This window comes from Tripterygium wilfordii, chromosome 15, assembly GCF_013401445.1.
Source record: "Tripterygium wilfordii isolate XIE 37 chromosome 15, ASM1340144v1, whole genome shotgun sequence".
In the NCBI taxonomy this organism is placed as follows: domain Eukaryota; kingdom Viridiplantae; phylum Streptophyta; class Magnoliopsida; order Celastrales; family Celastraceae; genus Tripterygium; species Tripterygium wilfordii.
In genome coordinates, this window is record NC_052246.1 from 8,952,578 (window position 1) to 9,096,756 (window position 144,179).

Sequence of the window (144,179 nt, forward strand, 5' to 3'; positions counted from 1 at the left end):
CATACAATTTTTCTTGATCAAAAGATGCCAATTGACGAAGTTATGTTCTCATGTACACAAAAACGTGAAAAATTCGTCGATGGAGAGAGTTGAGCAATTCCAAAGCGTCAAACTTGACCGTTGTACTTTATTTAGTGTTATTAGAACTCTAAGTTGCTAGTGTAGCTTTCATACAATGTTTCATGATCATAAGAAGCCAAAAGACCAAGTTAAGTTCTCAAATGCACAAAAATACAAAAAGTTCATCTATGGAGAGAGTTGAGCAATTCCAAAGCATCAAAATTCACCGATGTACTCTATTTAGTGTTCTTAGAAGTTCAAGTTGCTAGTGTATTTTTTCCTCAACGTTTGGTTAACAAAATGTGCCAATCGACCACGTTATATTCTCAAATGCACAAAAACGTGAAAAGCTTATCTATGGAGCGAGTAGAGCAATTCTAAAGCATCTAAGTGGACCGTTATACTCTATTTAGTGTTCTTAGAACTCTAAGTCCCAAGTGTAGCTTTCATACAATGTTTCATGATCAAAAGATGCCAATCGACCAAGTTATTTTCTCAAATGCACAAAAACGTGACAAGTTCGTAGATGGAGATAGTTCAGCAATTCGAAAGCATCAAACTCGACCGTTGTACTTTAGTTAGTGTTCTTAGAACTCTAAGTTGCTAGTGTAGTTTTCATACAATGTTTCATGATCAAAAGAAGCCAAAAGACCAAGTTATGTTTTCAAATGCACAAAAACACGAAAAGTTCATCTATAGAGAGAGTTGAGCAATTCCAAAGTATCAAATTCACCGATGTACTATATTTAGTGTTCTTAGAAGTCTAAGTTGCCAGTGTAGCTTTTGTAAAACGTTTTGTAAACAAAAGATGCCAATAGACCAAGTTATGTTCTCAAATGCAAAAAAACGTGAAAAGCTTGTTTATGGAGAGAGTAGAGCAATTCCCAAACATCAAAGTCGGCCGTAGTAATCTATTTAGTGTTCTTAGAAATCTAAGTCGCTAGTGTAGCTTTCATACAATGTTTCATGAACAAAATATGCCAATAGACCGAGTTATGTTCTCAAATGCACAAAAACAAGAAAAGCTCATCTAAGGAGAGAGTTGAGCAATTCCAAAGTATCAAAATGGACCGTTGTAATCTATTTAGTGTTCTGAGAACTCTAATTCGAAAATGTAACTTTCATACAACGTTTCATGAACATAATATGCCAATAGACCGAGTTATGTTCTCAAATGCACAAAAACATGAAAGGCTCGTCTATAGAGAGAGTTGAGCAATTGTAAAGCATCAAAGCTGACTGTTGTGCTCTATCTACTTTTCTGAGAAGTCTAAGTTGCTAGTGTAGCTTTCGGACAATGTTTCATAGACAAAATAGGCCAATAGACCTAGTTATGTTCTCAAATGCACAAAAACGTGAAAAGCTCGTCCAAGGAGAGAGTTGAGCAATTCCCAAACATTAAAGTGACTCGTTGTAATCTATTGTGTGTTCATAGAACTCTAAGTCGCTAGTGTAGCTTTCATATAATGTTTCATGAACAAAATATGCCAATTGAGCAAGTTATGTTCTCAAATGCACAAAAACATGAAAAGTTCGTCGATGGAGAGAGTTGAGCAAATTCAAAGCATCAACGTTGACCGTTGTACTTTATTTAGTGTTCTTAGAACTCTAAGTTGCTAGTGTAGTTTTCATACAATGTTTCTTGATCAAAAGAAGCCAAAAGACCAAGTTATGTTCTCAAATGCACAAAAACGTGAAAAGTTCATCTATAGAGAGAGTTGAGCAATTTCAACGCATCATAATCCACCGATGTACTCTATTTAGTGTTCTTAGAAGTCTAAGTTGCTAGTGTAGCTTTCGTAAAGCGTTTTGTTAACAAAAGATGCCAATAGACCACGTTATATTCGGAAATCCACAAAAACGTGAAAAGCTTGTCTATGGAGAGAGTAGAGCAATTCCAAAGCATCAAAGTGGACCGTTATACTCTATTTAGTGTTCTTAGAACTCTCAGTCGCTAGTGTAGCTTTCATACAATGTTTCATGATCAAAAGATGCCAATTGACCAAGTTATGTTCTCAAATACACAAAAACGTGAAAAGTTCGTCGATGGAGAGAGTTGAGCAATTCTAAAGCATCAAAGTTGACTGTTGTACTTTATTTAGTGTTCTTAGAACTCTAAGTTGCTAGTGTAGCTTTCATACAATGTTTCATAAGCATAAGAAGCCAAAAGACCAAGTTATGTTCTCAAATACACAAAAACTCAAAAAGTTCATCTATGGAGAGAGTTGAGCAATTCCAAAGCATCAAAATTCACCGACGTACTCCATTTAGTGTTCTTAGAAGTTCAAGTTGCTAGTGCATTTTTCGCTCAACATTTTGTTAACAAAAGATCCCAATAGACCACGTTATATTCTCAAATGCACAAAAACGTGAAAACCTTATCTATGGAGAGAGTAGAGTAATTCCAAAGCATCTAAGTGGACCGTTATACTCTATTTAGTGTTCTTAGAACTCTAAGTCGCTGTCATACAATGTTTCATGATCAAAAGATGCCAATCGATCAAGTTATGTTCTCAAATGCACAAAAACGTGAAAAGCTTGTCTATGGAGAGAGTAGAGCAATTCCAAAGCATCAAAGTGGATGGTTATACTCTATTTAGTGTTCTTAGAACTCTAAGTCGCTAGTGTAGCTTTCATGCAATGTTTCATGATCAAAAGATGCCAATTGACTAAGTTATGTTCTCAAATGCACAAAAACGTGAAAAGTTCTTCGATGGAGAGAGTAGAGAAATTCCAAAGCATCAAAGTGGACCTTTATACTCTATTTAATGTTCTTAGAACTCTAAGTCACTAGTGTAGCTTTCATACAATGTTCCTTGAATAAAAGATGCAAATAGACCAAGTTACGTTCTCAAATGCAAAAAAACATGAAAAGCTCATCGATGGAGAGAGTTGAGCAATTCCAAAGCTTCAAAGTTGACCATTGTACTCTATCTAGTTTTCTGAGAAGTCTAAGTTGCTAGTGTTGCTTTTGTGCAACGTTTAGTAAACAAAAGATGCCAATAGACCAAGTTATGTTCTCAAATGCAAAAAAACATGAAAAGCTTGTTTATGGAGAGAGTAGAGCAATTCGCGAACATCAAAGTCGACCGTTGTAATCTATTTAGTGTTCTTAGAAATCTAAGTCGCTAGTGTACCTTTCATACAATGTTTCATGAACAAAATATGCCAATAGACCGAGTTATGTTCTCAAATGCACAAAAACAAGAAAAGCTCATCTATGGAGTAAGTTGAGCAATTCCAAAACATCAAAATGGACCGTTGTAATCTATTTAGTGTTCTGAGAACTCTAATTCGATAATGTAACTTTCATACAGTGTTTCATGAACATAATATGCCAATAGACCGAGTTATGTTCTCAAATGCACAAAAACAAAAACATGAAAGGCTCGTCTATGGAGAGAGTTGAGCAATTGTAAAGCATCAAAGCTGACCGTTTGCTCTATCTACTTTTCTGAGAAGTCTAAGTTGCTAGTGTAGCTTTCGGACAATGTTTTGTAGACCAAATAGGCCAATAGACCTAGTTATGTTCTCAAATGCACAAAAACGTGAAAAGCTCATCCATGGAGAGAGTTGAGCAATTCCCAAACATTAAAGTGACTCGTTGTAATCTATTGTGTGTTCATAGAACTCTAAGTCGCTAGTGTAGCTTTCATACAATATTTCATGAACAAAATATGCCAATTGAGCAAGTTATGTTCTCAAATGCACGAAAACATGAAAAGTTCGTCGATGGAGAGAGTTGAGCAAATTCAAAGCATCAACGTTGACCGTTGTACTTTATTTAGTGTTCTTAGAACTCTAAGTTGCTAGTGTAGTTTTCATACAATGTTTCTTGATCAAAAGAAGCCAAAAGACCAAGTTATGTTCTCAAATGCACAAAAACGTGAAAAGTTCATCTATAGAGAGAGTTGAGCAATTTCAACGCATCATAATCCACCGATGTACTCTATTTAGTGTTCTTAGAAGTCTAAGTTGCTAGTGTAGCTTTCGTAAAACCTTCGGTTGACAAAAGATGCCAATAGAACACATTATAATCTCAAATGCACAAAAATGTGAAAAGTTCATCTATAAAGAGAGATGAGCAATTCCAAAGCATCAAAATTCACCGATGTAGTCTATTTATTGTTCTTAGAAGTCTAAGTTGCTAGTGTAGCTTTCGTAAAGCGTTTTGTTAACAAAAGATGCCAATAGACCACGTTATATTCGGAAATCCACAAAAACGTGAAACGTTTGTCTATGGAGAGAGTAGAGCAATTCCAAAGCATCAAAGTGGACCGTTATACTCTATTTAGTGTTCTTAGAACTCTAAGTCGCTAGTGTAGCTTTCATACAATGTTTCATGATCAAAAGATGCCAATTGACCAAGTTATGTTCTCAGATACACAAAAACGTGAAAAGTTCGTCGATGGAGAGAGTTGAGCAATTCCAAAGCATCAAAGTTGACCGTTGTACTTTATTTAGTGTTCTTAGAACTCTAAGTTGCTAGTGTAGCTTTCATACAATGTTTCATGAGCATAAGAAGCCAAAAGACCAAGTTATGTTCTCAAATACACAAAAACTCAAAAAGTTCATCTATGGAGAGAGTTGAGCAATTCCAAAGCATCAAAATTGACCGACGTACTCCATTTAGTGTTCTTAGAAGTTTAAGTTGCTAGTGTATTTTTCGCTCAACATTTTGTTAACAAAAGATCCCAATAGACCACGTTATATTCTCCAATGCACAAAAACGTGAAAACCTTATCTATGGAGAGAGTAGAGTAATTCCAAAGCATCTAAGTGGACCGTTATACTCTATTTAGTGTTCTTAGAACTCTAAGTCGCTGTCATACAATGTTTCATGATCAAAAGATGCCAATCGATCAAGTTATGTTCTCAAATGCACAAAAACGTGAAAAGCTTGTCTATGGAGAGAGTAGAGCAATTCCAAAGCATCAAAGTGGATGGTTATACTCTATTTAGTGTTCTTAGAACTCTAAGTCGCTAGTGTAGCTTTCATGCAATGTTTCATGATCAAAAGATGCCAATTGACTAAGTTATGTTCTCAAATGCACAAAAACGTGAAAAGTTCTTCGATGGAGAGAGTAGAGAAATTCCAAAGCATCAAAGTGGACCTTTATACTCTATTTAATGTTCTTAGAACTCTAAGTCACTAGTGTAGCTTTCATACAATGTTCCTTGAATAAAAGATGCAAATAGACCAAGTTATGTTCTCAAATGCACAAAAACAAAAACATGAAAGGCTCGTCTATGGAGAGAGTTGAGCAATTGTAAAGCATCAAAGCTGACCATTGTGCTCTATCTACTTTTCTGAGAAGTCTAAGTTGCTAGTGTAGCTTTCGGACAATGTTTTGTAGACCAAATAGGCCAATAGACCTAGTTATGTTCTCAAATGCACAAAAACGTGAAAAGCTCGTCCATGGAGAGAGTTGAGCAATTCCCAAACATTAAAGTGACTCGTTGTAATCTATTGTGTGTTCATAGAACTCTAAGTCGCTAGTGTAGCTTTCATACAATGTTTCATGAACAAAATATGCCAATTGAGCAAGTTATGTTCTCAAATGCACGAAAACGTGAAAAGTTCGTCGATGGAGAGAGTTGAGCAAATTCAAAGCATCAACGTTGACCGTTGTACTTTATTTAGTGTTCTTAGAACTCTAAGTTGCTAGTGTAGTTTTCATACAATGTTGCTTGATCAAAAGATGCCAATAGACCATGTTATATTCTCAAATGCACAAAAACGTGAAAAGTTCGTCTGTAAAGAGAGTTGAGCAATTCCAAGGCATCAAAATTCACCGATGTAGTCTATTTAGTGTTCTTAGAAGCCCAAGTTGCTAGTGTAGCTTTCGTAAAACGTTTTGTTAACAAAAGATGCCAATTGACCACGTTATATTCGGAAATGCACAAAAACGTGAAAAGCTTGTTTATGGAGAGAGTAGAGCAATTCCAAAGCATCAAAGTGGACCGTTATACTCTATTTGGTGTTCTTAGAACTCTAAGTCGCTAGTGTAGCTTTCATACAATGTTTCATGATCAAAAGATGCCAATTGACCAATTTATGTTCTCAAATACATAAAAACATTAAAAGTTCGTCGATGGAGAGAGTTGAGCAATTCCAAAGCATCAAAGTTTACCGTTGTACTTTATTTAGTGTTCTTAGAACTCTAAGTTGCTAGTGTAGCTTTCATACAATGTTTCATGAGCATAAGAAGCCAAAAGACCAAGTTATGTTCTCAAATACACAAAAACTCAAAAAGTTCATCTATGGAGAGAGTTGAGCAATTCCAAAGCATCAAAATTCACCGACGTACTACATTTAGTGTTCTTAGAAGTTCAAGTTGCTAGTGTATTTTTCGCTCAACATTTTGTTAACAAAAGATCCCAATAGACCACGTTATACTCTCAAATCCACAAAAAGGTGAAAAGGTTATCTATGGAGAGAGTAGAGCAATTCCAAAGCACCTAAGTGGACCGTTATACTCTATTTAGTGTTCTTAGAACTCTAAGTCGCTAGTGTAGCTTTCGTACAATGTTTCATGAACAAAATATGCCAATTGAGCAAGTTATGTTCTCAAATGCACAAAAATGTGAAAAGTTCATCGATGGAGAGAGTTGAGCAATTTCAAAGCATCAACGTTGACCGTTGTACTTTATTTAGTGTTCTTAGAACTCTAAGTTGCTAGTGTAGTTTTCATACAATGTTTCATGCTCAAAAGAAGCCAAAAGACCAAGTTATGTTCTCAAATACACAAAAACGTGAAAAGTTCATCTATAGAGAGAGTTGAGTAATTTCAAAGCATCAAAATCCACCGATGTACTCTATTTACTGTTCTTAGAAGTCTAAGTTGCTAGTGTAGTTTTCGTAAAACGTTTTGTTGACAAAATATGCCAATAGACCATGTTATATTCTCAAATGCACAAAAACGTGAAAAGTTCATCTGTAAAGAGAGTTGAGCAATTCCAAGGCATCAAAATTCACCGATGTAGTCTATTTAGTGTTCTTAGAAGCCCAAGTTGCTAGTGTAGCTTTCGTAAAACGTTTTGTTAACAAAAGATGCCAATTGACCACGTTATATTCGGAAATGCACAAAAACGTGAAAAGCTTGTTTATGGAGAGAGTAGAGCAATTCCAAAGCATCAAAGTGGACCGTTATACTCTATTTGGTGTTCTTAGAACTCTAAGTCGCTAGTGTAGCTTTCATACAATGTTTCATGATCAAAAGATGCCAATTGACCAATTTATGTTCTCAAATACATAAAAACATTAAAAGTTCGTCGATGGAGAGAGTTGAGCAATTCCAAAGCATCAAAGTTGACCGTTGTACTTTATTTAGTGTTCTTAGAACTCTAAGTTGCTAGTGTAGCTTTCATACAATGTTTCATGAGCATAAGAAGCCAAAAGACCAAGTTATGTTCTCAAATACACAAAAACTCAAAAAGTTCATCTATGGAGAGAGTTGAGCAATTCCAAAGCATCAAAATTCACCGACGTACTACATTTAGTGTTCTTAGAAGTTCAAGTTGCTAGTGTATTTTTCGCTCAACATTTTGTTAACAAAAGATCCCAATAGACCACGTTATACTCTCAAATCCACAAAAAGGTGAAAAGGTTATCTATGGAGAGAGTAGAGCAATTCCAAAGCACCTAAGTGGACCGTTATACTCTATTTAGTGTTCTTAGAACTCTAAGTCGCTAGTGTAGCTTTCGTACAATGTTTCATGAACAAAATATGCCAATTGAGCAAGTTATGTTCTCAAATGCACAAAAATGTGAAAAGTTCATCGATGGAGAGAGTTGAGCAATTTCAAAGCATCAACGTTGACCGTTGTACTTTATTTAGTGTTCTTAGAACTCTAAGTTGCTAGTGTAGTTTTCATACAATGTTTCATGCTCAATAGAAGCCAAAAGACCAAGTTATGTTCTCAAATACACAAAAACGTGAAAAGTTCATCTATAGAGAGAGTTGAGTAATTTCAAAGCATCAAAATCCACCGATGTACTCTATTTACTGTTCTTAGAAGTCTAAGTTGCTAGTGTAGTTTTCGTAAAACGTTTTGTTGACAAAATATGCCAATAGACCATGTTATATTCTCAAATGCACAAAAACGTGAAAAGTTCATCTGTAAAGAGAGTTGAGCAATTCCAAGGCATCAAAATTCACCGATGTAGTCTATTTAGTGTTCTTAGAAGCCCAAGTTGCTAGTGTAGCTTTCGTAAAACGTTTTGTTAACAAAAGATGCCAATTGACCACGTTATATTCGGAAATGCACAAAAACGTGAAAAGCTTGTTTATGGAGAGAGTAGAGCAATTCCAAAGCATCAAAGTGGACCGTTATACTCTATTTGGTGTTCTTAGAACTCTAAGTCGCTAGTGTAGCTTTCATACAATGTTTCATGATCAAAAGATGCCAATTGACCAATTTATGTTCTCAAATACATAAAAACATTAAAAGTTCGTCGATGGAGAGAGTTGAGCAATTCCAAAGCATCAAAGTTGACCGTTGTACTTTATTTAGTGTTCTTAGAACTCTAAGTTGCTAGTGTAGCTTTCATACAATGTTTCATGAGCATAAGAAGCCAAAAGACCAAGTTATGTTCTCAAATACACAAAAACTCAAAAAGTTCATCTATGGAGAGAGTTGAGCAATTCCAAAGCATCAAAATTCACCGACGTACTACATTTAGTGTTCTTAGAAGTTCAAGTTGCTAGTGTATTTTTCGCTCAACATTTTGTTAACAAAAGATCCCAATAGACCACGTTATATTCTCAAATGCACAAAAACGTGAAAACCTTATCTATGGAGAGAGTAGAGTAATTCCAAAGCATCTAAGTGGACCGTTATACTCTATTTAGTGTTCTTAGAACTCTAAGTCGCTGTCATACAATGTTTCATGATCAAAAGATGCCAATCCATCAATTTATGTTCTCAAATGCACAAAAACGTGAAAAGCTTGTCTATGGAGAGAGTAGAGCAATTCCAAAGCATCAAAGTGGATCGTTATACTCTATTTAGTGTTCTTAGAACTCTAAGTCGCTAGTGTAGCTTTCATGCAATGTTTCATGATCAAAAGATGCCAATTGACTAAGTTATGTTCTCAAATGCACAAAAACGTGAAAAGTTCTTCGATGGAGAGAGTAGAGAAATTCCAAAGCATCAAAGTGGACCTTTATACTCTATTTAATGTTCTTAGAACTCTAAGTCACTAGTGTAGCTTTCATACAATGTTCCTTGAATAAAAGATGCAAATAGACCAAGTTACGTTCTCAAATGCAAAAAAACATGAAAAGCTCATCGATGGAGAGAGTTGAGCAATTCCAAAGCTTCAAAGTTGACCATTGTACTCTATCTAGTTTTCTGAGAAGTCTAAGTTGCTAGTGTTGCTTTTGTGCAACGTTTAGTAAACAAAAGATGCCAATAGACCAAGTTATGTTCTCAAATGCAAAAAAACATGAAAAGCTTGTTTATGGAGAGAGTAGAGCAATTCCCGAACATCAAAGTCGACCGTTGTAATCTATTTAGTGTTCTTAGAAATCTAAGTCGCTAGTGTACCTTTCATACAATGTTTCATGAACAAAATATGCCAATAGACCGAGTTATGTTCTCAAATGCACAAAAACAAGAAAAGCTCATCTATGGAGTAAGTTGAGCAATTCCAAAACATCAAAATGAACCGTTGTAATCTATTTAGTGTTCTGAGAACTCTAATTCGATAATGTAACTTTCATACAGTGTTTCATGAACATAATATGCCAATAGACCGAGTTATCTTCTCAAATGCACAAAAACAAAAACATGAAAGGCTCGTCTATGGAGAGAGTTGAGCAATTGTAAAGCATCAAAGCTGACCGTTGTGCTCTATCTACTTTTCTGAGAAGTCTAAGTTGCTAGTGTAGCTTTCGGACAATGTTTTGTAGACAAAATAGCCCCATAGACCTAGTTATGTTCTCAAATGCACAAAAACGTGAAAAGCTCGTCAATGGAGAGAGTTGAGCAATTGTAAAGCATCAAAGCTGACCGTTGTGCTCTATCTACTTTTCTGAGAAGTCTAAGTTGCTAGTGTAGCTTTCGGACAATGTTTTGTAGACCAAATAGGCCAATAGACCTAGTTATGTTCTCAAATGCACAAAAACGTGAAAAGCTCATCCATGGAGAGAGTTGAGCAATTCCCAAACATTAAAGTGACTCGTTGTAATCTATTGTGTGTTCTTAGAACTCTAAGTCGCTAGTGTAGCTTTCATACAATGTTTCATGAACAAAATATGCCAACTGAGCAAGTTATGTTCTCAAATGCACAAAAACGTGAAAAGTTCGTCGATGGAGAGAGTTGAGCAATTTCAAAGCATCAACGTTGACCGTTGTACTTTATTTAGTGTTCTTAGAATTCTAAGTTGCTAGTGTAGTTTTCATACATTGTTTCATGATCAAAAGAAGCCAAAAGACCAAGTTATGTTCTCAAATGCACAAAAACGTGAAAAGTTCATCTATAGAGAGAGTTGAGTAATTTCAAAGCATCAAAATCCACCGATGTACTCTATTTAGTGTTCTTAGAAGTCTAAGTTGCTAGTGTAGTTTTCGTAAAACGTTTTGTTGACAAAATATGCCAATAGACCATGTTATATTCTCAAATGCACAAAAACGTGAAAAGTTCATCTGTAAAGAGAGTTGAGCAATTCCAAGGCATCAAAATTCACCGATGTAGTCTATTTAGTGTTCTTAGAAGCTCAAGTTGCTAGTGTAGCTTTCGTAAAACGTTTTGTTAACAAAAGATGCCAATTGACCACGTTATATTCGGAAATGCACAAAAACGTGAAAAGCTTGTTTATGGAGAGAGTACAGCAATTCCAAAGCATCAAAGTGGACCGTTATACTCTATTTGGTGTTCTTAGAACTCTAAGTCGCTAGTGTAGCTTTCATACAATGTTTCATGATCAAAAGATGCCAATTGACCAATTTATGTTCTCAAATACATAAAAACATTAAAAGTTCGTCGATGGAGAGAGTTGAGCAATTCCAAAGCATCAAAGTTGACCGTTGTACTTTATTTAGTGTTCTTAGAACTCTAAGTTGCTAGTGTAGCTTTCATACAATGTTTCATGAGCATAAGAAGCCAAAAGACCAAGTTATGTTCTCAAATACACAAAAACTCAAAAAGTTCATCTATGGAGAGAGTTGAGCAATTCCAAAGCATCAAAATTCACCGACGTACTACATTTAGTGTTCTTAGAAGTTCAAGTTGCTAGTGTATTTTTCGCTCAACATTTTGTTAACAAAAGATCCCAATAGACCACGTTATACTCTCAAATCCACAAAAAGGTGAAAAGGTTATCTATGGAGAGAGTAGAGCAATTCCAAAGCACCTAAGTGGACCGTTATACTCTATTTAGTGTTCTTAGAACTCTAAGTCGCTAGTGTAGCTTTCGTACAATGTTTCATGAACAAAATATGCCAATTGAGCAAGTTATGTTCTCAAATGCACAAAAATGTGAAAAGTTCATCGATGGAGAGAGTTGAGCAATTTCAAAGCATCAACGTTGACCGTTGTACTTTATTTAGTGTTCTTAGAACTCTAAGTTGCTAGTGTAGTTTTCATACATTGTTTCATGATCAAAAGAAGCCAAAAGACCAAGTTATGTTCTCAAATGCACAAAAACGTGAAAAGTTCATCTATAGAGAGAGTTGAGTAATTTCAAAGCATCAAAATCCACCGATGTACTCTATTTAGTGTTCTTAGAAGTCTAAGTTGCCAGTTGTCGCAACCGGGGTCACGACGAGGACCGGCGATGAAAGCATCTAAGTGGACCGTTACACTCTATTTAATACTCTTAGAACTCTAAGTCGCTAGTCTAGCTTTCATACAATGTTTCATGAACAAAATATGCCAATTTAGCAAGTTATGTTCTCAAATGCGTAAAAATGTGAAAAGTTCATCGATGGAGAGAGTTGAGCAATTTCAAAGCATCAACGTTGACCGTTGTACTTTATTTAGTGTTCTTAGAACTCTAAGTTGCTAGTGTAGTTTTCATACAATGTTTCGTGATGCAAAGAAGCCAAAAGACCAAGTTATGTTCTCAAATGCACAAAAACGTGAAAAGTTCATCTATGGAGAGAGTTGAGCAATTTCAAAGCATCAAAATCCACCGATGTGCTCTATTTAGTGTTCTTAGAAGTCTAAGTTGCTAGTGTAGCTTTCGTAAAACGTTTTGTTGACAAAAGATGCTAATAGACCACATTATATTCTCAAATGCACAAAAAGTGAAATGTTCATCTATAAAGAGAGTTGAGCAATTCCGAAGCATCAAAATTCACCGATGTAGTCTATTTAGTGTTCTTAGAAGTCTAAGTTGCTAGTGTAGCTTTCGTAAAACGTTTTGTTTAACAAAAGATGCCAATAGACCACATTATATTCGGAAATGCACAAAAACGTGAAAAGCTTGTCTATGGAGGGAGTAGAGATATTCCAAAGCAACAAAGTGGACCGTTATACTCTATTTAGTGTTCTTAGAACTCTAAGTCGCTAGTGTAGCTTTCATACAATGTTTCTTGATCAAAAGATGCCAATTGACCAAGTTATGTTCTCAAATACACAAAAACGTGAAAAGTTCGTCGATGGAGAGAGTTGAGCAATTCCAAAGCATCAAAGTTGACCGTTGTACTTTATTTAGTGTTCTTAGAACTCTAAGTTGCTAGTGTAGCTTTCATACAATATTTCATGATCATAAGAAGCCAAAAGACCAAGTTATGTTCTCAAATGCACAAAAACGCAAAAAGTTCATCTATGGAGAGTGTTGAGCAATTCCAAAGCATCAAAATTCACCGCTGTACTCTATTTGGTGTTCTTAGAAGTTCAAGTTGCTAGTGTATTTTTCGCTCAACATTTTGTTAACAAAATATGCCAATAGACCACGTTATATTCTCAAATGCAGAAAAACGTGAAAACCTTATCTATGGAGAGAGTAGAGCAATTCCAAAGCATCTAAGTGGACCGTTATACTCTATTTAGTCTTCTTAGAACTCTAAGTCGCTAGTGTAGCTTTCATACAATGTTTCATGATCAAAAGATGCCGATCGATCAAGTTATGTTCTCAGATGCACAAAAACATGAAAGGCTCGTCTATGGAGAGAGTTGAGCAATTACAAAGCATCAAAGCTGACCGTTGTGCTCTATCTACTTTTCTGAGAAGTTTAAGTTGCTAGTGTAGCTTTCAGACAATGTTTCGTAGACAAAATAGGCTAATAGACCTAGTAATGTTCTGAAATGCACAAAAACGTGAAAAGCTCATCCATGGAGAGAGTTGAGCAATTCCCCAACATTAAAGTGACTCGTTGTAATCTATTGTGTGTTCATAGAACTCTAAGTCGCTAGTGTAGCTTTCATACAATGTTTCATGATCATAAGAAGCCAAAAGACCAAGTTATGTTCTCAAATGCACAAAAACGCAAAAAGTTCATCTATGGAGAGTGTTGAGCAATTCCAAAGCATCAAAATTCACCGTTGTACTCTATTTAGTGTTCTTAGAAGTTCAAGTTGCTAGTGTATTTTTCGCTCAACATTTTGTTAACAAAATATGCCAATAGACCACGTTATATTCTCAAATGCACAAAAACGTGAAAACCTTATCTATGGAGAGAGTAAAGCATTTCCAAAGCATCTAAGTGCACCGTTATACTCTATTTAGTGTTCTTAGAACTCTAAGTCACTAGTGTAGCTTTCATACAATGTTTCATGATCAAAAGATGCCGATCGATCAAGTTATGTTCTCAAATGCATAAAAACGTGAAAAGTTCGTCGATGGAGAGAGTTGAGCAATTCCAAAGCATCAAAGTTGACTGTTGTACTTTATTTAGTGTTCTTAGAACTCTAAGTTGCTAGTGTAGTTTTTATACAATGTTTCATGATCAAAAGAAGCCAAAAGACCAAGTTATGTTCTCAAATGCACAAAAACACGAAAAGTTCATCTATAGAGAGAGTTGAGCAATTCCAAATATCAAAATTCACCGATGTAGTCTATTTAGTGTTCTTAGAAGTCTAAGTTGCCAGTTGTCGCAACCGGGGTCACGACGCGGACCGGCGATGAAAGGATGAAAAATGATTTAGAGTCGCCACCAATTGATTTAAGTGCAATTGGACACTAAAAATGGTCTACGAACCAGAGAATAGGTAAGGGGGTCTATTGAGTGTGAGGAAGGTGTTAGACACCCCACAACTCCCTAAAAGGTTACCTAGATTGATCTATGTGCTTTTTCTTGAAAAGTTATTTGTCCGGTATAAATGATATTTTGATTTGAAAAGATAACGTAATTAAAGTATAGGCAGGAGCTGAATGTCATCAAGTCCTCCTCCTAATTAACTTCAATTTAGTTACCATTATTTTTGAGTACAAATGATACCTTAATTTGAAAAGATAACATAATTAAAGCCTAGGCAGGAGCTGAATGTCATCAAGTCCTCCTCCTAATGAACTTTAATTTAGGTATCTAGTAAATTAAATTACCATTTGCATTTTGTTTAAATAAGGATAGCAAAATTAAAGTCTAGGCAGGAGCTGAATGTCATCAAGTCCTCCTCCTAATTGACTTTAATGTAGTATCCATTAATTTGTTTATGTGAAAATTTGGTAAAGACGCGGTTGTTGAATTGACGGATTTGCGGAAAATGATCTACGCATGCAATTTTAATATCCATTCTAAACATGCATCCTAAACTAATAATCCATAACATGCATACTACTCAATTTAAATATGTATAAATATAAATTACACTACTCTACACTACTTTCATTATTTTTTCACTATCCTATTACATGGCTTACATTTACAAGGATATACATGCCAAATAAAAATAAGATAAAAATATATACAAATAATGAAATATAAAGATAAAAATACAAATAAATATGAATATGACGCATGGAGCCCATTAATTATTCGAATCCGATCCAATCTCCAAGTGAACTCTCCGACCCCAAATGAAATCAAGCCCGGCCCAAGTTGAATGAAGCCCGGTCCACATTCAAAAATCAACAAGAGAAAGGGTCAAAGGACTATCCACACAATATAGTATACCAAACATTCACGTCAACCATTCTTGAATCTAAGCACCATAAGCACCTATCTTTTGAATATATAAGTCATTGTTGAATATATAATATAAACATCATCTCTTAAATTTATACAAAACGCCTATGGACTAAACCAGATTTCAATAATAACCATTCTTAGACCATCAGCAATAACACCAGAACTTCATATCACATATAACAAAGAACCACATACCACATACCACATACCAAGGCCTAAAACCACCTACCAGATTTTAACAATAACCGGGTATCAATAAACAGATTTTAACACTAGTCAGATTTCAGGATCTAAAAACACATACCAAATATTAAAAACCAGATCCGAATACCAACCCAGATATTGAATCAACACAGACTGTATCAGCTCAACCCGGATATTCATGAATCAAACACAAAACAGAATCAGCTCAATACAAACATTTTTTTTATAAATCAAAAACAAGCCCAGATAAATGAAACCAAGAATAAACCTATCAATCCAAATCCAAACACAAATCCATGTTTCTAAGTTGAATAATCTAGACGTCCTTAAACCAAATTGAAAAAAAGAAGTTAAAGCAAGAACCCCATAGAGTAATGAGAAATTACCTTCTCGGTTTCACCTCTCTTCCCGTTTGGCTCCTCTCTATTCTCTCACAGGTTGCTTTCCCTTTTCTCCAAGATCTTTTCCTATATGTCGGCTGCCTTCTTCTCTTTTTCACACCAAACCCTCCTTTCTCCCTTTTGTTTTTTTCCTTCTTTTTCTTCTTTTCTTCTCCCCTGTTTTCTCTCACCGGCGGCTCCCCCTTTTTTCTCTAAAAAATAATCCTTCCCCCCTTTTTTAGTTGTGCCGCCTGCTTTTTCTCCTCTTTCTTTGCTATCTTGCAATTTTTTTTTCTCCCCCTCTTGTGCGGCTCCCACTCCCCCTTTTAACTTATCCTTATTTCAAAAAAATCCCAAAATGCCCCTAAAAACTCTATTTTCCTCTCCTTCTCTAAAACCCTCAAGACTTACATTTTTGTCTTTTCCCTATTTTTGTGAAACCCTAATAAAGGAACCACCTTTCTCTCTTAAGGATTTTCTTTTGTTTATTATTTATTTAAATGTCCTATTTTTTAGATATTTTCTTGGGTTTAGTTATATTGGGCTTGGGTTGGAATTTTTATGGGTTTATGGTCCAAGAAATAGGCTTTAGGATTTTTTGCATGCTTGTGGGTCCGAGAAACAGGCTTTGAATTTTTTGTGAGATTACGGGCTCCAGAACGAGCTTTTGAATTATTATTATTATTATTGTATTTTTTAAATTTTTTAATTTTTTCTATTATTTATTTTTTAATTTAATTTATTTATTCTTTTTTTTTTAGCTGGACGAAAACCGGGTACTACAGCTACCCCCCTTTGTATGTCTTTTATGAAATAAAAGACAAACAAAGGTGTAGTCAACCGAGTTTCGTACGGGAACTGAAATGCGCGGGATCACTATGGCCATTCCCGGCTTGGCCAACTATTTGTGCAGAAAAATAAAGGGCACGGGATCACAAGGCCATTCCCGGCTTGGCCAAACGTTGGTGCAGAAAAATAAAGGGCACGGGATCACAAGGCCATTCCCGGCTTGGCCAAATGTTGGTGCAGAAAAATAAAGGGCTTGGGATCACAAGGCCATTCCCGGCTTGGCCAAATGTTTGTGCAGAAAAATAAAGGGCACGGGATCACAAGGCCACTCCCGGCTTGGCCAAATGTTGGTGCAGAAAAATAAGGGGCACGGGATCACAAGGCCATTCCCGACTTGGCCAAATGTTTGTGCAGAAAAATAAAGGGCACAGGATCACAAGGCCATTCCCGGCTTGGCCAAATGTTGGTTTGAATTTATGCAAGAAAATATCCATGAGTGTATGAATGCATGAAGAAAATTGTATTTTCTTTTATTTTTCTCATTTTGAAAATTTGATTTTGGTTAATTGTCGTAAGCACCATCACCCCTATCATCCTACAATCATCCATCATGAGAAGACTGCATCTTTTGATTCCACCCTATTCTTCAATCTGTCATGTTACGCTTATTCTTGTATCTTTCATTCTCTTTTTGTCTAGTCTTTCCATCGATTTGCTGCTTCCATCTTATTTCCATCAAATCCGACATACCTTTAACGCCAAACCAAAGCTTTTCGGCTCCAGAATCTCTTGGGCCCCACTATGTTTTTTAACGTCATTTAATTTCTTTTAGCTCTCTTAGAATTAAGAACACCATAATCTCTCAGGCTCCACCATGCCTCTTAGCACCATTTAATTTCTTTTAGCTCCTTTACAGTCAAGAACACCAAAATCTCTTCGGCTCCACCATGTCTTTTAGCGTCATTTAATTTCTTTTAGCTCCTTTACAATCAAGAACACCAAAATCTCTTCGGCTCCACCATGCCTTTTAGCGTCATTTGATTTCTTTTAGCTCCTTTACAGTCAAGAACACCAAAATCTCTTCGGCTCCACCATGCCTTTTAGCGTCATTTGATTTCTTTTAGCTCCTTTACAGTCAAGAACACTAAATCTCTCAAGTTCCGGCTAAGAACAATGTCCTAATACACTTGTCATGATTCTTTTATTACTTCACTTAACTTCCAAATAAATTCAATAGTATGGCAATGCTCATACTACACGAGATTTCTGAAGACAAGATATATAAGCAATAAAATCGTGAAGAACACAAGCAATGAATAAGGAATTTGGGAATGAACTAAATAACCTCAGAGAATTTTATTTAGAATAGATAGATAACAGGAGAAACTGATCAAGTATATATATGATTCAAGAGGGTTAGAAATAAAGGAAATAGCAAAAATCTTTACAGGATATAAAATGAGATAACTTTGATTCCGCACAAAACTGCCCCAGTTTTGTGTGCCCCAATTTTGCAATTATTGAATCTGACTACTTTCATATCAATCTTCTCCTTCATGGACTCATCATGCATACCCCTGAACATAACCAATTCACCTTTGTACATCCTCGCTATCTGTCATTCATTGTATTCATCTCAAATCACCGAAAGGCCTCTGCCTCCTTCTCCTTAGTTGTTTTCATCACACCTTTCTGATCTCAATATTATTTGAAGCTCCCAGGAAGGGTTTTCATTTTAGTAGAGACTTTTCTTTTTCCCCTAATTTTTGCCTGAAGCGCCCACGAGGGGTTTTCACTCCAGCGGGATTTTTATGGCTCTAAGTTTTGCCTAGACCGCCCTTTCGGGATTTCAATCTAGCGAGCTTTTTAACTCTAATTTTTGCCTAGATCGCCCTTTCGGGTTTTCAATCTAGCGAGTTTTTTTTTTTTTTTTTTAACTCTAATTTTTGCCTAGACCGCCCTTTCGGGTTTTCAATCTAGCGAGTTTTTTTTTTTTTTTATTCTAATTTTTGCCTAGACCGCCCTTTCGGGTTTTCAATCTAGCAAGTTTTTTATTTTTTTTATGGGTAATACTTTTTGATGGCGTCTGCATTCACCGGATTAGGCAATTCTTCTCCATCCATTCTTGTCAAAATTAATGCCCCTCCTTCAAAGGCTTTCTTCACCACATATGGTCCCTCATAATTCGGTGTCCACTTCCCTCGGTGATCCTTTTGAGGCGGCAAGATCATCTTCAACACTAAATCTCCTTCCCTGAAACTGCGAGGTCGAACTTTCTTATTATGTGCTTTCATCAATCTTCTTTGATACAATTGCCCTTTACAAATTGCTCGTAATCTTCGTTCTTCAATCAAATTCAACTGCTCATAACGCATTCGAGTCCATTCTGCTTCTTCCAATCCTGCCTCCATAACTACTCGAAGGGATGTAATCTCCACTTCAATAGGCAAAACCGCTTCCATGCCATACACCAAGGAGAAAGGCGTCTCCCCGGTAGATGTCCGTATTGAGGTCCGATAACCATATAGAGCAAAAGGGATCTTCTCATGCCAATCTTTGTAATTCTCTGTCATCTTCCCAATGATCTTCTTGATATTCTTATTCGCCGCTTCGACAGCCCCATTCATCTTCGGACGGTAAGGAGTCGAATTATGGTGATAAATTTTGAATTGGTCACAAAAATCTTTCACCATTTTACTGTTGAAATTCGTGCCATTATCAGTGATAATTCTTTCTGGGACTCCATATCGACAAACAATCTCTTTCCTCAAAAACCGAACAACCACGCTACTTGTCACATTAGAATACGAAGCAGCCTCCACCCATTTGGTAAAATAATCGATAGCAACCAGAATAAACCGATGCCCATTAGAAGCCTTCGGCTCAATTGGACCGATGACATCTAATCCCCACATCGAGAAAGGCCATGGTGATGGCAACACATGTAATGGATTGACGGAAACATGTGTCCTGTCTGCATAAATCTGGCACTTGTGGCATCGGTTTGCATAACTTATGCAATCCCTCTCCATGGTTAACCAATAATATCCTGCACGTATAATCTTCCGTGCCATTGCATATCCGCTGGAATGAGTCCCACATATTCCTTCATGAATTTCCTCCATAATTAGTTTAGTCTCCGCCATATCGACACAACGCAAGAAAACTACCCCATCATTCCTTTTATAAAGAACATTTCCACTCAAGAAGAAAGATCCTGCTAATCTCCTGATGGTGCGCTTATCATTCTCTGATGCCCCTGATGGATATTCTTTCTTTTCAATGTACAGTTGGATATCATGATACCACGGTTTACCATCAGGCTCTCCCTCCAAATTTGAACAGTAACCTCGATCTTCTCGTTTCTCAATTTTAATTAGTTGCACTTCCCCTTTTGGGTCTACATCAAACATTGCCGCCAGAGTTGCCAAAGCATCTGCTATTTGATTTTCTTCCCTAGGGATATGATCAAACTCAATCCAATCAAAAAACTTGACTAACTTTTTGATATGTTGGTAATATGGAATGAGCTTGTCATCTTTGGTTTCCCACTCATCATTCAATTGCCTAATCACCAACTGTGAGTCACCATAGACCTGTAGCCTCCTAATCCTCATATCGAGAGCAGCCTGAATTCCCATCGTACATGCTTCATACTCAGCCTTATTGTTAGTACATTCGAAATACAACTTAGCTGTAAACGGGATAATATTCTCATCAGGTGATATTAACACTGCACCAATTCCACATCCCATGATATTAGAAGCCCCATCGAACAACAAAGTCCATTTTGCCAAATCCCTCTGATTCCCCTCTTCTATCGACACAGTCATGACATCAATATCTGGAAACTTCAAATCCACAGACTGAGTATCATCAATTGCTCCATCTGCCAAATAATCTGCTATTGCACTCCCTTTGATTGCCTTCTGTGTAACATACAAAATATCATATTCTGATAACAACATCTGCCATTTTGCTATTCTCCCTGAAAGAGAAGGTTTCTCAAAAATGTATTTGATAGGATCCATCCTGGAAATCAACCAGGTCGTATGATAAAGCATGTATTGTCTAAGCCGATGTGCAGCCCAAACCAAAGAACAACAAGTTTTCTCCAACATCGAATAATTTGCTTCACAACTAGTAAACTTCTTGCTTAAGTAATAAATGGCATGCTCTATCCTTCCCGATGAATCATGCTGTCCAAGCACACATCCCATCGAACTATCCGAGACAGTCAAATAGAGAATAAGCGGCCTGCCAGCTACAGGAGGCATCAACACTGGAGGACTTTTCAAGTATTGCTTGATCTTTTCGAATGCAATCTGACAATCTTCGTTCCACTTAGTAGAATTACTCTTACGCAACAATTTAAAGATAGGTTCACAAGTAGCTGTCAACTGTGAAATGAATATGGCAATGTAATTTAACCTTCCCAAGAAACCCCTAACTTCCTTTTCTGTCCGAGGGGGTGGCATCTTCAAGATCGTCTTCACTTTATCAGGATCTACCTCAATTCCTTTCCTGCTTACAATAAAACCTAACAACTTCCCCGAGGTCGCCCCAAATGTGCACTTAGCTGGATTCAACTTCAATTGATGCTTCCTTAATCGATCAAACAACTTCTGAAGATTCACAATATGGTCTTCATCTTCTTTGGATTTTGCTATCATATCATCGACATATACTTCAACTTCTCTATGCATCATGTCATGAAACAAAGTGACCATGGCTCGTTGATAAGTAGCACCGGCATTCTTCAGACCAAACGGCATGACTTTATAGCAAAAGGTTCCCTAGAGGGTAATAAAAGTCGTTTTCTCACGATCCTCTGGTGCCATCTTGATCTGATAGTAACCCGAAAATCCATCCATGAAAGAGAAAGTTGAATGTCTAGCTGTATTATCCACTAAAACATCGATATGGGGAAGCGGAAAATTATCCTTCGGGCTTGCACGATTGAGATCTCTATAATCGACACACATCCGCACTTTTCCATCCTTCTTGGGAACAGGTACAATATTTGCCACCCATTCAGGGTATCTAGCCACTGCTAAAAAACCAGCATCGAACTGCTTCTTCACTTCATCTCTTATCTTCAAAAGCATATCTGCTTTCAATCTCCTTAGCTTTTGTTTCACTGGGGTACATTCTGGAATCAATGGTAACTTGTGAACAACAATACTTGTATCAAGACCGGGCATGTCTTGATAAGACCATGCGAAGACATCCTGGTAACTATGCAACAAATCTATCAATTTCTTCTTATTCTCTCCTTCAAAGGCAGCTCCTACCTTAACCTCATTTTTCTCCGTTTCAGTTCCCAAGTTAACAACTTCTGTTACCTCTTGGTGCGGATTTATTAGTTTCTCTTCCTGATTGACTTGTCTTAACATTTCAGGTAAAATCTTAATTTCTTCCTCTATTTCATAGTCAGATTCAACATTGCTAATGGGTGCATCAAAATATGGTTCATTAAGTTCGTCATCTTCGTTATCATCATTTTCAATCCTGTGAAAGAAATGAATAAAAATGGTTTTGAGAATGGAGAACAAAACTTAAATGGAAATGGAGAAACATGAATATGGACGACTGTCAAAAGACTTTCATTTCATGGAAAAGGGAATATGTACAAAGATTTGAACATGCAATCGCCATACTATAAGATTTATTGAAAGCAAAGTAAAGCATGCTCATTAAAAAAGACCCAAACGAAGGCCATGAGCTGGGCCCACGATGGTAGTGCACTCGGGATTACTCTTGCAAGTTCTTGAGAGATACTGGGAGCTCCAGACTGGTCCAGTTGCCTAATTTGAAATTTGAAGGACGCGAGATGACAAAGCATGGTCTAGCAGCCGAACTCTGTTCCTCTTCCACCACAGCAACTTGGAACTCCTCAAACTGATCACATATATTTGTCAAAATTGCCCCAGTTACATCAGTCGAGTTTCCAACTGGCAGTTTTCCAAAAACTGCCCCAGTATCAGCCAAACTTATCTTGTTCTGCATCCCTCCATACACAAAACTGTCATAAAGCCAAGGAATCGATTTCTTTTCGACTTCCAGCTCCTTTCCTTCCAGACGAGCAAACCTCTTCGCCTGCTTTTCTGCTTGTGCACGGTTCTTGTCAGCTCTAGTTGGCTTATAACCCAAACCCCAACGTTCTGGATGTTTCACCATTTCTACTGGCTTCTTAATTCCTTGTTGATTCTTACCAAGTCCTTCTCCCGGGCGAAACCCCTTTTTCAACATAAATTTTGCTACATTCTTCGTAACCTTGGATATTTGTGGCTTTAAAGGAGAAAGTCCTTCCTTCACATAGCTAGCACTAGCAATTTCAAAAGATTGGAATGAACTCTCAATCCCTTCTGTCGGAGCATCAATAGGAGAATTATTAGACAAACTAGCAACCATCCATTCTGACTGACCCTTTACTATATAAACCCTTCCATCATGAACAAACTTGAGCATCTGATGCAATGATGAGGGAACGGCTCCTGCAGTGTGAATCCAAGGTCGTCCCAACAGGCAACTGTAGGTTGGTGAGATATCCATTACCACAAATGGTACATTGAAAGTTACGCTTGCAACCTGTAAAGGTATTTCAATTTCTCCCATAATCTCTCTACGTGTTCCGTCGAATGCCCTTACCACCATCGGCACTGGTCTTAAATAAGATCTGTCAATCGGCAACTTTTCAAAAGTATCCTTTGGTAAAATATTGAGCGATGACCCATTATCCACCAAAATGCTTGCTAATTCCTTTCCACGACACATGGCTGAAATATGCAAAGCTTTGTTATGCCCCATCCCTTCAGGCGGAATATCATCCTCAGTAAAGGACAACAAATGAGACGCCAACACATTTCCCACAATGCCATTAAAAGAATCTGTAGGAATCTTGTCTGATACGTACGCCTGATTTAACATTCTCATCAAAACTTGTCGATGCGGTTCAGAACTCATTATCAACTCCAAGATCGAAATTTTTGTAGGGGTTTTCTTCAATTGATCCACTATCATGTACTCACTCTGCCGAATAATTTTCAGGAACTCTTGGACTTCCACATCAGTTACAACTTTCTTTTTCTCCTCTGGGCGTACAAAAAGACCTTCTTCCGGAATAGAACCAGATCCTTCAACTTCAGGTATTGCTTTCCCTTTTCTTTTGCGTTCAGCTTCAAGATCCACTACCGGATTCCCTTCTGGCTCATTTCTCGTGTAACATCTCCCACTCCGGGTAACTCCACTGACACCAGAAATATTATCTACCATTTCTCCTTGCTTTCCTCTAACCTCAGCCTCATAATTCCATGGCACAGCCTTGTCATTCTTGTACAAAGGATCTATCTTTGGTTTGAGTGGCCCAACTGGTGGCGCATCTTCCACATAATACTGCAAGACAAATTGCGGAGCACGGTTCGGCCTAGGCCCTTGATAATATCCTCCTATAACACTGACTTCATTTGATTGGCCTTTCACCTCAAACTTTATTATCTTCAAATCCATCAACTCTTGTACCTTCTCTTGAAAGCCACAACAATTCTCAATAGCATGTCCCCTTTGTCCTCTATGGAACTCACAAGTCTTCATGTCATCAAAAAGTCCACGTTGAACGGGCATATACATTGCCACTTCCTCAACCAATCCTTCTTTCTTCAACACCATAAACAACTGGCCCAACGGCATTGCAATCTCTGATACCCATCTTTTTGTAGCACAAAATTCTTCAACGGCATTCACCCCCTCTTTCTCATGATTAGGCAATGGATTGTTGTTGACATTTGGTTTATTGATTGCATTAAGATCCAGCCATTTCGCTTCAATCATCCCCTGGACTATCCTTTTGAATTGTAAACATCCTTCAGTTGAGTGCCCGGGTGTACCTCCGTGATATAAGCATGTAGCATTAGGATCATACCAATGGGGATATGGAGGTTGGTGGACCCGCCCCGGAACAGGAGCCACTGCTCCTTGCGCTTGAAGTTTCGTGAAGCATTCAGCATAGGTTATAGGCAAAGGATTGAAATGTTCAACGGGCCTTCTGGGTCTTTGGTTTTGGAAATTTGGACGAGGGTTTTGGTAAGTGTTTGGGTTTTGAAAATTTTGGTAAGTGTTTGGGTTTTGGAAGTTTTGGTAAGTGTTTGGGTTTTGCGAGTATTGATTGGGTGATGGTGCATTGAACCGGGGTGGATACGGATTTTGGGTGTGGGTATGATTATAGTAGGCTCCTGGGCTTGACATCCTTGGGGCATTGCTTCTAGGGCGATAATCTGAAGTAGGCACACCATAAACAGCTGGATTTGAATCAAAATTCACATAATGCACTTCCACCTTCTTGCCTTTACTTGCTTTAGCCGGGTCTGATTTATCAAGGGTGGGATAATACAGAGTACCTCTCTTCATGCATCGTTCAACTCGTTCGCCTGCCTGTATCATATCAGCCAAGTTATTATGGCCACCTCCCGCCAAATTGGAAGTATAAGGCTCCTGGAGAGCATCAATGAAAGCGTTCAACAAATCCTTTTCTGAAAGGGGTGGGATTATCTGGGCTGCCAAATCCCTCCATCGATGGGCAAATTCCCTAAAGCTTTCCCCACTCTTCATTGTTGTGTTCTACAGATCGTAAATGGTAGGGATCTTTTCTTCATTATGCTTATACTGCTTCATAAACATTTCAGCCAAATCCTCCCACGAAGCTACTGATGAGGGGTTAAGAGTATTGAACCACCTTTGAGCTGCCCCAGTCAGACTATCTTGGAAATAATGCATCAACACTTTCTCATCGCTTGCATATGGCTGCATGCGCCGACAATACATTATTAAATGATCCAAAGGGACTCCAGTGCCATCAAACAAACTGAATTTTGGTAGTACAAACTCATGTGGAACATTCAAATTCTTCACCAAGCACAAATTGGCTGGGTTCAGCATCCCTACAGCATTGAAACCCTCCATGGCTCTTAATCTCTTCTCTAACTTCTTAATAGCATCCATTGAGCTACTTTCTTCATTCTGAACTCCCTCAGTTACTACCCCACCAATAAAAGTTCCCGTGGTATCAGCACCAACTCGGAAGGGATTCTCATGCCCATGAGGATCAACTTGATGAATGTAAGTTGGGTTCTGAGTCGTTGCCTGTTGAGAAACATATTGATGCTGGTGCAAACCAGGCAAAGATTGGTTACGGACAGGAGTGAACCCGGGTGGGTAAACTGGTACTTCTTGGTGCAAATGATTCTCACGAACCTCTGGTGTTTCAGAATTTTCAACTACTCCCTTTTCCTTTCATCAGCAACGCCATATTCTTCATTAGTAGGGCCATTTGCTCTTTCAGTTCAGCTATGTCCTGCTTCTGGCTATGCTCACCCATTTCCTGCTCCATATTCTGAATAATTCTTGATTGTAGGCGAGTTTGATAGGGGTGTCGATGGTGCTTCTTGGACGCTATGATTATTTATGATTTTTTGTGCATTTTGAAAACAATGACATTAGTCCTCATTTATTTTATTTTAAGAACATGCATGCATGTGGTTATTATTTGTGTAAATCCTAAGTATTCTTTACAATTAGCAAGATGATTTTAAAAAATTGATCTATTATATGTGCAATAGTTATGTATATGAAAAGTATATATGTACATGTATGGATGATTAATGAGTGTGCAAGCATATATGGACATGTATGGATAATTAACAAGCATGCACATGGGTACAACCTAGGCTAACATATACATGGCAAATGTATGAACACGTGTGGTTTAAGAAATGTGTATACAAGTGTAATCTAATTGATGTGTCAAGTACATATGAATATGTAAATAAGGGATAAAGATACATGGTATATAAATGTACAAGAATATAACATAATATAAACATGTGAAATAAATAGTTAGGGATAGAAATGCCCCCTTTTGTTCCTAAAATGGGTAATACCGCCTAAAAATGTCTGGAGGTTTAGAACCATGGCTACGGTTCATCTATGGTGCATATGGGTGGTTTAACTAACTAATCACGAGGTCTCTGGATCAGGTGGCTTTTGCTCCATTGGATCACAAAAGCCCATCCCTTAATGTCATAAGAGAACGTCAATCCAGGAAGGTGTCTTCCCCCACCCATACAGGGAAGTGAATCCCATGAAAGTGGTAGGTCAACCTTCACTAATCACTAAGTAACCCGGGTATAGGGTTATGTGTGTGCAATGATAAGTGAATGTGTGTGCGGGGGGCATACAAACCAATATCCCTAACATTTAAATCTCAGAATGCCCATCTGATGAAGAAATCTACAACATTGAACAAATCCATCAAATTCTTCAAATTTAATATACAAATACAAATAGGAACTAACATAAAAACTATACAAGAAAAGCACAAAAATCAATCATACAGGCTCAACCCCTTTGGTATAAAAACCAATTTCCTCAGCAGAGTCGCCAGTTGTCGCAACCGGGGTCACGACGCGGACCAGCGATGAAATGATAAAAAATGATTTAGAGTCGCCACCAATTGATTTAAGTGCAATTGGACACTAAAAATGGTCTACGAACCAGAGAATAGGTAAGGGGGTCTATTGAGTGTGAGGAAGGTGTTAGGCACCCCACAACTCCCTAAAAGGTTACCTAGATTGATCTATGTGCTTTTTCTTGAAAAGTTATTTGTCCGATATAAATGATATTTTGATTTGAAAAGATAACGTAATTAAAGCATAGGCAGGAGCTGAATGTCATCAAGTCCTCCTCCTAATTAACTTCAATTTAGTTACCATTATTTTTGAGTACAAATGATACCTTAATTTGAAAAGATAACATAATTAAAGCCTAGGCAGGAGCTGAATGTCATCAATCCTAATGAACTTTAATTTAGGTATCTAGTAAATTAATTTATCATTGTGTTTAGAAGTACAAATGACACTTTAATTTGAAAAGATAACATAATTAAAGCCTAGGCAGGAGCTGAATGTCATCAAGTCCTCCTCCTAATGAACTTTAATTTAGGTATCTAGTAAATTAAATTACCATTTGCATTTTGTTTAAATAAGGATAGCAAAATTAAAGTCTAGGCAGGAGCTGAATGTCATCAAGTCCTCCTCCTAATTGACTTTAATGTAGTATCCATTAATTTGTTTATGTGAAAATTTGGTAAAGACGCGGTTGTTGAATTGACGGATTTGCGGAAAATGATCTACGCATGCAATTTTAATATCCATTCTAAACATGCATCCTAAACTAATAATCCATAACATGCATACTACTCAATTTAAATATGCATAAATATAAATTACACTACTCTACACTACTTTCATTATTTTTTCACTATCCTATTACATGGCTTACATTTACAAGGATATACATGCCAAATAAAAATAAGATAAAAATATATACAAATAATGAAATATAAAGATAAAAATACAAATAAATATGAATATGACGCATGGAGCCCATTAATTATTCGAATCCGGTCCAATCTCCAAGTGAACTCTCCGACCCCAAATGAAATCAAGCCCGACCCAAGTTGAATGAAGCCCGGTCCACATTCAAAAATCAACAAGAGAAAGGGTCAAAGGACTATCCACACAATATAGTATACCAAACATTCACGTCAACCATTCTTGAATCTAAGCACCATAAGCACCTATCTTTTGAATATATAAGTCATTGTTGAATATATAATATAAACATCATCTCTCAAATTTATACAAAACGCCTATGGACTAAACCAGATTTCAATAATAACCATTCTTAGACCATCAGCAATAACACCAGAACTTCATATCACATATAACAAAGAACCACATACCACATACCACATACCAAGGCCTAAAACCACCTACCAGATTTTAACAATAACTGGGTATCAATATACAGATTTTAACACTAGTCAGATTTCAGGATCTAAAAACACATACCAAATATTAAAAACCAGATCCGATTACCAACCCAGATATTGAATCAACACAGACTGTATCAGCTCAACCCGGATATTCATGAATCAAACACAAAACAGAATCAGCTCAATACAAACATTTTTTTTATAAATCAAAAACAAGCCCAGATAAATGAAACCAAGAATAAACCTATCAATCCAAATCCAAACACAAATCCATGTTTCTAAGTTGAATAATCTACACGTCCTTAAACCAAATTGAAAAAAAGAAGTTAAAGCAAGAACCCCATAGAGTAATGAGAAATTACCATCTCGGTTTCACCTCTCTTCCCGTTTGGCTCCTCTCTATTCTCTCACAGGTTGCTTTCCCTTTTCTCCAAGATCTTTTCCTATATGTCGGCTGCCTTCTTCTCTTTTTCACACCAAACCCTCCTTTCTCCCTTTTGTTTTTTTCCTTCTTTTTCTTCTTTTCTTCTCGCCTGTTTTCTCTCACCGATGGCTCCCCCTTTTTTCTCTAAAAAATAATCCTTCCCCCCTTTTTTAGTTGTTCCGCCTGCTTTTTCTCGTCTTTCTTTGCTATCTTGCAATTTTTTTTTCTCCCCCTCTTGTGCGGCTCCCACTCCACCTTTTAACTTATCCTTATTTCAAAAAAATCCCAAAATGCCCCTAAAAACCCTATTTTCCTCTCCTTCTCTAAAACCCTCAAGACTTACATTTTTGTCTTTTCCCTATTTTTGTGAAACCCTAATAAAGGAACCACCTTTCTCTCTTAAGGATTTTCTTTTGTTTATTATTTATTTAAATGTCCTATTTTTTAGATATTTTCTTGGGTTTAGTTATATTGGGCTTGGGTTGGAATTTTTATGGGCTTATGGTCCAAGAAATAGGCTTTAGGATTTTTTGCATGCTTATGGGTCCGAGAAACAGGCTTTGAATTTTTTGTGAGATTACGGGCTCCAGAACGGGCTTTTGAATTATTATTATTATTATTGTATTTTTTTAATTTTTTAATTTTTTCTATTATTTATTTTTTAATTTAATTTAATTTAATTAATTAATTTATTTTTTTTTTGAGCCGGACAAAAACCGGGTACTACACCAGTGTAGCTTTTGTAAAACGTTTTGTTAACAAAGATGCCAATAGACCACGTTATATTCTCAAATGCACAAAAACGTGAAAAGCTTGTCTATGGAGAGAGTAGAGCAATTCCAAAGCGTCAAAGTGGACCGTTATACTCTATTTAGTCTTCTTAGAACTCTAAGTCGCTAGTGTAGCTTTCATACAATGTTTCATGATCAAAATATGCCAATTGACTAAGTTATGTTCTCAAATGCACAAAAACATGAAATGTTCATCGATGGACAGAGTAGAGCAATTGCAAAGCATCAAAGTGGACCGTTATACTCTGTTTAATGTTCTTAGAAATCTAAGTCGCTAGTGTAGCTTTCATACAATGTTTCATGAATAAAAGATGCAAATAGACCAAGTTACGTTCTCAAATGCAAGAAAACATGAAAAGCTCGTCTATGGAGAGAGTTGAGCAATTCCAAAGCTTCAAAGTTGACCATTGTACTCTATCTAGTTTTCTGAGAAGTCTAAGTTGCTAGTGTTGCTTTTGTACAACGTTTCGTAAACAAAAGATGCCAATAGACCAAGTTATGTTCTCAAATGCAAAAAAACGTGAAAAGCTTGTTTATGGAGAGAGTAGAGCAATTCCCAAACATCAAAGTCGACCGTTGTAATCTATTTAGTGTTCTTAGAAATCTAAGTCGCTAGTGTAGCTTTCATACAATGTTTCATGAACAAAATATGCCAATAGACCGAGTTATGTTCTCAAATGCACAAAAACAGGAAAAGCTCATCTATGGAGTGAGTTGAGCAATTCCAAAACATCAAAATGGACCTTTGTAATCTATTTAGTGTTATGAGAACTCTAATTCGATAATGTAACTTTCATACAACGTTTCATGAACATAATATGCCAATAGACCGAGTTATGTTCTCAAATGCACAAAAACATGAAAGGCTCGTCTATGGAGAGAGTTGAGCAATTACAAAGCATCAAAGCTGACCGTTGTGCTCTATCTACTTTTCTGAGAAGTCTAAGTTGCTAATGTAGCTTTTAGACAATGTTTCGTAGACAAAATAGGCCAATAGACCTAGTTATGTTCTGAAATGCACAAAAACGTGAAAAGCTCATCCATGGAGAGAGTTGAGCAATTCCCAAACATTAAAGTGACTCGTTGTAATATATTGTGTGTTCTTAGAACTCTAAGTCGCTAGTGTAGCTTTCATACAATGTTTCATGAACAAAATATGCCAATTGAGCAAGTTATGTTCTCAAATGCACAAAAACGTGAAAAGTTCGTCGATGGAGAGAGTTGAGCAATTCCAAAGCATCAAAGTTGATTGTTGTACTTTATTTAGTGTTCTTAGAACTCTAAGTTGCTAGTGTAGTTTTCATACAATGTTTCATGATCAAAAAAAGCCAAAAGACCAAGTTATGTTCTCAAATGCACAAAAACACGAAAAATTCACCTAGTTATGTTCTCAAATGCACAAAAACGTGAAAAGCTCATCCATGGAGAGAGTTGAGCAATTCCGAAACATTAAAGTGACTCGTTGTAATCTATTGTGTGTTCTTAGAACTCTAAGTCACTAGTGTAGCTTTCATACAATGTTTCATGAACAAAATATGCCAATAGATCGAGTTATGTTCTCAAATGCACAAAAATGTGAAAAGCTCATCTATGGAGAGAGTTGAGCAATCCTAAAATATCAAAGTTGACCGTTGTAATCAATTTAGTGTTGCTAGAACTCTAACTCCCTAGTGTAACTTTCATACAATGTTTCATGAACAAAAGATGCCAATGGACCGAGTTATGTTCTCAAATGCACAAAAATGTTAAAAGCTCGTCTATTGAGAGAGTTGAGCAATTCCAAAGCACCAAAGTGGACCGTTGTACTCTATTTAGTGTTTTCTAAAGTCTAAGTTGCTAGTGTAGCTTTCACACAACGTTTCATAACCAAAAGAAGCCAATAGACCATGTTATGTTCTCAAAAGCAAAAAAACATAAAAAAACTCGACAACGGAGTGAATTGAACAATTCCAAAGCATCAAAGTGCACCATTGTACTCTATTTAGAGTTCTTCAAGGTCTAACTAGCCAGTTTAACTTCGTACAACGTTTCGTAGCCAAAAGATGCCAATAGACCAAGTTATCTTTGAAATTACACAAAAAGTGAAGAATCAAAGAATTGAGTAATTCCAAAGAATCAAAGTCGACCACTGTACTCTATTTCGTGTTCTTAGATGTCTAACTTGCTAGTGTAGCTTTCGTACAACATTTCATGATCAAAAGATGACAATAGACCAACGTATGTTATCAAATGCATAAAAACGTGAAAAGCTCATCCATGGAGAGAGTTGAGTAGTTCCAAAGAATCAAAGTGGACCGTGGTACTCTATTTAGTGTTCTTAGAAGTCTAAGTTGCTAGTGTAGCTTTCGTACAACGTTTCATTAACAAAAGATGCCAATAAAGTAAGTTCTGCTGTCAAATGCACAAAAACGTGAAAAGCTTGTCTATTGAGAGAGTTGAGCAATTCCAAAGCATCAAAGTTGACCGTTGTACTATATTTAGTGTTCTCAGAAGTGTAAGTTGCTAGTGTAGCTTTCTTTCAACGTTTCGTTCACAAAAGATGCCAATAGATCAAGTTATGTTCTCAAATGCATAAAACATGAAAAGCTCGTCTATGGGAGAGTTGAGTAATTTCAAAGCATCGAAGTGGACTGATGTACTCTATTTAGTGTTCTGAAAAGTCTAAGTTGCTAGCGTAGCTTTCGTACAGAGTTTCATTAAGAAAAGATGCCAACACACCTTGTTATGTTGTCACAAGCACAAAAACAAGAAAAGTTTGTCAATGGAGAGAGTTGAGCAATTCCAAAGCGTCAAAGTGCACTATTGTACTCTATTGAGAGTTCTTCGAAGTCTAACAACCCAGTTTAGCTTTCTACAATATTTCATAGCCAGAAGATGCCAATAGAACAAGTTACGTTTGAAATTGTGCAAAAACGTGAAAAGCTCGTCTATAGAGAGAGTTGAGGAATTTCAAAGAATCAAAGTGGACCGTTGTACTCTATTTAGTGTTCTTAGAAATCTAAGTAGCTAGTGTAGTTTTCATAGAACGTTTCATGATCAAAAGATGCTAATAGACCAAGTTATGTTCTGAAATGAACAAAAACGTGAAAAGTTTATCTATGGAGAGAGTTAAGCAATTGCACAGTATCAAAATTGACCGTTGTACTCTATTTAGTGTTCTCAGAAGTCTAAGTTGCAAGTGTAGCTTTCGTACAAAATTTCGTTAACAAAAGATGCCAATAGATCAAGTTATGTTCTCAAACACATAAAAACATGAAAAGCTCATCTATGGAGAGAGTTGAGTAATTTCAAAATATCAAAGTGGACTGAAGTCCTCTATTTAGTGTTCTTAGAAGTCTAAGTCGCCAGTGTCGATTTCGTACAATGTTTTGTTAACAAAAGATGCCAATGGACCAAGGTATATTCTCGAATGCACAAAAACGTGAAAAGATTGTCTATGGAGAGAGTTCAGCAATTCCAAAGCATCAAAGTAGACCTTTGTACTCTATTTAGTGTTCTTAGAAGTCTAAGTTTCTAGTGTAGTTTTTGTACAATGTTTCGTTAACAAATGATGCCAATAGATCAAGTTATGTTCCTAAATGCATAAAAACATGAAAAGCTCATCTATGGAGAGAGTTGAGTAATTCCAAAGCATCGAAGTGGACCATTGTACTCTATTTAGTGTTCTTAGAAGTCTAAGTCGCTAGTTTAGCATTCGTCTAACGTTTCGTTAGCAAAAGATGCCAATAGACCAACTTATGTTCTCAAATGCATAAAAACGTGAAAAGCTCATCCATAGAAAGCGTTGAGCAATTCCAAAGCGTGAAAATGGACCGTTGTACTCTATTTAGTCTTCCTAGAAGTCTACGTTGCTAGTGTAGGTTTCACACAACGTTTTGTAACCAAAAGATGCCAGTAGACAATGTTAAGTTCTCAGAAGCACAAAAACGTGAGAAACTCTATTCAGAGTTCTTCAAAGGCTAACTAACCAGTTTAGCTTCGTACAACGTTTCATAGCCAAAAGATGCCAATAGAATAAGTTATGTTTGAAATTGCATGAAAACGTGAAACGTTCGTCTGCAGAGAGAGTTGAAGAATTCCAAAGCATGAAACGTGATTGTTGTACTCTATTTAGTATTGTTCAAACTGTAAGTCGCTAGTGTAGCTTTCATAGAATGTTTCATGATCAAAAGATGATAATAGACCAAGTAATGTTCTCAAATGCGTGAAAATGTGAAAAGTTCATCTATGGAGAGAGTTGAGCAATTCCAAATGAGCGATCCCAAAGCATGAAGTTAAACATTGCACTCTATTTAGTGTTCTCAGAAGTCTAAGTTGCTAGTGTAGCTTTCTTACAACGTTTCATCAACAAAAGTTGCCAATAGATCAAGTTATGTTATCAAATGCATGAAAGCGTAAAAAGCTCGTCTATGGAGAGAGTTGAGTAATTTCAAAGCATCAAAGTGGACTTATGTGCTCTATGTAGTGTTCTTAGATGTCAAGTCGCTCGTGTAGCTTTCGTACAATGTTTCATTGACAAAAGATGCCAATGGACCAAGTTATGTTCTCAAATGCACAAAAATGTGAAAAGTTTGTCTATGGAGAGAGTTGAGCAATTCCAAAGCATCAAAGTAGACATTTGTACTCTATTTAGTGTTCTCAGAAGTCTAAGTTTCTAGTGTAGCTGTCGTACAAAATTTCGTTAACAAAAGATGCCAATAGATCAAGCTATGTTCTCAAACACATAAAAACATGAAAAGCTCATCTATGGAGAGAGTTGAGTAATTCCAAAATATCAAAGTGGACTGAAGTCCTCTATTTAGTGTTCTTAAAAGTCTAAGTCGCCAGTGTCGATTTCGTACAATGTTTTGTTAACAAAAGATGCCAATGGACCAAGGTATATTCTCGAATGCACAAAAACGTGAAAAGATTGTCTATGGAGAGAGTTGAGCAATTCCAAAGCATCAAAGTAGACCTTTGTACTCTATTTAGTATTCTTAGAAGTCTAAGTTTCTAGTGTAGTTTTTGTACAATGTTTCGTTAACAAATGATGCCAATAGATCAAGTTATGTTCCTAAATGCATAAAAACATGAAAAGCTCATCTATGGAGAGAGTTGAGTAATTCCAAAGCATCGAAGTGGACCATTGTACTCTATTTAGTGTTCTTAGAAGTCTAAGTCGCTAGTTTAGCATTCGTCTAACGTTTCGTTAGCAAAAGATGCCAATAGACCAACTTATGTTCTCAAATGCATAAAAACGTGAAAAGCTCATCTATAGAAAGCGTTGAGCAATTCCAAAGCGTGAAAATGGACCGTTGTACTCTATTTAGTCTTCCTAGAAGTCTACGTTGCTAGTGTAGGTTTCACACAACGTTTTGTAACCAAAAGATGCCAGTAGACAACGTTAAGTTCTCAGAAGCACAAAAACGTGAGAAACTCTATTCAGAGTTCTTCAAAGGCTAACTAACCAGTTTAGCTTCGTACAACGTTTCATAGCCAAAAGATGCCAATAGAATAAGTTATGTTTGAAATTGCATGAAAACGTGAAAAGCTCGTCTGCGGAGAGAGTTGAGGAATTCCAAAGCATGAAACGTGACTGTTGTACTCTATTTAGTATTGTTCAAACTGTAAGTCGCTAGTGTAGCTTTCATAGAATGTTTCATGATCAAAAGATGCTAATAGACCAAGTAATGTTCTCAAATGCACAAAAACGTGAAAAGTTCATCTATGGAGAGAGTTGAGCAATTCCAAAGCATCAAAATTCACCGATGTACTCTATTTAGTGTTCTTAAAAGGTCAAGTTGCTAGTGTATTTTTCGCTCAACGTTTTGTTAACAAAAGATGCCAATAGACCACGTTATATTCTCAAATGCACAGAAATGTGAAAAGCTTGTCTATGGAGAGAGTAGGGCAATTCCAAAGCATCAAAGTGGACCGTCATACTCTATTTACTGTTCGTAGAACTCTAAGTCGCTAGTGTAGCTTTCATACAATATTTCATGATCAAAAGATGCCAATTCACCAAGTTATATTCGCAAATACACAAAAACGTGAAAAGTTCGTCGATGGAGAGAGTTGAGCAATTTCAAAACATCAAAGTTGACCGTTGTACTTTATTTAGTGTTCTTAGAACTCCAAGTTGCTAGTGTAGTTTTCATACAATGTTTCATGATCGAAAGAAGCCAAAAGACCAAGTTATGTTCTCAAATGCATAAAAACGTGAAAAGTTTGTCTGTGGAGAGAGTTAAGCAATTCTACAGCATCAAAATTGACCGTTGTACTTTATTTAGTGTTCTCAGAAGTCTAAGTTGCAAGTGTAGCTTTCGTACAAAATTTCGTTAACAAAAGATGCCAATAGATCAAGTTATGTTCTCAAATGCATAAAAACATGAAAAGCTCGTCTATGGAGGGAGTTGAGTAATTCCAAAGCATCAAAGTGGACCGTTGTACTCTATTTAGTGTTCTTAGAAGTCTAAGTCGTTAGTGTAGCTGTCATACAATGTTTCGTGATCAAAAGATGCCAATTGACCAAGTTTTGTTCTCAAATGCACAAAAACGTGAAAAGTTCATCGAGGGAGAGAGTTGAGCAATTCGAAAGCATCAAAGTTGACCGTTGTACTTTATTCAGTTTTCTTAGAACTCTAAGTTCCTAGTTTAGCTTTCATACATTGTTTCATGGTCAAAAGAAGCCAAAAGACCAAGTTATGTTCTCAAATGCACAAAAACGTGAAAAGTTTATCAATGGAGAGAGTTGAGCAATTCCAAAACATCAAAATTCACCGATGTACTCTATTTAGTGTTCTTAGAAGGTCAAGTTGCTAGTGTATTTTTCGCTCAACGTTTTGCTAACAAAAGATGCCAATAGACCACGTTATTTTCTCAAATGCACAGAAACGTGAAAAGCTTGTCTATGGAGAGAGTAGAGCAATTCCAAAGCATCAAAGTGGACAATTATACTCTATTTAGTGTTCGTAGAACTCTAAGTCGCTAGTGTAGCTTTCATGCAATGTTTCATGATCAAAAGATGCCAATTGACCAAGTTATGTTCTCAAATGCACAAAAACGTGAAAAGTTCATCGATGGTGAGAGTTGAGCAATTTCAAAACATCAAAGTTGACCGTTGTACTTTATTTAGTGTTCTTAGAACTCCAAGTTGCTAGTGTAGTTTTCGTACAATGTTTCATAATCGAAAGAAGCCAAAAGACCAAGTTATGTTCTCAAATGCATAAAAATGTGAAAAGTTTGTCTATGGAGAGAGTTAAGCAATTCTACAGCATCAAAATTGACTGTTGTACTCTATTTAGTGTTCTCAGAAGTCTAAGTTGCAAGTGTAGCTCTCGTACAAAATTTCGTTAACAAAAGATACCAATAGATCAAGTTATGTTCTCAAATGCATAAAAACATGAAAAGCTCGCCTATGGAGAGAGTTGAGTAATTTCAAAGCATCAAAGTGGACTGAAGTACTCTTTTTAGTGTTCTTAGAAGTCTAAGTCGCTAGTGTGGATTTCGTACAATGTTTTGTTAACAAAAGATGCCAATGGACCAAGTTATATTCTCGAATGCATAAAAACGGGAAAAGATTGTCTATGGAGAGAGTTGAGCGATTCCAAAGCATCAAAATATACCTTTGTACTCTATTTAGTGTTCTTCGAAGTGTAAGTTTCTAGTGTAGTTTTCGTACAATGTTTCGTTAACAAATGATGCCCATAGATCAAGTTATGTTCTCAAATGCGTAAAAACATGAAAAACTCATCTATGGAGAGAGTTGAGTAATTTCAAAGCATCAAAGTGGACTGATGTACTCTTTTTAGTGTTCTTAGAAGTCTAAGTCGCTAGTGTGGATTTCGTACAATGTTTTGTTAACAAAAGATGCCAATGGACCAAGTTATATTCTCGAATGCATAAAAACGTGAAAAGATTGTCTATGGAGAGAGTTGAGCGATTCCAAAGCATCAAAGTATACCTTTGTACTCTATTTAGTGTTCTTCGAAGTGTAAGTTTCTAGTGTAGTTTTCGTACAATGTTTCGTTAACAAATGATGCCCATAGATCAAGTTATGTTCTCAAATGCATAAAAACATGAAAAACTCATCTATGGAGAGAGTTGGGTAATTTCAAAGCATCAAAGTGGACTGATGTACTCTATTTAGTTTTCTTAGAAGTCTAAGCTGCTAGTGTAGCTTTCGTACAATGTTTCGTTAACAAAAGATGCCAATGGACCAAGTTATGTTCTCAAATGCACAAAAACGTGAAAAGATTATCTATGGAGAGAGTTCAGCAATTCCAAACCATCAAAGTACACCTTTGTACTCAATTTAGTGTTCTTAGAAGTGTAAGTTTCTAGCCTAGTTTTCGTACAACGTTTCGTTAACAAATGACGCCAATAGATCAAGTTATGTTCCCAAATGCATAGAAACATGAAAAGCTCATCTATGGAGAGGGTTGAGTAATTCCGAAGCATCAAAGTGGACCGTTGTACTCTATTTAGTGTTCTTGGAAGTCTTAGCCGCTAGTGTAGCTTTCGTACAACGTTTCGTTAACAAAAGATGCCAATAGACCAGGTTATGTTCTCAAATGCACAAAAACGTGAAAAGATCATCTATGAAAAGAGTTGAGCAATTCCAAAGCGTCGAAGTGGACCGTTGTACTCTATTTAGATTTCCTAGAAGTCTACATTGCTAGTGTAGGTTTCACACAATGTTTTGTAACCAAAAGATGCCTGTAGACAATGTTATGTTCTCAAAAGCACCGAAACATGAGAAAGTCATCTATGGAGAGTATTGATTATTTCAAGGTATTGAAGTGCATCATTGTACTATATTCAGAGTTCTTCAAAGTCTAACTAACCAGTTTAGCTTCGTACATCGTTTCATAGCCAAAAGATGCCAATAGAACAAGTTATGTTTGAAATTGCACGAAAACGTGAAAAGCTCGTCTATGGAGAGAGTTGACGACTTCCAAAGCATGAAAGTGGACTGTTGTACTTTATTTAGTGTTCTTCGAACTTTAAGTCGCTAGTGTAGCTTTCATAGAATGTTTCATGATCAAAAGATGCAAATAGATCAAGTTATGTTCTCGATTGCATAAAAACATGAAAATCTCGTCTATGGAGAGAGTTGGGTAATTTGAAAGCATCAAAGTGGACTGATGTACTCTATTTAGTGTTCTTAGAAGTCTAAGTTGCTAGTGTAGCTTTTGCACAATGTTTCGTTAATAAAAGATGCAAATAGACCATGTTATGATGTCACAAGCACAAAAATGTGAAAAGCTTGTCCATGGAGAGAGTTGAGCAATTCCAAAGCGTCAAAGTGCACCATTGTACTCTATTTAGAGTTCTTCGACGTCTAACAAGCCAGTTTAGCTTTCTACAGCATTTCATAGCTGAAAGATGCCAATAGAACAAGTTATGTTTGAAATTGGATAAAAATGTGAAAAGCTCGTCTATGGAGAGAGTTGAGCAGTTCCAAAGAGTCAAAGTGGACCGTTGTACTCTATTTAGTGTTCTTAGAAGTCTAAGTCGCTAGTGTAGCTTTCGTACAACGTTTCGTTAACAAAAGATGCCAATAGACCAAGTTATGTTCTCAAATGCATGAAAACATGAAAAGCTCATTTCTGGAGAGAGTTGAGCAATTCCAAAGAGTCAAAGTGGATCGTTGTACTCTATTTAGTGTTCTTAGAAGTCTATGTTGCTAGTGTAGGCTTCACACAACATTTTGTTACCAAAAGATGCCAGCAGACAATGTTATGTTCTCAAGAGCACAAAAACATGAAAAACTCGTCTACGGAGAGAGTTGAGCAATTCGAAGGCATTAAAGTGCACCATTGTACTATATTCAGAGTTCTTGAAATTCTAACTAACTAGTTTAGCTTTTTACAACGTTTCATAGCCAAAAGATGCGTATGGACCACGTTATGTTTGAAATTGAACAAAAATGTGAAAAGCTCGTCTATGGAGGGAGCTGAGCAATTCGAAAGCATCAAAGTGGACCGTTGTACTCTATTTAGTGTTCTTAGAACTCTAAGTCACTTGTGTAGCTTTCACAGAACATTTCATTATCAAAAGATGCTAATAGACCAAGTTATGTTCTCAAATGCACAAAAACGTAAAAAGTTCATCTATGGAGAGAGTTGAGCAATTCCAAAGCATCGAAGTTGACCGTTGTACTCTATTTTAGTGTTCTCAGAAGTCTAAGTTGCTAGTGTAGCTTTCGTACAACATTTAGTTAACAAAAGATGCCAATAGATCAAGTTATGTTCTGAAATGCATGAAAACGTAAAAAGCTCATCTATGGAGAGAGTTGAGTAATTTTAAAGCATCAAAGTGGACTGATGTGCTCTATTCAGTGTTCTAAGAAGTCTAAGTCGCTAGTGTAGCTTTTGTACAATGTATCGTTAACAAAAGATGCTAATGGACCAAGTTATGTTCGCAAATGCAAAAGAACGTGAAAAGATCATCCGTGGAGAGAGTTGAGCAATTCCAAAGTATCAAAGTAGACCTTTGTACTGTATTTAGTGTTCTTAGAAGTCTAAGTTTCTAGTGTGGTTTTTGTACAACGTTTCATTAACAAATGATGCCAATAGATCAAGTTATGTTCCCAAATGCATAAAAACATGAAAAGCTCATCTATGGAGAGAGATGAGTAATTCCAAAGCATCGAAGTGGACCGTTCTACTCTATTTAGTGTTCTTAGAAGTCTAAGTCACTAGTTTAGCATTTGTCTAACGTTTCGTTAACAAAAGATGCCAATAGACCAAGTTATGTTCTCAAATGCATAAAAACATTAAAAGCTCATCTATAGAGAGCGTTGAGCAATTCCAAAGCGTGAAAATGGACCGTTGTACTCCATTTAGTCTTCCTAGAAGTCTACGTTGCTAGTGTAGGTTTCACACAACGTTTTGTAACCAAAAGATGCCAGTAGACAATGTTATGTTCTCAGAAGCATAAAAACGTGAGAAACTCGTCTACGGAGGGAGTTGAGCAATTCAAGGCATTAAACTGCACCATTGTACTCTATTCAGAGTTCCTCAAAGTCTAACTAACCAGTTTAGCTTCGTACAACGTTTCATAGCCAAAAGATGCCAATAGAATAAAATATGTTTTAAATTGCATGCAAACGTGAAAAGCTCGTCTACGGAGAGAGTTGAGGAATTCCAAAGCATGAAACTTGACTGTTGTACTCTATTTAGTATTCTTCAAACTGTAAGTCGCTAGTGTAGCTTTCATAGAATGTTTCATGATCAAAAGATGCTAATAGACCAAGTAATGTTCTCAAATGCGTGAAAACGTGAAAAGTTTGTCTATGCAGAGAGTTGAGCAATTCCAAATGAGCGATTCCAAAGCATGAAAGTTAAACATTGTACTCTACTTAGTGTTCTTAAAAGTCTAAGTTGCTAGTGTAGCTTTCATACAACGTTTCATTAACAAAAGTTGCCAATACATCAAGTTATGTTATCAAATGCATGAAAACGTAAAAAGCTCGTCTATGGAGAGAGATGAGTAATTCCAAAGCATCAAAGTAGACCTTTATACTCTATTTAGTGTTCTTAGAAGTCTAAGTTTCTAGTGTAGTTTTCGTACAACGTTTCGTTAACAAATGATGCCAATAGATCAAGTTATGTGCTCAAATGCACAAAAACGTGAAAAGATCGTCTGTGGAGAGAGTTGAGCAATTCCAAAGCATCAAAGTAGACCTTTGTACTCTATTTAGTGTTCTTAGAAGTCTAAGTTTCTAGTGTAGTTTTCGTACAACGTTTCGTTAACAAATGATGCCAATAGATCAAGTTATGTTCCCAAATGCATAAAATCATGAAAAGCTCATCTATGAAGAGAGTTGAGTAATTCCAAAGCATCAAAGTGGACCTTTGTGCTCTATTTAGTGTTCTTAGAAGTCTAAGTCGTTAGTGTAGCTTTCATACAATGTTTCATGACCAAAAGAAGCCAATTGACCAAGTTATGTTCTCAAATGCACAAAAACGTGAAAAGTTCATCGATGGAGAGAGTTGGGCAATTCGAAAGCATCAAAGTTGACCATTGTACTTTATTCAGTTTTCTTAGAACTCTAAGTTCCTAGTGTAGCTTTCATACATTGTTTCATGATCAAAAGAAGCCAAAAGACCAAGTTATGTTCTCAAATGCACAAAAACGTGAAAAGTTCATCTGTGGAGAGAGTTGAGCAATTCCAAAGCATCAAAATTCACCGATGTACTCTATTTAGTGTTCTTAGAAAGTCAAGTTGCTAGTGTATTTTTCGCTCAACGTTTTGTTAACAAAAGATGCCAATAGACCACGTTATATTCTCAAATGCACAGAAACGTGAAAAACTTGTCTATGGAGAGAGTAGAGCAATTCCAAAGCATCAAAGTGGACCGTCATACTCTATTTAGTGTTTTTAGAAGTCTAAGTCGTTAGTGTAGCTTTCATACAATGTTTCATGACCAAAAGATGCCAATTGACCAAGTTATGTTCTCAAATGCACAAAAACGTGAAAAGTTCATCGATGGAGGGAGTTGAGCAATTTCAAAACATCAAAGTTGACCGTTGTACTTTATTTAGTGTTCTTAGAACTCTAAGTTGCTAGTGTAGTTTTCATACAATGTTTCATGATCAAAAGAAGCCAAAAGACCAAGTTTTGTTCTTAAATGCCCAAAAACGTGAAAAGTTTGTCTATTGAGAGAGTTAAGCAATTCCACAGCATCAAAATTGACCGTTGTACTCTATTTGGTGTTCTTAGAAGTCTAGGTTGTAAGTATAGCTTTCGTACAAAATTTCGTTAACAAAAGATGCCAATAGATCAAGTTATGTTCTCAAATGCATAAAAACATGAATAGCTCGTCTAGGGAGAGAGTTGAGTAATTTCAAAGCATCAAAGTGGACTGAAGTACTCTATTTAGTGTTCTTAGAAGTCTAAGTCGCTAGTGTGGATTTCGTACAACATTTCGTTAACAAAAGATGCCAATGGACCAAGTTATATACTCGAATGCATAAAAACGTGAAAAGATTGTCTATGGAGAGAGTTGAGCAATTCCAAAGCATCAAAGTAGACCTTTGTACTCTATTTAGTGTTCTTCGAAGTGTAAGTTTCTAGTGTAGTTTTCGTACAATGTTTCGTTAACAAGTGATGCCCATAGATCAAGTTATGTTCTCAAATGCATAAAAACATGAAAAACTTATCTATGGAGAGTTGAGTAATTTCAAAGCATCAAAGTGGACTGATGTACTCTATTTAGTGTTAGAAGTCTAAGCTGCTAGTGTAGCTTTCCTACAATGTTTCATTAACAAAAGATGCCAATGGACCAAGTTATGTTCTCAAATGCACAAAAACGTGAAAAGATTATCTATGGAGAGAGTTGAGCAATTCCAAACCATCAAAGTAGACCTTTGTACTCAATTTAGTGTTCTTAGAATTGTAAGTTTCTAGCGTAGTTTTCGTACAACGTTTCGTTAACAAATGATGCCAATAGATCAAGTTATATTCCCAAATGCGTAGAAACATGAAAAGCTCTTCTATGGAGAGGGTTGAGTAATTCCAAAGCATCAGAGTGGACCGTTGTACTCTATTTAGTGTTCTTGGAAGTCTAAGCCGCTGGTGTAGCTTTCGTACAACGTTTCGTTAACAAAAGATGCCAATAGACCATGTTATGTTCTCAAATGCATAAAAAGGTGAAAAGCTCATCTATGAAAAGAGTTGAGCAATTCCAAAGCGTCGAAGTGGACTGTTGTACTCTATTTAGTTTTCCTAGAAGTCTGCGTTGCTAGTGTAGTTTTCACACAACATTTTGTAACCAAAAGATGCCTGTAGACAATGTTATGTTCTCAAAAGCACCGAAACATGAGAAACGCATCTACGGAGAGTGTTGAGCATTTCAAGGCATTAAAGTGCACCATTGTACTATATTCAGAGTTCTTCAAAGTCTAACTAACCAGTTTAGCTTCGTACAACGTTTCATAGCCAAAAGATGCCAATACAACAAGTTATGTTTGAAATTGCACGAAAACGTGAAAAGCTCGTCTATGGAGAGAGTTGAGGACTTCCAAAGCATGAAAGTGGACTATTGTACTTTATTTAGTGTTCTTCGAACTTTGAGTCGCTAGTGTAGCTTTCATAGAATGTTTCATGATCAAAAGTTGTCAATAGATCAAGTTATGTTCTCGAATGCATAGAAACATGAAAAGCTCGTCTATGGAGAGAGTTGGGTAATTTGAAAGCATCAAAGTGGACTGATGTACTCTATTTAGTGTTCTTAGAAGTCTAAGTTGCTAGTGTAGCTTTTGTACAATGTTTCGTTAATCAAAGATGCAAATGGACCATTTCATGATGTCATAAGCACAAAAATGTGAAAAGCTTGTCCATGGAGAGAGTTGAGCAATTCCAAAGCATCAAAGTGAACCATTGTACTCTATTTAAAGTTCTTCGACGTCTAACAGGCCAGTTTAGCTTTCTACAGCATTTCATAGCCGAAAGATGCCAATAGAACAAGTTTTGTTTGAAATTGGACAAAAACGTGAAAAGCTCATCTATGGAGAGAGTTGAGGATTTCCAAGGAGTCAAAGTGGACCGTTGTACTCTATTTAGTGTTCTTAGAAGTCTAAGTTGCTAGTGTAGCTTTCGTAAAACTTCGTACAACATTTCGTTAACAAAAGATGCCAATGGACCAAGTTATATACTCGAATGCATAAAAACGTGAAAAGATTGTCTATGGAGAGAGTTGAGCAATTCCAAAGCATCAAAGTAGACCTTTGTACTCTATTTAGTGTTCTTCGAAGTGTAAGTTTCTAGTGTAGTTTTCGTACAATGTTTCGTTAACAAGTGATGCCCATAGATCAAGTTATGTTCTCAAATGCATAAAAACATGAAAAACTTATCTATGGAGAGTTGAGTAATTTCAAAGCATCAAAGTGGACTGATGTACTCTATTTAGTGTTAGAAGTCTAAGCTGCTAGTGTAGCTTTCCTACAATGTTTCATTAACAAAAGATGCCAATGGACCAAGTTATGTTCTCAAATGCACAAAAACGTGAAAAGATTATCTATGGAGAGAGTTGAGCAATTCCAAACCATCAAAGTAGACCTTTGTACTCAATTTAGTGTTCTTAGAATTGTAAGTTTCTAGCGTAGTTTTCGTACAACGTTTCGTTAACAAATGATGCCAATAGATCAAGTTATGTTCCCAAATGCGTAGAAACATGAAAAGCTCTTCTATGGAGAGGGTTGAGTAATTCCAAAGCATCAGAGTGGACCGTTGTACTCTATTTAGTGTTCTTGGAAGTCTAAGCCGCTGGTGTAGCTTTCGTACAACGTTTCGTTAACAAAAGATGCCAATAGACCATGTTATGTTCTCAAATGCATAAAAAGGTGAAAAGCTCATCTATGAAAAGAGTTGAGCAATTCCAAAGCGTCGAAGTGGACTGTTGTACTCTATTTAGTTTTCCTAGAAGTCTACATTGCTAGTGTAGTTTTCACACAACATTTTGTAACCAAAAGATGCCTGTAGACAATGTTATGTTCTCAAAAGCACCGAAACATGAGAAACGCATCTACGGAGAGTGTTGAGCATTTCAAGGCATTAAAGTGCACCATTGTACTATATTCAGAGTTCTTCAAAGTCTAACTAACCAGTTTAGCTTCGTACAACGTTTCATAGCCAAAAGATGCCAATAGAACAAGTTATGTTTGAAATTGCACGAAAACGTGAAAAGCTCGTCTATGGAGAGAGTTGAGGACTTCCAAAGCATGAAAGTGGACTATTGTACTTTATTTAGTGTTCTTCGAACTTTGAGTCGCTAGTGTAGCTTTCATAGAATGTTTCATGATCAAAAGTTGCCAATAGATCAAGTTATGTTCTCGAATGCATAGAAACATGAAAAGCTCGTCTATGGAGAGAGTTGGGTAATTTGAAAGCATCAAAGTGGACTAATGTACTCTATTTAGTGTTCTTAGAAGTCTAAGTTGCTAGTGTAGCTTTTGTACAATGTTTCGTTAATAAAAGATGCAAATGGACCATTTTATGATGTCATAAGCACAAAAATGTGAAAAGCTTGTCCATGGAGAGAGTTGAGCAATTCCAAAGCACCAAAGTGCACCATTGTACTCTATTTAAAGTTCTTCGACGTCTAACAGGCCAGTTTAGCATTCTACAGCATTTCATAGCCGAAAGATGCCAATAGATCAAGTTTTGTTTGAAATTGGACAAAAACGTGAAAAGCTCATCTATGGAGAGAGTTGAGGATTTCCAAGGAGTCAAAGTGGACCGTTGTACTCTATTTAGTGTTCTTAGAAGTCTAAGTTGCTAGTGTAGCTTTCGTACAACTTCGTACAACATTTCGTTAACAAAAGATGCCAATGGACCAAGTTATATACTCGAATGCATAAAAACGTGAAAAGATTGTCTATGGAGAGAGTTGAGCAATTCCAAAGCATCAAAGTAGACCTTTGTACTCTATTTAGTGTTCTTCGAAGTGTAAGTTTCTAGTGTAGTTTTCGTACAATGTTTCGTTAACAAGTGATGCCCATAGATCAAGTTATGTTCTCAAATGCATAAAAACATGAAAAACTCATCTATGGAGAGTTGAGTAATTTCAAAGCATCAAAGTGGACTGATGTACTCTATTTAGTGTTAGAAGTCTAAGCTGCTAGTGTAGCTTTCCTACAATGTTTCATTAACAAAAGATGCCAATGGACCAAGTTATGTTCTCAAATGCACAAAAACGTGAAAAGATTATCTATGGAGAGAGTTGAGCAATTCCAAACCATCAAAGTAGACCTTTGTACTCAATTTAGTGTTCTTAGAATTGTAAGTTTCTAGCGTAGTTTTCGTACAACGTTTCGTTAACAAATGATGCCAATAGATCAAGTTATGTTCCCAAATGCGTAGAAACATGAAAAGCTCTTCTATGGAGAGGGTTGAGTAATTCCAAAGCATCAGAGTGGACCGTTGTACTCTATTTAGTGTTCTTGGAAGTCTAAGCCGCTGGTGTAGCTTTCGTACAACGTTTCGTTAACAAAAGATGCCAATAGACCATGTTATGTTCTCAAATGCATAAAAAGGTGAAAAGCTCATCTATGAAAAGAGTTGAGCAATTCCAAAGCGTCGAAGTGGACTGTTGTACTCTATTTAGTTTTCCTAGAAGTCTGCGTTGCTAGTGTAGTTTTCACACAACATTTTGTAACCAAAAGATGCCTGTAGACAATGTTATGTTCTCAAAAGCACTGAAACATGAGAAACGCATCTACGGAGAGTGTTGAGCATTTCAAGGCATTAAAGTGCACCATTGTACTATATTCAGAGTTCTTCAAAGTCTAACTAACCAGTTTAGCTTCGTACAACGTTTCATAGCCAAAAGATGCCAATAGAACAAGTTATGTTTGAAATTGCACGAAAACGTGAAAAGCTCGTCTATGGAGAGAGTTGAGGACTTCCAAAGCATGAAAGTGGACTGTTGTACTTTATTTAGTGTTCTTCAAACTTTGAGTCGCTAGTGTAGCTTTCATAGAATGTTTCATGATCAAAAGATGCCAATAGATCAAGTTATGTTCTCGAATGCATAAAAACATGAAAAGCTCGTCTATGGAGAGAGTTGGGTAATTTGAAAGCATCAAAGCGGACTGATGTACTCTATTTAGTGTTCTTAGAAGTCTAAGTTGCTAGTGTAGCTTTTGTACAATGTTTCGTTAATAAAAGATGCAAATGGACCATTTTATGATGTCATAAGCACAAAAATGTGAAAAGCTTGTCCATGGAGAGAGTTGAGCAATTCCAAAGCACCAAAGTGCACCATTGTACTCTATTTAAAGTTCTTCGACGTCTAACAGGCCAGTTTAGCTTTCTACAGCATTTCATAGCCGAAAGATGCCAATAGAACAAGTTTTGTTTGAAATTGGACAAAAACGTGAAAAGCTCATCTATGGAGAGAGTTGAGCAATTCCAAAGAGTCAAAGTGGACCGTTGTACTCTATTTAGTGTTCTTAGAAGTCTAAGTTGCTAGTGTAGCTTTCGTACAACGTTTCGTTAACAAAAGATGCCAATGGACCAAGTTATATTCTCGAATGCATAAAAACGTGAAAAGATTGTCTATGGAGAGAGTTGAGCAATTCCAAAGCATCAAAGTAAACCTTTGTACTCTATTTAGTGTTCTTCGAAGTGTATGTTTCTAGTGTAGTTTTCGTACAATGTTTCGTTAACAAATGATGCCCATAGATCAAGTTATGTTCTCAAATGCATAAAAACATGAAAAACTCATCTATGGAGAGTTGAGTAATTTCAAAGCATCAAAGTGGACTGATGTACTCTATTTGGTGTTAGAAGTCTAAGCTGCTAGTGTAGCTTTCCTACAATGTTTCGTTAACAAAAGATGCCAATGGACCAAGTTATGTTCTCAAATGCTCAAAAACGTGAAAAGATTATCTATGGAGAGAGTTGAGCAATTCCAAACCATCAAAGTAGACCTTTGTACTCAATTTAGTGTTCTTAGAAGTGTAAGTTTCTAGCGTAGTATTCGTACAACGTTTCGTTAACAAATGATGCCAATAGATCAAGTTATGTTCCCAAATGCGTAGAAACATGAAAAGCTCTTCTATGGAGAGGGTTGAGTAATTCCAAAGCAGCAGAGTGGACAGTTGTACTCTATTTAGTGTTCTTGGAAGTCTAAGCCGCTGGTGTAGCTTTCGTACAACGTTTCGTTAACAAAAGATGCCGATAGACCATGTTATGTTCTCAAATGCATAAAAACGTGAAAAACTCATCTATGAAAAGAGTTGAGCAATTCCAAAGCGTCGAAGTGGACTGTTGTACTCTATTTAGTTTTCCCAGAAGTCTACGTTGCTAGTGTAGTTTTCACACAACATTTTGTAACCAAAAGACGCCTGTAGACAATGTTATGTTCTCAAAAGCACCGAAACATGAGAAACGCGTCTACAGAGAGTGTTGAGCATTTCAAGGCATTAAAGTGAACCATTGTACTATATTCAGAGTTCTTCAAAGTCTAACTAACCAGTTTAGCTTCGTACAACGTTTCATAGCCAAAAGATGCCAATAGAACAAGTTATGTTTGAAATTGCACGAAAACGTGAAAAGCTCGTCTATGGAGAGAGTTGAGGACTTCCAAAGCATGAAAGTGGACTGTTGTACTTTATTTAGTGTTCTTCAAACTTTGAGTCGCTAGTATAGCTTTCATAGAATGTTTCATGATCAAAAGATGCCAATAGATCAAGTTATGTTCTCGAATGCATAAAAACATGAAAAGCTCGTCTATGGAGAGAGTTGGGTAATTTGAAAGCATCAAAGTGGACTGATGTACTCTATTTAGTGTTCTTAGAAGTCTAAGTTGCTAGTGTAGCTTTTGTACAATGTTTCGTTAATAAAAGATGCAAATGGACCGTTTTCTGATGTCATAAGCACAAAAATGTGAAAAGCTTGTCCATGGAGAGAGTTGAGCAATTCCAAAGCACCAAAGTGCACCATTGTACTCTATTTAAAGTTCTTCGACGTCTAACAGGCCAGTTTAGCTTTCTACAGCATTTCATAGCCGAAAGATGCCAATAGAACAAGTTTTGCTTGAAATTGGACAAAAACATGAAAAGCTCATCTATGGAGAGAGTTGAGCAATTCCAAAGAGTCAAAGTGGACCGTTGTACTCTATTTAGTGTTCTTAGAAGTCTAAGTTGCTAGTGTAGCTTTCGTACAACGTTTCGTTAACAAAAGATGCCAATGGACCAAGTTATATTCTCGAATGCATAAAAACGTGAAAAGATTGTCTATGGAGAGAGTTGAGCAATTCCAAAGCATCAAAGTAAACCTTTGTACTCTATTTAGTGTTCTTCGAAGTGTAAGTTTCTAGTGTAGTTTTCGTACAATGTTTCGTTAACAAATGATGCCCATAGATCAAGTTATGTTCTCAAATGCATAAAAACATGAAAAACTCATCTATGGAGAGTTGAGTAATTTCAAAGCATCAAAGTGGACTGATGTACTCTATTTGGTGTTAGAAGTCTAAGCTGCTAGTGTAGCTTTCCTACAATGTTTCGTTAACAAAAGATGCCAATGGACCAAGTTATGTTCTCAAATGCACAAAAACGTGAAAAGATTATCTATGGAGAGAGTTGAGCAATTCCAAACCATCAAAGTAGACCTTTGTACTCAATTTAGTGTTCTTAGAAGTGTAAGTTTCTAGCGTAGTATTCGTACAACGTTTCGTTAACAAATGATGCCAATAGATCAAGTTATGTTCCCAAATGCGTAGAAACATGAAAAGCTCTTCTATGGAGAGGGTTGAGTAATTCCAAAGCAGCAGAGTGGACCGTTGTACTCTATTTAGTGTTCTTGGAAGTCTAAGCCGCTGGTGTAGCTTTCGTACAACGTTTCGTTAGCAAAAGATGCCGATAGACCATGTTATGTTCTCAAATGCATAAAAACGTGAAAAGCTCATCTATGAAAAGAGTTGAGCAATTCCAAAGCGTCGAAGTGGACTGTTGTACTCTATTTAGTTTTCCTAGAAGTCTACGTTGCTAGTGTAGTTTTCACACAACATTTTGTAACCAAAAGATGCCTGTAGACAATGTTATGTTCTCAAAAGCACCGAAACATGAGAAACGCGTCTACAGAGAGTGTTGAGCATTTCAAGGCATTAAAGTGAACCATTGTACTATATTCAGAGTTCTTCAAAGTCTAACTAACCAGTTTAGCTTCGTACAACGTTTCATAGCCAAAAGATGCCAATAGAACAAGTTACGTTTGAAATTGCACGAAAACATGAAAAGCTCGTCTATGGAGAGAGTTGAGGACTTCCAAAGCATGAAAGTGGACTGTTGTACTTTATTTAGTTTTCTTCGAACTTTGAGTCGCTAGTGTCGCTTTCATAGAATGTTTCATGATCAAAAGATGCCAATAGATCAAGTTATGTTCTCGAATGCATAAAAACATGAAAAGCTCATCTATGGAGAGAGTTGGGTAATTTGAAAGCATTAAAGTGGACTGATGTACTCTATTTAGTGTTCTTTGAAGTCTAAGTTGCTAGTGTAGCTTTTGTACAATGTTTCGTTAATAAAAGATGCAAATAGACCATTTTATGATGTCATAAGCACAAAAATGTGAAAAGCTTGTCCATGGAGAGAGTTGAGCAATTCCAAAGCATCAAAGTGCACCATTGTACTCTATTTAAAGTTCTTCGACGTCTAAAAGGCCAGTTTAGCTTTCTACAGCATTTCATAGCCGAAAGATGCCAATAGAACAAGTTTTGCTTGAAATTGGCCAAGAACGTGAAAACCTCGTCTATGGAGAGAGTTGAGCAATTCAAAAGAGTCAAAGTGGACCTTTGTACTCTATTTAGTGTTCTTAGAAGTCTAAGTTGCTAGTGTAGCTTTCGTACAACGTTTCGTTAACAAAAGATGCCAATGGACCAAGTTATATTCTCGAATGCATAAAAACGTGAAAAGATTGTCTATGGAGAGAGTTGAGCAATTCCAATGCATCAAAGTAGACCTTTGTACTCTATTTAGTGTTCTTCGAAGTGTAAGTTTCTAGTGTAGTTTTCGTACAATGTTTCGTTAGCAAATGATGCCCATAGATCAAGTTATGTTCTCAAATGCATAAAAACATGAAAAACTCATCTATGGAGAGTTGAGTAATTTCAAAGCATCAAAGTGGACTGATGTACTCTATTTAGTGTTAGAAGTCTAAGCTGCTAGTGTAGCTTTCCTACAATGTTTCGTTAAGAAAAGATGCCAATGGACCAAGTTATGTTCTCAAATGCACAAAAACGTGAAAAGATTATCTATGGAGAGAGTTGAGCAATTCCAAACCATCAAAGTAGACCTTTGTACTCAATTTAGTGTTCTTAGAAGTGTAAGTTTCTACCGTAGTTTTCGTACAACGTTTCGTTAACAAATGATGCCAATAGATGAAGTTATGTTCCCAAATGCGTAGAAACATGAAAAGCTCATCTATGGAAAGGGTTGAGTAATTCCAAAGAATTAGAGTGGATCGTTGTACTCTATTTAGTGTTCTTGGAAGTCTAAGCCTCTAGTGTAGCTTTCGTACAACGTTTCGTTAACAAAAGATGCCAATAAAGCAGGTTATGTTCTGAAATGCATAAAAACGTGAAAAGCTCATCTATGAAAAGAGTTGAGCAATTCCAAAGCGTCGAAGTGGACCGTTGTACTCTATTTAGTTTTCCTAGAAGTCTACATTGCTAGTGTAGTTTTCACACAACATTTTGTAACCAAAAGATGCCTGTAGACAATGTTATGTTCTCAAAAGCACCGAAACATGGGAAACGCGTCTACGGAGAGTGTTGAGCATTTCAAGGCATTAAAGTGCACCATTGTACTATATTCAGAGTTCTTCAAAGTCTAACTAACCAGTTTAGCTTCGTACAACGTTTCATAGCCAAAAGATGCCAATAGAACAAGTTATGTTTGAAATTGCACGAAAACGTGAAAAGCTCGTCTATGGAGAGAGTTGAGGACTTCCAAAGCATGAAAGTGGACTGTTGTACTTTATTTAGTTTTCTTCGAACTTTGAGTCGCTAGTGTAGCTTTCATAGAATGTTTCATGATCAAAAGATGCCAATAGATCAAGTTATGTTCTCGAATGCATAAAAACATGAAAATGTCGTCTATGGAGAGAGCTGGGTAATTTGAAAGCATCAAAGTGGACTGATGTACTCTATTTAGTGTTCTTAGAAGTCTAAGTTGCTAGTGTAGCTTTTGTGCAATGTTTCGTTAATAAAAGATGCAAATAGACCATGTTATGATGTCACAAGCACAAAAATGTGAAAAGCTTGTCCATGGAGAGAGTTGAGCAATTCCAAAGCGTCAAAGTGCACCATTGAACACTATTTAGAATTCTTCGACGTCTAACAAGCCAGTTTAGCTTTCTACAACATTTCATAGCCGAAAGATGCCAAAAGAACAAGTTATGTTTGAAATTGGACAAAAACGTGAAAAGCTCATCTATGGAGAGAGTTGAGCAATTCCAAAGAGTCAAAGTGGACCGTTGTACTCTATTTAGTGTTCTCAGAAGTCTAACTCGCTAGTGTAGCTTTCGTACAACGTTTCGTTAACAAAAGATGCCAATAGACCAAGTTCTGTTCTCAAATGCATGAAAACATGAAAAGCTCATCTCTGGAGAGAGTTGAGCAATTCCAAAGAGTCAAAGTGGATCGTTGTACTCTATTTAGTGTTCTTAGAAGTCTATGTTGCTAGTGTAGGTTTCACACAACATTCTGTTGCCAAAAGATGCCAGCAGACAATGTTATGTTCTCAAAAGCACAAAAATATGAATAACTCGTCTACTGAGAGAGTTGAGCAATTCGAAGGCATCAAAGTGCACCATTGTACTATATTCAGAGTTCTTCAAATTCTAACTAACTTGTTTAGCTTTGTACAACGTTTCATAGCCAAAAGATGCCTATGGACCACGTTATGTTTGAAATTGAACAAAAACGTGAAAAGCTCGTCTATGGAGGGAGCTGAGCAATTCAAAAGCATCGAAGTGGACCGTTGTACCCTCTTTAGTGTTCTTAGAACTCTCAGTCGCTAGTGTAGCTTTCATAGAACATTTCATTAGCAAAAGATGCTAATAGACCAAGTTATGTTCTCAAATGCACAAAAACGTGAAAAGTTCATCTATGGAGAGAGTTGAGCAATTCCAAAGCATCGAAGTTGATCGTTGTACTCTATTTTAGTGTTCTCAGAAGTCTAAGTTGCTAGTGTAGCTTTCGTACAACGTTTCGTTAACAAAAGATGCCAATAGATCAAGTTATGTTCTCAAATGAATGAAAACATAAAAAGCTCATCCACGGAGAGAGTTGAGTAATTTTAAAGCATCAAAGTGGATTGATGTGCTCTATTTAGTGTTCTGAGAAGTCTAAGTCGCTAGTGTAGCTTTCGTACAATGTATCGTTAACAAAAGATGCTAATGGATCAAGTTATGTTCTCAAATGCACAAAAACGTGAAAAGATCGTCTGTGGAGAGAGTTGAGCAATTCCAAAGCATCAAAGTAGACCTTTGTACTCTATTTAGTGTTATTAGAAGTCTAAGTTTCTAGTGTAGTTTTTGTACAACGTTCCGTTAACAAATGATGCCAATAGATCAAGTTATGTTCCCAAATGCATAAAAACATGAAAAGCTCATCTATGAAGAGATTTGAGTAATTCCAAAGCAACGAAGTGGACCGTTGTACTCTATTTAGTGTTCTTAGAAGTCTAAGTCACCAGTTTAGCATTCGTCTAACGTTTCGTTAACAAAAGATGTCAATAGACCAAGTTATGTTCTCAAATGCATAAAAACGTGAAAAGCTCATCTATAGAAAGCGTTGAGCAATTCCAAAGCATCAAAATTCACCGATGTACTCTATTTAGTGTAGCTTTCATGCAATGTTTCATGATCAAAAGATGCCAATTGACCAAGTTATGTTCTCAAATGCACAAAAACGTGAAACGTTCGTCCATGGAGAGAGTTGAGCAATTCCAAAGCATCCAACTTGACCGTTGTACTTTATTTAGTGTTCTTAGAACTCTAAGTTGCTAGTGTAGTTTTCATACAATGTTTCATGATCAAAAGAAGCCAAAAGATGTTCTCAAATGCACAAAAACACGAAAAGTTCATCTATAGAGAGAGTTGAGCAATTCCAAAGCATCAAAATTCACCGATGTACTCTATTTAGTGTTCTTAGAAGTCTATGTTGCTAGTGTAGCTTTCGTAAAATGTTTTGTTAACAAAAGATGCCGATAGACCACGTTATATTCGCAAATGCACGAAAAGTGAAAAGCTTGTCTATGGAGAGAGTAGAGCAATTCCAAAGCATCAAAGTGGACCGTTATACTCTATTTTGTATTCTTAGAACTCTAAGTTGCTAGTGTAGCTTTCATTCAATGTTTCATGATGAAAAGATGCCAATTGACCAAGTTATGTTCTCAAATGCACAAAAACGTGAAAATTTCATCGATGGAGAGAGTTGAGTAATTTCAAAGCATCAAAGTTGACAGTTGTACTGTATTTTGTGTTCTTAGAACTTTAAGTTGCTAGTGTAGCTTTCATACAATGTTTCACGATCAAAAGAAGCCAAAAGACCAAGTTATGTTCTCAAATGCACAAAAACGCAAAAAGTTCATCTATGGAGAGAGTTGGGCAATTCCAAAGCATCAAAATTCACCGATGTACTCTATTTAGTATTCTTAGAAGTCTAAGTTGCTAGTGTAGTGCTATGGATTTAATTGCAAGCGCACAAATCGCACAAGTAATAAAGAGATGAGTAAATTATCGTTTCCACTAGGGATGTGTTGGCAATCAAGATCAATGTCAAACTAGTAACAACTATGCAAATTGGGGAAACGGATTCGAGATTGATTTTGTTTTTAAACTAAACTAAAGCAAAAGAACAAAGACAAATCAAACACAAGTATGAAATCAAGGATGGAAAGCACTAAGGTACTTAACGTCACCTCACCTATCCAATTCAATTCCCTTGGTCCCTTATCCCTAATTCCTCTCTCTATAATGACAATCGATTTCCCAACCTATTCAATGTTCTATTCCTAGATACATCAAACATATTTTCAACATAAATCCCTGTTATTCCTAACAATCGGATTAATATATCAAAAACCCATTAAGAACTATGGAAATCATTTAGCAATTGCATAAGTCACAAACCTATATTCCTATGGTTCATGCACCCTATGTCATCTATGGCTTGAGGCAAACCCTAGATATCTCCTTCCGGTCTCAATCTAGGAAACAAATCAATTGAATGATGGCCAAACATTCAAAAGCATTAATCACACCCATAGACAATCAAGAGAGAGAGAGAAATCAAGAAATAAAGAAACCAAGTTTATTGAATCTTCAAGGTTTGGTTACATTAAGTCCCTAGTAAGAAATCTAGCCACTCATGGAAGCAAAATACATCATTAAACAAAGGAAATCAACCATAGAAACTAGGATAGAAAAGGAGAGAGAAAACCCCCTTGTAGACCCTCTTCTTCTCCAAGCTCCAATGGTGGCTCCAAGCTCTCCAATGGTGGTAGAATGAAAAACCCTCCAAGAACCCTCCAAAACCCTATTTTTTTGCCCTTTTATACTTCCCCAAACTTTTATGTCGTTTTCAAAACAAGTTGGGGTCGTTTTGGCTTAAAAACAAGTGAATTCGGAACTTTTTCGCGAAACTACGCGTGCTGTGAATAGTATCTCCGATCGATCGGAAATACAATCTGTCTCCATGAATTCAATGCTGTTTTGGCAGGTCCGATCGATCGGTAATGGATCCGATCGATCGGAAATCGGTTCTGGAGTAAAAATCTTCATTTTGCACTCTTTTCCTTCCTTTCTTGCCTTGATACCTACAATATGCAAATATAACTTTCTTAGGCAATATCAACTCTTAATCAACTCAAAATGGGATGAACTTATGTGTAAAGGATGTGCAAATGTATGTATATATTTGGCACATCATGTAGCTTTCGTAAAACGTTTTGTTAACAAAAGATGCCAATAGACCACGTTATATTCTCAAATGCACAAAAAAGTGAAAAGCTTGTCTGTGGAGAGAGTAGAGCAATTCCAAAGCATCAAAGTGGACCGTTATACTCTATTTAGTGTTCTTAGAACTCTAAGTCGCTAGTGTAGCTTTCTTACAATGTTTCATGATCAAAAGATGCCAATTGACCATGTTATGTTCTCAAATGCACAAAAACGTGAAACGTTCGTCCATGGAGAGAGTTGAGCAATTCCAAAGCATCAAAGCTGACCGTTGTGCTCTATCTACTTTTCTGAGAAGTCTAAGTTGCTAGTGTAGCTTTCGTACAATGTTTCATAGACAAAATAGGCCAATAGACCAAGTTATGTTCTCAAAGGCAAAAAAAGTGAAAAGCTCGTCTACGGAGAGGGCAGAGCAGTTCCCAAACGTCAAAGTCGACCGTTGTAATCTATTTAGTGTTCTTAGAAATCTAAGTCGCTAGTGTAGCTTTCATACAATGTTTCATGAACAAAATATGCCAATAGACCGAGTTATGTTATCAAATGCACAAAAACATGAAAAGTTCATCTATGGAGTGAGTTGAGCAATTCCAAAACATCAAAATGGACCGTTGTAATCTATTTAGTGTTCTTAGAACTCTAATTCGATAATGTAACTTTCATACAACGTTTCATGAACAAAAGATGCCAATAGACGGAGTTATGTTCTCAAATGCACAGAAACATAAAAGGCTCGTCTATGGAGAGAGTTGAGCAATTGCAAAGCATCAAAGCTGACCGTTGTGCTCTATCTACTTTTCTGAGAAGTGTAAGTTGCTAGCGTAGTTTTCTTACAATGTTTCGTAGACAAAATAGGCCAATAGACCCAGTTATGTTCTCAAATGCACAAAAACGTGAAAAGCTCATCCATGGAGAGAGTTGAGCAATTCCCAAACATTAAAGTGACCCGTTGTAATCTATTGTGTGTTCTTAGAACTCTAAGTCGCTAGTGCAGCTTTCATACAATGTTTCATGAACAAAATATGCCAATAGACCGAGTTATGTTCTCAAGTGCACAAAAACGTGAAAAGCTCATCTATGGAGAGAGTTGAGCAATTCTAAAATATCAAATTTGACCGTTGTAATGAATTTAGTGTTGCTAGAACTCTCACTTCCTCGTGTAACTTTCATACAATGTTTCATGGACAAAAGATGCCAATAGACCGAGTTATGTTCTCAAATGCACAAAAATGACAAAAGCTCGTCTATTGAGAGAGTTAAGCAATTCCAAAGCATCAAAGTGGACCGTTGTACTCTATTTAGTGTTCTCAGAAGTCTAAGTTGCTAGTGTAGCTTTCACACAACATTTCGTAACCAAAAGAAGTCAATAGACCATGTTATGTTTTCAAAAGCAAAAAAAACATCAAAAACTCATCAACGGAGTGAATTGAACAATTTCAAAGCATCAAAGTGCACCATTGTACTCTATTTAGAGTTCTTCAAGGTCTAACTAGCAAGTTTAACTTTGTACAACGTTTCATAGCCAAAAGATGCCGATAGACCAAGTTATGTTTGAAATTACACAAAAACGTGAAGAATCAAAGAATTGAGTAATTCCAAAGAATCAAAGTTGACCACTATACTCTATTTCATGTTCTTAGAAGTCTAACTTGCTAGTGTAGCTTTCGTACAACATTTCATGATCAAAAGATGACAATAGACCAACGTATGTTATCAAATGCACAAAAACGTGAAAGCTCGTCTATGGAGAGAGTTGAGTAGTTCCAAAGAATCAAAGTGGACCGTTGTACTCTATTTAGTGTTCTTAGAAGTCTAAGTTGCTATTGTAGCTTTCGTACAACGTTTCATTAACAAAAGATGCCAATAAAGTAAGTTATGCTGTCAAATGCACAAAAACGTGAAAAGCTCAACTATTGAGAGAGTTGAGCAATTCCAAAGCATCAAAGTTGACCGTTGTACTCTATTTAGTGTTCTCAGAAGTGTAAGTTGCTAGTGTAGCTTTCGTACAACGTTTCGTTAACAAAAGATGCCACTAGATCAAGTTACGTTCTCAAATGCATAAAACATGAAAAGCTCGTCTATGGGAGAGTTGAGTAATTTCAAAGCATCAAAGTGGACCGATGTACTCTATTTAGTGTTCTGAAAAGTCTAAGTTGCTAGTGTAGCTTTCGTACAGCGTTTCATTAAGAAAAGATGCCAATACACCTTGTTATGTTGTCACAAGCACAAAAACATGAGAAGCTTGTCAATGGAGACAGTTGAGCAATTCCAAGCGTCAAAGTGCACTATTGTACTCTATTTAGAGTTCTTTGAAGTCTAACAAGCCAGTTTAGCTTTCTACAATATTTCATAGCCAGAAGATGCCAATACAACAAGTTATGTTTGAAATTACGCAAAAACGTGAAAAGCTCGTCTATAGAGAGAGTTGAGCAATTTCAAAGAATGAAAGTGGACCGTTGTAATCTATTTAGTGTTCTTAGAACTCTAAGTAGCTAGTTTAGCTTTCATAGAACGTTTCATGATCAAAAGATGTTAATAGACCAAGTTATGTTCTCAAATGCATAAAAACGTGAAAAGTTTGTCAATGGAGAGAGTCAAGCAATTCCACAGCATCAAAATTGACCGTTGTACTCTATTTAGTGTTCTCAGAAGTCTAAGTTACAAGTGTAGATTTCGTACAACATTTCATTAACAAAAGATGCCAATAGATCAAGTTATGTTCTCAAATGCATAAAAACATGAAAAGCTCATCTATGGAGAGAGTTGAGTAATTTCAAAGCATCAAAGTGGACCGAAGTACTCTATTTAGTGTTCTTTGAAGTCTAAGTCGCTAGTGTGGCTTTCGTACAATGTTTTGTTAACAAAAGATGCCAATGGACCAAGTTATATTCTCGAATGCGTAAAAACGTGAAAAGATTGTCTATGGAGAGAGTTGAGCAATTCCAAAGCATCAAAGTAGACCTTTGTACTCTATTTAGTGTTCTTCGATGTGTAAGTTTCTAGTGTAGTTTTCGTACATTGTTTCGTTAACAAATGATGCCCATAGATCAAGTTATGTTCTCAAATGCATAAAAACATGAAAAACTCATCTATGGAGAGAGTTGAGTAATTTCAAAGCATCAAAGTGGACTGATGTACTCTATTTAGTGTTCTTAGAAGTCTAAGCTGCTAGCGTAGCTTTCGTACAATGTTTCGTTAACAAAAGATGCCAATGGACCAAGTTATGTTCTCAAATGCACAAAAACGTGAAAAGATTATCTATGGAGAGAGTTGAGCAAATCCAAACCATCAAAGTAGACCTTTGTACCCAATTTAGTGTTCTTAGAAGTGTAAGTTTCTAGCGTAGTTTTCGTACAACGTTTCGTTAACGAATGATGCCAATAGATCAAGTTATGTTCCCAAATGCGTAGAAACATGAAAAGCTCATCTATGGAGAGGGTTGAGTAATTCCAAAGCATCAAAGTGGACCGTTGTACTCTATTTAGCGTTCTTAGAAGTCTAAGCTGCTAGTGTAGCTTTCGTACAACATTTCGTTAACAAAAGATGCCAATAGACCAGGTTATGTTCTCAAATGCATAAAAACGTGAAAAGCTCATCAATGAAAAGAGTTGAGCAATTCCAAAGCGTCGAAGTGGACCGTTGTACTCTATTTAGTTTTCCTGTAAGTCTACGTTGCTAGTGTAGGTTTCACACAACGTTTTGTATCCAAAAGATGCCTGTAGACAATGTTATGTTCTCAAAAGCACCGAAACATGAGAAACGCGTCTATGGAGAGTGTTGAGCATTTCAAGGCATTAAAGTGCACCATTGTACTATATTCAGAGTTCTTCAAATATTAACTAACCAGTTTACCTTCGTACAACGTTTCATAGCCAAAAGATGCCAATCGAACAAGTTATGTTTGAAATTGCACCAAAACGTGAAAAGCTCGTCTATGGAGAGAATTGAGGAGTTCCAAAGCATGAAAGTGGCCGTTGTACTTTATTTAGTGTTCTTCGAACTTTGAGTCGCTAGTGTAGCTTTCATAGAATGTTTCATGATCGAAAGATGCCAATAGATCAAGTTATGTTCTCGAATGCATAAAAACATGAAAAGCTCATCTATGGAGAGAGTTAGGTAATTTGAAAGCATCAAAGTGGACTGATGTACTCTATTTAGTGTTCTTAGAAGTCTAAGTTGCTAGTGTAGCTTTTGTACAATGTTTTGTTAATAAAAGATGCAAATAGACCATGTTATGATGTCACAAGCACAAAAATGTGAAAAGCTTGTCCATAGAGAGAGTTGAGCAATTCCAAAGCGTCAAAGTGCACCATTGCACTCTATTTCGATTTCTTCGACGTCTAACAAGCCAGTTTAGCTTTCTACAGCATTTCATAGCCGAAAGATAACAATAGAACAAGTTATGTTTGAAATTGGACAAAAACGTGAAAAGCTCGTCTATGGAGAGAGTTGAGCAATTCCAAAGTGGTAAAGTGGACCATTGTACTCTATTTAGTGTTCTCAGAAGTCTAAGTCGCTAGTGTAGCTTTCGTACAACGTTTCATTAACAAAAGATGCCAATAGACCAAGTTATGTTCTCAAATGCATGACAACATGAAAAGCTCATCTTTGGAGAGAGTTGAGTAAGTCCAAAGAGTCAAAGTGGATCGTTGTACTCTATTTAGTGTTCTTAGAAGTCTATGTTGCTAGTACTGGTTTCACACAACGTTTTGTTACCAAAAGATGCCAGCATACAATTCGAAAGCATCAAAGTTAACCGTTGTACTCTATTTAGTGTTCTTAGAAGTCTAAGTCGCTAGTTTAGCATTCGTCTAACGTTTCGTTAACAAAAGATGCCAATAGACCAAATTATGTTCTCGAATGCATAAAAATGTAAAAAGCTCATCTATAGAAAGCGTTGAGCAATTCCAAAGCGTGAAAATGGACCATTGTACTCTATTTAGTCTTCCTAGAAGTCAACGTTGCTAGTGTAGGTTTCACACAACGTTTTGTAACCAAAAGATGCCAGTAGACAATGTTATGTTCTTAGAAGCACAAAAACGTGAGAAACTCGTCTACGGAGGGAGTTGAGCAATTTATGGCATTAAACTACACCATTGTACTCTATTCAGAGTTCTTCAAAGTCTAACTAACCAGTTTAGCTTCTTACAACATTTCATAGCCAAAAGATGCCAATAGAATAAGTTATGTTTGAAATTGCATGAAAACATGAAAAGCTCGTCTACGGAGAGAGTTGAGGAATTCCAAAGCATGAAACTGGACTGTTGTACTCTATATAGTGTTCTTCGAATTGTAAGTCGCTAGTGTAGCTTTCATAGAATGTTTCATGATCAAAAGATGCTAATAGACCAAGTAATGTTCTCAAATGCGTGAAAGCGTGAAAAGTTCATCTATAGAGAGAGTTGAGCGATTCCAAAGCATGAAAGTTAAACATTGTACTCTATTTAGTGTTCTCAGAAGTCTGAGTTGCTAGTGTAGCTTTCATACAACGTTTCATTAACAAAAGATGCCAATAGATCAAGTTATGTTATCAAATGCATGAAAACGTAAAAAGCTCATCTATGGAGAGAGTTGAGTAATTTCAAAGCATCAAAGTGGACTGATGTGCTCTATGTAGTGTTCTTAGATGTCTAAGTCGCTAGTGTAGCTTTCGTACAACGTTTCATTAACAAAAGATGCCAATAGACCAAGTTATGTTCTCAAAAGCATGAAAACATGAAAAGCTCATCTTTGGAGAGAGTTGAGTAATTCCAAAGAGTCAAAGTGCATCGTTGTACTCTATTTAGTGTTCTTAGAAGTCTATGTTGCTAGTATAGGTTTCACACAACGTTTTGTTACCAAAAGATGCCAGCAGACAATTCGAAAGCATAAAAGTTAACCGTTGTACTCTATTTAGTGTTCTTAGAAGTCTAAGTCGCTAGTTTAGCATTCGTCTAACGTTTCGTTAACAAAAGATGCCAATAGACCAAGTTATGTTCTCAAATGCATAAAAACGTGAAAAGCTCATCTATAGAAAGCGTTGAGCAATTCCAAAGCGTGAAAATGGACCATTGTACTCTATTTAGTCTTCCTAGAAGTCAACGTTGCTAGTGTAGGTTTCACAAAACGTTTTGTAACCAAAAGATGCCAGTAGACAATGTTATGTTCTTAGAAGCACAAAAACGTGAGAAACTCGTCTACGGAGGGAGTTGAGCAATTTAAGGCATTAAACTACACCATTGTACTCTATTCATAGTTCTTCAAAGTCTAACTAACCAGTTTAGCTTCTTACAACATTTCATAGCCAAAAGATGCCAATAGAATAAGTTATGTTTGAAATTGCACGAAAACATGAAAAGCTCGTCTACGGAGAGAGTTGAGGAATTCCAAAGCATGAAACTGGACTGTTGTACTCTATATAGTGTTCTTCGAACTATAAGTCGCTAGTGTAGCTTTCATAGAATGTTTCATGATCAAAAGATGCTAATAGACCAAGTAATGTTCTCAAATGCGTGAAAGCGTGAAAAGTTCGTCTATAGAGAGAGTTGAGCGATTCCAAAGCATGAAAGTTAAACATTGTACTCTATTTAGTGTTCTCAGAAGTCTGAGTTGCTAGTGTAGCTTTCATACAACGTTTCATTAACAAAATATGCCAATAGATCAAGTTATGTTATCAAATGCATGAAAACGTAAAAAGCTCATCTATGGAGAGAGTTGAGTAATTTCAAAGCATCAAAGTGGACTGATGTGCTCTATGTAGTGTTCTTAGATGTCTAAGTCGCTAGTGTAGCTTTCGTACAACGTTTCATTAACAAAAGATGCCAATAGACCAAGTTATGTTCTCAAATGCATGAAAACATGAAAAGCTCATCTTTGGAGAGAGTTGAGTAATTCCAAAGAGTCAAAGTGGATCGTTGTACTCTATTTAGTGTTCTTAGAAGTCTATGTTGCTAGTATAGGTTTCACACAACGTTTTGTTACCAAAAGATGCCAGCAGACAATTCGAAAGCATCAAAGTTAACCGTTGTACTCTATTTAGTGTTCTTAGAAGTCTAAGTCGCTAGTTTAGCATTCGTCTAACGTGTCGTTAACAAAAGATGCCAATAGACCAAGTTATGTTCTCAAATGCATAAAAACGTGAAAAACTCATCTATAGAAAGCGTTGAGCAATTTCAAAGCGTGAAAATAGACCATTGTACTCTATTTAGTCTTCCTGGAAGTCAACGTTGCTAGTGTAGGTTTCACACACCGTTTTGTAACCAAAAGATGCCAGTAGACAATGTTATGTTCTTAGAAGCACAAAAACATGAGAAACTCGTCTACGGAGGAAGTTGAGCAATTTAAGGCATTAAACTACACCATTGTACTCTATTCAGAGTTCTTCAAAGTCTAACTAACCAGTTTAGCTTCTTACAACATTTCATAGCCAAAAGATGCCAATAGAATAAGTTATGTTTGAAATTGCTTGAAAACATGAAAAGCTCATCTACGGAGAGAGTTGAGGAATTCCAAAGCATGAAACTGAACTGTTGTACTCTATATAGTGTTCTTCGAATTGTAAGTCGCTAGTGTAGCTTTCATGGAATGTTTCATGATCAAAAGATGCTAATAGACCAAGTAATGTTCTCAAATGCGTGAAAGCGTGAAAAGTTCGTCTATAGAGAGAGTTGAGCGATTCCAAAGCATGAAAGTTAAACATTGTACTCTATTTAGTGTTCTCAGAAGTCTGAGTTGCTAGTGTAGCTTTCATACAACGTTTCATTAACAAAAGATGGCAATAGATCAAGTTATGTTATCAAATGCATGAAAACGTAAAAAGCTCATCTATGGAGAGAGTTGAGTAATTTCAAATCATCAAAGTGGACTGATGTGCTCTATGTAGTGTTCTTAGATGTCTAAGTCGCTAGTGTAGCTTTCGTACAACGTTTCATTAACAAAAGATGCCAATAGACCAAGTTATGTTCTCAAATGCATGAAAACATGAAAAGCTCATCTTTGGAGAGAGTTGAGTAATTCCAAAGAGTCAAAGTGCATCGTTGTACTCTATTTAGTGTTCTTAGAAGTCAATGTTGCTAGTATAGGTTTCACACAACGTTTTGTTACCAAAAGATGCCAGCAGACAATTCGAAAGCATAAAAGTTAACCGTTGTACTCTATCTAGTGTTCTTAGAAGTCTAAGTCGCTAGTGTAGCATTCGTCTAACGTTTCGTTAACAAAAGATGCCAATAGACCAAGTTATGTTCTCAAATGCATAAAAACGTGAAAAGCTCATCTATGGAAAGCGTTGAGCAATTCCAAAGCGTGAAAATGGACCATTGTACTCTATTTAGTCTTCCTAGAAGTCAACGTTGCTAGTGTATGTTTCACAAAACGTTTTGTAACCAAAAGATGCCAGTAGACAATGTTATGTTCTTAGAAGCACAAAAACGTGAGAAACTCGTCTACGGAGGGAGTTGAACAATTTAAGGCATTAAACTACACCATTGTACTCTATTCAGAGTTCTTCAAAGTCTAACTAACCAGTTTAGCTTCTTACAACATTTCATAGCCAAAAGATGCCAATAGAATAAGTTATGTTTGAAATTGCACGAAAACATGAAAAGCTCGTCTACGGAGACAGTTGAGGAATTCCAAAGCATGAAACTGGACTGTTGTACTCTATATAGTGTTCTTCGAACTGTAAGTCGCTAGTGTAGCTTTCATAGAATGTTTCATGATCAAAAGATGCTAATAGACCAAGTAATGTTCTCAAATGCGTGAAAGCGTGAAAAGTTCGTCTATAGAGAGAGTTGAGCGATTCCAAAGCATGAAAGTTAAACATTGTACTCTATTTAGTGTTCTCAGAAGTCTGAGTTGCTAGTGTAGCTTTCATACAACGTTTCATTAACAAAATATGCCAATAGATCAAGTTATGTTATCAAATGCACGAAAACGTAAAAAGCTCATCTATGGAGAGAGTTGAGTAATTTCAAAGCATCAAAGTGGACTGATGTGCTCTATGTAGTGTTCTTAGATGTCTAAGTCGCTAGTGTAGCTTTCGTACAACGTTTCATTAACAAAAGATGCCAATAGACCAAGTTATGTTCTCAAATGCATGAAAACATGAAAAGCTCATCTTTGGAGAGAGTTGAGTAATTCCAAAGAGTCAAAGTGGATCGTTGTACTCTATTTAGTGTTCTTAGAAGTCTATGTTGCTAGTATAGGTTTCACACAATGTTTTATTACCAAAAGATGCCAGCAGACAATTCGAAAGCATCAAAGTTAACCGTTGTACTCTATTTAGTGTTCTTAGAACTCTAAGTCGCTAGTTTAGCATTCGTCTAACGTTTCGTTAACAAAAGATGCCAATAGACCAAGTTATGTTCTCAAATGCATAAAAACGTGAAAAGCTCATCTATAGAAAGCGTTGAGCAATTCCAAAGCGTGAAAATGGACCATTGTACTCTATTTAGTCTTCCTAGAAGTCAACTTTGCTAGTGTTGGTTTCACACAACGTTTTGTAACCAAAAGATGCCAGTAGACAATGTTATGTTCTTAGAAGCACAAAAACGTGAGAAACTCGTCTACGGAGGGAGTTGAACAATTTAAGGCATTAAACTACACCATTGTACTCTATTCAGAGTTCTTCAAAGTCTAACTAACCAGTTTTGCTTCTTACAACATTTCATAGCCAAAAGATGCCAATAGAATAAGTTATGTTTGAAATTGCACGAAAACATGAAAAGCTCGTCTACGGAGAGAGTTGAGGAATTCCAAAGCATGAAACTGGACTGTTGTACTCTATATAGTGTTCTTCGAACTGTAAGTCGCTAATGTAGCTTTCATAGAATGTTTCATGATCGAAAGATGCTAATAGACCAAGTAATGTTCTCAAATGCGTGAAAGCGTGAAAAGTTCGTCAATAGAGAGAGTTGAGCGATTCCAAAGCATGAAAGTTAAACATTGTACTCTATTTAGTGTTCTCAGAAGTCTGAGTTGCTAGTGTAGCTTTCATACAACGTTTCATTAACAAAAGATGCCAATAGATCAAGTTATGTTATCAAATGCATGAAAACGTAAAAAGCTCATCTATGGATAGAGTTGAGTAATTTCAAAGCATCAAAGTGGACTGATGTGCTCTATGTAGTGTTCTTAGATGTCTAAGTCGCTAGTGTAGCTTTCGTACAACGTTTCATTAACAAAAGACGCCAATAGACCAAGTTATGTTCTCAAATGCATGAAAACATGAAAAGCTCATCTTTGGAGAGAGTTGAGTAATTCCAAAGAGTCAAAGTGCATCGTTGTACTCTATTTAATGTTCTTAGAAGTCAATGTTGCTAGTATAGGTTTCACACAACGTTTTGTTACCAAAAGATGCCAGCAGACAATTCGAAAGCATAAAAGTTAACCGTTGTACTCTATTTAGTGTTCTTAGAAGTCTAAGTCGCTAGTGTAGCATTCGTCTAACGTTTCGTTAACAAAAGATGCCAATAGACCAAGTTATGTTCTCAAATGCATAAAAACGTGAAAAGCTCATCTATAGAAAGCGTTGAGCAATTCCAAAGCGTGAAAATGGACCATTGTACTCTATTTAGTCCTCCTAGAAGTCAACGTTGCTAGTGTAGGTTTCACAAAACGCTTTGTAACCAAAAGATGCCAGTAGACAATGTTATGTTCTCAGAAGCACAAAAACGTGAGAAACTCGTCTACGGAGGGATTTGAGCAATTTAAGGCATTAAACTACACCATTGTACTCTATTCATAGTTCTTCAAAGTCTAACTAACCAGTTTAGCTTCTTACAACATTTCATAGCCAAAAGATGCCAATAGAATAAGTTATGTTTGAAATTGCACGAAAACATGAAAAGCTCGTCTACGGAGACAGTTGAGGAATTCCAAAGCATGAAACTGGACTGTTGTACTCTATATAGTGTTCTTCGAACTGTAAGTCGCTAGTGTAGCTTTCATAGAATGTTTCATGATCAAAAGATGCTAATAGACCAAGTAATGTTCTCAAATGCGTGAAAGCGTGAAAAGTTCGTCTATAGAGAGAGTTGAGCGATTCCAAAGCATGAAAGTTAAACATTGTACTCTATTTAGTGTTCTCAGAAGTCTGAGTTGCTAGTGTAGCTTTCATACAACGTTTCATTAACAAAATATGCCAATAGATCAAGTTATGTTATCAAATGCATGAAAACGTAAAAAGCTCATCTATGGAGAGAGTTGAGTAATTTCAAAGCATCAAAGTGGACTGATGTGCTCTATGTAGTGTTCTTAGATGTCTAAGTCGCTAGTGTAGCTTTCGTACAACGTTTCATTAACAAAAGATGCAAATAGACCGAGTTATGTTCTCAAATGCTTGAAAACATGAAAAGCTCATCTTTGGAGAGAGTTGAGTAATTCCAAAGAGTCAAAGTGCATCGTTGTACTCTATTTAGTGTTCTTAGAAGTCAATGTTGCTAGTATAGGTTTCACACAACGTTTTGTTACCAAAAGATGCCAGCAGACAATTCGAAAGCATAAAAGTTAACCGTTGTACTCTATTTAGTGTTCTTAGAAGTCTAAGTCGCTAGTGTAGCATTCGTCTAACGTTTCGTTAACAAAAGATGCCAATAGACCAAGTTATGTTCTCAAATGCATAAAAACGTGAAAAGCTCATCTATAGAAAGCGTTGAGCAATTCCAAAGCGTGAAAATGGACCATTGTACTCTATTTAGTCTTCCTAGAAGTCAACGTTGCTAGTGTAGGTTTCACAAAACGCTTTGTAACCAAAAGATGCCAGTAGACAATGTTATGTTCTTAGAAGCACAAAAACGTGAGAAACTCGTCTACGGAGGGAGTTGAGCAATTTAAGGCATTAAACTACACCATTGTACTTTATTCATAGTTCTTCAAAGTCTAACTAACCAGTTTAGCTTCTTACAACATTTCATAGCCAAAAGATGCCAATAGAATAAGTTATGTTTGAAATTGCCTGAAAACATGAAAAGCTCGTCTACGGAGACAGTTGAGGAATTCCAAAGCATGAAACTGGATTGTTGTACTCTATATAGTGTTCTTCGAACTGTAAGTCGCTAGTGTAGCTTTCATAGAATGTTTCATGATCAAAAGATGCTAATAGACCAAGTAATGTTCTCAAATGCGTGAAAGCGTGAAAAGTTCGTCTATAGAGAGAGTTGAGCGATTCCAAAGCATGAAAGTTAAACATTGTACTCTATTTAGTGTTCTCAGAAGTCTGAGTTGCTAGTGTAGCTTTCATACAACGTTTCATTAACAAAATATGCCAATAGATCAAGTTATGTTATCAAATGCATGAAAACGTAAAAAGCTCATCTATGGAGAGAGTTGAGTAATTTCAAAGCATCAAAGTGGACTGATGTGCTCTATGTAGTGTTCTTAGATGTCTAAGTCGCTAGTGTAGCTTTCGTACAACGTTTCATTAACAAAAGATGCCAATAGACCAAGTTATGTTCTCAAATGCTTGAAAACATGAAAAGCTCATCTTTGGGGAGAGTTGAGTAATTCCAAAGAGTGAAAGTGGATCGTTGTACTCTATTTAGTGTTCTTAGAAGTCTATGTTGCTAGTATAGGTTTCACACAACGTTTTGTTACCGAAAGATGCCAGCAGACAATTCGAAAGCATCAAAGTTAACCGTTGTACTCTATTTAGTGTTCTTAGAAGTCTAAGTCGCTAGTTTAGCATTCGTCTAACGTTTCGTTAACAAAAGATGCCAATAGACCAAGTTATGTTCTCAAATGCATAAAAACGTGAAAAGCTCATCTATAGAAAGCGTTGAGCAATTCCAAAGCGTGAAAATGGACCATTGTACTCTATTTAGTCTTCCTAGAAGTCAACGTTGCAAGTGTAGGTTTCCAACAACGTTTTGTAACCAAAAGATGCCAGTAGACAAAGTTATGTTCTTAGAAGCACAAAAACGTGAGAAACTCATCTACGGAGGGGGCTGAGCAATTTAAGGCATTAAACTACACCATTGTACTCTATTCAGAGTTCTTCAAAGTCTAACTAACCAGTTTAGCTTCTTACAACATTTCATAGCCAAAAGATGCCAATAGAATAAGCTATGTTTGAAATTGCACGAAAACATGAAAAGCTCGTCTACGGAGAGAGTTGAGGAATTCAAAAGCATGAAACTGGACTGTTGTACTCTATATAGTGTTCTTCGAACTGTAAGTCGCCAGTGTAGCTTTCATAGAATGTTTCATGATCAAAAGATGCTAATAGACCAAGTAATGTTCTCAAATGCGTGAAAGCGTGAAAAGTTCGTCTCTAGAGAGAGTTGAGCGATTCCAAAGCATGAAAGTTAAACATTGTACTCTATTTAGTGTTCTCAGAAGTCTGAGTTGCTAGTGTAGCTTTCATACAACGTTTCATTAACAAAATATGCCAATAGATCAAGTTATGTTATCAAATGCACGAAAACGTAAAAAGCTCATCTATGGAGAGAGTTGAGTAATTTCAAAGCATCAAAGTGGACTGATGTGCTCTATGTAGTGTTCTTAGATGTCTAAGTCGCTAGTGTAGCTTTCGTACAACGTTTCATTAACAAAAGATGCCAATAGACCAAGTTATGTTCTCAAATGCATGAAAACATGAAAAGCTCATCTTTGGAGAGAGTTGAGTAATTCCAAAGAGTCAAAGTGGATCGTTGTACTCTATTTAGTGTTCTTAGAAGTCTATGTTGCTAGTATAGGTTTCACACAATGTTTTGTTACCAAAAGATGCCAGCAGACAATTCGAAAGCATCAAAGTTAACCGTTGTACTCTATTTAGTGTTCTTAGAACTCTAAGTCGCTAGTTTAGCATTCGTCTAACGTTTCGTTAACAAAAGATGCCAATAGACCAAGTTATGTTCTCAAATGCATAAAAACGTGAAAAGCTCATCCATAGAAAGCGTTGAGCAATTCCAAAGCGTGAAAATGGACCATTGTACTCTATTTAGTCTTCCTAGAAGTCAACTTTGCTAGTGTTGGTTTCACACAACGTTTTGTAACCAAAAGATGCCAGTAGACAATGTTATGTTCTTAGAAGCACAAAAACGTGAGAAACTCGTCTACGGAGGGAGTTGAACAATTTAAGGCATTAAACTACACCATTGTACTCTATTCAGAGTTCTTCAAAGTCTAACTAACCAGTTTTGCTTCTTACAACATTTCATAGCCAAAAGATGCCAATAGAATAAGTTATGTTTGAAATTGCACGAAAACATGAAAAGCTCATCTACGGAGAGAGTTGAGGAATTCCAAAGCATGAAACTGGACTGTTGTACTCTATATAGTGTTCTTCGAACTGTAAGTCGCTAACGTAGCTTTCATAGAATGTTTCATGATCGAAAGATGCTAATAGACCAAGTAATGTTCTCAAATGCGTGAAAGCGTGAAAAGTTCGTCAATAGAGAGAGTTGAGCGATTCCAAAGCATGAAAGTTAAACATTGTACTCTATTTAGTGTTCTCAGAAGTCTGAGTTGCTAGTGTAGCTTTCATACAACGTTTCATTAACAAAAGATGCCAATAGATCAAGTTATGTTATCAAATGCATGAAAACGTAAAAAGCTCATCTATGGATAGAGTTGAGTAATTTCAAAGCATCAAAGTGGACTGATGTGCTCTATGTAGTGTTCTTAGATGTCTAAGTCGCTAGTGTAGCTTTCGTACAACGTTTCATTAACAAAAGATGCCAATAGACCAAGTTATGTTCTCAAATGCATGAAAACATGAAAAGCTCATCTTTGGAGAGAGTTGAGTAATTCCAAAGAGTCAAAGTGGATCGTTGTACTCTATTTAGTGTCCTTAGAAGTCTATGTTGCTAGTATAGGTTTCACACAACGTTTTGTTACCAAAAGATGCCAGCAGACAATTCGAAAGCATCAAAGTTAACCGTTGTACTCTATTTAGTGTTCTTAGAAGTCTAAGTCGCTAGTTTAGCATTCGTCTAACGTTCCCTTAACAAAAGATGCCAATAGACCAAGGTATGTTCTCAAATGCATAAAAACGTGAAAAGCTCATCTATAGAAAGCGTTGAGCAATTCCAAAGCGTGAAAATGGACCATTGTACTCTATTTAGTCTTCCTAGAAGTCAACTTTGCTAGTGTAGGTTTCACACAACGTTTTGTAACCAAAAGATGCCAGTAGACAATGTTATGTTCTTAGAAGCACAAAAACGTGAGAAACTCGTCTACGGAGGGAGTTGAGCAATTTAAGGCATTAAACTACACCATTGTACTCTATTCAGAGTTCTTCAAAGTCTAACTAACCAGTTTAGCTTCTTACAACATTTCATAGCCAAAAGATGCCAATAGAATAAGTTATGTTTGAAATTGCACGAAAACATGAAAAGCTCATCTACGGAGATAGTTGAGGAATTCCAAAGCATGAAACTGGACTGTTGTACTCTATATAGTGTTCTTCGAACTGTAAGTCGCTAGTGTAGCTTTCATAGAATGTTTCATGATCAAAAGATGCTAATAGACCAAGTAATGTTCTCAAATGCGTGAAAGCGTGAAAAGTTCATCTATAGAGAGAGTTGAGCGATTCCAAAGCATGAAAGTTAAACATTGTACTCTATTTAGTGTTCTCAGAAGTCTGAGTTGCTAGTGTAGCTTTCATACAACGTTTCATTAACAAAAGATGCCAATAGATCAAGTTATGTTATCAAATGCATGAAAACGTAAAAAGCTCATCTATGGAGAGAGTTGAGTAATTTCAAAGCATCAAAGTGGACTGATGTGCTCTATGTAGTGTTCTTAGATGTCTAAGTTGCTCGTGTAGCTTTCGTACAACGTTTCATTAACAAAAAATGCTAATGGACCATGTTATGTTCTCAAATGCACGAAAACGTAAAAAGATCGTCTGTGGAGAGAGTTTAGCAATTCCAAAGCATCAAAGTAGACCTTCGTACTCTATTTAGTGTTCTGAGAAGTCTAAGTTTCTAGTGTAGTTTTCGTACAATGTTTCGTTAACAAATGATGCCAATAGATCAAGTCATGTTCTCAAATGCATAGAAACATGAAAAGCTCGTCTATGGAGAGAGTTGGGTAATTTGAAAGCATCAAAGTGGACTGATGTACTCTATTTAGTGTTCTCAGAAGTCTAAGTTGCTAATGTAGCCTTCGTACAACGTTTCGTTAACAAAAGATGCCAATTGGTCAAGTTATGTTCTCGACTGCATAAAAACATGAAAAGCTCATCTATGGAGAGAGTTGGGTAATTTGAAAGCATCAAAGTGGACTGATGTACTCTATTTAGTGTTCTTAGAAGTCTAAGTCACTAGGGTAGCTTTCAAACAATGTTTCGCTAATAAAAGATGCAAATAGACCATGTTATGATGTCACAAGCACAAAAATGTGAAAAGCTTGTCCATAGAGAGAGTTGAGCAATTCCAAAGCGTCAAAGTGCACCATTGTACTCTATTTAGAGTTCTTCAACGTCTAAGAAGCCAGTTTAGCTTTCTACAACATTTCAAAGCGAAAATATGCCAATAGAATGAGTTATGTTTGAAATTGCACAAAAATGTGAAAAGCTCGTCTATGGAGAGAGTTTAGCAATTCCAAAGAATCAAAGAGGACCGTTGTACTCTATTTTATATTCTTAGAAGTCTAAGCCGCTAGTGTAGCTTTCGTACAATGTTTCGTTAACAAAAGATGCCAATAGACCAAATTATGTTCTCAAGTGCATGAAAACGTGAAAAGCTCATCTTTGGAGAGAGTTGAGCAATTCCAAAGAGTCAAAGTGGACCGTTGAACTCTATTTAGTATTCTTAGAAGTGTACGTTGCTAAAGTAAGTTTCCCACAAAGTTTTGTAACCAAAAGATGCCAACAGACAATGTTATGTTCTCAAAAGCCCAAAAACATGACAACCTCGTCTACGGAGAGAGTTGAGCAATTCGAAGGCATTAAAGTGCACCATTGTACTATATTCAGAGTTCTTCAAATTCTAACTAACCAGTTTAGCTTCGTACAACGTTTCATAGCCAAAAGACGCCTATGGACCGTGTTATGTTTAAAATTGAGCAAAAACGTGAAAAGCTCGTCTATGGAGAGAGCTGAGCAATTCAAAAGCATCAAAGTCGACCGTTGTACACTATTTAGTGTTCTTAGAACTCTGAGTCGCTAGTGTAGCTTTCATAGAACGTTTCATGATCAAAAAAGCTAATAGACAAAGTTATGTTCTTAAATGCACAAAAACGTGAAAAGTTTGTCTATGGAGAGAGTTGAGCAATTACAAAGCATCAAAGTTGGTCGTTGTCGTCTATTTAGTGTTCTCATAAGTTTAAGTTGCTAGTGTAGCTTTAGTGCAACATTTCGTTAACAAAATATGCCAATAGATCAAGTTATATTCTCAAATGTCTAGAAACGTAAAAAGCTCTCCTATGGAGAGAGTTGAGTAATTGCAAAGCATCAAAGTGGACTGATGTGCTCTATTTAGTGTTCTTAGAACTCTAGGTCGCTAGTGTAGCTTTCGTACAATGTTTCGTTAGCAAAAGATGCCAATGGACCAAGTTATGTTCGTAAATGCGTAAAAAGGTGAAAATATCGTCTGTGGAGAGAATTGAGCAATTCCAACGCATCAAAGTAGACCTTTGTACTCTATTTAGTGTTCTTAGAAGTCTATGTCTCTAGTGTAGTTTTCGTACAATGTTTCGTTAACAAATGATGCCAATAGATCAAGTTATGTTCCCAAATGCATAAAAACACGAAAAGCTCATCTATGGAGAGAGTTGAGTAATTCCAAAGCATCAAAGTGGGCCGTTGTACTCTACTTAGTGTCCTTAAAAGTCTAAGTCGCTAGTGTAGCATTTGTACAATGTTTTGTTGACAAAAGATGCCAATAGACCAAGTTATGTTCTCAAATGCATAAAAAAGTGAAAAGCTCATCTATGGAAAGGGTTGAGCAATTCCAAAGCGTCAAAGCGGACCGTTGTGCTCTATTTACTGTTCCTAGAAGTCCACGTTGCTATTGTAGGTTTCACACAACATTTTGTAACCAAAAGATGCCAGTAGACAATGTTATGTTCTCAGAAGCACAAAAACGTGAGAAACTCGTCTACGGAGAGAGTTGAGCAATTCAAGGCATTAAAGTGCACCATTGTACACTATTCAGAGTTCTTCAAAGTCCAACTAACCAGTGTAGCTTCGTACAACGTTTCATAGCCAAAAGATGCCAATATAATAAGTTATGTTTGAAATTGCATGAAAACATGAAAAGGTCGTTTATGGAGAGAGTTGAAGAATTCCAAAGCATGAAACTGGATTGTTGTAATCTATTTAGTGTTCTTCGAACTGTAAGTCGCTAGTGTAGCTTTTATAGAATGTTTCATGATCAAAAGATGCTAATAGACCAAGTTATGTCCTCAAATGCGTGACAACGTGAAAAGTTCCTGCATGGAGAGAGTTGAGCATTTCGAAAGCATCAAACTTGACCATTGTACTCTATTTAGTGTTCTCAGAAGTCGAAGTTTCTAGTGTAGCTTTCTTACAACGTTTCGTTAACAAAAGATGCCAATAGATCAAGTTATGTTCTAGAACGTATAAAAACATGAAAAGCTCGTCTATGGAGAGAGTTGGGTAATTTGAAAGCATCAAAGTGGACTGATGTACTCTATTTAGTGTTCTTAGAAGTCTAAGTCACTAGTGTAGCTTTCGTACAATGTTTCATTAATAAAAGATGCAAATAGACCATGTTATGATGTCACAAGCACAAAAACGTGAAAAGCTTGTCTATGGAGAGAGTTGAGCAATTCCAAAGCGTCAAAGTGCACCATTATACTCTATTTAGAGTTCTTCGACGTCTAACGAGTCAGTGTATCTTTCTACAACATTTCATAGCCAAAAGATGCCAATAGAACAAGTTACCTTTGAAATTGCATAAAAACATGAAAAGATCGGCCATGGAGAGAGTTGAGAATTCCAAACAATCAAAGTGGACCATTGTACTGTATTTAGCGCTCTTAGAAGTCTAAGTCGCTAGTGTAGCTTTCGTACAACGTTTCATCAACAAAAGATGCCAAAAGACCAAGTTATGTTCTCAAATGCATGAAAACGTGAAATGCTCATCTGTGGAGAGAGTTGAGCGATTCCAAAGAGTCAAACTGGACCGTTGAACTCTATTTAGTGTTCTTAGAAGTCTACGTTGCTAGTGTAGGTTTCACACAACGTTTTGTACCGAAAAGATGCCAGTAGACAATGTTATGTTCTCAAAAGCACAAAAATATGGCAAACTCATCTACGGCGAGAGATGAGCAATTCGAAGGCATTAAAGTGCACCATTGTACTATATTCAGAGTTCTTCAAATTCTAGCTAACCAGTGTAGCTTCGTACAACGTTTCATAGCCAAAAGATGCCTATAGACTCTGTTATGTTTGAAATTGAACAAAAACGTGAAAAGCTCGTCTATGGAGAGAGCTGAGCAATTCGAAGGCATCAAAGTGGACCATTGTACTCTATTTGGTGTTATTAGAACTCTAAGCCACTAGTGTAGCTTTCATAGAATGTTTCATGATCAAAAGATGCAAATAGACCAAGTTATGTTCTCAAATGCACAAAAACGTGAAAAGTTTGTCTACGGAGAGAGTTGAGCAATTCCAAAGCATCAAAGTTGACCGTTGTAGTCTATTTAGTGTTCTCAGAAGTCTAAGTTGCTAGTGTAGCTTTCGTACAACGTTTCGTTAACAAAAGATGCCAATAGATCAAGTTATGTTCTCAAATGCCTAAAAACGTAAAAAGCTCTTTTATGGTGAGAGTTGAGTAATTTCAAAGCATCAAAGTGGACTGATGTGCTCTATTTAGTGTTCTTGGAAGTCTAAGTCGCTAGTGTAGCTTTCGTACAAAGTTTCGTTAACAAAAGATGCCAATGGACCAAGTTATGTTCTCAAATGCACAAAAACGTGAAAAGATCGTCTGTGGAGAGAGTTGAGCAATTACAAAGCATCAAAGTAGACCTATGTACTCTATTTAGTGTTCTTAGAAGTCTAAGTTTCTCGTGTAGTTTTCGTACAACGTTTCGTTAACAAATGATGCCAATAGATCAAGTTATGTTCCCAAATGCATAAAAACATGAAAAGCTCATCTATGGAGAGAGTCGAGTAATTCCAAAGCATCAAAGTGGACCGTTGTACTCTATTTAGTGTTCCTAGAAGTCGAAGACTCTAGTGTAGCATTCGTACAATGTTTCGTTAACTGAAGATGCCAATAGACCAAGTTATGTACTCAAAAGCATAAAAACATGAAAAGCTCATCTATGGAAAGGGTTGAGCAATTCCAAAGCGTCAAAGTGGATAGTTGTCCTCTATTTAGTTTTCCTAGAAGTCTACGTTGCTAGTGTAGCTTTCGCGCAACGTTGTGTAACTAAAAGATGCCAGTGGACAATGCTATGTTTTCAGAAGCACAAAAACCTTAGAAACTCATCTACGGAGAGAGTTGAGCAATTCAAGGCATTAAAGTGCACCATTGTGCTCTATTCAGAGTTCTTCAAAGTCTAACTAACCAGTTTAGCTTCATACAACATTTCATAGCCAAAAGATGCCAATAGAATAAGTTATGTTTGAAATTGCACGAAAACGTGAAAAGCTCGTCTATGGAGAGAGTTGAGGAATTCGAAAGCATGAAAGTAGACTGTTGTACTATATTCAGTGTTCTTTGAACTGTAAGTCGTTATGTAGCTTCCATAGAACGTTTCATGATCAAAAGATGCTAGTAGACCAAGTTATGTTCTCAAATACGTGAAAACGTGAAATGTTCCTCCGTGGAGGGAGTTGAGCAATTCCAAAGCTTCAAAGTTGACCATTGTACTCTATTTACTGTTCTCGGAAGTCTAAGTTGCTAGTGTAGCTTTAGTAAAATGTTTCGTTAACAAAAGATGCCAATAGATCAAGTTATGTTCTTGAATGCATAAAAACATGAAAAGCTCGTCTATGGAGAGGGTTGGGTAATTTGAAAGCATCAAAGTGGTTGATGTACTCTATTTAGTGTTCTTAGAAGTCTAAGTCGCTAGTGTAGCTTTCGTACAACATTTCGTTAATAAAAGATGCAAATAGACCATGTTATGATGTCACAAGCACAAAAACGTGAAAAGCTTGTCTATTGAGAGAGTTGAGCAATTCCAAAGCGTCAAAGTGCACCATTGTACTCTATTTAGAGTTCTTCGGCGTCTAACGAGTCAAGTTATCTTTCTTCAACATTTCATAGCCAAAAGATGCCAATAGAACATGTTATGTTTGAAATTGCACAATAACGTGAAAAGCTCGTCTATGGAGAGAGTTGAACAATTCCAAAGAATCAAAGTGGACCATTGTACTCTATTTAGTGTTCTTAGAAGTCTACATTGCTAGTGTAGGTTTCACACAGCGTTTCGTAACCAAAAGATGCCAACAGACAATGTTATGTTCTCACAAGCACAAAAACATGACAAACTCATCTACGGAGAGAGTTGAGCAATTTGAATGCACTAAAATGCACCATTGTACTATATTCTGAGTTCTTCAAATACTAAGTAACCAGTTTAGCTTCGTACAACGTTTCATAGCCAAAAGATGCCTATTGACCATGTTATGTTTGAAATTGAACAAAAACGTGAAAAGCTCATCTATGGAGAGAGTTGAGCAATTCGAAAGCATCAAAGTGGACTGTTGTACTCTATTCAGTGTTCTTAGAACTCTGAGTCGCTAGTGTAGCTTTCATCGAACGTTTCATGATCAAAAGATGCTAATAGACCAAGTTATGTTCTCAAATGCACAAAAATGTGAAAAGTTTGTCTATGGAGAGAGTTGAGCAATTCCAAAGCATCAAAGTTGACCATTGTAGTCTATCTAGTGTTCTCAGAAATCTAAGTTGCTAGTGTAGCTTTCGTACAACGTTCCGTTAACAAAAGATGCCAATATATCAAGTTATGTTCTCAAATGCCTAAAAACGTAAAAAGCTCGTCTATGGAGAGAGTTGAGTAATATCAAAGCATCAAAGTGGATTGATGTGCTCTATTTAGTGTTCTTAGAAGTCTAAGTCGCTAGTGTAGCTTTCGTACAATATTTCGTTAACAAAAGATGCCAATGGACCAAGTATGTTCTCAAATACACAAAAACGTGAAAAGATTGTCTGTGGAGAGAGTTGAATAATTCCAAAGCATCAAAGTGGACCGTTGTACTCTATTTAGTGTTCTTAGAAATCTAAGTCGCTAGTGTAGCATTCGTACAATGTTTCGTTAACAAAAGTTGTCAATAGACCAAATTATGTTCTCAAATGCAAAAAAAGTGAAGCTCATCTATGGAAAGGGTTGAGCAGTTCCAAAGCGTCAAAGTGGACCGTTGCACTCTATTTAGGGTTCCCAGAAGTCTACGTTGCTAGTGTAGGTTTCACACAACATTTTGTAACCAAAAGATGCCAGTAGACAATGTTGTGTTCTCAGAAGCACAAAAACGTGAGAAACTCGTCTACGGAGAGATTTGAGCAATTCAAGGCATTAAAGTGCACCATTGTACTATATTCAGAGTTCTTCAAAGTCTAACTAACAAGTTTAGCTTCGTACAACGTTTCATAGCCAAAAGATGCCAATAGAATAAGTTATGTTTGAAATTGCACGAAAACGTGAAAAGCTCGTCTATGGATAGAGTTGAGGAATTCCAAAGCATCAAAGTGGACTGTTGTACTCTATTTAGTGGTCTTCGAACTGTAAGTCGCTAGTGTAGGTTTCATAGAATTTTTCATGATCAAAAGATGCTAATAGACCAAGTTACGTTCTCAAATGCGTGAAAACGTGAAAAGTTCGTCTATGGAGAGAGTTGAGCAATTCCAAAGCATCAAAGTTGACCATTGTACTCTATTTAGTGTTCTCAGAAGTCTAAGTTGCTAGTGTAGATTTCGTACAATGTTTCGTTATCAAAAGATGCCAATAGATCAGGTTATGTTCTCGAATGCATAAAAACATGAAAAGCTCGTCTATGGAGAGAGTTGGGTAATTTGAAAGCGTCAAAGTGGACTGATGTACACTATTCAGTGTTCTTGGAAGTCTAAGTCGCTAGTGTAGCTTTCGTACAATGTTTCGTTAATAAAAGATGCAAGTAGACCATGTTATGATGTCACAAGCACAAAAACGTGAAAAGCTTGTCTATGGAGAGAGTTGAACAATTCCAAAGCTTCAAAGTGCACCATTGTACTCTATTTAGAGTTCTTCGACGTCTAACAAGCCAGTTTATCTTTCTACAACATTTCATAGCCAGAAGATGCTAATAGAAGAAGTTAATTTTGAAATTGCACAAAAACGTGAAAACCTCATCTATGGATAGAGTTGAGAAATTCCAAAGAATCAAAGTGGACCGTTGTACTCTATTTAGTGTCCTTCGAAGTCTAAGTCGATAGTGTAGCTTTCGTACAACTTTGCATTAACAAAAGATGCCAATAGACCAAGTTATGTTCTCAAATGCATGAAAACGTGAAAAGCTCATCTCTGGAGAGAGTTGAGCAAATCGAAAGAGTCAAAGTGGACCATTGTACTCCATTTAGTGTTCTTAGAAGTCTACATTGCTAGTGTAGGTTTCGCACAACGTTTTGTAACCAAAAGATGTCAGCAGACAATGTTATGTTCTCAAAAGCACAAAAACATGACAAACTCGTCTACGAAGAGAGTTGAGTAATTTGAAGGCATTAAAGCGCACCATTGTACTATATTCAGAGTTCTTCAAATTCTAACTAATTAGTTTAGCTTCGTACAATGTTTCATAGCCAAAAGATGCCTATTGACCTTGTTATGTTTGAAATTGAACAAAAACGAGAAAGGCTCATCTATGGAGAGAGCTGAGCAATTCGAAAGCATCAAAGTGGACCGTTGTACTCTATTTAGTGTTGTTAGAACTCTGAGTCGCTAGTGTAGCTTTCATTGAACGTTTCATGATCAAAAGATGCTAATAGACCAAGTTACGTTCTCAAATGCACAAAAAGGTGAAAAGTTTGTCTATGGAGAGAGTTGAGCAATTCCAAAGCATCAAAGTTGACCGTTGTAGTCTATCAAGTGTTCTCAGAATTCTAAGTTGCTAGTGTAGCTTCCGTACAACGTTTCGTTAACAAAAGATGTCAATAGATCAAGTTATGTTGTCGTAAGCACAAAAACGTGAAAAGCTTGTCTATGTAGAGAGTTGAGCAATTCGACAGCATCAAAGTGGACCGTTGTACTCTATTTATAGTTCTTCGAAGTCTAGCAAGCTAGTTTAGCTTTCTACAACATTTCATAGCCAGAAGATGCCAATAGAACAAGTTATGTTTAAAATTGCACAAAAAGTGTGAAAAGCTCGTCTATGGAGAGAGTTGAGCAATTCTGAAGAATCAAAGTGGACCGTTGTACTCTATTTAGTGTTCTTAGAACTCTAATTCGCTAGTGTAGCTTTCATAGAACGTTCCATGATCAAAAGATGCCAATAGACCAAGTTATGTTCTCAAATGCACAAAAAAGTCAAAAGTTTGTGTATGGAGAGAGTAGAGCAATTCCAAAGCATTAAAGTTTACCGTTGTACTTTATTTAGTGTTCTCAGAAGTCTAAGTTGCTAGTGTAGCTTTCGTACAACATTTCGTTAACAAAAGATGCCAATTGATCAAGTTATGCTCTCAAATGTATAAAAACATGAAAAGCTCATCTCTGGAGAGAGTTGAGCAATTCCAAAAAGTCAAAGTGGATCGTTGTACTCTATTTAGTGTTCTTAGAAGTCTATGTTGCTAGTGTAGGCTTCACACAACATTTTGTTACCAAAAGATGCCAGCAGACAATGTTATGTTCTCAAAAGCACAAAAACATGAAAAACTCGTCTACGGAGAGAGTTGAGCAATTCGAAGGCATTAAAGTGCACCATTGTACTATATTCAGAGTTCTTGAAATTCTAACTAACTAGTTTAGCTTTTTACAACGTTTCATAGCCAAAAGATGCGTATGGACCACGTTATGTTTGAAATTGAACAAAAACGTGAAAAGCTCGTTTATGGAGGGAGCTGAGCAATTTGAAAGCATCAAAGTGGACCGTTGTACTCTATTTAGTGTTCTTAGAAGTCTAAGTCGTTAGTGTAGCTTTCATACAATGTTTCATGACCAAAAGATGCCGATTGACCAAGTTATGTTCTCAAATGCGGAAAAACGTGAAAAGTTCGTCGATGGAGAGAGTTGAGCAATTCGAAAGCATCAAAGTTGACCGTTGTACTTTATTATGTTTTCTTAGAACTCTAAGTTCCTAGTGTAGCTTTCATACATTGTTTCATGATCAAAAGAAGCCAAACGACTAAGTTATATTCTCAAATGCACAAAAACGTGAAAAGTTCATCTATGGAGAGAGTTGAGCAATTCCAAAGCATCAAAATTCACCGATGTACTCTATTTAGTGTTCTTAGAAGGTCAAGTTGCTAATGAATTTTTCGGTCAACGTTTTCTTAACAAAAGATGCCAATAGACCACGTTATATTCTCAAATGCACAGAAACGTGAAAAGCTTGTCTATGGAGAGAGTAGAGCAATTCCAAAGCATCAAAGTGGACCGTTATACTCTATTTAGTGTTCTTAGAACTCTAAGTCGCTAGTGTAGCTTTCATACAATGCTTCACTATCAAAAGATGCCAATTGACCAAGTTATGTTCTCAAATGCACAAAAACGTGAAAAGTTCATCGATGGAGAGAGTTGAGCAATTTAAAAGCATCAAAGTTGACCGTTGTACTTTATTTAGTGTTCTTAGAACTCTAAGTTGCTAGTGTAGTTTTCATACAATGTTTCATGATCAAAAGAAGCCAAAAGACCAAGTTTTGTTCTCAAATGCACAAAAAGTGAAAAGTTTGTCTATGGAGAGAGTTAAGCAATTCCACGGCATCAAAATTGACCGTTGTACTCTATTTAGTGTTATCAGAAGTCTAAGTAGTAAGTGTAGCTTTCGTACAAAATTTCGTTAACAAAAGATGCCAATAGATCAAGTTATGTTCTCAAATGCATAAAAAAATGAATAGCTCGTCTATGGAGAGAGTTGAGCAATTCTAAGGAGTCAAAGTGGACCGTTGTAATCTATTTAGTGTTCTTAGAAGTCTAAGTTGCTAGTGTAGCTTTCGTACAACGTTTCGTTAACAAAAGATGCCAATGGACCAAGTTATATTCTCGAATGCATAAAAACGTGAAAAGATTGTCTATGGAGGGAGTTGAGCAATTCCAAAGGATCAAAGTAGACCTTTGTACTCTATTTAGTGTTCTTCGAAGTGTAAGTTTCTAGTGTAGTTTTCGTACAATGTTTCGTTAACAAATGATGCCCATAGATCAAGTTATCTTCTCAAATGCATAAAAACATGAAAAACTCATCTATGGAGAGTTGAGTAATTTCAAAGAATCAAAGTGGACTGATGTACTCTATTTAGTGTTCTTGGAAGTCTAACCCGCTAGTGTAGCTTTCATACAACGTTTCGTTAACAAAAGATGCCAATAGACGAGGTTATGTTCTCAAATGCATAAAAACGTGAAAAGCTCATCTATGAAAAGAGTTTAGCAATTCCAAAGCGTCAAAGTGGACCGTTGTACTCTATTTAGTTTTCCTAGAAGCCTACGTTGCTAGTGTAGTTTTCACACAACATTTTGTAACCAAAAGATGCATGTAGACAATGTTATGTTCTCAAAAGCACCGAAACATGAGAAACGCGTCTACGGAGAGTGTTGAGCATTTCAAGGCATTAAAGTGCACCATTGTACTATATTCAGAGTTCTTCAAAGTCTAACTAACCAGTTTAGCTTCGTACAACGTTTCATAGCCAAAAGATGCCAATAGAACAAGTTATGTTTGAAATTGCACGAAAACGTGAAAAGCTCGTCTATGGAGAGAGTTGAGGACTTCCAAAGCATGAAAGTGGACTGTTGTACTTTATTTAGTGTTCTTCGAACTTTAAGTCGCTAGTGTAGCTTTCATAGAATGTTTCATGATCAAAAGATGCCAATAGATCAAGTTATGTTCTCGAATGCATAAAAACATGAAAAGCTCATCTATGGAGAGAGTTGGGTAATTTAAAAGCATCAAAGTGGACTGATGTACTCTATTTAGTGTTCTTAGAAGTCTATGTTGCTAGTGTAGCTTTTGTACAATGTTTCATTAATAAAAGATGCAAATAGACCATGTTATGATGTCACAAGCACAAAAATGTGAAAAGCTTGTCCATGGAGAGAGTTGAGCAATTCCAAAGCGTCAAAGTGTACCATTGTACTCTATTTAGAGTTCTTCGACGTCTAACAAGCCAGTTTAGCTTTCTACAGCATTTCATAGCCGAAAGATGCCAATAGAACAAGTTATGTTTGAAATTGGACAAAAACGTGAAAAGCTCATCTATGGAGAGAGTTGAGCAATTCCAAAGAGTCAAAGTGGACCGTTGTACTCTATTTAGTGTTCTCAGAAGTCTAAGTCGCTAGTGTAGCTTTCGTACAACGTTTCGTTAACAAAAGATGCCAATAGACCAAGTTATGTTCTCAAATGCATGAAAACATGAAAAGCTCATCTCTGGAGAGAGTTAAGCAATTCTAAAGAGTCAAAGTGGATCGTTGTACTCTATTTAGTGTTCTTAGAAGTCTATGTTGCTAGTGTAGGTTTCACACAACATTTTGTTACCAAAAGATGCCAACAGACAATGTTATGTTCTCAAAAGAACAAAAACATGAAAAACTCGTCTACTGAGAGAGTTGAGCAATTCGAAGGCATCAAAGTGCACCATTGTACTACATTCAGAGTTCTTAAAATTCTAACTAACTTGTTTAGCTTTGTACAACGTTTCATAGCCAAAAGATGCCTATGAACCACGTTATGTTTGAAATTGAACAAAAACGTGAAAAGCTCGTCTATGGAGGGAGCTGAGCAATTCGAAAGCATCAAAGTGGACCGTTGTACTCTATTTAATGTTCTTAGAACTCTAAGTCGCTAGTGTAGCTTTCACAGAACATTTCATTATCACAAGATCCTAATACACCAAGTTATGTTCTCAAATGCACAAAAACGTGAAAAGTTCATCTATGGAGAGAGTTGAGCAATTCCAAAGCATCAAAGTAGACCTTTGTACTCTATTTAGTGTTCTTAGAAGTCTAAGTTTCTAGTGTAGTTTTTGTACAACGTTTCGTCAACAAATGATGCCAATAGATCAAGTTATGTTCCCAAATGCATAAAAACATGAAAAGCTCGTCTATGGAGAGAGTTGAGCAATTCCAAATGAGCGATTCCAAAGCATGAAAGTTAAACATTGTACTCTATTTAGTGTTCTCAAAAGTCTAAGTCGCTAGTGTAGCTTTCGTACAACGTTTCATTAACAAAAGTTGCCAATAGATCAAGTTATGTTATCAAATGCATGAAAACGTAAGAAGCTCGTCGATGGAGAGAGTTGAGTAATTTCAAAGCATCAAAGTGGACTGATGTGCTCTACGTAGTGTTCTTAGATGTCAAGTCGCTCGTGTAGCTTTCATACAATGTTTCATTAACAAAAGATGCTAATGGACCAAGTTATGTTCTCAAATGCACAAAAACGTGAAAAGATCGTTTGCGGAGAGAGTTGAGCAATTCCAAAGCATCACAGTAGACCTTTGTACTCTATTTAGTGTTCTTAGAAGTCTAAGTTTCTAGTGTAGTTTTCGTACAACGTTTCGTTAACAAATGACGCCAATAGATCAAGTTATGTTCCCAAATGCATAAAAACATGAAAAGCTAATTTATGGAGAGAGTTGAGTAATTCCAAAGCATCAAAGTGGACCGTTGTACTCTATTTAGTGTTCTTAGAAGTCTGAGTCGTTAGTGTAGCTTTCATACAATGTTTCATGATCAAAAGATGCCAAATGACCAAGTTATGTTCTCAAATGCACAAAAACGTGAAAAGTTCATCGATGGAGAGAGTTGAGAAATTCGAAAGCATCAAAGTTGACCGTTGTACTTTATTCAGTTTTCTTAGAACTCTAAGTTCCTAGTGTAGCTTTCATACATTGTTTCATGATCAAAAGAAGCCAAAAGACCAAGTTATGTTCTCAAATGCATCAAAACATGAACAGATCATCTATGGAGTGAGTTCAGCAATTCCAAAGCATCAAAATTCACCGATGTACTCTATGTAGTGTTCTTAGAAGGTCAAGTTGCTAGTGCATTTTTCGCTCAACGTTTTGTTAACAAAAGATGCGAATAGACCACGTTATATTCTCAAATGCACAGAAACGTGAAAAGCTTGTCTATGGAGAGAGTAGAGCAATTCCAAAGCATCAAAGTGGACCGTTATACTCTATTTAGTGTTCTTAGAACTCTAAGTCGCTAGTGTAGCTTTCATACAATGTTTCATGATCAAAAGATGCCAATTGCCCAAGTTATGTTCTCAAATGCACAACAACGTGAAAAGTTCTTCGATGGAGAGAGTTGGGCAATTTCAAAGCATCAAAGTTGACCGTTGTACTTTATTTAGTGTTCTTGGAACTCTAAGTTGCTAGTGTAGTTTTCATACAATGTTTCATGATCAAAAGAAGCCAAAAGACCAAGTTGTGTTCTCAAATGCATAAAAACGTGAAAAGTTTGTCTATGGAGAGAGTTAAGCAATTCTACAGCATCAAAATTGACCGTTGTACTCTATTTAGTTTTCTCAGAAGTCTAAGTTGCAAGTGTAGCTTTCGTACAAAATTTCGTTAACAAAAGCTGCCAATAAATCAAGTTATGTTCTCAAATACATGAAAACATGAAAAACTCATCTATGGAGAGAGTAGAGCAATTCCAAAGCATGAAAGTGAACCGTTATACTCTATTTACTGTTCGTAGAACTCTAAGTCGTTAGAGTAGCTTTCATACAATGTTTCATGATCAACAGATGCCAATTGACCAAGTTATCTTCTCAAATGCAGAAAAACGTGAAAAGTTCATCAATGGAGAGAGTTGAGCAATTCCAAAGCATCAAAGTTGACCATTGTAATTTATTTAGTGTTCTTAGAACTTTAAGTTGCTAGTGTAGCTCTCATACAATGTTTCATGATTAAAAGAAGCCAAAAGACCAAGTTATGTTCTCAAATGCACAAAAACGCAAAATGTTCATCTATGGAGAGAGTTGAGCAATTCCAAAGCATCAAAATTCACCGATGTACTCTATTTAGTGTTCTTAAAAGTTCAAGTTGCTAGTGCATTTTTCGCTCAATGTTTTGTTAACAAAAGATGTCAATAGACCACGTTATATTCTCAAATGCACAAAAACGTGAAAAGCTTGTCTACGGAGAGAGTAGAGCAATTCCAAAGCATCAAAGTGGACCGTTATACTCTATTTAGTGTTCTTACAACTCTAAGTCGCTAGTGTAGGTTTCATACAATGTTTCATGATCAAAAGAGCCAATTGACAAAGTTATCTTCTCAAATGCAAAAAAACGTGAAAAGTTCATCGATGGAGAGAGTTGAGCAATTCCAAAGCATCAAAGTTGACCGTTGTACTTTATTTAGTGTTCTTAGAACTCTAAGTTGCTAGTGTAGCTCTGATACAATGTTTCATGATTAAAAGAAGCCAAAAGACCAAGTTATGTTCTCAAATGCACAAAAAACGCAAAAAGTTCATCTATGGAGAGAGTTGAGCAATTCCAAAGCATCAAAATTCACCGATGTACTCTATTTAGTGTTCTTAGAAGTTCAAGTTGCTACTGCATTTTTCGCTCAACATTGTGTTAACAAAAGATGCCCATAGACCACGTTATATTCTCAAATGCACAAAAACGTGAAAAGCTTGTCTATGGAGAGAGTAGAGCAATTCCAAAGCATCAAAGTGGACCGTTATACTCTATTTAGTGTTCTTAGAACTCTAAGTCGCTAGTGTAGCTTTCATACAATGTTTCATGATCAAAAGATGCCAATTGACCAAGTTATGTTCTCAAATGCACAAAAACGTGAAAAGTTCATCGATGGAGAGAGTTGAGCAATTCCAAAGCATCAAATTTGACCGTTGTAATTTCTTAAGTGTTCTTAGAACTCTAAGTTGCTAGTGTAGTTTTCATACAATGTTTCATGATAAAAAGAAGCCAAAAGACCAAGTTATGTTCTCAAATGCACAAAAACACGAAAAGTTCATCTATAGAGAGAGTTAAGCAAATCCAAAGCATCAAAATTCATCGATGTACTCTATTAAATGTTCTTAGAAGTCTAAGTTGCTAGTGTAGCTTTCGTAAAACGTTTTGTTAACAAAAGATGCCAATAGACCACGCTCTTTTCTCAAATGCACAAAAACATGAAAATCTTGTCTATGGAGAGAGTAGAGCAATTCCAAAGCATCAAAGTGGACCATTATACTTTATTTACTGTTCTTAGAACTCTAAGTCCTTAGTGTAGCTTTCATACAATGTTTCATGATCAAAAGATGCCAATTGACCAAGTTATATTCTCAAATGCACAAAAACGTGAAAAGTTCATCGATGGAGAGAGTTGAGCAATTCCAAAGCATCAAAGTTGACCGTTGTACTTTATTTAGTGTTCATAGAACTCTTAGTTGCTAGTGTAGCTCTCATACAATGTTTCATGATCAAAAGAAGGCAAAAGACCAAGTTATGTTCTCAAATGCACAAAAGTGCAAAAAGTTCATTTATGGAGAGAGTTGAGCAATTCCAAAGCATCAAAATTCACCGATGTACTCTATTTAGTGTTCTTAGAAATCTATGTTGCTATTGTAGCTTTCGTAAAATGTTTTGTTAACAAAAGATGCCAATAGACCACGGTATATTCTCAAATACACAAAAACGTGAAAAGCTTGTCTATGGAGAGAGTAGAGCAATTCCAAAGCATCGAAGTGGACCGTTATACTCTATTTAGTCTTCTTAGAACTCTAAGTTGCTAGTGTAGCTTTCATTCAATGTTTCATGACCAAAAGATGCCAATTGACCAAGTTATGTTCTCAAATGCACAAAAACGCAAAAAGTTCATCTATGGAGAGAGTTGAGCAATTCCAAAGCATCAAAATTCACCGATGTACTCTATTTAGTGTTCTTAGAACTCTAAGTCGCTAGTGTAGCTTTCATACAATGTTTCATGATCAAAAGATGCCAATTGACAAAGTTATTTTCTCAAATGCACAAAAACGTGAAAAGTTCATCGGTGGAGAGAGTTGAGCAATTCCAAAGCATCAAAGTTGACCGTTGTACTTTATTTAGTGTTCTTAGAACTCTAAGTTGCTAGTGTAGCTCTCATACAATGTTTCATGATTAAAAGAAGCCAAAAGACCAAGTTATGTTCTCAAATGCACAAAAACGCAAAAAGTTCATCTATGGAGAGAGTTGGGCAATTCCAAAGCATCAAAATTCACCGATGTACTCTATTTAGTGTTCTTAGAAGTCTAAGTTGCTAATGTAGCTTTCGTACAATGTTTTGTTAACAAAAGATGCCAATAGACCACGTTATATTCTCAAATGCACAAAAACGTGAAAAGCTTGCCTATGGAGAGAGTAGAGCAATTCCAAAGCATCAAAGTGGACCGTTATACTCTATTTTATGTTCTTAGAACTCTAAGTCACTAGTGTAGCTTTCATACAATGTTTCATGGATAAAAGATGCAAATAGACCAAGTTCCGTTCTCAAATGCAAAAAAACATGAAAAGCTCGTCTATAGAGAGAGTTGAGCGATTCCAAAGCATCAAAGTTGACCGTTGTACTCTATCTAGTGTTCTGAGAAGTCTAAGTTGCTAGTGTTGCTTCTGTACAATGTTTCGTAAACAAAATATGCCAATAGACCAAGTTATGTTCTCAAATGCAAAAAAAGTGAAAAGCTCGTCTATGGAGAGAGCTGAGCAGTTCCCAAACGTCAAAGTCGACCATTGTAATCTATTTAGTGTTCTTAGAAATCTAAGTCGCTAGTGTAGCTTTCATACAATGTTTCATGAACAAAATCTGCCAATAGACCGAGTTACGTTCTCAAATGCACAAAAACGTGAAAAGTTCATCTATGGAGTGAGTTGAGCAATTCTAAAACTTCAAAATGGACCGTTGTAATCTATTTAGTGTTCTTAGAACTCTAATTCGATAATGTAACTTTCATACAACGTTTCATGAACAAAGGATGCCAATAGACGGAGTTATGTTCTCAAATGCATAAAAACATGAAAGGCTCGTCTACGGAGAGCGTTGAGCAATTGCGAAGCATCAAAGCTGACCGTTGTACTCTATCTACTTTTCTGAGAAGTCTAAGTTGCTAGTGTAGCTTTCATACAATGTTTCGTAGACAAAATAGGCCAATAGACCCAGTTATGTTCTCAAATGCACAAAAACGTGAAAAGCTCGTCCGTGGAGAGAGTTGAGCAATTTCCAAACATTAAAGTGACCCGTTGTAATCTATTGTGTGTTCTTAGAACTCTAAGTCGCTAGTATAGCTTTCAAACAATGTTTCATGAACAAAATATGCCAATAGACCGAGTTATGTTCTCAAGTGCACAAAAACGTGAAAAGCTCATCTATGGGGAGAGTTGAGCAGTTCTAAAATATCAAATTTTACCGTTGTAATGAATTTAGTGTTGCTAGAACTTTAACTTCCTAGTGTAACTTTCATACAATGTTTCATGGACAAAAGATGCCAATAGACCGAGTTATGTTCTCAAATGCACAAAAATGACAAAAGCTCGTCTATTGAGAGAGTTGAGCAATTCCAAAGCATGAAAGTGGACCGTTGTACTCTATTTAGTGTTCTCAAAAGTCTAAGTTTCTACTGTAGCTTTCACACAACATTTCGTAACCAAAAGAAGTCAATAGACCATGTTATGTTCTGAAAAGCAAAAAAAATCAAAAACTTGTCAACGGAGTGAATTGAACAATTCCAAAGCATCAAAGTGCACCATTGTACTCTATTTAGAGTTCTTCAAGGTCTAACTAGCCAGTTTAACTTCGTACAACGTTTCGTAGCCAAAAGATGTCGATAGACCAAGTTATGTTTGAAATTACACAAAAACATGAAGAATCAAAAAATTGAGTAATTCCAAAGAATCAAAGTCGACCACTGTACTCTATTTCATGTTCTTAGAAGTCTAACTTGCTAGTGTAGCTTTCGTACAACATTTCATGATCAAAAGATGACAATAGACCAACGTATGTTATCAAATGCACAAAAACGTGAAAGCTCGTCCATGGAGAGAGTTTAGTAGTTCCAAAGAATCAAAGTGGACCGTTGTACTCTATTTAGTGTTCTTAGAAGTCTAAGTTGCTAGTGTAGCTTTCGTACAACGTTTCATTAACAAAAGATGCCAATAAAGTAAGTTACGCTGTCAAATGCACAAAAACGTGAAAAGCTCATCTATTGAGAGAGTTGAGCAATTCCAAAGCATCAAAGTTGACCGTTGTACTCTATTTAGTGTTCTCAGAAGTGTAAGTTGCTAGTGTAGCTTTCGTACAACGTTTCGTTAACAAAAGATGCCACTAGATCAAGTTATGTTCTCAAACGCGTAAAACATGAAAAGCTCGTCTATGGGAGAGTTGAGTAATTTCAAAGCATCAAAGTGGACCGATATACTCTATTTAGTGTTCTGAAAAGTCTTAATTGCTAGTGTAGCTTTCGTACAGCGTTTCACTAAGAAAAGATGCCAATACACCTTGTTATGTTGTCACAAGCACAAAAACATGTAAAGCTTGTCAATGGAGAGAGTTGAGCAATTCCAAGCGTCAAAGTGCACTATTGTACTCTATTTAGAGTTCTTTGAAGTCTAACAAGCCAGTTTAGCTTTCTACGATATTTCATGGCCAGAAGATGCCAATAGAACAAATTATGTTTGAAATTACACAAAAACATGAAAAGCTCGTCTATAGAGAGAGTTGAGCAATTTCAAAGAATCAAAGTGGATCGTTGTACTCTATTTAGTGTTCTTAGAACTCTAAGTAGCTAGTTTAGCTTTCATAGAACGTTTCATGATCAAAAGATGCTAATAGACCAAGTTATGTTCTCAAATGCACAAAAACGTGAAAAGTTTGTCTATGGAGAGAGTTAAGCAATTCCACAGCATAAAAATTGACCGTTGTACTCTATTTAGTGTTCTCAGAAGTCTAAGTTACAAGTGTAGCTTTCGTACAACATTTCGTTAACAAATGATGCCAATAGATCAAGTTATGTTCTGAAATGCATAAAAACATGAAAAGCTCATCTATGGAGAGAGTTGAGCAATTCCAAAGCATGAAAGTGGATCGTTGTACTCTATTTAGTGTTCTTAGAACTCTAAGTAGCTAGTTTAGCTTTCATAGAACGTTTCATGATCAAAAGATGCTAATAGACCAAGTTATGTTCTCAAATGCACAAAAACGTGAAAAGTTTGTCTACGGAGAGAGTTAAGCAATTTCACAGCATAAAAATTGACCGTTGTACTCTATTTAGTGTTGTCAGAAGTCTAAGTTACAAGTGTAGCTTTCGTACAACATTTCGTTAACAAAAGATGCCAATAGATCAAGTTATGTTCTCGAATGCATAAAAACATGAAAAGCTCGTCTATGGAGAGAGTTGAGTAATTTCAAAGCATCAAAGTGGACCGAAGTACTCTATTTAGTGTTCTTAGAAGTCTAAGTCGCTAGTGTGGCTTTCGTACAATGTTTTGTTAACAAAAGATGCCAATGGACCAAGTTATATTCTCGAATGCATAAAAACGTGAAAAGATTGTCTATGGAGAGAGTTGAGCAATTCCAAAGCATCAAAGTAGACCTTTGTACTCTATTTAGTGTTCTTCGAAATGTAAGTTTCTAGTGTAGTTTTCGTACATTGTTTCGTTAACAAATGATGCCCATAGATCAAGTTATGTTCTCAAATGAATAAAAACATGAAAAACTCATCTATGGAGAGAGTTGAGTAATTTCAAAGCATCAAAGTGGACTGATGTACTCTATTTAGTGTTCTTAGAAGTCTAAGCTGCTAGCATAGCTTTCGTACAATGTTTCGTTAACAAAAGATGCCAATAGACCACGTTATATTCTCAAATGCACAGAAACGTAAAAAGCTTGTCTATGGAGAGAGTATAGCAATTCCAAAGCATCAAAGTGGACCGTTATACTCTATTTAGTGTTCTTAGAACTCTAAGTCGCTAGTGTAGCTTTCATACAATGCTTCATGATCAAAAGATGCCAATTGACCAAGTTATGTTCTCAAATGCACAAGAACGTGAAAAGTTCATCGATGGAGAGAGTTGAGCAATTTAAAAGCATCAAAGTTGACCGTTGTACTTTATTTAGTGTTCTTAGAACTCTAAGTTGCTAGTGTAGTTTTCATACAATGTTTCATGATCAAAAGAAGCCAAAAGACCAAGTTTTGTTCTCAAATGCACAAAAAGTGAAAAGTTTGTCCATGGAGAGAGTTAAGCAATTCCACGGCATCAAAATTGACCGTTGTACTCTATTTAGTGTTCTCAGAAGTCTAAGTTGTAAGTGTAGCTTTCGTACAAAATGTCGTTAACAAAAGATGCCAATAGATCAAGTTATGTTCTCAAATGGATAAAAACATGAATAGCTCGTCTATGGAGAGAGTTGAGCAATTCTAAGCAGTCAAAGTGGACCGTTGTACTCTATTTAGTGTTCTTAGAAGTCTAAGTTGCTTGTGTAGCTTTCGTACAACGTTTCGTTAACAAAAGATGCCAATGGACCAAGTTATATTCTCGAATGCATAAAAACGTGAAAATATTGTCTATGGAGGGAGTTGAGCAATTCCAAAGCATCAAAGTAGACCTTTGTACTCTATTTAGTGTTCTTCGAAGTGTAAGTTTCTAGTGTAGTTTTCGTACAATGTTTCGTTAACAAATGATGCCCATAGATCAAGTTATGTTCTCAAATGCATAAAAACATGAAAAACTCATCTATGGAGAGTTGAGTAATTTCAAAGCATCAAAGTGGACTGATGTACTCTATTTAGTGTTCTTGGAAGTCTAAGCCGCTAGTGTAGCTTTCGTACAACGTTTCGTTAACAAAAGATGCCAATAGACCAGGTTATGTTCTCAAATGCATAAAAACGTGAAAAGCTCATCTATGAAAAGAGTTGAGCAATTCCAAAGCGTCAAAGTGGACCGTTGTACTCTATTTAGTTTTCCTAGAAGTCTACGTTGCTAGTGTAGTTTTCACAGAACATTTTGTAACCAAAAGATGCATGTAGACAATGCTATGTTCTCAAAAGCACCGAAACATGAGAAACGCGTCTACGGAGAGTGTTGAGCATTTCAAGGCATTAAAGTGCACCATTGTACTATATTCAGAGTTCTTCAAAGTCTAACTAACCAGTTTAGCTTCATACAACGTTTCATAGCCAAAAGATGCCAATAGAACAAGTTATGTTTGAAATTGCACGAAAACGTGAAAAGCTCGTCTATGGAGAGAGTTGAGGACTTCCAAAGCATGAAAGTGGACTGTTGTACTTTATTTAGTGTTCTTCGAACTTTAAGTAGCTAGTGTAGCTTTCATAGAATGTTTCATGATCAAAAGATGCCAATAGATCAAGTTATGTTCTCGAATGCATAAAAACATGAAAAGCTCGTCTATGGAGAGTGTTGGGTAATTTAAAAGCATCAAAGTGGACTGATGTACTCTATTTAGTGTTCTTAGAAGTCTAAGTTGCTAGTGTAGCTTTTGTACAATGTTTCATTAATAAAAAATGCAAATAGACCATGTTATGATGTCACAAGCACAAAAATGTGAAAAGCTTGTCCATGGAGAGAGTTGAGCAATTCCAAAGCGTCAAAGTGTACCATTGTACTCTATTTAGAGTTCTTCGACGTCTAACAAGCCAGTTTAGCTTTCTACAGCATTTCATAGCCGAAAGATGCCAATAGAACAAGTTATGTTTGAAATTGGACAAAAACGTGAAAAGCTCATCTATGGAGAGAGTTGAGCAATTCGAAAGAGTCAAAGTGGACCGTTGTACTCTATTTAGTGTTCTCAGAAGTCTAAGTCGCTAGTGTAGCTTTCGTACAACGTTTCGTTAACAAAAGATGCCAATAGACCAAGTTATGTTCTCAAATGCATGAAAACATGAAAAGCTCATCTCTGGAGAGAGTTGAGCAATTCCAAAGAGTCAAAGTGGATCGTTGTACTCTATTTAGTGTTCTTAGAAGTCTATGTTGCTAGTGTAGGTTTCACACAACATTTTGTTACCAAAAGATGCCAACAGACAATGTTATGTTCTCAAACGCACAAAAACATGAAAAACTCGTTTACTGAAAGAGTTGAGCAATTCGAAGGCATCAAAGTGCACCATTGTACTATATTCAGAGTTCTTAAAATTCTAACTAACTTGTTTAGCTTTGTACAATGTTTCATAGCCAAAAGATGCCTATGGACCACGTTATGTTTGAAATTGAACAAAAACGTGAAAAGCTCGTCTATGGAGGGAGCTGAGCAATTCGAAAGCATCAAAGTGGACCGTTGTACTCTATTTAATGTTCTTAGAACTCTAAGTCGCTAGTGTAGCTTTCACAAAACATTTCATTATCACAAGATCCTAATAGACCAAGTTATGTTCTCAAATGCACAAAAACGCGAAATGTTCATCTATGGAGAGAGTTGAGCAATTCCAAAGCATCGAAGTTGACCGTTGTACTCTATTTTAGTGTTCTCAGAAGTCTAAGTTTCTAGTGTAGCTTTCGTACAACGTTTCGTTGACAAAAGATGCCAATATATCAAGTTATGTTCTCAAATGTATGAAAACGTAAAAAGCTCGTCTGTGGATAGAGTTGAGTAATTTTAAAGCATCAAAGTGGACTGATGTGCTCTATTTAGTGTTCTGAGAAGTCTAAGTCGCTAGTGTAGCTTTCGTACAATGTATCGTTAACAAAAGATGCTAATGGATCAAGTTATGTTCTCAAATGCACAAAAACGTGAAAAGATCGTTTGTGGAGAGAGTTGAGCAATTGCAAAGCATCAAAGTAGACCTTTGTACTCTATTTAGTGTTCTTAGAAGTCTAAGTTTCTAGTGTAGTTTTTGTACAACGTTTCGTCAACAAATGATGCCAATAGATCAAGTTATGTTCCCAAATGCATAAAAACATGAAAAGCTCATCTATGAAGAGAGTTGAGTAATTCCAAAGCATCGAAGTGGACCGTTGTACTCTATTTAGTGTTCTAGAAGTCTAAGTCGCCAGTTTAGCATTCATCTAACGTTTCGTTAAAAAAAGATGTCAATAGACCAAGTTATGTTCTCAAATGCATAAAAACGTCAATAGTTCGTCTATGGAGAGAGTTGAGCAATTCCAAATGAGCGATTCCAAAGCATGAAAGTTAAAGATTGTACTCTATTTAGTGTTCTCAAAAGTCTAAGTTGCTAGTGTAGCTTTCGTACAATGTTTCATTAACAAAAGTTGCCAATAGATCAAGTTATGTTATCAAATGCATGAAAACGTAAGAAGCTCGTCGATGGAGAGAGTTGAGTAATTTCAAAGCATCAAAGTGGAGTGATGTGCTCTACGTAGTGTTCTTAGATGTCAAGTCGCTCGTGTAGCTTTCGTACAATGTTTCATTAACAAAAGATGCCAATGGACCAAGTTATGTTCTCAAATGCACAAAAACGTGAAAAGATCGTTTGTGGAGAGAGTTGAGCAATTCCAAAGCATCACAGTAGACCTTTGTACTCTATTTAGTGTTCTTAGAAGTCTAAGTTTCTAGTGTAGTTTTCGTACAACGTTTCGTTAACAAATGACGCCAATAGATCAAGTTATGTTCCCAAATGCATAAAAACATGAATAGCTAATCTATGGAGAGAGTTGAGTAATTCCAAAGCATCAAAGTGGACCGTTGTACTCTATTTAGTGTTCTTAGAAGTCTGAGTCGTTAGTGTAGCTTTCATACAATGTTTCATGATCAAAAGATGCCAAATGACCAAGTTATGTTCTCAAATGCACAAAAACGTGAAAAGTTCATCGATGGAGAGATTTGAGAAATTCGAAAGCATCAAAGTTGACCGTTGTACTTTATTCAGTTTTCTTAGAACTCTAAGTTCCTAGTGTAGCTTTCATACATTTTTTCATGATCAAAAGAAGCCAAAAGACCAAGTTATGTTCTCAAATGCATAAAAACATGAACAGTTCATCTATGGAGTGAGTTGAGCAATTCCAAAGCATCAAAATTCACCGATGTACTCTATGTAGTGTTCTTAGAAGGTCAAGTTGCTAGTGCATTTTTCGCTCAACGTTTTGTTAACAAAAGATGACAATAGACCACGTTATATTCCCAAATGCACAAAAACGTGAAAAGCTTGTCCACGGAGAGAGTAGAGCAATTCCAAAGCATCAAAGTGGACCGTTATACTCTATTTAGTGTTCTTAGAACTCTAGGTCGCTAGTGTAGCTTTCATACAATGTTTCATGATCAAAAGATGCCAATTGCCCAAGTTATGTTCTCAAATGCACAACAACGTGAAAAGTTCTTCGATGGAGAGAGTTGGGCAATTTCAAAGCATCAAAGTTGACCGTTGTACTTTATTTACTGTTCTTAGAACTCTAAGTTGCTAGTGTAGTTTTCATACAATGTTTCATGATCAAAAGAAGCCAAAAGACCAAGTTATGTTCTCAAATGCATAAAAACGTGAAAAGTTTGTCTTTGGAGAGAGTTAAGCAATTCTACAGCATCAAAATTGACCGTTGTACTCTATTTAGTTTTCTCAGAAGTCTAAGTTGCAAGTGTAGCTTTCGTACAAAATTTCGTTAACCAAAGCTGCCAATAGATCAAGTTATGTTCTCAAATACATGAAAACATGAAAAGCTCATCTATGGAGAGAGTAGAGCAATTCCAAAGCATCAAAGTGAACCGTTATACTCTATTTACTGTTCTTAGAACTCTAAGTCGTTAGAGTAGCTTTCATACAATGTTTCATGATCAAAAGATGCCAATTGACCAAGTTATCTTCTCAAATGCACAACAACGTGAAAAGTTCATCGATGGAGAGAGTTGAGCAATTCCAAAGCATCAATGTTGACCGTTGTAATTTATTTAGTGTTCTTAGAACTTTAAGTTGCTAGTGTAGCTCTCATACAATGTTTTATGATTAAAAGAAGCCTAAAGACCAGTTATGTTCTCAAATGCACAAAAACGCAAAAAGTTCATCTATGGAGAGAGTTGAGCAATTCCAAAGCATCAAAATTCACCGATGTACTCTATTTAGTGTTCTTAAAAGTTCAAGTTGCTAGTGCATTTTTTGCTCAACGTTTTGTTAACAAAAGATGACAATAGACCACGTTATATTCCCAAATGCACAAAAACGTGAAAAGCTTGTCCACGGAGAGAGTAGAGCAATTCCAAAGCATCAAAGTGGATCGTTATACTCTATTTAGTGTTCTTACAACTCTAAGTCTCTAGTGTAGGTTTCATACAATGTTTCAAGATCAAAAGATGCCAATTGACAAAGTTATCTTCTCAAATGCAGAAAAACGTGAAAAGTTCATCGATGGAGAGAGTTGAGCAATTCCAAAGCATCAAAGTTGACCGTTGTACTTTATTTATTGTTCTTAGAACTCTAAGTTGCTAGTGTAGCTCTCATACAATGTTTCATGATTAAAAGAAGCCAAAAGACCAAGTTATGTTCTCAAATGCACAAAAAACGCAAAAAGTTCATCTATGGAGAGAGTTGAGCAATTCCAAAGCATCAAAATTCACCGATGTACTCTATTTAGTGTTCTTAGAAGTTCAAGTTGCTACTGCATTTTTCGCTCAACATTGTGTTAACAAAAGATGCCAATAGACCACGTTATATTCTCAAATGCACAAAAACGTGAAAAGCTTGTCTATGGAGAGAGTAGAGCAATTCCAAAGCATTAAAGTGGACCGTTATACTCTATTTAGTGTTCTTGGAACTCTAAGTCGCTAGTGTAGCTTTCATACAATGTTTCATGATCAAAAGATGCCAATTGACCAAGTTATGTTCTCAAATGCACAAAAACGTGAAAAGTTCATCGATGGAGAGAGTTGAGCAATTCCAAAGCATCAAATTTGACCGTTGTAATTTTTTTAGTGTTCTTAGAACTCTAAGTTGCTAGTGTAGTTTTCATACAATGTTTCATGATAAAAAGAAGCCAAAAGACCAAGTTATGTTCTCAAATGCACAAAAACACGAAAAGTTCATCTATGGAGAGAGTTGAGCAATTCCAAAGCATCAAAATTCACCGATGTACTCTATTTAGTGTTCTTAGAAGTTCAAGTTGCTAGTGTATTTTTCGCTCAACGGTTTGTTAACAAAAGATGCCAATAGACCACGTTATATTCTCATATGCACAAAAACGTGAAAAGCTTGTCTATGGAGAGAGTAGAGCAATTCCAAAGCATCAAAGTGGACCGTTATACTCTATTTAGTGTTCTTAGAACTCTAAGTCGCTAGTGTAGCTTTCATACAATGTTTCATGATCAAAAGATGCCAATTGACCAAGTTATGTTCTCGAATGCACAAAAACGTGAAACGTTCATCCATGGAGAGTTTTAAGCAATTCCAAAGCATCCAACTTGACCGTTGTACTTTATTTAGTGTTCTTAGAACTCTAAGTTGCTAGTGCAGTTTTCATACAATGTTTCATGATCAAAAGAAGCCAAAAGACCATGTTATGTTCTCAAATGCACAAAAACACGAAAATTTCATCTATAGAGAGAGTTGAGCAATTCCAAAGCATCAAAATTCACCGATGTACTCTATTTAGTGTTCTTAGAAATCTATGTTGCTATTGTAGCTTTCGTAAAATGTTTTGTTAACAAAAGATGCCAATAGACCACGGTATATTCTCAAATGCACAAAAACGTGAAAAGCTTGTCTATGGAGAGAGTAGAGCAATTCCAAAGCATCGAAGTGGACCGTTATACTCTATTTAGTCTTCTTAGAACTCTAAGTCGCTAGTTTAGCTTTCATTCAATGTTTCATGACCAAAAGATGCCAATTGACCAAGTTATGTTCTCAAATGCACAAAAACGCAAAAAGTTCATCTATGGAGAGAGTTGAGCAATTTCAAAGCATCAAAATTCACCGATGTACTCTATTTAGTGTTCTTAGAAGTTCAAGTTGCTAGTGTATTTTTCGCTCAACGGTTTGTTAACAAAAGATGCCAATAGACCACGTTATATTCTCATATGCACAAAAACGTGAAAAGCTTGTCTATGGAGAGAGTAGAGCAATTCCAAAGCATCAAAGTGGACCGTTATACTCTATTTAGTGTTCTTAGAACTCTAAGTCGCTAGTGTAGCTTTCATACAATGTTTCATGATCAAAAGATGCCAATTGACCAAGTTATGTTCTCGAATGCACAAAAACGTGAAACGTTCGTCCATGGAGAGTGTTAAGCAATTCCAAAGCATCCAACTTGACCGTTGTACTTTATTTAGTGTTCTTAGAACTCTAAGTTGCTAGTGCAGTTTTCATACAATGTTTCATGATCAAAAGAAGCCAAAAGACCATGTTATGTTCTCAAATGCACAAAAACACGAAAATTTCATCTATAGAGAGAGTTGAGCAATTCCAAAGCATCAAAATTCACCGATGTACTCTATTTAGTGTTCTTAGAAATCTATGTTGCTATTGTAGCTTTCGTAAAATGTTTTGTTAACAAAAGATGCCAATAGACCACGGTATATTCTCAAATGCACAAAAACGTGAAAAGCTTGTCTATGGAGAGAGTAGAGCAATTCCAAAGCATCGAAGTGGACCGTTATACTCTATTTAGTCTTCTTAGAACTCTAAGTCGCTAGTTTAGCTTTCATTCAATGTTTCATGACCAAAAGATGCCAATTGACCAAGTTATGTTCTCAAATGCACAAAAACGCAAAAAGTTCATCTATGGAGAGAGTTGAGCAATTTCAAAGCATCAAAATTCACCGATGTACTCTATTTAGTGTTCTTAGAAGTTCAAGTTGCTAGTGTATTTTTCGCTCAACGGTTTGTTAACAAAAGATGCCAATAGACCACGTTATATTCTCATATGCACAAAAACGTGAAAAGCTTGTCTATGGAGAGAGTAGAGCAATTCCAAAGCATCAAAGTGGACCGTTATACTCTATTTAGTGTTCTTAGAACTCTAAGTCGCTAGTGTAGCTTTCATACAATGTTTCATGATCAAAAGATGCCAATTGACCAAGTTATGTTCTCGAATGCACAAAAACGTGAAACGTTCGTCCATGGAGAGTGTTAAGCAATTCCAAAGCATCCAACTTGACCGTTGTACTTTATTTAGTGTTCTTAGAACTCTAAGTTGCTAGTGCAGTTTTCATACAATGTTTCATGATCAAAAGAAGCCAAAAGACCATGTTATGTTCTCAAATGCACAAAAACACGAAAATTTCATCTATAGAGAGAGTTGAGCAATTCCAAAGCATCAAAATTCACCGATGTACTCTATTTAGTGTTCTTAGAAATCTATGTTGCTATTGTAGCTTTCGTAAAATGTTTTGTTAACAAAAGATGCCAATAGACCACGGTATATTCTCAAATGCACAAAAACGTGAAAAGCTTGTCTATGGAGAGAGTAGAGCAATTCCAAAGCATCGAAGTGGACCGTTATACTCTATTTAGTCTTCTTAGAACTCTAAGTCGCTAGTGTAGCTTTCATTCAATGTTTCATGACCAAAAGATGCCAATTGACCAAGTTATGTTCTCAAATGCACAAAAACGCAAAAAGTTCATCTATGGAGAGAGTTGAGCAATTCCAAAGCATCAAAATTCACCGATGTACTCTATTTAGTGTTCTTAGAAGTTCAAGTTGCTAGTGTATTTTTCGCTCAACGGTTTGTTAACAAAAGATGCCAATAGACCACGTTATATTCTCATATGCACAAAAACGTGAAAAGCTTGTCTTTGGAGAGAGTAGAGCAATTCCAAAGCATTAAAGTGGACCGTTATACTCTATTTAGTGTTCATAGAACTCTAAGTCGCTAGTGTAGCTTTCATACAATGTTTCATGATCAAAAGATGCCAATTGACTAAGTTATGTTCTCGAATGCACAAAAACATGAAACGTTCGTCCATGGAGAGTGTTAAGCAATTCCAAAGCATCAAAGTTGACCGTTGTACTTTATTTAGTGTTCTTAGAACTTTAAGTTTCTAGTGTAGTTTTCATACAATGTTTCATGATCAAAAGAAGCCAAAAGACCAAGTTATGTTCTCAAATGCACAAAAACGCAAAAAGTTCATCTATGGAGAGAGTTGGGCAATTCCAAAGCATCAAAATTCACCGATGTACTCTATTTATTGTTCTTAGAAGTCTAAGTTGCTAATGTAGCTTTCGTACAATGTTTTGTTAACAAAAGATGCCAATAGACCACGTTATATTCTCAAATGCACAAAAACGTGAAAAGCTTGCCTATGGAGAGAGTAGAGCAATTCCAAAGCATCAAAGTGGACCGTTATACTCTATTTAATGTTCTTAGAACTCTAAGTCACTAGTGTAGCTTTCATACAATGTTTCATGGATAAAAGATGCAAATAGACCAAGTTCCGTTCTCAAATGCAAAAAAACATGAAAAGCTCGTCTATAGAGAGAGTTGAGCGATTCCAAAGCATCAAAGTTGACCGTTGTACTCTATCTAGTTTTCTGAGAAGTCTAAGTTGCTAGTGTTGCTTCTGTACAATGTTTCGTAAACAAAATATGCCAATAGACCAAGTTATGTTCTCAAATGCAAAAAAAGTGAAAAGCTCGTCTATGGAGAGAGCTGAGCAGTTCCCAAACGTCAAACTCGACCATTGTAATCTATTTAGTGTTCTTAGAAATCTAAGTCGCTAGTGTAGCTTTCATACAATGTTTCATGAACAAAATCTGCCAATAGACCGAGTTACGTTCTCAAATGCACAAAAACATGAAAAGTTCATCTATGGAGTGAGTTGAGCAATTCCAAAACTTCAAAATGGACCGTTGTAATCTATTTAGTGTTCTTAGTACTCTAATTCGATAATGTAACTTTCATACAACGTTTCATGAACAAAGGATGCCAATAGACGGAGTTATGTTCTCAAATGCACAAAAACATGAAAGGCTCGTCTATGGAGAGAGTTGAGCAATTGCGAAGCATCAAAGCTGACTGTTGTACTCTATCTACTTTTCTGAGAAGTCTAAGTTGCTAGTGTAGCTTTCATACAATGTTTCGTAGACAAAATAGGCCAATAGACCCAGTTATGTTCTCAAATGCACAAAAACGTGAAAAGCTCGTCCGTGGAGAGAGTTGAGCAATTTCCAAACATTAAAGTGACCCGTTGTAATCTATTGTGTGTTCTTAGAACTCTAAGTCGCTAGTATAGCTTTCAAACAATGTTTCATGAACAAAATATGCCAATAGACCGAGTTATGTTCTCAAGTGCACAAAAACGTGAAAAGCTCATCTATGGGGAGAGTTGAGCAGTTCTAAAATATCAAATTTTACCGTTGTAATGAATTTAGTGTTGCTAGAACTTTAACTTCCTAGTGTAACTTTCATACAATGTTTCATGGACAAAAGATGTCAATAGACCGAGTTATGTTTTCAAATACACAAAAATGACAAAAGCTCGTCTATTGAGAGAGTTGAGCAATTCCAAAGCATCAAAGTGGACCGTTGTACTCTATTTAGTGTTCTCAAAAGTCTAAGTTTCTACTGTAGCTTTCACACAACATTTCGTAACCAAAAGAAGTCAATAGACCATGTTATGTTCTCAAAAGCAAAAAAAATCAAAAACTCGTCAACGGAGTGAATTGAACAATTCCAAAGCATCAAAGTGCACCATTGTACTCTATTTAGAGTTCTTCAAGGTCTAACTAGCCAGTTTAACTTCGTACAACGTTTCGTAGCCAAAAGATGTCGATAGACCAAGTTATGTTTGAAATTACACAAAAACATGAAAAATCAAAGAATTGAGTAATTCCAAAGAATCAAAGTCGACCACTGTACTCTATTTCATGTTCTTAGAAGTCTAACTTGCTAGTGTAGCTTTCGTACAACATTTCATGATCAAAAGATGACAATAGACCAACGTATGTTATCAAATGCACAAAAACGTGAAAGCTCGTCTATGGAGAGAGTTGAGTAGTTCCAAAGAATCAAAGTGGACCGTTGTACTCTATTTAGTGTTCTTAGAAGTCTAAGTTGCTAGTGTAGCTTTCGTACAACGTTTCATTAACAAAAGATGCCAATAAAGTAAGTTACGCTGTCAAATGCACAAAAACGTGAAAGGCTCATCTATTGAGAGAGTTGAGCAATTCCAAAGCATCAAAGTTGACCGTTGTACTCTATTTAGTGTTTTCAGAAGTGTAAGTTGCTAGTGTAGCTTTCGTACAACGTTTCGTTAACAAAAGATGCCACTAGATCAAGTTATGTTCTCAAACGCGTAAAACATGAAAAGCTCGTCTATGGGAGAGTTGAGTAATTTCAAAGCATCAAAGTGGACCGATGTACTCTATTTAGTGTTCCGAAAAGTCTAAATTGCAGTGTAGCTTTCGTACAGCGTTTCGTTAAGAAAAGATGCCAATACACCTTGTTATGTTGTCACAAGCACAAAAACATGAAAAGCTTGTCAATGGAGAGAGTTGAGCAATTCCAAGCGTCAAAGTGCACTATTGTACTCTATTTAGAGTTCTTTGAAGTCTAACAAGCCAGTTTAGCTTTCTACAATATTTCATAGCCAGAAGATGCCAATAGAACAAATTATGTTTGAAATTACACAAAAACATGAAAAGCTCGTCTATAGAGAGAGTTGAGCAATTTCAAAGAATCAAAGTGGATCGTTGTACTCTATTTAGTGTTCTTAGAACTCCAAGTAGCTAGTTTAGCTTTCATAGAACGTTTCATGATCAAAAGATGCTAATAGACCAAGTTATGTTCTCAAATGCACAAAAACGTGAAAAGTTTGTCTATGGAGAGAGTTAAGCAATTCCACAGCATAAAATTGACCGTTGTACTCTATTTAGTGTTCTCAGAAGTCTAAGTTACAAGTGTAGCTTTCGTACAACATTTCGTTAACAAATGATGCCAATAGATCAAGTTATGTTCTCAAATGCATAAAAACATGAAAAGCTCGTCTATGGAGAGAGTTGAGCAATTCCAAAGCATCAAAGTGGATCGTTGTACTCTATTTAGTGTTCTTAGAACTCTAAGTAGCTAGTTTAGCTTTCATAGAACGTTTCATGATCAAAAGATGCTAATAGACCAAGTTATGTTCTCAAATGCACAAAAACGTGAAAAGTTTGTCTATGGAGAGAGTTAAGCAATTTCACAGCATAAAAATTGACCGTTGTACTCTATTTAGTGTTGTCAGAAGTCTAAGTTACAAGTGTAGCTTTCGTACAACATTTCGTTAACAAAAGATGCCAATAGATCAAGTTATGTTCTCAAATGCATAAAAACATGAAAAGCTCGTCTATGGAGAGAGTTGAGTAATTTCAAAGCATCAAAGTGGACCGAAGTACTCTATTTAGTGTTCTTAGAAGTCTAAGTCGCTAGTGTGGCTTTCGTACAATGTTTTGTTAACAAAAGATTCCAATGGACCAAGTTATATTCTCGAATGCATAAAAACGTGAAAAGATTGTCTATGGAGAGAGTTGAGCAATTCCAAAGCATCAAAGTAGACCTTTGTACTCTATTTAGTGTTCTTCGAAGTGTAAGTTTCTAGTGTAGTTTTTGTGCATTGTTTCGTTAACAAATGATGCCCATAGATCAAGTTATGTTCTCAAATGCATAAAAACATGAAAAACTCATCTATGGAGAGAGTTGAGTAATTTCAAAGCATCAAAGTGGACTGATGTACTCTATTTAGTGTTCTTAGAAGTCTAAGCTGCTAGCATGGCTTTCGTACAATGTTTCGTTAACAAAAGATGCCAATGGACCAAGTTATGTTCTCAAATGCAGAAAAACGTGAAAAGATTATCTATGGAGAGAGTTGAGCAAATCCAAACCATCAAAGTAGACCTTTGTACCCAATTTTGTGTTCTTAGGAGTGTAAGTTTCTAGCGTAGTTTTCGTACAACGTTTCGTTAACGAATGATGCCAATAGATCAAGTTATGTTCCCAAATGGGTAGAAACATGAAAAGCTCATCTATGGAGAGGGTCGAGTAATTCCAAAGCATCAAAGTGAACCGTTGTACTCTATTTAGCGTTCTTAGAAGTCTAAGCCGCTAGTGTAGCTTTCGTACAACGTTTTGTTAACAAAAGATGCCAATAGATCAAGTTATGCTCTCGAATGCATAAAAACATGAAAAGCTCGTCTATGGAGAGAGTTAGGTAATTTGAAAGCATCAAAGTGGACTGATGTACTCTATTTAGTGGTTTTAGAAGTCTAAGTTGCTAGTGTAGCTTTTGTACAATGTTTCGTTAATAAAAGATGCAAATAGACCATGTTATGATGTCACAAGCACAAAAATGTGAAAAGCTTGTCCATAGAGACAGTTGAGCAATTCCAAAGTGTCAAAGTGCACCATTGTACTCTATTTAGATTTCTTCGACGTCTAACAAGCCAGTTTAGCTTTCTATAGCATTTCATAACCGAAAGATGCCAATAGAACAAGCTATGTTTGAAATTGGACAAAAACGTGAAAAGCTCGTCTATGGAGAGAGTTGAGCAATGCCAAAGTGTTAAAGTGGACCATTGTACTCTATTTGGTGTTCTCAGAAGTCTAAGTCGCTAGTGTAGCTTTCGTACAACGTTTCGTTAACAAAAGATGCCAATAGACCAAGTTATGTTCTCAAATGCATGAAAACATGAAAAGCTCATCTTTGGAGAGAGTTGAGCAATTCCAAAGAGTCAAAGTGGATCGTTGTACTCTATTTAGTGTTCTTAGAAGTCTATGTTGCAAGTGTAGGTTTCACACTACGTTTTGTTACCAAAAGATGCCAGCAGACAATGTTATGTTCTCAAAAGCACAAAAACATGAAAAACTCATCTTCGGAGAGAGTTGAGCAATTCGAAGGCATTAAAGTGCACCATTGTAGTATATTCAGAGTTCTTCAAATTCTAACTAACTAGTTTAGCGTTGTACAGCGTTTCATAGCCAAAAGATGCCTATGGACCACGTTATGTTTGAAATAGAACAAAAACGTGAAATGCTCGTCTATGGAGGGAGCTGAGCAATTCGAAACCTCAAAGTTGACCGTTGTACTCTATTTAGTGTTTTGAGAAGTCTAAGTCGCTAGTTTAGCATTCGTCTAACGTTTCGTTAACAAAAGATGCCAATAGACGAAGTTATGTTCTCAAATGCATAAAAACGTGAAAAGCTCATCTATAGAAAGCGTTGAGCAATTCCAAAGCGTGAAAATGGACCATTGTACTTTAATTAGTCTTCCTAGAAGTCAACGTTGCTAGTGTAGGTTTCACACAACGTTTTGTAACCAAAAGATGCCAGTAGACAATGTTATGTTCTTAGAAGCATAAAAACGTGAGAAACTCGTCTACGGAGGGAGTTGAGCAATTTAAGGCATTAAACTACACCATTGTACTCTATTCAGAGTTCTTCAAAGTCTAACTAACCAGTTTAGCTTCTTACAACGTTTCATAGCCAAAAGATGCCAATAGAATAAGTTATGTTTGAAATTGTACGAAAACATGAAAAGCTCGTCTACGGAGAGAGTTGAGGAATTCCAAAGCATGAAACTGCACTGTTGTACTCTATTTAGTGTTCTTCGAACTGTAAGTCACTAGTGTAGCTTTCATAGAATGTTTCATGATCAAAAGATGCTAATAGACTAAGTAATGTTCTCAAATGAGCGAAAGCGTGAAAAGTTCGTCTATGGAGAGAGTTGAGCGATTCCAAAGCATGAAAGTTAAACATTGTACTCTATTTAGTATTCTTAGAAGTCTGAGTTGCTAGTGTAGCTTTCATACAACGTTTCATTAACAAAAGATGCCAATAGATCAAGTTATGTTATCAAATGCATAAAAACGTAAAAAGCTCATCAATGGAGAGAGTTGAGTAATTTCAAAGCATCAAAGTGGACTGATGTGCTCTGTGTAGTGTTCTTAGATGTCTAAGTCGCTCGTGTAGCTTTCGTACAACGTTTCATTAACAAAAAATGCCAATGGACCAAGTTATGTTCTCAAATCCACGAAAACGTTAAAAGATCGTCTGTGGAGAGAGTTGAGTAGACCTTCGTACTCTATTTAGTGTTCTTAGAAGTCTAAGTTTCTAGTGTAGTTTTCGTACAACGTTTCTTTAACAAATGATGCCAATAGATCAAGTTATGTTCCCAAATGCATAAAAACATGAAGAGCTCATCTATGGAGAGAGTTGAGTAATTCCAAAGCATTAAAGTGGACCGTTGTACTCTATTTAGTGTTCTTAGAAGTCTAAGTCGTTAGTGTAGCTTTCGTACAACGTTTCATTAACAAAAGATGCCAATAAAGTAAGTTATGCTGTCAAATGCACAAAAACGTGAAAAGCTCATCTATTGAGAGAGTTGAGCAATTCCAAAGCATCAAAGTTGACCGTTGTACTCTATTTAGTGTTCTCAGAAGTGTAAGTTTCTAGTGTAGCTTTCGTACAACGTTTCATTAACAAAAGATGCCAATAAACTAAGTTATGCTGTCAAATGCACAAAAACGTGAAAAGCTCATCTATTGAGAGAGTTGAGAAATTCCAAAGCATCAAAGTTGACCGTTGTACTCTATTTAGTGTTCTCAGAAGTGTAAGTTGCTAGTGTAGCTTTCGTACAACGTTTCGTTAACAAAAGATGCCACTAGATCAAGTTATGTTCTCAAACGCATAAAACATGAAAAGCTCGTCTATGGGAGAGTTGAGTAATTTCAAAGCATCAAAGTGGACCGATGTACTCTTTTTAGTGTTCTCAAAAGTCTAAATTGCTAGTGTAGCTTTCGTACAGCGTTTCATTAAGAAAATATGCCAATACACCTTGTTATGTTGTCACAAGCACAAAAACATGAAAAGCTTGTCAATGGAGAGAGTTGAGCAATTCCAAGCGTCAAAGTGCACTATTGTACTCTATTTAGAGTTCTTTGAAGTCTAACAAGCCAGTTTAGCTTTCTACAATATTTCATAGCCAGAAGATGCCAATAGAACAAATTATGTTTGAAATTACACAAAAACATGAAAAGCTCGTCTATAGAGAGAGTTGAGCAATTTCAAAGAATCAAAGTGGATCCTTGTACTCTATTTAGTGTTCTTAGAACTCTAAGTAGCTAGTTTAGCTTTCATAGAACGTTACATGATCAAAAGATGCTAATAGACCAAGTTATGTTCTCAAATGCACAAAAACGTGAAAAGTTTGTCTATGGAGAGAGTTAAGCAATTCCACAGCATAAAAATTGACCGTTGTACTCTATTTAGTGTTCTCAGAAGTCTAAGTTACAAGTGTAGCTTTCGTACAACATTTCGTTAACAAATGATGCCAATAGATCAAGTTATGTTCTCAAATGCATAAAAACATGAAAAGCTCGGCTATGGAGAGAGTTGAGCAATTCCAAAGCATCAAAGTGGATCGTTGTACTCTATTTAGTGTTCTTAGAACTCTAAGTATCTAGTTTAGCTTTCATAGAACGTTTCATGATCAAAAGATGCTAATAGACCAAGTTATGTTCTCAAATGCACAAAAACGTGAAAAGTTTGTCTATGGAGAGAGTTGAGCAATTTCACAGCATAAAAATTGACCGTTGTACTCTATTTAGTGTTGTCAGAAGTCTAAGTTACAAGTGTAGCTTTCGTACAACATTTCGTTAACAAAAGATGCCAATAGATCAAGTTATGTTCTCAAATGCATAAAAACATGGAAAGCTCGTCTATGGAGAGAGTTGAGTAATTTCAAAGCATCAAAGTGGATCGAAGTACTCTATTTAGTGTTCTTAGAAGTCTAAGTCGCTAGTGTGGCTTTCGTACAATGTTTTGTTAACAAAAGATGCAAATGGACCAAGTTATATTCTCGAATGCATAAAAACGTGAAAAGATTGTCTATGGAGAGAGTTGAGCAACTCCAAAGCATCAAAGTAGACCTTTGTACCCTATTTAGTGTACTTCGAAGTGTAAGTTTCTAGTGTAGTTTTCATACATTGTTTCGTTAACAAATGATGCCCATAGATCAAGTTATGTTCTCAAATGCATAAAAACATGAAAAACTCATCTATGGAGAGAGTTGAGTAATTTCAAAGCATCAAAGTGGATTGATGTACTCTATTTAGTGTTCTTAGAAGTCTAAGCTGCTAGCATAGCTTTCGTACAATGTTTCGCTAACAAAAGATGCCAATGGACCAAGTTATGTTCTCAAATGCAGAAAAACGTGAAAAGATTATCTATGGAGAGAGTTGAGCAAATCCAAACCATCAAAGTAGACCTTTATACCCAATTTAGTGTTCTTAGGAGTGTAAGTTTCTAGCGTAGTTTTCGTACAACGTTTCGTTAACGAATGATGCCAATAAATCAAGTTATGTTCCCAAATGCGTAGAAACATGAAAAGCTCATCTATGGAGAGGGTTGAGTAATTCCAAAGCATCAAAGTGGACTGATGTGCTCTGTGTAGTGTTCTTAGATGTCTAAGTCGCTCGTGTAGCTTTCGTACAACGTTTCATTAACAAAAAATGCCAATGGACCAAGTTATGTTCTCAAATCCACGAAAACGTTAAAAGATCGTCTGTGGAGAGAGTTGAGTAGACCTTCGTACTCTATTTAGTGTTCTTAGAAGTCTAAGTTTCTAGTGTAGTTTTCGTACAACGTTTCTTTAACAAATGATGCCAATAGATCAAGTTATGTTCCCAAATGCATAAAAACATGAAGAGCTCATCTATGGAGAGAGTTGAGTAATTCCAAAGCATTAAAGTGGACCGTTGTACTCTATTTAGTGTTCTTAGAAGTCTAAGTCGTTAGTGTAGCTTTCGTACAACGTTTCATTAACAAAAGATGCCAATAAAGTAAGTTATGCTGTCAAATGCACAAAAACGTGAAAAGCTCATCTATTGAGAGAGTTGAGCAATTCCAAAGCATCAAAGTTGACCGTTGTACTCTATTTAGTGTTCTCAGAAGTGTAAGTTTCTAGTGTAGCTTTCGTACAACGTTTCATTAACAAAAGATGCCAATAAACTAAGTTATGCTGTCAAATGCACAAAAACGTGAAAAGCTCATCTATTGAGAGAGTTGAGAAATTCCAAAGCATCAAAGTTGACCGTTGTACTCTATTTAGTGTTCTCAGAAGTGTAAGTTGCTAGTGTAGCTTTCGTACAACGTTTCGTTAACAAAAGATGCCACTAGATCAAGTTATGTTCTCAAACGCATAAAACATGAAAAGCTCGTCTATGGGAGAGTTGAGTAATTTCAAAGCATCAAAGTGGACCGATGTACTCTTTTTAGTGTTCTCAAAAGTCTAAATTGCTAGTGTAGCTTTCGTACAGCGTTTCATTAAGAAAATATGCCAATACACCTTGTTATGTTGTCACAAGCACAAAAACATGAAAAGCTTGTCAATGGAGAGAGTTGAGCAATTCCAAGCGTCAAAGTGCACTATTGTACTCTATTTAGAGTTCTTTGAAGTCTAACAAGCCAGTTTAGCTTTCTACAATATTTCATAGCCAGAAGATGCCAATAGAACAAATTATGTTTGAAATTACACAAAAACATGAAAAGCTCGTCTATAGAGAGAGTTGAGCAATTTCAAAGAATCAAAGTGGATCCTTGTACTCTATTTAGTGTTCTTAGAACTCTAAGTAGCTAGTTTAGCTTTCATAGAACGTTACATGATCAAAAGATGCTAATAGACCAAGTTATGTTCTCAAATGCACAAAAACGTGAAAAGTTTGTCTATGGAGAGAGTTAAGCAATTCCACAGCATAAAAATTGACCGTTGTACTCTATTTAGTGTTCTCAGAAGTCTAAGTTACAAGTGTAGCTTTCGTACAACATTTCGTTAACAAATGATGCCAATAGATCAAGTTATGTTCTCAAATGCATAAAAACATGAAAAGCTCGGCTATGGAGAGAGTTGAGCAATTCCAAAGCATCAAAGTGGATCGTTGTACTCTATTTAGTGTTCTTAGAACTCTAAGTAGCTAGTTTAGCTTTCATAGAACGTTTCATGATCAAAAGATGCTAATAGACCAAGTTATGTTCTCAAATGCACAAAAACGTGAAAAGTTTGTCTATGGAGAGAGTTGAGCAATTTCACAGCATAAAAATTGACCGTTGTACTCTATTTAGTGTTGTCAGAAGTCTAAGTTACAAGTGTAGCTTTCGTACAACATTTCGTTAACAAAAGATGCCAATAGATCAAGTTATGTTCTCAAATGCATAAAAACATGGAAAGCTCGTCTATGGAGAGAGTTGAGTAATTTCAAAGCATCAAAGTGGATCGAAGTACTCTATTTAGTGTTCTTAGAAGTCTAAGTAGCTAGTGTGGCTTTCGTACAATGTTTTGTTAACAAAAGATGCAAATGGACCAAGTTATATTCTCGAATGCATAAAAACGTGAAAAGATTGTCTATGGAGAGAGTTGAGCAACTCCAAAGCATCAAAGTAGACCTTTGTACCCTATTTAGTGTACTTCGAAGTGTAAGTTTCTAGTGTAGTTTTCATACATTGTTTCGTTAACAAATGATGCCCATAGATCAAGTTATGTTCTCAAATGCATAAAAACATGAAAAACTCATCTATGGAGAGAGTTGAGTAATTTCAAAGCATCAAAGTGGATTGATGTACTCTATTTAGTGTTCTTAGAAGTCTAAGCTGCTAGCATAGCTTTCGTACAATGTTTCGCTAACAAAAGATGCCAATGGACCAAGTTATGTTCTCAAATGCAGAAAAACGTGAAAAGATTATCTATGGAGAGAGTTGAGCAAATCCAAACCATCAAAGTAGACCTTTATACCCAATTTAGTGTTCTTAGGAGTGTAAGTTTCTAGCGTAGTTTTCGTACAACGTTTCGTTAATGAATGATGCCAATAAATCAAGTTATGTTCCCAAATGCGTAGAAACATGAAAAGCTCATCTATGGAGAGGGTTGAGTAATTCCAAAGCATCAAAGTGGACCGTTGTACTCTATTTAGCGTTCTTAGAAGTCTAAGCCGCTAGTGTAGCTTTCGTACAACGTTTCGTTAACAAAAGATGCCAATAGATCAAGTTATGCTCTCGAATGCATAAAAACATGAAAAGCTCGTCTATGGAGAGAGTTAGGTAATTTGAAAGCATCAAAGTGGACTGATGTACTCTATTTAGTGTTCTTAGAAGTTTAAGTTGCTAGTGTAGCTTTTGTACAATGTTTCATTAATAAAAGATGCAAATAGACCATGTTATGATGTCACAAGCACAAAAATGTGAAAAGCTTGACCATAGAGACAGTTGAGCAATTCCAAAGCGTCAAAGTGCACCATTGTACTCTATTTAGATTTCTTCGACGTCTAACAAGCCAGTTTAGCTTTCTATAGCATTCCATAACCGAAAGATGCCAATAGAACAAGCTATGTTTGAAATTGGACAAAAAAGTGAAAAGCTCGTCTATGGAGAGAGTTGAGCAATTCCAAAGTGTTAAAGTGGACCATTATACTCTATTTGGTGTTCTCAGAAGTCTAAGTCGCTAGTGTAGCTTTCGTACAACGTTTCGTTAACAAAAGATACCAATAGACCAAGTTATGTTCTCAAATGCATGAAAACATGAAAAGCTCATCTTTGGAGAGAGTTGAGCAATTCCAAAGAGTCAAAGTGGATCGTTGTACTCTATTTAGAGTTCTTAGAAGTCTAGGTTGCTAGTGTAGGTTTCACACTACGTTTTGTTACCAAAAGATGCCAGCAGACAATGTTATGTTCTCAAAAGCACAAAAACATGAAAAACTCATCTTCGGAGAGAGTTGAGCAATTCGAAGGCATTAAAGTGCACCATTATAGTATATTCAGAGTTCTTCAAATTCTAACTAACTAGTTTAGCTTTGTACAGCATTTCATAGCCAAAAGATGCCTATGGACCACGTTATGTTTGAAATAGAACAAAAACGTGAAAAGCTCGTCTATGGAGGGAGCTGAGCAATTCGAAACATCAAAGTTGACCGTTGTACTCTATTTAGTGTTCTGAGAAGTCTAAGTCGCTAGTTTGGCATTCGTCTAACGTTTCGTTAACAAAAGATGCCAATAGACGAAGTTATGTTCTCAAATGCATAAAAACGTGAAAAGCTCATCTATAGAAAGCGTTGAGCAATTCCAAAGCGTGAAAATGGACCATTGTACTCTATTTAGTCTTCCTAGAAGTCAACGTTGCTAGTGTAGGTTTCACACAACGTTTTGTAACCAAAAGATGCCAGTAGACAATGTTATGTTCTTAGAAGCATAAAAACATGAGAAACTCGTCTATAGAGGGAGTTGAGCAATTTAAGGCATTAAACTACACCATTGTACTCTATTCAGAGTTCTTCAAAGTCTAACTAACCAGTTTAGCTTCTTACAACATTTCATAGCCAAAAGATGCCAATAGAATAAGTTATGTTTGAAATTGCACGAAAACATGAAAAGCTCGTCTACGGAGAGAGTTGAGGAATTCCAAGGCATGAAACTGGACTGTTGTACTCTATTTAGTGTTCTTCGAACTGTAAGTCACTAGTGTAGCTTTCATAGAATGTTTCATGATCAAAAGATGCTAATAGACTAAGTAATGTTCTCAAATGAGCGAAAGCGTGAAAAGTTCGTTTATGAAGAGAGTTAAGCGATTCCAAAGCATGAAAGTTAAACATTGTACTCTATTTAGTGTTCTTAGAAGTCTGAGTTGCTAGTGTAGCTTTCATACAACGTTTCATTAACAAAAGATGCCAATAGATCAAGTTATGTTATCAATTGCATGAAAACGTAAAAAGCTCATCTATGGAGAGAGTTGAGTAATTTCAAAGCATCAAAGTGGATTGATGTGCTCTGTGTAGTGTTCTTAGATGTCTAAGTCGCTCGTGTAGCTTTCGTACAACGTTTCATTACCAAAAAATGCCAACGGACCAAGTTATGTTCTCAAATGCACGAAAACGTGAAAAGATCGTCTGTGGAGAGAGTTGAGCAATTCCAAAGCATCAAAGTAGACCTTCGTACTCTATTTAGTGTTCTTAGAAGTCTAAGTTTCTAGTGTAGTTTTCGTACAACGTTTCTTTAACAAATGATGCCAATAGATCAAGCTATGTTCCCAAATGCATAAAAACATGAAGAGCTCATCTATGGAGAGAGTTGAGTAATTCCAAAGCATTAAAGTGGACCGTTGTACTCTATTTAGTGTTCTTAGAAGTCTAAGTCGTTAGTGTAGCATTCGTACAACGTTTCGTTAACAAAAGATGCCAATGGCCCAAGTTATGTTCTCAAATGCATAAAAACGTGAAAAGCTCATCTATGGAAAGGGTTGAGCAATTCCAAAGCGTCAAAGTGGAAAGTTGTACTCTAGTTAGTGTTCCTAGAAGTCTACGTTGCTAGTGTAGGTTTCACACAACGTTTTGTAACCAAAGGATGTCAGTGGACAATGTTATGTTCTCAGAAGCTCAAAAACATCATAAACTCATCTACGGAGAGTGTTGAGCAATTCAGGGCGTTAAAGTGCACCATTGTACTCTATTCGGAGTTCTTCAAAGTCTAAATAGCCTTTTTAGCTTCGTCCAACGTTTCATAGCCAAAAGATGCCAGTAGAATAAGTTATGTTTGAAATTGCACGAAAACGTGAAAAGCTCGTTTATGGAGAGTGTTGAGGAATTCCAAAGCTTGAAACTGGACTTTTGTACTCTATTTAGTGTTCTTCGAACTGTAAGTCGCTAGTGTAGCTTTCATAGAATGTTTCATGATCAAAAGATACTACTAGACCAAGTTATGTTCTCACATGAGCGAAAACGTGAAAAGATCGTCTATGGGAATAGTTGAGCAATTCCAAAGCATCAAAGTTGACCGTTGTAGTCTATTTGGTGTTCTCAGAAGTCTAAGTTGTTAGTGTAGCTTTCGTACAACGTTTCATTAACAAAATATGCCAATAGATCAAATCATGTTCTCAAATGCATAGAAACATGAAAAGCTCGTCTATGGAGAGAGTTGGGTAATTTGAAAGCATCAAAGTGGACTGATGTACTCTATTTAGTGTTCTCAGAAGTCTAAGTTGCTAATGTAGCTTTCCTACAACGTTTCGTTAACAAAAGATACCAATTGGTCAAGTTATGTTCTCGACTGCATAAAAACATGAAAAGCTCATCTATGGAGAGAGTTGGGTAATTTGAAAGCATCAAAGTGTTCTTAGAAGTCTAAGTCACTAGGGTAGCTTTCGTACAATGTTTCGTTAATAAAAGATGCAAATAGACCGTGTTATGATGTCACAAGCACAAAAATGTGAAAAGCTTATCTATAGAGAGAGTAGAGCAATTCCAAAGCGTCAAAATGCACCATTGTACTTTCTATAGAGTTCTTCGACGTCTAAAAATCCAGTTTAGCTTTCTCCAACATTTCATAGCGAAAAGATGCCAATAGAACGAGTTATTTTTGAAATTGCACAAAAATGTGAAAAGCTCATATATGGAGAGAGTTGAGCAATTCCAAAGAATCAAAGAGGACCGTTGTACTCTATTTAATGTTCTTAGAAGTCTAAGCCGCTAGTGTAGCTTTCGTACAATGTTTCGTTAACAAAAGATGCCGATAGACCAAATTATGTTCTCAAGTGCATAAAAACGTGAAAAGCTCATCTCTGGAGAGAGTTGAGTAATTCCAAAGAGTCAAAGTGGACCGTTGTACTCTATTTAGTATTCCTAGAAGTGTACGTTGCTAGTGTAAGTTTCCCACAACGTTTTGTAACCAAAAGATGCCAACAGACAATGTTATGTTCTCAAAAGCACAAAAACATGACAACCTCGTCTACGGAGAGAGTTGAGCAATTCGAAGGCATTAAAGTGCACCATTGTACTATATTCAGAGTTCTTCAAATTCTAACTAACCAGTTTACCTTCGTACAACGTTTCATAGCCAAAAGACGCCTATGGACCGTGTTATGTTTGAAATTGAACAAAAATGTGAAAAGCTCATCTATGGAGAGAGCTGAGCAATTCGAAAGCATCAAAGTTGACCGTTGTACTCTATTTAGTGTTCTTAGAACACTGAGTCACTTGTGTAGTTTTCGTAGAACGTTTCATGATCAAAAGATACTAATAGACCAAGTTATGTTCTCAAATGCACAAAAACGTGAAAATTTTGTCTATGGAGAGAGTTGAGCCATTCCAAAGCATCAAAGTTGACCATTGTAGTCTATTTAGTGTTCTCAATAGTCTAAGTTGCTAGTGTAGCTTTCGTACAATGTTTCGTTAACAAAAGATGCCAATAGATCAAGTTAAGTTCTCAAATGCCTAAAAACATGAAAAGCCAAAAGATGCCAATAGAATAAGTTATGTTTGAAATTGCACGAAAACGTGAAAAGCTCATCTATGGAGAGAGTTGAGGAATTCAAAAGCATGAAAGTGGACTGTTGTACTATATTTAGTGTTCTTTGAACTGTAAGTCGTTATGTACCTTCCAGAGAATGTTTCATGATCAAAAGATGCTAATAGACCAAGTGCACCATTGTACTCTATTTAGAGTTCTTCGGCGTCTAACGAGTCAGTTTATCTTTCTTCAACATTTCATTGCCAAAAGATGCCAATAGAACAAGTTATGTTTGAAATTGCACAATAACGTGAAAAGCTCGTCTATGGAGAGAGTTGAACAATTCCAAAGAATCAAAGTGGACCATTGTACTGTATTTAGTGTTCTTAGCAGTCTAAGTCACTGGTGTAGCTTTCGTACAACGTTTCCTCAACAAAAGATTCCAACAGACCAAGTTATGTTCTCAAATGCATGAAAACGTGAAAAGCTCACCTATGGAAAGAGTTGAGCAATTCAAAAGAATCAAAGTGGACCGTTGTACTCTATTTAGTGTTCTTAGAAGTCTAAGTCGCTGGTGTAGCTTTCGTACAACGTTTCGTTAACAAAAGATGCCAATAGACCAAGTCATATTCTCAAATGCATGAAAATGTGAAAAGCTCATCTCTGGAGAGAGTTGGGCAATTTCAAAGAGTCAAAGTGGACCATCGTACTCTATTTAGTGTTCTTAGAAGTCTACGTTGCTAGTGTAGGTTTCACACAGCGTTTCATAACCAAAAGTTGCCAACAGACAATGTTATGTTCTCAAAAGCACAAAAACATGACAAACTCCTCTACGGAGAGAGTTGAGCAATTTGAAGGCACTAAAATGCACCATTGTACTATATTCTGAGTTCTTCAAATACTAAGTAACCAGTTTAGCTTCGTACAACGTTTCATAGCCAAAAGATGCCTATTGACCATGTTATGTTTGAAATTGAACAAAAACTTGAAAAGCTCATCTATGGAGAGAGCTGAGCAATTCGGAAGCATCAAAGTGGACCGTTGTACTCTATTCAGTGTTCTTAGAACTCTGAGTCGCTAGTGTAGGTTTCATGGAACGTTTCATGATCAAAAGATGCTAATAGACCAAGTTATGTTCTCAAATGCACAAAAACGTGAAAAGTTTGTCTATGGAGACAGTTGAGCAATTCCAAAGCATCAAAGTTGACCATTGTAGTCTATCTAGTGTTCTCAGAAATTTAAGTTGCTAGTGTAGCTTTCGTACAACGTTCCGTTAACAAAAGATGCCAATATATCAAGTTATGTTCTCAAATGCCTAAAAACGTAAAAAGCTCGTCTATGGAGAGAGTTGAGTAATATCAAAGCATCAAAGTGGATTGATGTGCTCTATTTAGTGTTCTTAGAAGTCTAAGTCGCTAGTGTAGCTTTCGTACAATATTTCGTTAACAAAAGATGCCAATATACCAAGTTATGTTCTCAAATACACAAAAACGTGAAAAGATTGTCTGTGGAGAGAGTTGAATAATTCCAAAGCATCAAAGTGGACCGTCGTACTCTATTTAATGTTCTTAGAAATCTAAGTCGCTAGTGTAGCATTCGTACAATGTTTCGTTAACAAAAGTTGCCAATAGACCAAATTATGTTCTCAAATGCAAAAAAAGTGAAGCTCATCTATGGAAAGGGTTGAGCAGTTCCAAAGCGTCAAAGTGGACCATTGTACTCTATTTAGGGTTCCTAGAAGTCTACATTTCTAGTGTAGGTTTCACACAACGTTTTGTAACCAAAAGATGCCAGTAGACAATGTTATGTTCTCAGAAGCACAAAAACGTGAGAAACTCGTCTACGGAGAGATTTGAGCAATTCAAGGCATTAAAGTGCACCATTGTACTCTATTCAGAGTTCTTCAAAGTCTAACTAACAAGTTTAGCTTCGTACAACGTTTCATAGCCAAAAGATGCCAATAGAATAAGTTATGTTTGAAATTGCACGAAAACGTGAAAAGCTCATCTCTGGAGAGAGTTGAGTAATTCCAAAGAGTCAAAGTGGACCGTTGTACTCTATTTAGTATTCCCAGAAGTGTACGTTGCTAGTGTAAGTTTCCCATAACGTTTTGTAACCAAAAGATGCCAACAGACAATGTTATGTTCTCAAAAGCACAAAAACATGACAACCTCGTCTACGGAGAGAGTTGAGCAATTCGAAGGCATTAAAGTGCACCATTGTACTATATTCAGAGTTCTTCAAATTCTAACTAACCAGTTTACCTTCGTACAACGTTTCATAGCCAAAAGACGCCTATGGACCGTGTTATGTTTGAAATTGAACAAAAATGTGAAAAGCTCATCTATGGAGAGAGCTGAGCAATTCGAAAGCATCAAAGTTGACCGTTGTATTCTATTTAGTGTTCTTAGAACTCTGAGTCACTTGTGTAGTTTTCGTAGAACGTTTCATGATCAAAAGATACTAATAGACCAAGTTATGTTCTCAAATGCACAAAAACGTGAAAATTTTGTCTATGGAGAGAGTTGAGCCATTCCAAAGCATCAAAGTTGACCATTGTAGTCTATTTAGTGTTCTCAGAAGTCTAAGTTGCTAGTGTAGCGTTCGTACAATGTTTTGTTAACAAAAGATGCCAATAGATCAAGTTAAGTTCTCAAATGCCTAAAAACATGAAAAGCCAAAAGATGCCAATAGAATAAGTTATGTTTGAAATTGCACGAAAACGTGAAAAGCTCATCTATGGAGAGAGTTGAGGAATTCAAAAGCATGAAAGTGGACTGTTGTACTATATTTAGTGTTCTTTGAACTATAAGTCGTTATGTACCTTCCATAGAATGTTTCATGATCAAAAGATGCTAATAGACCAAGTGCACCATTGTACTCTATTTAGAGTTCTTCGGCGTTTAACGAGTCAGTTTATCTTTCTTCAACATTTCATTGCCAAAAGATGCCAATAGAACAAGTTATGTTTGAAATTGCACAATAACGTGAAAAGCTCGTCTATGGAGAGAGTTGAACAATTCAAAAGAATCAAAGTGGACCATTGTACTGTATTTAGTATTCTTAGAAGTCTAAGTCACTGGTGTAGCTTTCGTACAACGTTTCCTCAACAAAAGATTCCAACAGACCAAGTTATGTTCTCAAATGCATGAAAACGTGAAAAGCTCACCTATGGAGAGAGTTGAGCAATTCAAAAGAATCAAAGTGGACCGTTGTACTCTATTTAGTGTTCTTAGAAGTCTAAGTCGCTGGTGTAGCTTTCGTACAACGTTTCGTTAACAAAAGATGCCAATAGACCAAGTCATATTCTCAAATGCATGAAAATGTGAAAAGCTCATCTCTGGAGAGAGTTGGGCAATTTCAAAGAGTCAAAGTGGACCATCGTACTCTATTTAGTGTTCTTAGAAGTCTACGTTGCTAGTGTAGGTTTCACACAGCGTTTCATAACCAAAAGTTGCCAACAGACAATGTTATGTTCTCAAAAGCACAAAAACATGACAAACTCCTCTACGGAGAGAGTTGAGCAATTTGAAGGCACTAAAATGCACCATTGTACTATATTCTGAGTTCTTCAAATACTAAGTAACCAGTTTAGCTTCGTACAACGTTTCATAGCCAAAAGATGCCTATTGACCATGTTATGTTTGAAATTGAACAAAAACTTGAAAAGCTCATCTATGGAGAGAGCTGAGCAATTCGGAAGCATCAAAGTGGACCGTTGTACTCTATTCATTGTTCTTAGAACTCTGAGTCGCTAGTGTAGGTTTCATGGAACGTTTCATGATCAAAAGATGCTAATAGACCAAGTTATGTTCTCAAATGAACAAAAACGTGAAAAGTTTGTCTATGGAGAGAGTTGAGCAATTCCAAAGCATCAAAGTTGACCATTGTAGTCTATCTAGTGTTCTCAGAAATTTAAGTTGCTAGTGTAGCTTTCGTATAACGTTCCGTTAACAAAAGATGCCAATATATCAAGTTATGTTCTCAAATGCCTAAAAACGTAAAAAGCTCGTCTGTGGAGAGAGTTGAGTAATATCAAAGCATCAAAGTGGATTGATGTGCTCTATTTAGTGTTCTTAGAAGTCTAAGTCGCTAGTGTAGCTTTCGTACAATATTTCGTTAACAAAAGATGCCAATGGACCAAGTTATGTTCTCAAATACACAAAAACGTGAAAAGATTGTCTGTGGAGAGAGTTGAATAATTCCAAAGCATCAAAGTGGACCGTCGTACTCTATTTAATGTTCTTAGAAATCTAAGTCGCTAGTGTAGCATTCGTACAATGTTTCATTAACAAAAGTTGCCAATAGACCAAATTATGTTCTCAAATGCAAAAAAAGTGAAGCTCATCTATGGAAAGGGTTGAGCAGTTCCAAAGCGTCAAAGTGGACCATTGTACTCTATTTAGGGTTCCTAGAAGTCTACATTTCTAGTGTAGGTTTCACACAACGTTTTGTAACCAAAAGATGCCAGTAGACAATGTTATGTTCTCAGAAGCACAAAAACGTGAGAAACTCGTCTACGGAGAGATTTGAGCAATTCAAGGCATTAAAGTGCACCATTGTACTCTATTCAGAGTTCTTCAAAGTCTAACTAACAAGTTTAGCTTCGTACAACGTTTCATAGCCAAAAGATGCCAATAGAATAAGTTATGTTTGAAATTGCACGAAAACGTGAAAAGCTCATCTATGGATAGAGTTGAGGAATTCCAAAGCATAAAAGTGGACTGTTGTACTCTATTTAGTGGTCTTCGAACTGTAAGTCGCTAGTGTAGGTTTCATAGAATGTTTCATTACCAAAAGATGTCAATAGATTAGATTAGGTTTCATAGAATGCATAAAAACATGAAAAGCTCGTCTATGGAGAGAGTTGGGTAACTTGAAAGCATCAAAGTGGACTAATGCACACTATTCAGTGTTCTTGGAAGTCTAAGTCGCTTGTGTACCTTTCGTACAATGTTTCGTTAATAAAAGATGCAAGTAGACCTTGTTATGATGTCCCAAGCACAAAAACGTGAAAAGCTTGTTTATGGAGAGAGTTGAACATTTCCAAAGCTTCAAAGTGCACCATTATACTCTATTTAGAGTTCTTCGACGTCTAACAAGCCAGTTTATCTTTCTACAACATTTCATAGCCAAAAGAAGCTAATAGAAGAAGTTATGTTTGAAATTGCACAAAAACGTGAAAACCTCATCTATGGATAGAGTTGAGAAATTCCAAAGAATCAAAGTGGACCATTGTACTCTATTTAGTGTCCTTAGAAGTCTAAGTCGATAGTGTAGATTTCGTACAACGTTTCGTTAACAAAAGATGCCAATAGACCAAGTTATGTTCTCAAATGCATGAAAACGTGAAAAGCTCATCTCTGGAGAGAGTTGAGCAAATTGAAAGAGGTAAAGTGGACCATTGTACTCTATTTATTGTTCTTAGAAGTCTACATTGCGAGTGTAGGTTTCACACAACGTTTTGTAACCAAAAGATGCCAGCAGACAATGTTATGTTCTCAAAAGCACAAAAATATGACAAACTCGTCTACGGAGAGAGTTGAGCAATTCGAAGGCATTAAAGTGCACCATTGTACTATATTCAGATTTCTTCAAATTATAACTAACCAGTTTAGCTTCATACAACGTTTCATAGCCAAAAGATGCCTATTAACATTGTTATGTTTGAAATTGAACAAAAACGAGAAAAGCTCGTCCATGGAGAGAGCTGAGCAATTCGAAAGCATCAAAGTGGACCGTTGTACTCTATTTAGTGTTCTTAGAACTCTGAGTCGCTAGTGTAGCTTTCATAAAACGTTTCATGATCAAAAGATGCTAATAGACCAAGTTACGTTCTCAAATGCACAAAAAGGTGAAAAGTTTGTCTATGGAGAGAGTTGAGCAATTCCAAAGCATCAAAGTTGACCGTTGTAGTTTATCAAGTGTTCTCCGAATTCTAAGTTGCTAGTGTAGCTTCCGTACAACGTTTCGTTAACAAAAGATGTCAATAGATCAAGTTATGTTGTCATAGGCACAAAAACGTGAAAAGTTTGTCTATGTAGAGAGTTGTGTAATTCGACAGCATCAAAGTGGACCGTTGTACTCTATTTATAGTTCTTCGAAGTCTAACAAGCCAGTTTAGCTTTCTACAACATTTCATACCCAGAAGATGCCAATAGAACAAGTTATGTTTAAAATTGCACAAAAAGTGTGAAAAGCTCGTCTATGGATAGGGTTGAGCAATTCCGAAAAATCAAAGTGGACCGTTGTACTCTATTTAGTATTCTTAGAACTCTAATTCGCTAGTGTAGCTTTCATAGAATGTTCCATGATCAAAAGATGCCAATAGAACAAGTTATGTTCTCAAATGCACAAAAAAGTCAAAAGTTTGTGTATGGAGAGAGTAGAGCAATTCCAAAGCATTAAAGTTTACCGTTGTACTTTATTTAGTGTTCTCAGAAGTCTAAGTTGCTAGTGTAGCTTTCGTACAACATTTCGTTAACAAAAGATGCCAATTGATCAAGTTATGCTCTCAAATGTATAAAAACATGAAAAGCTCGTCTATGGAGAGAGTTGAGTAATTTCAAAGCATCAAAGTGGACTGATGTACTCTATTTAGTGCTCTTAAAAGTCTAAGTCGCTAGTGCAGTTTTCGAACAATGTTTCATTAACAAAAGATGCCAATGGACCAAGTTATGTTCTCAAATGCACAAAAACGTGAAAAGATTGTCTATGAAGAGAGTTGAGCAATTCCAAAGCATTAAAGGAGACCTTCGTACTCTATTTAGTGTTCTTAGAAGTGTAACTTTCTTGTATAGTTTTCGTACAACGTCTCGTTAACAAATGATGCCAATAGATCAAGTTATGTTCCCAAATGCATAAAAACATGAAAAGCTCATCTATGGAGAGAGTTGAGTAATTCCAAAGCATCAAAATGGACCGTTGTACTCCGTTTAGTGTTCTTAGAAGTCTAAGCCGCTAGTGAAGCTTTCGTATAACGTTTCGTTAACAAAGGATGTCAATATACCAAGTTATGTTCTCAAATGCATAAAAACGTGAAAAGCTCATCTATGGAAAGAGTTGAGCAATTCCATAGCGTCAAAGTGGACCGTTGTACTCTATTTAGTGTTCCTAGAGGTCTACGTTGCTAGTATAGGTTTCACACAATTTTTTGTAACCAAAAGATGCCAGTAGACAATATTATGTTCTCAAAAGCACAGAAACGTGAGAAACTCGTGTACGGAGAGAGTTGAGCAATTCAAGGCATGAAAGTGCACCATTGTACTATATTCACAGTTCTTCAAAGTCTAACTAACCAATTTAGCTACATACAACGTTTCATAGCCAAAAGATGCCAATAGAAAAAATTATGTTTGAAATTGCACGAAAACGTGAAAAGCTCGTCCATGGAGAGAGTTGAGGAATTCCAAAGCATGAAAGTGGACTGTTGTGCTCTATTTAGTGTTCTTCGAACTTTAAGTCGCTAGTGTAGCTTTTATAGAATGTTTCATGATCAAAAGATGCGAATAGACCAAGTTATGTTCTCAAATGCACGAAAACGTGAAAAGTTCATCTATGGAGAGAGTTGAGCAATTCCAAAGCATCAAAGTTGACCGTTGTACTCTATTTAGTGTTCTCAAAAGTCTAAGTTGCTAATGTTGCTTTCGTAAAATGTTTCGTTACCAAAAGATGCCAATAGATCAAGTTATGTTCTCAAATGCATAAAAACATGAAAAGCTCGTCTCTGTAGAGAGTTGGGTAATTTCAAAGCATCAAAGTGGACTGATGTTCTCTATTTAGTGTTCTTAGAAGTCTAAGTCGCTAGTGTAGCTTTCATACAATGTTTCGTTAATAAAAGATGCAAATAGACCATGTTCTGATGTCACAAGCACAAAAAAGTGGAAAGCTTGTCTATGGAGAGAGTTGAGCAATTCCAAGGCGTCAAAGTGCATCATTGTACTCTATTTAGAGTTCTTCGACGTCTAACAAGCCAATTTAGCTTTCTACAACATTTCATAGCCAGAAGATGCCAATAGATTAAGTTATGTTTAAAATTGAACAAAAACGTGAAAAGCTCGTCTATGGAAAGAGTTGAGCAATTCCAAAGAATCAAAGTGGACCGTTGTACTCTATTTAGTGTTCTTAGAAGTCTAACTCGCTAGTGTAGCTTTCGTACAATGTTTCGTTAACAAAAGATGCCAATGGACCAAGTTATGTTCTCAAATGCACAAAAACGTGAAAAGATCATCTGTGGAGAGAGTTGAGCAATTCCAAAGAGTCAAAGTAAACCTTTTCAAATAGACCATGTTATGATGTCACAAGCACAAAAACGTGAAAAGCTTGTCTATGGAGAGAGTTGAGCAATTCCAAAGCGTCAAAGTGCACCATTGTACTCTATTTAGAGTTGTTCTATATCTAACAAGCCAGTTTAGCTTTCTACAACATTTCATAGCCAGAAGATGCCAATAGAACAAGTTATGTTTGAAATTGAACAAAAACGTAAAAAACTCGTTTATGGAGAGAGTTGAGCAATTCCAAATAATCAAAGTGGACCGTTGTACTCTATTTAGTGTTCTTAGAACTCTAAGTCTCTAGTGTAGCTTTCATAGAACGTTTCATGATCAAAAGATGCTAATAGACCAAGTTATGTTCTCAAATGCACAAAAACGTGAAAAGTTTGTCTATGGAGAGAGTTGAGAAATTCCACAGCATCAAAGTTGACCATTGCACTCTATTAAGTGTTCTCAGAAGTCTAAGTTCCTAGTGTAGCTTTCGTACAACATTTCGTTAGCAAACGATGCCAATAGATCAAGTTATGTTCTCAAATGCATAAAAACATGAAAAGCTCTTCAATGGAAAGAGTTGAGCAATTCCAAAGCGTCAAAGTGGACCGTTGTACTCTACTTGGTGTTTCTAGAAGTCTACGTTGCTAGTGTAGCTTTCACAAAACGTTTTGTAACCAAAAGATGCCAGTAGACAATGTTATATTCTTAAAAGCACAGAAACGTGAGATGTTTCCTAGCCAAAAGATGCCAGTAGAACAAGTTATGCTTGAAATTACATGAAAACGTGAAAAGCTCGTCTATTGAGAGAGTTGAGGAATTCCAAAGCATCAAAGTGGACCATTGTACTCTATTGAGTGTTCTTAGAACTTTAAGTCGCTAGTGTAGCTTTGATAGAGCGTTTCATGATCAAAAGTTGTCTATGGAGAGAGTTGAGCCATTCCAACGCATCAAAGTTGTCTGTTGTACTCTATTTTGTGTTCTTAGAAGTCTAAATTGCTAGTGTAGGTTTCATACAACGTTTGTTAACAAATGATGCCAATAGACCAAGTTATGTTCTCAAATGCACGAAAACGTGAAAAGTCCGTTTATGGAGAGAGTTAAGCAATTCCAAAGCATCAAAGTTGAGCGTTGTACTCTATTTAGTGTTCTCAGAAGTTTAAGTTGCTAGTGTAGGTTTCGTACAATGCTTCTTTAACAAAAGATGCCAATAGATCAACTTATGTTCTCAAATGCATAAAAACATGAAAAGCTTGTCTATGAAGAGAGTTTTGTAATTCAACAGCATCAAAGTGGACCGTTGTACTCTATTTAGTGTTCTTAGAAGTCTAAGCCGCTAGTGTAGTTTTCGTACTACGTTTTGCTAACAAAAGATGCCAATAGACCAACTTATGTCATAAAATGTATAAAAATGTCAAAAGCTAATCCATAGAGAGAGCTGAGTAATTCCAAAGCATCAAAGTGGACTGTTGTACTCTATTTAGCGTTCTTAAAAGTCTACGTTGCTAGTGTAGTTTTCACACAACGTTTTGTAACCTAAAGATGCCAGTAGACAATGTTATGTTCTCAAAAGCACAAAAACATTAAATGTTCTCAAAAGCACAAAAACATTAAAAACACGTCTACGGAGAGAGTTGAGTAATTCGAAGGTATGAAAGTGCACCGTTGTACTATATTTAGAGTTCTTCAAAGTCTAGCTAGCCAGTTTAGCTTCGTCCAATGTTTCGTAGCCGAAAGATGCCAATAGACCAAGTTATGTTTGAAATTGAACAAAAACGTGAAAAGCTCGTCTATGGAGAGAGCAGAGTGATTCGAAAGCATCAAAGTGGACCGTTCTACTCTATTTAGGGTTCTTACAACTCTAAGTCGCTAGTGTAGCTTTCATATAACGTTTCATGATCAAAAGATGCTAATAGACCAAGTTATGTTCTCAAATACACGCAAATGCGAAAAGTTCATATATGGAGAGAGTTGAGCAATTCCAAAGCATCAAAGTTGACCGTTGTAGTCTATTTAGTGTTCTCAGAAGTCTAAGTTGCTAGTGTAGCTTTCATACAACTTTTCGGTAACAAAAGATGCCAATAGATCAAGTTATATTCTCAAATGCATAAAAACGTGACAAGCTCGTCTATGGAGAGAGTTGAGTAATTTCAAAGCATTATAATGGACTGATGTGCTCTATTTAGTGTTCTTAGAAGTCTAAGTCGCTAGTGTAGCTTTCGCACAATGTTTCGTTAACAAAAGATGCCAATGGACCAATTTATGTTCTCAAATGCACAAAAACGTGAAAAGATCATATGTGGAGAGAGTTGAGCAATTCCAAAGCATCAAAGTAGACCTTCATACTCTATTTAGTGTTCTTAGAAGTCTAAGTTTCTAGTGTAGTTTTCGTACAACGTTTCGTTCACAAATATGCCAATAGATCAAGTTATGTTCCCAAAGACATAAAAACATGAAAGGCTCATGTATGGAGAGAGTTGAGTAATTCCAAGGCATTGAAGTGGACCATTGTACTATATTTAGTGTTCTTAGAAGTCTAAGTCGCTAGTGTAGCATTCGTACAACGTTTCGCTAACGAAAGATGCCAATAGACCAAGTTATGTTCTCAAATGCATAAAAACGTGAAAAGCCCATCTATGGAAAGAGTTGAGCAATTCCAAATCGTCAAAGTGGACCGTTGTACTCTATTTAGTGTTCCTAGAAGTCTACGTTGCTAGTGTAGGTTTTACACAATGTTTTGTAACCAAAAGATGCCAGTAGACAATGTTATATTCTCAAAAGCACAGAAATGTGAGAAACTCGTCCATGGAGAGAGTTGAGCAATTCAAGGCATTAAAGTGCACCATTGTACTCTATTCAGAGTTCTTCAAAGTCTAACTAACCAGTTTAGCATAGTACAACGTTTCATAGCCAAAAGATGCCAATGGAACAAGTTATGTTCTCAAATGCACGCAAATGTCAAAAGTTTGTCTATGGAGGGAGTTGAGCAATTCCAAAGCATCAAAGTTGACCGTTGTACTCTATTTAGTGTTCTCATAAGTCTAAGTTGCTAGTGTAGCTTTCGTGCAACTTTTCATTAACGAAAGATGGCAATAGATCAAGTTATGTTCTCAAATGCATAAAAACATGAAAAGCTCGTCTATGGAGAGAGTTGAGTAATTTCAAAGCGTCAAAGTGGATTGATGTACTCTATTTAGTGTTTTTAGAAGTCTAAGTCGCTAGTGTAGATTTCGTACAATGTTTCGTGAACAAAAGATGCCAATGGACCAAGTTATGTTCTCAAATGCACAAAAACATGAAAAGATTGTCGATGGAGAGAGTTCAGCAATTCCAAAGCATCAAAGTAGACCTTTGCGGTCTATTTAGTGTTCTTAGAAGTCTGAGTTTCAAGTGTAGTCTTCGTACAACGTTTCGTTAACAAATGATGCCAAAAAATCAAGTTATGTTCCCAAATGCATAAAAACAAGAAAAGCTCATCTATGAAGAGAGTTCAGTAATTCCAAAGCATCAAAGTGGACCATTGTACTCTATTTAGTGTTCTTAGAAGTCTAAGTCGCTAGTGTAGCTTTCGTACAAAGTTTCGTTAACAAAAGATGTCAGTAGACCAAGTTATGTTCTCAAATGTATAAAAACGTGAAAAGCTCTTCTATGGAAAGAGTTGAGCAATTCCAAAGCATCAATGTGGACCGTTGTACTCTATTTGGTGTTTCTAGAAGTCTACCTTGCTTGTGTAGGTTTCACACAACGTTTTGTAACTAAAAGATGCCAGTAGACAATGTTATATTCTCAAAAGCACAGAAACGTGAGATACTCGTCTATGGAGAAAGTTGAGCAATTCAAGGCATCAAAGTGCACCATCGTACTATATTCAGAGTTCTACAAAGTCTAAGTAATCGTTTAGCTTCGTACAACGTTTCCTAGCCAAGGGATGCCAATAGAACAAGTTACGTTTGAAATTGCATGAAAACGTGAAAAGCTCGCCTATTGAGAAAGTTAAGGAATTCCAAAGCATCAAAGTGGACCATTGTCCTCTATTGAGTGTTCTTAGAACTTTAAGTCACTAGTCTAGCTTTGATAGAACGTTTCATGATCAAAAGATGCTAATAGACCAAGTTATGTTCTCAAATGCACGAAAACGTGAGAAGTTCGTCTATGGAGAGAGTTGAGCAATTCCAAAGCATCAAAGTTGAGCGTTGTACTCTATTTAGTGTTCTCAGACGTCTAAGTTGCTAGTGTGGCTTTCGTACAACATTTCTTTAACAAACGATGCCAATAGATCAACTTAAGTTCTCAAATGCATAAAACGTGAAAAGCTTGTCTATGGAGAGAGTTTTTTAATTCCAAAGCATCAAAGTGGACCGTTGCACTCTATTTAGTGTTCTTAGAAGTCCAAGTCGCTAGTGTAGCTTTCGTACAACGTTTCGTTAACAAAAGATGCCAATAGACCAAGTTATGTCATAAAATGCATAAAAATGTCAAAAGCTAATCTATAGAGAGAGTTGACCAATTCCAAGGCATCAAAGTGGACCGTTGTATTCTATTTAGCGTTCTTAGAAGTCCACGTTGCTAGTGTAGTTTTGACACAACGTTTTGTAACCAAAAGATGCTAGTAGTCATCGTTATATTCTCAAAAGCACAAAAACATTAAAAACTCGTCTACAGAGAGAGTTGAGCAATTCAAAGGCATTAACGTGCACCATTGTACTATATTCAGAGTTCTTTAAATTCTAACTAACCAGTTTAGCTTCGTACAACATTTCCTACCCAAAAGATGCCAATAGACCATGTTATGTTTGAAATTGAACCAAAACGTGAAAAGCACGTCTATGGAGAGAGTTGAGTAATTCCAAAGAATCAAAGTGGACCGTTGTACTCTATTTAGTGTTCTTAGAACTCTAAGTCGCTAGTGTAGCTTTCTTAGAACGTTTCATGATCAAAAGATGCTAATAGACCAAGTTATGTTCTCAAATGCACAAAAACATGAAAAGTTTGTCTATGGAGAGAGTTGAGCAATTCCACAGCATCAAAGTAGACCTTTGTACTCTATTTAGTATTCTTAGAAGTGTAAGTTTCTAGCGTAATTTTCGTACAACGTTTCGTTAACAAAAGATGCCCATATATCAAGTTATGTTCTCAAATGCATAAAAACATGAAAAACTCGTCTATTGGGAGAGTTGAGTAATTTAAAAGCATCAAAGTGGACTGATGTACTCTATTTAGTGTTCTTAGAAGTCTATGTCGCTAGTGTAGCTTTCGTACAACATTTCGTTAACAAACGATGCCAATAGATCAAGTTATGTTCTCAAATGCATAAAAACATGAAAAGCTTATCTATGCAGAGAGTTGGGTAATTTCAAAGCATCAAAGTGGAATGATGTACTCTATTTGGTGTTCTTAGAAGTCTAAGTTGCTAGTGTAGCTTTCGTACAATGTTTCATTAACAAAGATACCAATAGACTTGTTATGTTCTCAAATGCCCAAAAACGTGAAAAGATTGTCTATGGAGAGAGTTGAGCAAATCCAAAGCATCAAATTAGACCTTTGTACTCTATTTTGTATTCTTAGAAGTGTAAGTTTTCTAGTGTAGTTTTCGTACAACGTTTCGTTAACAAAAGATGCCCATATATCAAGTTATGTTCTCAAATGCACAAAAACGTGAAAAGATTTTTTATGGAGAGAGTTGAGCAATTCCAAAGCATCAAAGTAGACCTTTGTACTCAATTTAGTGTTCTTGGAAGTGTAACTTTCTAGTGTAGTTTTCGTACAACGTTTCGTTAACAAATGATGCCAATAGATCAAGTTATGTTCCCAAATGCGTAAAGACATGAAGAGCTCATCTATGGAGAGAGTTGAGTAATTCCAAAGCATCAAAGTGGACCGTTGTACTCTATTTAGTGTTCTTAGAAGTCTAAGCTCCTAGTGTAACTTTCGTACAACGTTTTGTTAACAAAAGATGTCAATAGACCAAGTTATGTTCTCAAATGCATAAAAACGTGAAATGCTCATCTATGGAAAGAGTTGAGCAATTCCATAGCGTCAAAGTGGACCGTTGTACTCTATTTAGTGTTCTTAGAAGTCTATGTTTCTAGTGTAGGTTTCACACAACGTTTTGTAACCAAAAGATGCCAGTAGACAATGTTATGTTCGCAAAAGCACAAAAAGATGAAAAACTCATCCACGGAGAGAGTTGAGTAATTCGAAGGTATGAAAGTGCACCGTTCTACTATATTCAGAGTTCTTTGAAGTCTAACTAGCCAGTTTAGCTTCGTCCAATGTTTCATGGCCAAAATATGGCAATAGACCAAGTTTTGTTTGAAATTGAACAAAAACGTGAAAAGCTCGTCTATGGAGAGAGCTGAGCAAATTGAAAGCATCAAAGTGGACCGTTCTCCTCTATTTAGTGTTCTTTGAACTCTAAGTCGCTAGTGTAGCTTTCATAGAACGTTTCATGATCAAACGATGATAATAGGCCAAGTTATGTTCTCAAATGCACGCAAATGTGAAAAGTTCATCTATGGAGAGAGTTGAGCAATTCCAAAGCATCAAAGTTGACCTTTTTAGTCTATTTTGTGTTCTCAGAAGTCTAAGTTGCTAGTGTATCTTTCGTACAACGTTTCGGTAACAAAAGGTGCCAATAGATCAAGTTATGTTCTCAAATGCATAAAAACGTAAAAAGCTCATCTATGGAGAGAGTTGAGTAATTTCAAAGCATCAAAGTGGACTGATATGCTCTATTTAGTGTTCTTAGAAGTCTAGGTCGCTAGTGTAGCTTTCGTACAATGTTTCGTTAATAAAAGATGCCAATGGACCAAGTTATGTTCTCAAATGCATAAAAACATGAAAAGCTCATGTATGGAGAGAGTTGAGTAATTCCAAAGCATCAAAGTGGACCGTTGTACTTAATTTAGTGTTCTTAGAAGTCGAAGTTTCTAGCGTAGTTTTCATACAACGTTTCGTTCACAAATATGCCAATAGATCAAGTTATGTTCCCAGATGCAGAAAAACATGAAAAGCTCATGTATGGAGAGAGTTGAGTAATTACAAAGCATCAAAGTGGAACATTGTACTCTATTTAGTGTTCTTAGAAGTCTAAGTCGCTAATGTAGCATTCGTACGACGTTTCGCTAACGAAAGATGCCAATAGACCAAGTTATGTTCTCAAATGCATAAAAACGTGAAAAGCTCATCTATGGAAAGAGTTTAGCACTTCTAAATCGTCAAAGTGGACCGTTGTACTCTATTTAGTGTTCCTAGAAGTCTACGTTGCTAGTGTAGGTTTCACACAATGTTTTGTAACCAAAAGATGCCAGTAGACAATGTTATGTTCTCAAAAGCACAGAAACGTGAGAAATTCGTCTACGGAGAGAGTTGAGCAATTCAAGGCATTAAAGTGCACCATTGTACTCTATTTAGAGTTCTTCAAAGTCTAACTAACCAGTTTAGCATCCTACAACGTTTCATAGCCAAAAGATGCCAATAGAACAAGTTATGTTTGAAATTGCACGACAACGTGAAAAGCTTGTCTATGGAGAGAGTTGAGGAATTCCAAAGCATGAAATTGGACTGTTGTACTCTGTTTAGCGTTCTTTGAACTTTAGGTCTCTAGTGTAGCTTTCATAGAATGTTTCATGATCAAAAGATGCTAATAGACCAAGTTATGATCTCAAATGCACGCAAATGTGAAAAGTTTGTCTATAGAGAGAGTTGAGAAATTCCAAAGCATCAAAGTTGACCTTTGTAGTCTATTTTGTGTTCTCAGAAGTCTAAGTTGCTAGTGTATCTTTCGTACAACGTTTCGGTAACAAAAGGTGCCAATAGATCAAGTTATGTTCTCAAATGCATAAAAACGTAAAAAGCTCATCTATGGAGAGAGTTGAGTAATTTCAAAGCATCAAAGTGGACTGATATGCTCTATTTAGTGTTCTTAGAAGTCTAGGTCGCTAGTGTAGCTTTCGTACAATGTTTCGTTAATAAAAGATGCCAATGGACCAAGTTATGTTCTCAAATGCATAAAAACATGAAAAGCTCATGTATGGAGAGAGTTGAGTAATTTCAAAGCATCAAAGTGTACCGTTGTACTCAATTTAGTGTTCTTAGAAGTCGAAGTTTCTAGCGTAGTTTTGATACAACGTTTCGTTCACAAATATGCCAATAGATCAAGTTATGTTCCCAGATGCAGAAAAACATGAAAAGCTCATGTATGGAGAGAGTTGAGTAATTACAAAGCATCAAAGTGGAACATTGTACTCTATTTAGTGTTCTTAGAAGTCTAAGTCGCTAATGTAGCATTCGTACGACGTTTCGCTAACGAAAGATGCCAATAGACCAAGTTATGTTCTCAAATGCATAAAAACGTGAAAAGCTCATCTATGGAAAGAGTTTAGCACTTCTAAATCGTCAAAGTGGACCGTTGTACTCTATTTAGTGTTCCTAGAAGTCTACGTTGCTAGTGTAGGTTTCACACAATGTTTTGTAACCAAAAGATGCCAGTAGACAATGTTATGTTCTCAAAAGCACAGAAACGTGAGAAATTCGTCTACGGAGAGAGTTGAGCAATTCAAGGCATTAAAGTGCACCATTGTACTCTATTTAGAGTTCTTCAAAGTCTAACTAACCAGTTTAGCATCCTACAACGTTTCATAGCCAAAAGATGCCAATAGAACAAGTTATGTTTGAAATTGCACGACAACGTGAAAAGCTTGTCTATGGAGAGAGTTGAGGAATTCCAAAGCATGAAATTGGACTGTTGTACTCTGTTTAGCGTTCTTTGAACTTTAGGTCTCTAGTGTAGCTTTCATAGAATGTTTCATGATCAAAAGATGCTAATAGACCAAGTTATGATCTCAAATGCACGCAAATGTGAAAAGTTTGTCTATAGAGAGAGTTGAGAAATTCCAAAGCATCAAAGTTGACCTTTGTAGTCTATTTTGTGTTCTCAGAAGTCTAAGTTGCTAGTGTATCTTTCGTACAACGTTTCGGTAACAAAAGGTGCCAATAGATCAAGTTATGTTCTCAAATGCATAAAAACGTAAAAAGCTCATCTATGGAGAGAGTTGAGTAATTTCAAAGCATCAAAGTGGACTGATATGCTCTATTTAGTGTTCTTAGAAGTCTAGGTCGCTAGTGTAGCTTTCGTACAATGTTTCGTTAATAAAAGATGCCAATGGACCAAGTTATGTTCTCAAATGCATAAAAACATGAAAAGCTCATGTATGGAGAGAGTTGAGTAATTTCAAAGCATCAAAGTGTACCGTTGTACTCAATTTAGTGTTCTTAGAAGTCGAAGTTTCTAGCGTAGTTTTGATACAACGTTTCGTTCACAAATATGCCAATAGATCAAGTTATGTTCCCAAATGCAGAAAAACATGAAAAGCTCATGTATGGAGAGAGTTGAGTAATTCCAAAGCATCAAAGTGGACCATTGTACTCTATTTAGTGTTCTTAGAAGTCTAAGTCGCTAGTGTAGCATTCGTACGACGTTTCGCTAACGAAAGATGCCAATAGACCAAGTTGTGTTCTCAAATGCATAAAAACGTGAAAAGCTCATCTATGGAAAGAGCTTAGCACTTCTAAATCGTCAAAGTGGACCGTTGTACTCTATTTAGTGTTCCTAGAAGTCTACGTAGCTAGTGTAGGTTTCACACAATGTTTTGTAACCAAAAGATGCCAGTAGACAATGTTATGTTCTCAAAAGCACAGAAACGTGAGAAACTCGTCTACGGAGAGAGTTGAGCAATTCAAGGCATTAAAGTGCACCATTGTACTCTATTCAGAGTTCTTCAAAGTCTAACTAACCAGCTTAGCATCCTACAACGTTTCATAGCCAAAAGATCCCAATAGAACAAGTTATGTTTGAAATTGCACGACAACGTGAAAAGCTTGTCTATGGAGAGTTGAGGAATTCCAAAGCATGAAATTGGACTGTTGTACTCTTTTTAGCGTTCTTTGAACTTTAGGTCTCTAGTGTAGCTTTCATAGAATGTTTCATGATCAAAAGATGCTAATAGACCAAGTTATGATCTCAAATGCACGCAAATGTGAAAAGTTTGTCTATAGAGAGAGTTGAGCAATTCCAAAGCATCAAAGTTGACCTTTGTAGTCTATTTTGTGTTCTCAGAAGTCTAAGTTGCTAGTGTATCTTTCGTACAACGTTTCGGTAACAAAAGGTGCCAATAGATCAAGTTATGTTCTCAAATGCATAAAAACGTAAAAAGCTCATCTATGGAGAGAGTTGAGTAATTTCAAAGCATCAAAGTGGACTGATATGCTCTATTTAGTGTTCTTAGAAGTCTAGGTCGCTAGTGTAGCTTTCGTACAATGTTTCGTTAATAAAAGATGCCAATGGACCAAGTTATGTTCTCAAATGCATAAAAACATGAAAAGCTCATGTATGGAGAGAGTTGAGTAATTCCAAAGCATCAAAGTGTACCGTTGTACTCAATTTAGTGTTCTTAGAAGTCGAAGTTTCTAGCGTAGTTTTCATACAACGTTTCGCTCACAAATATGCCAATAGATCAAGTTATGTTCCCAAATGCAGAAAAACATGAAAAGCTCATGTATGGAGAGAGTTGAGTAATTCCAAAGCATCAAAGTGGACCATTGTACTCTATTTAGTGTTCTTAGAAGTCTAAGTCGCTAGTGTAGCATTCGTACGACGTTTCGCTAACGAAAGATGCCAATAGACCAAGTTGTGTTCTCAAATGCATAAAAACGTGAAAAGCTCATCTATGGAAAGAGCTTAGCACTTCTAAATCGTCAAAGTGGACCGTTGTACTCTATTTAGTGTTCCTAGAAGTCTACGTTGCTAGTGTAGGTTTCACACAATGTTTTGTAACCAAAAGATGCCAGTAGACAATGTTATGTTCTCAAAAGCACGGAAACGTGAGAAACTCGTCTACGGAGAGAGTTGAGCAATTCAAGGCATTAAAGTGCACCATTGTACTCTATTCAGAGTTCTTCAAAGTCTAACTAACCAGTTTAGCATCCTACAACGTTTCATAGCCAAAAGATGCCAATAGAACAAGTTATGTTTGAAATTGCACGACAACGTGAAAAGCTTGTCTATGGAGAGTTGAGGAATTCCAAAGCATGAAATTGGACTGTTGTACTCTTTTTAGTGTTCTTTGAACTTTGGGTCTCTAGTGTAGCTTTCATAGAATGTTTCATGATCAAAAGATGCTAATAGACCAAGTTATGATCTCAAATGCACGCAAACGTGAAAAGTTTGTCTATAGAGAGAGTTGAGCAATTCCAAAGCATCAAAGTTGACTGTTGTACTCTATTTAGTGTTCTCAGAAGTCTAAGTTCCTAGTGTTGCTTCCGTACAACTTTTTGTTAACAAAACATGGCAATAGATCAAGTTATGTTCTCAAATGCATAAAAACACGAAAAGCTCATCTATGGAGAGAGTTGAGTAATTTCAAAGCGTCAAAGTGGATTGATGTACTCTATTTAGTGTTCTTAGAAGTCTAAGTCGCTAGTGTAGCTTTTGTACAATGTTTCATTAACAAAAGAAGCCAATGGACCAAGATATGTTATCAAATGCACAAAAACATGAAAAGATTGTCTATGGAGAGAGTCCAGCAATTCCAAAGCATCAAAGTGGACCTTTGCAGTCTATTTAGTGTTCTTAGAAGTATGAGTTTCAAGTGTAGTCTTCGTACAACGTTTCGTTAACAAATGATGCCAAAAGATCAAGTTATGTTCCCAAATGCATAAAAACAAGAAAAGCTCATCTATGGAGAGGGTTAACTAATTCCAAAGCATCGAAGTGCACCGTTGTACTCTATTTAGTGTTCTTAGAAGTCTAAGTCGCTTGTGTAGCTTTCGTACAAAGTTTCGTTAACAAAACACGCCAGTAGACCAAGTTATGTTCTCAAATGCATAAAAACGTGAAAAACTCTTCTATAGAAAGAGTTTAGCAGTTCCAAAGCGTCAAAGTGGACCGTTGTACTCTATTTGGTGTTTCTAGAAGTCTACGTTGCTAGTGTACGTTTCACACAGCGTTTTGTAACCAAAAGATGCTAGTAGACAATGTTATATTCTCGAAAGCACAGAAACGTGAGATACTCGTCTACGGAGAGAGTTGAGCAATTCAAGGCATCAAAGTGCACCATCGTACTATATTCAGACTTCTACAAAGTCTAAGTAACCCGTTTAGCTTCGTACAACGTTTCCTAGCCAAAGGATGCCAATAGAACAAGTTATGTTTGAAATTGCACGAAAACGTGAAAAGCTCGTTATTGAGAGAGTTGAGGAATTCCAAAGCATCAAAGTGGACCATTGTGCTCTATTGAGTTTTCTTAGAACTTTAAGTCGCTCGTGTAGCTTTGATAGAACGTTTCATGATCAAAAGATGCTAATAGACCAAGTTATGTTCTCAAATGCACGAAAACGTGAGAAGTTCGTCTATGGAGAGAGTTGAGCAATTCCAAAGCATCAAAGTTGAGCGTTGTACTCTATTTAGTGTTCTCAGAAGTCTAAGTTGCTAGTGTAGCTTTCGTACAACATTTCTTTAACAAAAGATGCCAATAGATCAACTTAAGTTCTCAAATGCATAAAACGTGAAAAGCTTGTGTATGGAGAGAGTTTTGTAATTCCAAAGCATCAAAGTGAACCGTTGTACTCTACTTAGTGCTCTTAGAAGTCTAAGTCGCTAGCGTAGCTTTCGCACAACGTTTCGTTAACAAAAGATGCCAATAGACCAAGTTATGTCGTGAAATGCATAAAAATGTCAAAAGCTAATCTATAGAGAGAGTTGAGCAATTCCAAAGCATCAAAGTAGACCATTGTACTCTATTTAACGTTCTTAGAAGTCTACGTTGCTAGTGCAGTTTTCACACAACGTTTTGTAACCAAAAGATGCCAGTAGACAATGTTTTGTTCTCAAATGCACAAAAACATTAAAAACTCGTCTACGGAGAGAGTTGAGCAATTCGAAGGCATTAACGTGCACCATTGTACTATATTCAGCGTTCTTTAAATTCTAACTAACCAGTTGAGCTTCGTACAACATTTCATACCCAAAAGATGCCAATAGACCAAGTTATGTTTGATATTAAACCAAAACGTGAAAAGCTCATCTATGGAGAGAGTTGAGCAATTCCAAAGCATCAAAGTGGACCGTGGTACCATATTCAGTGTTCTTAGAACCGTAAGTCACTAGTGTAGCTTTCATACAACATTTCATGATCAAAAGATGGCAATAGACCAAATTATGTTCTCAAATGCACAAAAAGGTGAAATGTTCACCTATGGAGAGTGTTGAGCAATTCCAAAGCATTAATGTAGACCGTTGTACTCTATTTAGTGTTCTTAAAAGTGTAAGTTTCTAGCGTAGCTTTCGTACAACGTTTCACTGACAAAAGATGTCAATAGACCAAGTTATATTCTCAAATGTACAAAAACGTGAAAAGCTCGTCTATGGAGAGAGTTGAGTAATTTCAAAGCATCAATGTGGACCGTTGTACTCTATTTTATGTTCTTAGAACTCTAAGTCACTAGTGTAACTTTCATACAATGTTTCATGATCAAAAGATGTCAATAGACCATGTTATGTCCTCAAAAAAACAAAAACATAAAAGGCTCGTGCACGGAGAGAGTTGAGCAATTCAAAGGCATCAAAGTGCACCATTGTACTATATTTAGAGTTCTTCAAAGTCTAACTAATCTGTTTAGCTTCATACAACGTTTCATAGCCAAAATATGCCAATAGACTAAGTTACGTTTGAAATTGAACAAAAACGTGAAAAGCTCGTCTATGGAGGCAGTTGAGCAATTTCAAAGAATCAAAGTGGACCGTTGTACTCTATTTAACGTTCTTAGAAGTCTACGTTGCTAGTTTAGGATTCACACAACATTTTGTAACCAAAAGATGGCACTAGACAATTTTATGGTCTCAAAAACACAAGAACGTGAAAAACTTGTCTACGTAGAGGGTTGAGCAATTCAAAGGCATTAAAGTGCACCATTGCACTATATTCAGAGTTCTTCAAATTCTAACTACCCAGTTTAGCTTCGTTCAACGTTTCATCGCCAAAAGATGCCAATAGACCAAGTTATGTTTGAAATTGAATAAAAAGTGAAAAGCTCCTCTATGGAGAGAGTTGAGCAATTCTAAGGCATCAAAGTGGACTGTTGTACTCTGTTTAGTGTTCTTAGAACTCTAAGTCTCTAGTGTAGCTTTCATACAACGTTTCATGATCAAAAGATGACAATAGACCAACTTATGTCCTCAAATACACGAAAACGTGAAAAGTTTATCTATGGAGAGAGTTGAGCAATTCCAAAGCATCAAAGTTGACTGTTGTACTCTATTTAGTGTTCTTAAAAGCCTAAGTTGCTAGTGTAGCTTTCGTACAACATTTCGTTAAGAAAAGATGCCAATAGACCAAATTATGTTCTCAATTGTGCAAAAACGTGAAAAGATCGTCTATGGACACAGTTGAGCAATTCCAAAGAATCAAAGTAGACCGTTGTACTCTATTTAGTGTTCTTAGAAGTCAAAGTTTTCAGTGTAGCTTTCGTTCAACATTTCGTAAACAAAAGATGTCAATAGATCTAGTTATGTTCTTAAATGCATAAAAACGTGAAAAGCTCATCTATGGAGAGAGTTGAGTAATTTCAAAGCACCAAAGTGGACCGTTGTACTCTATTAGTGTTCTTAGAAGTCTAAGTCGCTAGTGTAGCTTTCATACAACGTTTCGTTAACAAAATATGCCAATAGACCAAGTTACTCAAATGCATGAAAATGTGAAAAGCTCATCTCTGGAGAGAGTTGAGCAATTCCACAGAGTCAAAGTGGACCGTTGTACTCTATTTAGTGTTCTTAGAAGTCTACATTGCTAGTGTAGGTTTCACACAACGTTCTGTAACCAAAAGGTGCCAGCAGACAATGTTATGTTCTCAAAAGCACAAAAAACACGAAAAACTCGTCTACGGAGAGAGTTGAGCAATTCGAAGGCATTAAAATGCACCATTGTGCTATATTCAGAGTTCTTTAAATTCTAACTAACCAGTTTAGCTTCGTACAACATTTCATACCCAAAAGAAGCCAATAGACCAAGTTATGCTTGAAATTGAACCAAAACGTGAAAAGCTCGTCTATGGAGCGAGTTGAGCAATTCCAAAGCATCAAATTCGACCGTGGTACCATATTCAGTGTTCTTACAACTCTGAGTCACTAGTGTAGCTTTCATACAACGTTTCCTGATCAAAAGATGCAATAGACCAAGTTATGTTCTCAAATGCACAAAAAGGTGAAACGTTCGTCTATAGAGAGGGTTGAGCAATTCCAAAACATCAAAGTAGACCGTGTTACTCTATTTAGTGTTCTTAAAAGTCTAAGTTTCTAGCGTAGCTTTCGTACAATGTTTCATTAACAAAAGATGTCAATAGACCAAGTTATATTCTCAAATGTACAAAAACGTGAAAATCTCATCTATGGAGAGAGTTGAGTAATTCCAAAGCATCAATGTGGACCGTTGTACTCTATTTTATGTTCTTAGAACTCTAAGTCGCTAGTGTAGCTTTCATACAATGTTTCATGATCAAAAGATGTCAATGGACCAAGTTATGTTCACAAATGCGTGAAAACGTGAAAAGATCGTCTGTGGAGAGAGTTGAGCAATTCCAAAGCATCAAAGTAGACTGTTGTACTCTATTTAGTGTTCTTAGAAGTCGAAGTTTTCAGTGTAGCTTTCGTACAACATTTCGTAAACAAAAGATGCCAATAGATCAAGTTATGTTCTTAAATGCATAAAAACGTGAGAAGCTCAACTATGGAGAGAGTTGAGTAATTCCAAAGCATCAAGGTCGACTGCTGTACTCTATTAGTGTTCTTAGAAGTCTAAGTCGCTAGTGTAGCTTTCGTACAACCTTTCGTTAACAAAATATGCCAATAGACCAAGTTATCTCAAATGCATGAAAACGTGAAAAGCTTATCTCTGGAGAGAGTTTAGCAATTCCAAAGAGTCAAAGTGGACCGTTGTACTCTATTTAGTGTTCTTAGAAGTCTACGTTGCTGGTGTAGGTTTCACACAACGTTTTGTAACCAAAAGTTGGCAGCAGATAATGTTATATTCTCAAAAGCACAAAACACGAAAAACTCGTCTACGGAGAGAGTTGAGCAATTCGAAGGCATTAAAATGCACCATTGTACTATATTCAGAGTTCTTTAAATTCTAACTAACCAGTTTAGCTTCGTACAACATTTCATACCCAAAAGATGCCAATAGACCAAGTTATGCTTGAAATTGAACCAAAACGTGAAAAGCTTGTCTATGGAGAGAGCTGAGCAATTCGAAAGCATCAAAGTGGACCGTTTACTCTATTTAGTGTTCTTAGAACTCTAAGTTGCTATTGTAGCTTTCGTAGAACGTTTCATGATCAAAAGATGGTAATAGACCATGTTATGTTCTCCAAAGCACAAAAACATCAAAAAGCTCGTCTACGAAAAGGGTTGAGCAATTTAAAGGCATCAAAGTGCACCATTGTACTATATTCAGAGTTCTTCAAAGTCTAACTAACCAGCTTAGCTTCATACAACGTTTCATGGCCAAAAAATGCCAATAGACCAGGATATGTTTTAAATTGAACAAAAACGTGAAAGACTTGTCTATAGAGAGAGTTGAGCAATTCCAAAGCATCAAAGTGGACCGTGGTACTCTATTTAGTGTTCTTAGAACTCTAAGTCACTAGTATAGCTTTCATACAACTTTTCATGGTCAAAAGATGACAATAGACCAAGTTATGTTCTCAAATACACAAAAATATGAATAGTTCGTCTGTTGAGAGAGTTGAGCAATTCCAAATCATCAAAGGGGACCGTTGTACTCTATTTAGTGTTCTTAGTACTCTAAGTTGCTAGAGTAACTTTCATATAATGTTTCATGATCAAAAGATGCCAGAAGACTGGGTTATGTTCTCAAATGCACAAAACCATGAAAAGCTCATCTATGGAGAGAGTTGAGCAATTCTAAAGCATCAAAGTGGACCGTTGTAATCTATTTAGTTTTCTTGAAGTCTTCGTGGCTAGTGTAGCTTTCACACAATGTTTTGTAACCAAAACAAGTCAATAGACCATGTTATGTTCTCCAAAGCACAAAAACATCAAAAAGCTCGTCTACGAAAAGGGTTGAGCAATTCAAAGGCATCAAAGTGCACCATTGTACTATATTCAGAGTTCTTCAAAGTCTAACTAACCAGTGTAGCTTCGTACAATGTTTCATAGTCAAAAAATGCCAATAGACCAAGTTAAGTTTGAAATTGAAAAAAAAAGTGAAAAGCATGTCTATGGAAAGACTTGAGCAATTCCAAATCATCAAAGTGGACCGTGGTACTCTATTTAGTGTTCTTTGAAGTCTACATTGCTTGTGTAGGTTTCACACAACGTTTTGTAACCTAAAGATGCCAGTCGACAATGTCATGTTCTCAAAAGCGCAAAAACGTGAAAAACTCGTCTACGGAGAGGGTCGAGCAATTCAAAGGCATTAAAGTGCACCATTGTCCTATATTCAGAATTCTTCAAAGTCTAACTAACTAGTTTGGCTTCGTACAACGTTTCATAACCAAAAGATGCCAATAGACCAAGTTATGTTTGAAATTGAAGAAAAATGTGAAAAGCTCGTCTATGGAGACAGTTGAGCAATTCCAAAGCATCATAGTGGATGTTGTACTCTATTGAGTGTTCTTAGAACTCTAAGTTGCTAGTGTAACTTTCATAGAACATTTCATGATCAAAAGATGCTAATAGACCAAGTTACATTCTCAAATGTACAAAAACGTGAAATGTTCGTCTATAGAGGGAGTTGAGCAATTCCAAAGCATCAAAGTTGACTGTTGTACTCTATTTAGTTTTCTCAGAAATATAAGGTTCTAGTGTAGCTTTTGTACAACGTATCATTAAGAAAAGATGCCAACAGATCAAGTTATGCTCTCAAATCCATAAAAACGTGAAAAGCTCGTCTATGGAGAGAGTTGAGTAGTTCCAAAGCATCAAAGTCGACCGATGTACTCTATTTAGTGTTCTTAGAAGTCTAAGTCGCTAGTGTAGCTTTCGTACAATGTTTCATTAACAAAAGATGCCAATAGACCAAGTTATATTCTCAAATGCATAAAAACGTGAAAAGCTCATCTATGGAGAAAGTTGAGCAATTCCAAAGCATCAAAGTGGACCATTGTACTCTATTTAGTATTCTTAGTAGTCTACGTTGCTAGTGTAGGTTTCACACAACGTTTTGTAACCAAAAGATGCCAGTAGATAATGTTATGTACTAAAAAACACAAAAACGTGAAAAACTCGTCTACAGAGAGAGTTGAACAATTCGAAGGCATTAACATGCACCATTGTACTATATTTAGAGTTCTTGAAAGTCTAACTAACCAGTTTAGCTTTGTACAACGTTTCACAGACAAAAGAAACCAATAGACCAAGTTATGTTTGAAATTGAACGAAAACATGAAAAGCTCATCTATGGAGAGAGTTGAGCAATTCCAAAGCATCAAAGTGGACCATTGTACTCTATTTAGTGTTCTTAGAAGTATACATTGCTAGTGTAGGTTTCACACAACGTTTCGTAACCAAAAGATGCCAGTAAACAATGTTATGTTCTCAAAAGCACAAAAACATGAAAAACTCATCTACGGAGAGAGTCGAGCAACTCAAAGGCATTAAAGTGCACCATTGTACTATATTCAGAGTTCTTGAAAGTCTAACTAACCAGTTTAGCTTCGTACAACATTTCATAACCAAAATATGCCAATAGACCAAGTTATGTTTGAAATTGAACAAGAACGTGAAAAGCTCGTCTATGGGGAATTTTGAGCAATTCCAAAGCATCATAGTGGATCGTTGTACTCTATTTAGTGTTCTTAGAACTCTAAGTCACTAGTGTAGCTTTCATAGAACGTTTCATGATCAAAAAATGCTAATAGACCAAGTTATGTTCTCAAATGCACAAAAACGTGAAATGTTCGTCTATAGAGAGAGTTGAGCAATTCCAAAGCATCAAAGTTGACCGTTGTACTCTATTTAGTGTTCTCAGAAATCTAAGTTGCTAGTGTAGCTTTTATACAACGTATCGTTAACGAAAGATGCCAACAGATCAAGTTTTGTTCTCAAATGCATAAAAACGTGAAAAGCTCGTCTATGGAGATAGTTGAGTAATTCTGAAGCATCAAAGTGGACCGATGTACTTTATTTAGTATTCTTAGAAGTCTACGTTGCTAGTGTAGGTTTCACACAACATTTTGTAACCAAACGATGCCAGTAGACAATGTTATGTACTCAAAACCACAAAAATGTGAAAAACTAGTCTACGGAGAGAGTTGAGCAATTCAAAGGCATTAACGTGCACCATTGTACTATATTAAGGGTTCTTGAAAGTCTAACTAACCAGTTTAGCTTTATACAACGTTTCATAGCCAAAAGATGTCAATACACCGAGTTATGTTTGAAATTGAACGAAAACATGCAAAGTTCATCTATGGAGAGAGTTAACAATTCCAAATCATCAAAGTGGACCGTGGTACTCTATTTAGTGTTCTTAGAACTCTAAGTCACTAGTGTAGCTTTCATACAACGTTTTATTAAGAAAAGATATCAATAGACCAAGTTATGTTCCCAAATAGACAAAAACTTCAAAAGCATATCTATGGAGAGAGTTGTGCAATTCCAAAACATCAAAGAGGACCGTTGTACTCTATTTAGTGTTCTAGGAACTCTAAGTCGCTAGTGTAACATTCATATAATGTTTCATGATCAAAAGCT